At 34.5% G+C, this 123,017-nt stretch overlaps 3 protein-coding genes across 3 annotated transcripts; 1 reads left to right on the top strand and 2 right to left on the bottom strand.

Moving 5' to 3' along the window:
• Positions 1-11,806: 11,806 nt before the first annotated feature.
• LOC149069128 (techylectin-5A-like) lies at positions 11,807-30,891 on the top strand. Its single transcript, XM_089250739.1, has 6 exons — positions 11,807-12,104; positions 13,561-13,730; positions 16,068-16,234; positions 22,607-22,712; positions 22,854-23,018; positions 28,257-30,891. Exons 2-6 carry the CDS (start codon positions 13,568-13,570, stop codon positions 28,547-28,549), a joined length of 894 nt encoding a protein of 297 aa, XP_089106865.1. The 5' UTR covers positions 11,807-12,104; positions 13,561-13,567; the 3' UTR covers positions 28,550-30,891.
• Positions 30,892-35,513: 4,622 nt separating this feature from the next.
• LOC149069127 (uncharacterized) lies at positions 35,514-85,638 on the bottom strand. The gene is made up of 19 exons (XM_089250738.1): positions 85,390-85,638; positions 66,971-67,137; positions 65,857-66,075; positions 64,681-64,812; positions 64,338-64,435; positions 63,647-63,723; positions 63,296-63,377; positions 62,415-62,585; positions 61,796-61,931; positions 61,491-61,604; positions 60,935-61,094; positions 60,088-60,222; positions 59,746-59,891; positions 57,752-58,356; positions 52,582-55,622; positions 48,682-48,820; positions 48,163-48,348; positions 41,541-41,632; positions 35,514-38,652 (listed from the first exon to the last, which is right to left on the bottom strand). Exons 2-19 carry the CDS (start codon positions 67,002-67,004, stop codon positions 38,547-38,549), a joined length of 5,673 nt encoding a protein of 1,890 aa, XP_089106864.1. The 5' UTR covers positions 67,005-67,137; positions 85,390-85,638; the 3' UTR covers positions 35,514-38,546.
• Positions 85,639-90,839: 5,201 nt separating this feature from the next.
• Tmx3 (Thioredoxin-related transmembrane protein 3) lies at positions 90,840-122,531 on the bottom strand. Its single transcript, XM_089251384.1, has 12 exons — positions 122,148-122,531; positions 116,661-116,700; positions 113,986-114,149; positions 113,678-113,758; positions 113,425-113,539; positions 111,960-112,110; positions 109,900-110,077; positions 108,678-108,731; positions 100,937-101,135; positions 98,937-99,005; positions 96,995-97,127; positions 90,840-92,353 (listed from the first exon to the last, which is right to left on the bottom strand). Exons 1-12 carry the CDS (start codon positions 122,222-122,224, stop codon positions 92,325-92,327), a joined length of 1,290 nt encoding a protein of 429 aa, XP_089107510.1. The 5' UTR covers positions 122,225-122,531; the 3' UTR covers positions 90,840-92,324.
• Between the last annotated feature and the right edge of the window lie 486 nt (positions 122,532-123,017).

The raw sequence follows: 123,017 nt of genomic DNA, 5'->3' as shown, positions 1-123,017 counted from the left end.
TTATATAAATGAATAATCTTTAAGATTAAAATACTGAATATATTAGATTTTTAATCTTTTTTACAATTAAATTGATAATAATAATCGTCATTATTGTACAATGATCAGCTTCTCTTGCTCAATATTTTTCTTAGCCACGCATTTGCTCATAAATAGGTGCTGCGAACAACCAATTTTGATGGAAATATTTACAGAAAATTATCACTAATATAATAATCAATATCCACACTAAAATTTATCGATTATGCCAAATTTACATTTTCAATGATTGAATGGGAACAAAATTATAGATAAAATATATGATGGTTTTACAATATGGGAAAATTTGTAACTAAATATTTCAAAATTTTAAGGAATTTAATTATCGGTATTATGTATAATGGAACGTGCCTTTATTTTTTTCGTATGATAATAATAAGTACAGATTGAAATTACGTAGATGAAAAAATTCCAGTTTTTTGGAGAGGGGGACCAAATAAGAGAGGATTTTGGAGTACAAATTATTTCTTCTGAATGAAGAAATGTTATATGTGGAATATACATATATACAATTGTATACACATATACATTTGTATGTATATATTATGTATGGATTTATTGGAAAAATGTGTATTTTGTGTTCTTTTTTTTTGTTATTTGACGCACTTTATTTTTTAGCAGATTGTGTTGTTTCCTATAATTTTCGAATTCCTTAATGTGTTTAGGCGTTTAAAGAAACAGCATTTTTCTGTAGCATCTTTAGCTAATTAGTTGTGCTTTTCGCATGAGGACAAAAATGTTGCTGGAAACGATTAGATTTGATGTTTTTATGTGACTTGTGCTCCAATGTTGGTGTTTACACATGTATTTCTTAGAATCATTTATATATACATAATAGTCTGCAAAAAATTTATGACATTTTATGCAGTTTTTACGCTGCGTGTAAGGCTTTGTTTCTGTTTCTTTTGCAGCTGCACTATTTTTTTTATTTTTCTCACGAAAACTACGATTCTTGTTATTAGTATGCAAGCTTATACAGTATTATAGTCTAATATTGTGTAATATATACAACAATTTTCTTTTTAAAAGTTCCTTCGATTGCGACTTACTATTAAAATTGTGCTTTTTTTTTGCTACTTGTGATGTTTTACGAAACACCTTTCTTGGAAGTTTATAGGCATCATCATTATTGTGTGATGTACATTGGCATTTGTTTTTTTTTTTCAGAAAGTGTTTAAACTTGATAAATAAGGCTTTTTAAGAATATGTTTCCTTTTTCATGTCTTGTAAATGTTTTAATATGATGTCTTTTCGACATTTTGTACAATTTTGATGTGGTGAATTAAAAAGAAACTAAAACTGATTGCAGTATTTTGTTCTTATTTATTTATTTTTAATTCGCATCAATGATACGAAATGACTTGAAAAAATTTGTGACACTTTTTTTGCGGCTGTGTTGACATACAAGCCGGTTTTAGGAGGAGCTAATGTTAATATTTTTTAATGATAGGTGACAGCACTTGTGCCATGATACTTGTGAAATAATAACTAAGGTTACCAGACATCCTTATTCGCGAGGACACGTCCTTATTTTAGAAGTCATGGAAATTTGTAAATTTTGTCCTCATTTTTACCCTCCAATAAAAGCAACCCCTCCCGGCAAAAAAAAACAAAAAACTATTCATAATCAAATGCGTCGTTGGAAAAAATTTGTTGTTCTTTGGTACAGCGACGCCATCTGTTGTGAAAATATATAAAACACTTTGCCAAGAATGCGGGCTTGTGTACTTATTTTTGTTTCAGAATCACCTAACCCCCAGGTCAAAGGCCGAAAATGAATAGAAACACACACACATTGTACTTAATAGAAATTTAGTCCAGTAAATACAATTTGCAACATACAGCAAGCAGCGAATTCAATTCTGATATACTATACTGTAATTATATATATAATGATTAATCATAATATTTATTAAACTTGATAGTTAAAATAAAAGTGCTGCCAAAGGTGTTGGAAGTGTTTTAGACCTGTGAGTGCCTAGCTAGCTTGATATTTTACGTTAGAGATTAATTGTTGTCATTTCTGGACGTGCCCGCGATACAAAATAATATGGAGACTTTTGTTTGGAAATGGAGGTGTAGGAAATTAAAGCTGGAATTCTGGGTTTCAAGAGTAGTGGCAATGTTTTAGAAAAATACATATTTAATTTACCAACTTGCCGGGGTTTCTAAACCACTTGGGTTTCTAATTTTTTTCTGCACAGAAAATGCGGTTTTTTTTCATTCCATTCCTGTTTCCAGGGCAGTAACTAGGCAGGTGCACCCGCACAGGGTCCAGTTGGAAGGGGGTCCAGAATGGCCCAAAAGGAGCCTAAATTCAAATTCTTGCACAGGAATGGCTAACTACGACCCTGGTGCCCTGCATATATCTATGGATAGGAGGAATAACAGGCTATTACAGAAAATCGTACTTAATTTTTTTCCTTTAAAAATCTTATAATTTTGATTCACTTATATTACCTTTTGCTGAAAGTAAAAATTTTCATGAAAAGCTCTTATTTGAATGTTTTTGCATGTAATATAACCTAATTTTTAGACAGATTATGTAATTGAACTATATATGCAATTAGATTGTAAGATTATGTATCCAGATATCATTATATATTACTGTTGTACTTGAAGCCATATCGTTTATGCAGATTCAGTTGCATGTTTACTTTTTGTTTGCGCCTCTTGGGGCAAAGACTACGATGCCCGTGCGGGCAAGTTAATTTCGGGAAGAAGCGGATGCCCGTGCGTGTCTACGAACAACGCTGGTTTCCGATTCTGCGCCATTACAGATGGATAGAAAAAACCTGATTCGACGCCGACTCACAGAATCGAAAACCAGCGTGCATTATGTTAAAACCCTTTTACACGAGCACGAGCAAGCCAAGTAAATTAGAAATTAAAGCTGCGTAAATTGGATTTAATTACAATTTAATCAATAACTTTTATTAATTTTTAGTGGCATTGAGACATTTTCATCAGAGAAAGGAAAAATTTTTAATGGAACCTAAAAATGTGATGAAAAAAATCGTGAAAATGTACGCCAGTGATGGTAACCTTGTCAAGTAAAATTTCCCTTTTGACTAAATTTTTCCCACACATTATGAAAATTGTGCTGTCATCTATCGGTGGAAATATGCAGTCAAGTATTTTACACTAGAAAAGCATTGTTTTGCATTTATATATTTTTTTTCAATAAAAATTCTTTTGTTTGACGAACTCTCAAAATTTCCCACAAACGCCAAGAAATTTCCCATGTGGACCAATTTTGGTCAATTTTTCCCACGAGTTACCATCACTGATGTACGCGGGACATGAATAATAAATGCAAAACTGCTGACATCTAGTGAGAACATAGTCAAACGGAAAAGATAAAAACGCAAAAATGAAAGCTGCATAAATAATATTGACAAGCTGCCGAGATAAAAGTCGTTTGTGCCAAAAAATATAAAAATCTTTCGTTTTAATTCCGTAAATTTGAATATATTTTTCTCCATCCATTGAGGTTTATGCTGCTATCCAGTTCCTCAACTGGGAAGGGGCGGGGGTGCAGGCTGGTCTCGTGCCCCGGGCGCTAGACCCGAGGGGGCACAAATTTCATTCTGATACCTCTCTTTCAACATTACAAGGGGGCGTCAAAATGCACGCTTGCCCCGGGGGACGAAACATCTAGTTGGGGCACTGCTGTTATCTATTGAAACAATTTTATATTGTCAGTTTTTCGGTTTTTTACTTCATCAATAGATGGCGACACATATTCCAAACTAAATTTAATATTTTATAATTGCTAGTATTATTTTATATATATATTGTAATATATTATTTTATTAGTAATTATACTATTTAATAAAAAAAATAATTTATTCAATTATAGATATATTTGATTATTCAAATTTATTTAATTAATTAAAATTAGCTGTCTATTGTTTACGTATATATAAAAACATATTGGAGAAAACGGGTGTAAATTGGTGTCATTAGCATATTTATAATTGAAACAACACAGCAACTAAGGTAACTATATTGGATTTTTTTCAATCTATATATATAAAATTGATTTTCTGTGTGTGTGTGTCTGTGTGTTTGTATGTTCTCTATACAAATCTACAATTTTAGATCGATCGTCGCCAAATTTTGCATATATACCAAATGGGACCTGACTTGAACGATAGGCTACTTTAAAATTTCGTCAGACCAGGGCAAATGCCCCAAATGGGCAAAAAACCGTAGGGCAACAATGGTTTTTGGGCCTCAACAATCACTTTCCGAACGTTTACTTTGGAAATCAATCAATGGTTTTGTTTTGGCAGGGTTTTTGGCTACAGCAAGGCCCTCTCCCTGCAGCTGGTAGAGATTTTCTACATTAAAAGGGAAAAAAAATTAATCATTGTCGACTGCTCCCAGAAATTAAGAGCAAAGGAAAACAAAATAAAGGGAAGGGAAGAGTGGGATATCTTCAGCTGCACAGGGCAACGATGCAGCACTTCTAAAGCTAGAGGCCCTCTATTTTAGTCATGATAGAACAGAAAAAAAAAAAAAAAATCAATCAAAACGATGGGATGCCCAAATATATTTTTGGACCAAACAAGAAATAATGTTAGGAGGAAGAGAAATCAGATCTGACCACTCTAAAATGTATTTTTTTGAAAAAGGATCAATGAGGATTAAATTTCGAATATTTTGATAGAAAGGACATCGGAAAAGGAAGTGATAAGCAGATTCTTCCATTGGACAATAGAAACAGTAGGGGTCTCTATGTCTTTTAATAGTGTGTAAGTACTTGTTGAGCGGAGCTCGCTCACAAATGAGTTTGTAAAGAAGGTTTTCAATTTTTCGAGATGACATCTTTCTGGAGATTTTATCCACAAAATTGAGGAAAATAGAAAATTGAGATGGACAAGCCACTTGAAGTTGATTCCGCCAAGTTGATGTGAGAATGTCTCGGGTTCTGAATTTGTAATCTTCAATGAAGAAACCTGCTGGAGTTGTCAGTGGAACAGAAGTGGAGGCTAAATTATGGACTGCTTTATCAATAGTTTCATTCAGAGAGATGTTGACATGGCCTGGAACCCATACAAGAGTTAACGAGTTTATCTGAGAACAAATATGAGCAATAAAGTTATAGAGCAACAAGATGACAGAATGTGAGTGGATGCTAATATTACTTTGGTTACCGTGGTTCCCTAGCAATGCGTTTAAGACGTGTATATGCCTTTACAACGGTTTGTCACTTCTTTAATCCTGTTAGTATATGTATAATAGTTTATGCCTTTATAATGGTTTGCCACATTTTCAATATACTCTCAGTAATGAGGCTTTTTGAATAGACGTCATAATCATCATCAGCATCGCTTTGAGAGTCAGGAAAAGGGTGATCCTCATAGAAATCAGTGCTAAAATTGTCGATTTTACTGTAGAAATGCGGAAATTAGTGGGATTTTCCGCCCCATCAATAATTTTAAAAATTGTATTGAATTCTCGATTTTTGAAATATTCAGTTCGCTTAGAGATATACGAAGCCCAGGAGATTAAATATGAAGTAATTAGCCAAACCTATACTTTTGAGTTGGATATTCGAGCAATATCATTGATTTCATTTATATCTTCTCAAGTATGAAAATTAATGTCTCCATATTGTCTCTTTTGATATTTATTTGCATAAATTCATGTGGGTTAGGATATTTTAAAATTAGTTATGAGCCCGTGAAAAGTGCATCGAAAAAATTCCACAGCTTTAACTAAGGATTTTTGGAAGCTGGAACAGACAGATGGATAATTTGAAGTTCGGGGGGGGGGGGGAGCGGGGATCGAAATACCTAGCGCCCCTTAAAAAAGAAAAATATATATTAATTTCTACGTTTCTGTGTAAATCTATATTTGTTCATTTCATGAATCGCGCAGGTCGCCATATTGGTTAACTTGGACACGGTTTGTATGTCCCTCAAGAAAAAGAGAGGGAGATATCACGTGATCCAAAAAAGCCTCATTGAAGAAAACCCGGGCAGCGCCGGGTATTAGAGCTAGTCTATATATATAAAATTGATTGTCTGTGTGTGTGTATGTTCTCTATACAAATCTACAATTTTAGATCGATCGTCGCCAAATTTTGCATATATACCAAATGGGACCCGACTTGACGATAGGCTACTTTAAAATTTCGTCAGACCAGGGCAAATGCCCCAAACGGGCAAAAAACCGTAGGGCAACAATGGTTTTTGGGCCTCAACAATCACTTTCCGAACGTTTACTTTGGTTACCGTGGTTCCCTAGCAATGCGTTTCAGACGTGTATATGCCTTTTCAACGGTTTGTCACTTCTTTAATCCTGTTAGTATATGTATGATAGTTTATGCCTTTATAATGGTTTGCCACTTTATTCAATCCTCCCAGTAATGAGAGCTTTTTGAATAGACACCATCATCAGCATCACTTTGAGGGTAAGGCAAAGGATGATGTCCCACAGAAATCAGTGTTAAAATTGCCGATTTTACTGTAGAAATGCGGAAATTTAGTGGGGCTTTCGACTACATCAATAATTTTAAAAAAGTGTATTGAATTCTCAATTTTTGAAATATTGAGTTCGCTTAGAGATACGAAGCCAGAAAATTAAATACGAAGTGATTTTGAGTTGGATATTCATGCAATAACACTGATTTTAACTTTCCATTTATATCTTCTCAAGCATGAAAATTAATGTTTTAATATTCAACTGCATAAATTCATATAGTTTATAGGTTGTTTTAAAATTAATTATGGGCCCATAAAGTGCATCGAAGAAATTCCACAGCTTTAACTAAGCATTTTTGGAAGCTTAAACAGGCAGATGGATAACTTGAAGTTCAAAAAGGGAGGGGGCGGCGGAAATCGAACTAACTACCTAGCGCCCTTCAAAAAAGGAAAAAAAATTTCACTTCTACGTTTCTTTGAATCTAGATTTGTTTATTTCATGAGTCGCGCGGGAAGTTGCCATATTGGTTAACTTGGACACAGTTTGTATGTCCCTCAAAGAAAGAGGGAGATATCACGTGATCCAAAAAGCCTCATTGAAGAAAACCCGGGCAACGCCGGGTATTATAGCTAGTCAACTATAAAGTTAATTAAGGGTAAAATATGTCATTGTTTTAATGTTATCTACATATCTATAGGCAAAATCTTGTTTAGTAAAGTTGAATTTAGTTTTTACTTGAATTTTTTATTTGCAATTCCCTCGTTTTGGTGCGATTTTTCAAATCTCTGAAAACGTAAAATTTCAGCAGCTCCCGAAAAAGACACCAACAAAGAACCAATTCTTTCGGGATAAAAAAAAGAAATCATTATTCTTATACAGCCGTATATACTGGAGAAACAGCGAGATACCAAGCCTCTGTCGCAAGAAGCAACGTAATTACGTTGCTTTTTGCGCTTACGTAAGCGCTTCGGATCCCGGGCATCTCTAATGCATCGTAATCAGAGGCGGATTAGGCGCGCCCGGGGCCCCCGACTAATTAATCCTAAACTTTATAGTATTTTCTAGTTTGAGGGGCCCCAATATTTTCTTTTTCGTCAGGGGCTACGACCGACTTTAATCCGCCACTGATCGTAATTAAAATTATGTAAAGTGAAGAATCAGAAGAATCAATCGAAAGTCAAAGTGCAACGGGCACCTATAATGAACAATTATAGAAAGTTATATAGGATCATATCGCAATCAGAGGTTTGATCGATCAAGAATTGAATGACAGAAGGGCAGAGCACCCCATTCCGCTCGGACAGTTTAATCCACCCAGTCTAATTCACTCTTGAGCACTGTTGAAGAACTTGAAAGTTTCTTCGGGGCATAGTTTTGTATTAAAATTGCATACCAATTTTTATATATACTAGTTGAATAAACAGTTTTTAGTTTGGGAAAGTTTCTTCGGCATCATATAGCTATGATTTTTTTTCAATTCGGATGATTCTTTTTGAAACACCCTGTACTGTCAGACCTCATAACGTCAACTCTAGACGTTACTCTGAGGCAAAATAAAAACTACTTTATAAGCGGGAGGGGGGACAATTTAAATAACGAAAGCTGAATGCACCCACCCCCCCAGAATTTCACGTCTGTTCTCTTCCGCCTACACCACTTATATATATATTTTTAGTGAACCCCCATCCTGTATTCCCTATGACAAGTTCTCATAACCAGGGGTACTTGTCCTTGAAGAGATTTCAGGGGGTCCATGAGCTTGTATGAGAAAATCCTGTATACGTGACAAGTTACCAACTAAAGCACTTGCCTCGTGTAAACGGGCCTTAACATTGCTATGCGCTAGTTATTACAGTCGAATCCCGAATTCAACGAATACCGTTATAACGTAAATCTCGTTTTTAACGAACACTTTTCTGATTCCCTCCAGATAAGTTTACATAGGTACGATGTAAAAACTTGGAATTCCTTTATAAAGGGTTTCGGCTGCAATATGTAAAGATGGTTCGTAGTTTATCTTATGTCCATCTTATTGGCAGAGTTCGTGGTTAGGAGGTTAAGAAACCCTGGCCTATGCTAAGGATACGTTTATAAAATGCTCGTACAGTTACGGTGGATGAGCACAGGGCAAAAAAAAAAAAGTTGCTTCAAGAGGGAGAAAAATCATTTTAGTAGAATTAATGTGCATATTATTGCTAGGGGCCACAACTGGAAGGAGCGGGTGCATAAAAGGACGTATGCATACTTTTGGGGTGGGGGAGGGGTCAAACTCAGCTCGCGAACTTAAGCATGTGCGAAGGGTGCTGCCGCAAAGGGCCACAAAATGAGATTGTCATACTTTGATTACATTTCGGCTTCAACTTCTTTGATCATGAAATTTTTTCTTTCACAAATTCTGAATTTTCATTAATTTTGGAAGCATTTATTACATTATTACTTATATCTAAAGAAAAGATATAATTCTAGAATTACTGAAAATTAACAATTAATAAATCTTTTCTTTAATTCTGCATTTACACTCATGTCCATAAATTAAGGATAATTCAGAATCACACGGAAATCGAAATCTAAAGTAAAAATTTCACCTGTAGAATTATCACACGCATCTGCAAGAATGATATGCAAATTTCAGGAAGCCACCAGATGATGCCGATAGTACGTCCAAGGACGAGAGTGTAAGAGGGGGTTATATAAGGAAAGGTGGTAAAGAAGTAAAATTGTTCACAAGAGTACTGTAAGGCGCTCAGTGCCATAAGCGAATAGTTATGACACAGAGGACTCATGTTGATGATTTTTTACGTGGTAGAATTATCGGCCGCCTGGAATGTGGGCGTACTCAGATGGAAGTATCCGAGGAACTTGGAATTGCACAAAGTGTCATCTCCAGGCTTTGGCAACGATTCCAAGATAACGGAAATGTCAGTAGACGTTACAGTACAGGTCGCCCCCGAGTTACAACGCCGAATGAAGACCAGTATTTGGCAGTAACTGCCAAAAGAAGCAGACGGAGCACAGCATCCGACCTGTCTCGTCAGCTATCTGCAGCCACGGGTACCACAGTTTCAAGGCAAACCGTGTACAGACGTTTGGGAGATATTGGTCTGTATGCTCGCAGGCCTGTCAGATGTGTTCCGCTCACGGCAACTCACTGTCGGCAGCGATTAGAATTTGGCATGGGCGCAGAATTTGTGTTTATGGATGACAACGCCCGTCCTCACCGAGCAAACATCGTAAACGAATGCCTTGAATCTGAGGATATAACCCGTATGGAATGGCCAGCATTCTCACTTGACTTGAATGCGATAGAGCATGTGTGGGACATGCTTGGCCGACGAGTTGCAGCCCGTCAACCACCTCCTACACGTGTACCGGAACTTCGGAGAGCATTGCTTGCTGAGTGAAGTGATGTTCCCCAAGATCAGATCGATAATTTGATACTCAGCATGCCTAGGCGTTGTACGGACTGTATTTCATCGCATGGGAGACATACAATGTATTAACCATCATACCAACCATGTAATAGTTGTATTAACCATCATACCAACCATGTAATAGTTGTATTAACCATCATACCAACCATGTAATAGTTGTATTAACCATCATACCAATCATGTAATAGTTGTATTAACCATCATACCAACCATGTAATAGTAAGTTTTTGTAAAGGAGATATTTTTTGCAATTGCTCCAGGGAGCAAAAATCGTAGTTTTTATGAATGGTATCATACATACACCATCGTTTTTGTTCTTTATCTTTTGTTTAATAAATGGGCTTTATGAATAAGTAACGTTTGTTTTGTTTCTGGACCTTTATTTGCCAGAGCTGGCATTATCCTCAATATATGGACATGAGTGTATATTAGCTGTAGAATTATTTCTTGCAGTAATTTCGGATTTTATCACTTTCGAATTCTCAGTAATTCCGGAAATATTACATTACCTTCACTAATTTCTAATTTTTTCATTAATTTCAAATTTTCATTAATTTTTTTCATTGATTTACACTTTTTTGTGCAAACCACATTCGATTGTGTGTTCATATTATAGCTATAGTGTATAGCTATTTTCCAGCATTTCTGCATAATAGTCCTCATACTAATATAACTCATTCTGTAATAATTCATGCCGTTTTGGATATCGAATTCCAACCTCCCCCCTGAAATACATAAAATTGGGATCAAAGGGGATCCGCTCCCCTCCCCGAAATCATTAATATGCTTCAGTAAGTGGGACAAATAACTTGAGCTAATTCCGTATCATTCAGCTTTTCCCATACTTATTTCAATATTTCAAACGCAACCAAATATCAGTTACAAAAAATACATCAATACCTTTTCGTTTCAGTTACTGCCCGATGTGGCCGCAACTGTCTCACACACTTCAGGGTGGCTTCGGCCCTGAATATTACATGACAACTGAACTGGAATTTACTTGAGTATCATCAGTAAAGCCCAAAAATTTAGGTACTACAAATGGTCAAAACAGGCAGGCATAAAGGCACTAAAAATGCCTAAAAAAAGGCGTTTACAAATAACGGAAAAAAGGAAAAGCAACTGAAAGCTATGAAAACTTCTTTAGGAGCTTACCAAAAAACAATAAGAAAGAATTTCGGTGGGTTGGACACACATTGATTTATAACTGGAGTTTTTATGCTAAGAAGTGAAACGCTGCAGATTCAGTGAAGAGCCGGATAGAACCTCTAAGCGGGCCAAATTCGGTCCGCGGGGCCGTACTTTGCCCATCACTAATCTGCGACACTTACAATCTTGCGGATTCAACGGCACGTTGATAGCTATTTGAAAGCTAGATGAAAAGTCTTGGTCATTTCTCTGCCTGACACCAAATTTCCTGTTTCTCAGACCCTTACACCTATTTGAATGAGAATAGGAGTTGGAGGGGGGGGGGGCTTACTGACAAGAATTAATAATTTGTTACTAATGGTTGAAGATTTTAAGAAAAAAAATTTTTTCTGAAGTTCTCAACGCTGAAAATATCTAATTCTACCGAATATGGCCTCTAAAATTCACGAATAAACGTAAAACAATTTCGAAATAGGCATTTACAGTAGGAAAAATTTAAAAAAAAAAGCATTTTTATGCAAGAAAAGTTAGAAAATAGGCAAAAAAAAAAGGAATTTATGACATTTCCGCCTGAACTTCCGGGGCTCTACTTACTCATCAGCATGAGAAAGCGTAATTCATTATCTAATTAATTTATTAATTGCTTCTCTGGGTCAGGAGGGTCAGGCCAATTGACGTGTTGACAGTCGCGAGATTGTGCGAACGCATATTTCCACCATGTAATGAAACAGGCAGTTTCCTGAGCCCAAAGAAGGAAGTCGAACATCGTAATGTGTAACTACATCTTTCTCTACTTCATCGAAGGAAGTTGCTGCGGTTTCTATCCGCCAAAGTAAGAAGAAAAAAAAAAGAAAGCGGAAGGGATGTTATGCCAATCATCTCGGAATATCGCAAATTTCCACATTATTTCGTTTCCGACATCCAAGAGAGTTTGACACACCACGTGAGCCATCCATTCCCGACGAAATCGGGGCCTGAAACTGCCAAATACCATATGCACAAAAATATTGTTCACTGAAGACACCATCATTATTGAAAAACAACTAATAAGTAAGTCATTTTCCACTCCATTCCTATTAATTATCGACTCCACTTCATCGACTTGAAAACGTGTCACTTAATTAAGTGATCTGGAACACCGCCGCAAGTCGTTTTAAGTTTTAAGAGATTTAGGAATGCGCCGCTGTCCACTTGAGTAATGTGGAACTGCACCATGGGTCACTTAAGCGATCTGGAACTGTGCCGCTGGCCTCTTGAGTGATCTTTGACTGTGATACTGGCATTTTTAGTGACCTGAAACTATGGCAAGGGTCACTTAAAAGATCTCTAAAATGTGCCGCGGATCACTCAAGTGATCTGAGAATGTAACATGGGGGGGGGGGGGGCTCTTGAAAGATCTGTAAATATGCCACGGTGCAATTAAGTGATCTGAAGCAGCACCACCACCACCGGTCATCCGTAAATTTGCCGCAGGACACTCAAATTATTTGAAAATGTGCCACGGGCCATTATTTTTATCTTTTTATTCTTCAAATTTAGTCAATTTCTTTTTAAAATTTTTTCAGGAAAATATTTCACCGTTGAGTATTATTCATTTTAGGGCGCATTTTTAGGCATTTTTAAATGCATATCTTCGCACTGCTAAATGCGTTTCCTCATTTTTGCGTATATTTTTCAGTTTTACGGAATGTTATTTTCTCTTACGGTATACTTGAGTGTTTCATTTTTATGCTTTTTTTTTTTTCATTTTCCTTCGATTTTTTTCTGCAGTTTTTTTATTAGATATTTTTCATTTTTAAGTAAAATTTCCTTTTCAAAAATTCACGGGTTTTTTTTTTTACATTTTTTGCACATATTTTCCCTCTTTAGGGAAACTTCAGCATTTTTAAATGCATTTTTTTTTCATTTAACGTATATTTTTAAATATTTTCGTGGGACACATTGAAGAATTTTTGAGCAAATTTCTTATTTTGCGCATATTTCGGTATTCTTAAAGGCATATTTTAACAATTTTTATGCATATTTTAACAATTTTTATGCCTATTTTAATTTTTATGCATATTTTAATTTTTATGCATATTTAAATTTTTATGCATATTTTAACAATTTTTATGAATTTTTTACCACTTTCAAATGCATATTTTTTCATATTTGCATTTATTTTTCACTTTCAGTCCTATACTTACGTATTATTAGATAGATTTGTTTCCATTTTTCGCACATATTTTTGATTTCACAACTCCACATTTGCAAATGAAGATTTATTTTAATTTTTAGTTACATATTTCATCGTTTTCAGTGCATATTTCATCGTTTTCAGTGCATATTTCATCGTTTTCAGTGCATATTTCATCGTTTTCAGTGCATATTTCATCGTTTTCAGTGCATATTTCATCGTTTTCAGTGCATATTTTCAGCGTTTTTAGTGCATGTTTTGTCACTTTTTTAGCGCATATGATTCTATTAGCGTATATATTCTATATTTATTACTATTTAAATGTTTCAGAAACACAATGAAGACGTCGTTGATTCTGCCTAACCTGATGATATGCCTTACCACCTTCGGTGCAATGGCTCTTGTCATCGCGAACGAATGCACAGAAACCACGAAAGCCGAAACTTACCTGGACATGTCGGCAGAACTAATAAACAAAATTAGAGACACTCTGCCCGAAGGTAAAGTCGGAATTAACTTCATTCATGAATGAAATTAGAGTCGCATTTATTTATTTCTATTGCAAGCGATTTTTTAACAGAATTTAATTGGAGTTGATAGATGGACGCAAGATTATCCGAGCTAATGTAGACCAGACTTGATACGAACCTTACGAACTTTTGGGATTAACCCATTATGCAGGGTGAGAATCCGACCTATTCTGCCAAACGAAAGGGGGTGATAGACGAGACCAAGTTGAATCATGAAACAACCTACCAACCCTGTCGTATCTCGAACCGTTTTCGAGTTATGGTGGATAATCGATTATTGGGAAAAAAATATGTCTAAATTTGGAAAGAGCAGAAAAAATGCTTTAAGGTACACTAATTTCCTCGAAATATCTGGTTGAAAAATTGGCAATGTTCAAAATCGAATTGTCGCCAAAAGTTTTAATCGCCAATTCTGCAAACACCCTTCTAGCTACAATCGGCCAAATTTGCAAAAAACTTGTCCGAATTCCCACAGCTTCCAAAAAGAGCTTACAATAAACCATATGGGTTTTCTGGTTCAGGAGAAATTTAGTAATTTGTTTGCAATACATCACTGAAATTAGTGTTTGTCGTAGTAGATATTCGACGAAAACTCGCAATTGGCGGCTAGAGATTGTGGCGATAATTTTATTTTGCACAAAAAATCCTATGAGGTGACACTACCTCTATCTACAGGATATTGGTATTTAATGGCGAGCTCTCTACAAGCGCTGAGAGATCGGTTAAGTGAAAACTCGAGAGAGAGAGAATTGTTCCCCAAAACCTACTAAAATTACTTCGACGAACGCAGATTTCAGTGATGTACTGCAAACAAACGAACGAATTTCTCCTGAACTAGGTGACCAATTTGGCTCTTTCGAAAGTTGGTGGAACGGACATGTTTTTTGGCCAATTTGACCGATTGTACCTAGAAGGGTGTTTACAGAATTCGCAATTATAAACCTTGGCGCGCGAGCGACAATTCGATTTGTCGAATGTATGCTTAGTTTGTGTGTGTAAAGGCCTTTCAGGAACTTCACAAATCCGGATTTTTTCAGACTTGATGCGATTTTTTCCTATAATCGATTACCCACCATAACTCGAAAACGGTTCGAGATAGAACAGGGTTGATTGGGGTGTTTCTTGATGCACTTGGGCTCGTCTATCACCCCTCCCTTCCGTTTGGCAGAATAGGTCGGATTCACCCCGTATACCATTGTCCTTTTATTGGGACGCTTGTTTAGTTTTCTAGGATCACTTGAGTGATGCGTGGCACAGTTCCAGAGCACTTAAGTAGCCCGGACACATTTTCAGATCATTTGGATCCGTGAAACATTTAGAGATCACTAAAGTGGCTCTGTAGGGCACTTATCAATAGGGGGTAATGTTACTTCAAGAGTGCCCACAAACTATATCGAAAGGTTTTTCTCGTTTTTGGCGCACCGAGTAAGACGTCATTAAAAATATTTCATATTTTCATAAAGGGTGGTTAATGACGTAAACATTATCCAAACCCCCTCCCCGCTTGTCATCCAAAGTCAGCAAATCGGAAACCCCCTCCTCCCCATCTATGCTGACGTAATATTTGAATGGCCCCTTAATTTAAATTCCCTTAATAAAGTTATAATAGGAATTTTTATGCATAGAAGTGAAGTGGGGATACTCTTTCACACTGCCACGGTTTCATTAAAAGTGAGACACAATATTCTTTACAACTGTGAAAAAATACATGAGTATATTTTAATAACTTTATGTATTATATAACTTTAGGAAATAAGTAATAAGGTGCTTATTTCCGAACGAACACCTTTCTTCAATTCGCACCTACGGGTTTCTTTTTTTGCATCTGTGCATAAGTTTTCCAAAAATCCAATTTCTATCTAAATTTTCACAGTTATATTTTGCATGTTCAAAAAATGAAACACCATTTTGCATTGTGCAAGTTATCTTCATTCACCATTTTAAGTAAAGATTACAAATTCGAATAAGCATTGTTGTAAAAAACGCGACAATAGTATGAAAAACGGACCAAAAACGCAGAAATGTCTCGTAAAATACGGGATGCATGATTATGTTACTCATACTGTAAGTTAGAAGTCCGGCGAATTGTCTCAGATAAATTTTACTGGTCCTTGGATCCAGAAAGGTTGAGAAACGCTGCGTTATGTCGTAAAAATTCACATATTTTTGATGCGTATTCACGTTAGTATTGCATAAAAATGTTTATTTACTCATATGACAAGTGAATGACACACCTAATCACTTTATAAATAGACTAGCATCTGGTTCGTGACAATTTATAATGTGTGTGTTTTTTTTAAACAATAGAAGGTGCCTTGAATTGTAAATGTCCGCCGAAGCCGATGGATTGCGCTGAACACCTGGAATGCGGCCATAACGTGAGTGGAATCTATAAAATATGGCCGAGGAATCGCATCATATTTGGTTCCGTCGACGTCTACTGCGACATGGACACCGAAGGAGGTGGATGGACGGTTAGTTGAAGCCATATAATTCTGCCAACATTTTCCATCAGAGATATTCGAACTGAAATTTCGCTATTCTAAGAATCCTCATTTATCTTTGCTGTTGTTTTTTGGGTTAAATGAAAAACTTAACCAGTTTTTGATCCCTCCTCCACCAAATTGCGCAATTTTTATGTGCGATAACTGGTAGTATATTTGAGAAGTTTAAAAAAAATTGGATATTAATTGAGCATGTTTTTCTTTGTGGTTAGTGCAAATATCAAATTAATTATGTTTTTCAATCAGTACAAATTAAGTAATTAACATTTAATTAAAATATGTGGTAATTATGAGTTTGGGAAACCTCCTGTTTCACGTGACAAAAGAAATTTATGAATAAACTATTTTTTTCTGTATTTAAAAAACTTATTTCTGTTCATGTTCAGGGAGAAAAAATTTTTAAGATCAAAAAAATGTCAGGAAACATTTCCAAAAATTTAATTTCTGAAAAGTTATAAGAAATTAGATTTCTTTGTAAACAAATTTCTAAAAAAAAAATACTGTGGCACTCATTAGAGATCTTTTAATTTCCAAAAATGTTAATTTCATACAAAAATTTGGCTGTTTCAGTCATCAAAACACCAATCTCATTTGGCGAAAAATGCGGTTGGCAAGAGAAACATGTAAACATACTTAGGCGGCATTCAAAGTAAAGGGATCAAATTGCAAGTAATTTCACACACAGATATAACTTCATAATTGCGCAGTTATTCGATGAATTATTATCATCCTTATTAATAACGTTATTAAGACAAGTATTATTGAAAAATATGCAAGATGTAAAGACTTATCACGCTAGCAAACGCGCTTTGATGATCTTTCTTTTCTCCACAATCGCAAGTTTACCTTATATTTATTCAAAAACATGAAAATATATAATGGTAATGGGCAAATGTGAAATCCGTTGAGTCCTCCTTTGACTTGTATTTCAGAACAGTCGTAAGCGTAAAACACGCACAGATACCATTTTTACGATTTCAAACTACTTTCACAACAGAAATGCATACCGAACTTGAGAATCTTCAGAAATGCCTAGGAAGCTTGCTTACTAGAAATGATGCTAGGTGTATGCATTACCACCTCTAAATGTGACGCAAGCTTCCGTATCGCTAGAAATAACTCCTTCAATCGGTGAAAAGCACCGTAGTTTGTACGCACTCTCAGAAATAAGTAGTAAGCTTGGGTACCCCGACCCCCCTGAACTTCGTGAATTGCGCCATAATTACCGCTATGTAGAACAGATGGCGTAATAAAACAAAAAGTTTTCAAACACAGCTACAGAACAATAAACTATGATTTGCACCATGGGAAAATAAACTGGACTATCTTGGAGGGCCCTAAAAATTAGAAAATAAGCACAAACACCTTAAATCCTAATCGTAAGAGCCCTCAAATGCTTGCTTTGACCAAAGGCTATCATGAGGTCGGGGATCTTCGGGGGGGGGGGGGGCCCATACCTAGATGGAAGTACAGTATTTATCTAGTAACTAATCATAGAATCCAAAAATCACAGTGCCAAATCTCATTATCACGAACCCCCCTTTCCCTTATGTATTCAAGGCCCCAGGGTGAGCCCCATGCGTTGAGTAAGGCTCTGCTCTGACATTCCATTCCCCCTCCTCACTGAACAATCACACGCTAATTTCGAATCTTGTATATTCTGTTGAAATTTAACTTTTTTTTCAATTCTGGTCTCATTAAAATGAGACTCCATATACTGCTGGGAGGCTCCTAGATGGTTTACGGAAAATTCACCGCCACAACAATTCACCGCCGGAAAATTCACCGACAACAATTCACCGCTAGGAAAATTCCCCGCTAGGAAAATTCCCCGCTAGGAAAATTCACCGCCGGAAAATTAACCGCCGGAAAATTCCCCGCTAGGAAAATTCACCGCCGGAAAATTAACCGCCGGAAAATTCACAGCTAGGAAAATTCACCGACTACTGTTCGATGCGAGTCAGAAAGCGAGGTGTGGGCTATTGAGTCAGTGAGACAGGGAGTGAGTGATTGAGAGAGCGAGAAACCTACTTCCATGAGCGAGTGAGTGAGCTACTGAGTGAGTGACCGAGCTACTGAATCCGTGAGTGAGTGACCGAGCTACTGAATCCGTGAGTGAGTGAGTGAGTATAATCTAGTGAGTAAGTGAGTGAGTAATCTAGTGAGTAAGTGAGTGACCTAGTGAGTAAGTGAATGATCTAGTGAGTGATTAAGTGAGTAACCCAGTGAGTGAGTAAGTGAGTGAGTGACCCAGTGAATGAGTGAGTAAGTGAGTGAGTGACCCAGTGAATGAGTGAGTAAGTGAGTGACCCAGTGAGTAAGTGAGTGAGTGATCCTAAAGGTTATGGCGGGAAGTCTTAATAATGACTTTATTAGAAGAAATATTGAGATGATACGGAAGAAATTACAAATTGCTGTTGCACAAGAGAATATATTCAGTGATTCCATTAACTCTATATTTCACTCAGAATCTTCTAACGAAACGTTAGAAGGAATAATAACAGAGAATAAAAGATAATAAAGTAAGTGGAAACACGATGAATTAACTTCCTAATACTTAAAATCATCTCCTGTTATCACTTTGATATTATAAAAAACATTGTTGTAAGCAATGGATTATTTTTTTATGATGAACTAGCTGTTACCAGCGACTTCACTGGTGTGTATTCGGCAATCTCAGATTTACTCAGCAATGATTCCCCTTATATCACTTTAACACCTCATGATCTACATGGGTGATGAACTTTCAGAAATTCCGTTTTAGTGCGTGTCTACATCTATATACTGCATATAAAATAGCATGTCCTGACTGATTCATCATCGCGAGCCGAAACCACTGAAGCTATAAATATCAAATTTTGTGAATAGTTTTGTTTCACGACGTGAAGACTGACTAAGAAAGGCTTTTCCATATTCGAGTCCTAAGGGGGGTCATAAGAGGGGGGGGGGGGGTACGCCGAGCCGAGCCGAAACCGCTGAAGCTATAAATATGCCATTAGGTCGATATTGTAATATAGACAATATAATATAGAACAATCGGATTTTTTAATCATTTGTGACATACTAGGTTAAAACTAATTAATTCACTCACTCCCTCACTCATTTACCAGGTCATTCGCTCAATCACTTAATCACTAGGTCAATCGCTCTATCACTTAACCACTAGGTCAATCGCTCAATCACTTAATCACTAGGTCAATCGCTCAATCACTAGGTCAATCGTTCAATCCCTTAATTACTAGGTCACTCGCTCAATCACTTAATCACTAGGTCACTCAATTACTAGGTCACTCACGAGCTCACACAGAATGATACTCACATACTCACTAGGTCACTCACTTACTCCTCTTTCACTGACTCAGTAAGTCACTCCTCTCTCACTGACTCAATAACTCAATCGCTCGCTAACTGACTCGCATCGAACTGTTGTCGGTGAATTGTTAGTCGGTGAATTTTCCGGCGATGAATTTCCCAGCGGTGAATTTTCCTAGCGGTGAATTGTTGGTCTGCAAATTTTCCTAGCGGTGAATTTTCCTCGTGGTTAATTTTCTGGCGGTGAATTGCTGGTGGTGAATTTTCCGGACACGCTCCTAGATGAGCCCGAATCGGCACTTAAGCTAATTTGGTCCTGCTTTCATTCTACATTCTTTGCATTATTATCTTTAAAATTTTAGATGATTTACCCGCAGCGTGCTCCTACAGTCTTGCATGCTGCACCCAACAGTATCTGGGGAAGGGGGCTCACATGGATGGGAAATGTTAGCCAACCAGTGGACATCAAATCTCAATCAATATCTCAAAAGGCCCCTGTCTTGTCAATTTAGGGCAATGTTTCTGAACCACCGGGCCTTGACATCATTCCACTTACAAAAATAAATGAAATCTGGCTGGAGGGCTTCCAAAGTTTGAGAACCACTGATATAGCCACTGAAGTGCCTCGAGATCGGGTAGGATGCTCCAGGAACGCATAGAAGTTAGAGGAACCCTGGTCATGGCATCTCAAAGCATTCATTGTGGTAGGCCGGAGCTATAGTCGGTTTCAGATAAAGATAAAGGTATCTCAAAGCATTGGCCTACCCGAGTATTGTCTGGGAACGTCAGGTATCTCATAGGCGGATGCAGGCTCCTCGAACGGGCAAGGAAGATCACCGAGAGTGTTTATAATGAATGAGCGGGGAGAAAGGGGGATGTCTACCTTTTCCCCACGTCTATACCATTTTTTTTTCACTGAATGGGAGGCCTACATAAAGGTGGTACCTAAGGGTACTGTGTTTGGGGGGGGGGGTAGGTGGACAATAGATCAAAGCTACAAAATTGGGGAATGAGTGGTCAAGAAACTGGTCGAATAGGAGGGCCGCAATATTTGTGAGCCACACAGGCGTCAAAACTATAACAACTCTACCTGGAGATCGAGAGGCCATGTCAGTGAGCAACCAAAAGTGTGACCCAGAAAGTGTGCAAGAATGTGAGTGATCAAGACAGCGTGCAACAAGTGAATAATCTAAAGAGTAACCTAGAAAATTGAACTAGAATGAGAGAAAGGCGGCAAAATTTGTATAGCCTCATAACCGGAGACAGGTTCCGGGGGCCTCACAAAAATGGGATCTGGTTGAGAGTTTCGAAAATTTGCCTGGTAGGGCCTCGGAAAAATCATTTGGCCCGGGGGGTCCATGATGCTCTTAACACGGCCCTGGGGGCGAATATCCACCTCTGCCTCATATGTCGATAAATAGGCTGGCTGTATCCGTCTATGGTTGAGGCTGCGTATCACTGCAAGGAAGGATCCGGTTAGCTACTCGCAAGTCAGAGATGGATTTATGGCTTTTCCGCCTGCGGGCTATTCAAATTTTGGAACCCTTCTTCCGTTTTAATTTTATGTTCTTTACTACCCTCCCCCCCCCCCCAACCACCAAAACTTTCCGCCCCCTTCCGAACTTGCCGCCCTGGGCAAAAGCCAGATAATTCCTCCTCATGAATACACACACCTCTGCCCGACGATGGAGGCTGAGAGATCACCCTGAGTCATCCACCCTATTCGTAAAATTAAAGAAAAAAAAAATCCCGTTACAACGGAAAAAAAAAACCTCGTTTTAACGAACACTTTTCTAATATCCCAGATAAGTTTACATAGAAATAATGCCAAAGCCAAGAATTCCTATATCACGAAATGTCTATAGGAATTCGACTGCATACCAATTTATTGATTCGTTTTAGCCCGACAGGGGAAGCCACAGGCGCAAACATTTGAAGGACTATTGAACGACCTATAAATTTAATTTGTGTGATTATATTATATAATTATTATTTCCTTAAATATATTACAAAGGTGTGCCATAAATTCTCAAATAGTGTAAAAACTTATAAAAATTAAAAGAATCAAAAGATTAGAATGCAGTTTGCAAAAAAAAATTGTTCTCACAAGAAGGAATTTTTTTTTTACAGAAGAAAAAAGATTGTTCAAATTTTTGTCGGTAGGGAGCGTGGCACGCAAGCAAATAACAGAGTTTTGTACCTGAACCTTTCTTCAATCTCTTCTGTTTCCGAACCATTCGTAAAGCAGCAGCAGCCGGTGATTCGAGGCTGAGGTAAAACCACTTCGCCAATAGTGCTTTATCACCAATATCACAATGAAAACCTTACGCAAGCGCCGACAACGGAAAAATTCAGAAATGTGCCGTTAATCGCGCACCCGGCTTTTTATCGGACCCTGCTTTGCGTATTTCCGGCGATTTGCTTTCGTTCAGCGCCCTCTATCGACAAATTTTTTAAATATTTTTTTTTTCTATATCAAACCCCTTCCTCTTTGTGACAATAACTTTTTGGCAAACCACGTTCATATATACTGATTACTTCCAATTTTATGGATTTTAAAGCTATTCACGAATTTGCGAAACACCCTGTATATTGTCTGAGGCTTTCATGACCGGCGTTCAGTGACATCCAAGTGGTTCCCGGGCTATTAGGCCATGGTCTAGTACTTCCTAACGTTTCGCCCGCATCTATGGCAGGCATCTTCTGAGGGTAAACGGACGTAAGTCTCCGCAACAAGCGGGAAAGGCTTCGTGCTCGCTTGTTGCGGAGACCTACGTCCGCATTTTAACTTCAGAAGATATTACCACAGATTTGGGCGAAACGTTAGGAAGAAAATGTCCTGGAGACCATGGACTAAATAGCCCGGAGACCGCTTGCAAATCACCCTGTATATTATCCATAAAATCCTACATAACATGTGATAATTTCTGTGAATGACCGAAATTTTGAAGCTCTTTCTGGAGCTAAAGCACGGTCATTACCATACTTATTAGTTATGCATAAATTTGTATATTCATCTGCATTGAACAGGTGCTCCAACGGCGTGGGGATTTCAAAAGACCCACCGACTATTTTTACAAAAACTGGTACAAGTATAAAGTAGGATTTGGTGACATTCAACGAGATTTTTGGATAGGTAATGAGAAATTACAACTTATTACATTTCAAAAACAAATGATATTCATATATTAGATACTTACAATATATACTGATTTCACAATAAACTTTCAGGATCGTTATTGGTTGATTTTGATGAACGCTGTTTCTTTTTCCTCAGGGAACGATAACATTTACGCACTTTCCAACCAACGAAGGTATTACTTGAGATTCGATTTGACGGATTTTGAGAACAACACGAGATACGCTTTCTACGATCAATTCTGGATTGACAATGAGAGCCAGAACTACATGCTGCACGTTTTTGATTACAGCGGCGATGCAGGTACAGTACACCTCGGTTATAACGTCAATAATATTAGCGGTCTGGGCTGGGGTTCCCCTATTAAAGTAGTGTTTCTCAACCTTTGTGAAAACAAGGACCAGTAAAATGCCTGAAACAATTTGACGGCCCATTTGTGTACCGTATTACGGGACATTCCTGTAATTTTCGTTGTTCCAATATTTTTTATATATTTGTCTCTTCCCCCCCCCCCCAACGACACTTATTTGAATTTGTATAATAATTACTAATGTCGCATTTACAGGGTCTTTACAATTAAAGTTCCACTTTGAAATGGCCATAAATGGAAAACTACTGGACAAAATGTTATCTTGTTAACTATTTATAGGTAATAGTTTACAGATCATGGGATTCAATTTTCTGCAAAAAAAAGTTCAAAAACTCACCACCAGCGGGGAATGGCACTGTATGCAATATTGTTAAATGAAATAAGACATAAACATTTTAAACCAATGTCTTTATGCCTTATTTCATTCAACAATATTGCATACAGCGCCATTCCCCGCTGGTGGTGAGTTTTTGAACTTTTTGGCAGAAAATTGAACCCACTATTACCAAGTTTGATAACATTTTGCCCAGTAGTTTTCCTTTTATAGCCATTTCAAAGGGGAACTTTGATTATAAAGGCCTCGTATAATACACTCACAGCATTTTCATAATATAAAATTATATTATGGTCGCTATGGCAAAAATTATTTATATTCATCGCATATATTTGTCAGGTTAAACATTTTATCCGCATTTTTTTGGAATTTTAATTTCAATTGGTGATTGTGCCTATTTTTCTGACAATGTTTTTGATGGCAATTGGTGATATCTCGTATTTTACGGATTATTATTTAAGATCCCAATTTACCGAATTTTATTTTTCTCAATGACTCATCAGACCATTTGAATATTTTTTTTCATGAAATACATTTTTGTTTACTGCGATTTTTAGCAACTGTTTATTTCCATCCCTTCAGCATATTGCATTTGAAGCAATAAATTACAATTTTTAGCGAAATTTAGTGGTATTCCGTATTCAAGACCACAATTTTCTGTATTTTCCTCCTCGATGATGAATGGCGAACATAAGTATGAAGGTAGCCTATAAATTTACTCGAACCCATATGATCATTACTAGAGCCCGGATAATAATAATATGCAAATGCATATGTGCATATGCATTTGCATATTTTGGCCCTTTCCAGCATTAATGCATAGAAATGCATAAAATCAAAGAATTTTCAGAATAAGTGCATATCTGTGAAGGTTTATTGAAGCTCAATCACTTTTTCGTAGTTTTCAAATGAATGTTGCTCATAATATTTTCATAACATCGGGGTTTTTCCTGCAGGTAGGGTTTCTTTTTTCCAAATATCAACTGTTTCAGCGTAAGCGTCAAAAATGTTCAATTCTTTTAGAAATAGCCCGGAAATTCTTTTTTACTGTTATTTCGTTACTGAACAGCCACGACAATCCAGAAATTGGAAATGTTTAAATAAAAAGTATTTAGAAGTTATTTATACATATGTAGTATATGCTTATGTGAGGAGGTGAATGAATATGCACTAACAAATAGAAAATATGCATTTTAAAAACACGCCTGCTCTTTTTTTTTTTTGCATAGTAATTTTTTTAGCGCATATTTTCTCATTTTTGGTACATATTTTCGAATTTTTAACTTTTTTTCACGATTTTTCAAATACAAATACAAAGGACACAACAGGCAAATTGCGTATAACGAGGTGGCAGAAAAATATATGGATGTGTGTGTAAAGATGACATATATTTGGCATTTTTAAATGCATATTTTGGCATTTTTAAGTGCATATTTTGGCATTTTTAAGTGCATATTTTAGCCTTTTTAAGTGCATATTTTAGCCTTTTTAAGTGCATATTTTAGCCTTTTTAAGTGCATATTTTTGCATTTTTAAGTGCATATTTTTGCATTTTTAAGTGCATATTTCAGCCTTTTTAAGTGCATATTTTAGCCTTTTTAAGTGCGTATTTTAGCTTTTTTAAGTGCATATTTGCATATTTTTAGAGCATATTGGCATATTTTTAGAGCATATTTTGCCAGTTTTTAATTGCATGTAATCCGGGCTCTAGTCATTACTAATATCAATTATATGAATAATTTTATCAAGTTTGCTTGCGGATCACCTCTGGTCCGAGAACCATAGGTTGAGAAACACTGCAATATAAATAATGTTAATGAACCTCACTTAGGTTTAATTCCATGAAAATGCTGTGTACTCGGATATAACAACACATTTTTCGTGTTTTTATGGCGTTTTTGATACCTAATGATTCGAAAAAGGTATTCCTTTGAAGTTTGGTTCTCCTACCCTGTTCCAAATCAACATGGCCCGTATACGGGACATCGCTGCATTTTCCCGTGTATAATTTCGCTCTTACTGACTTTTTCCATTACAAAGATATTCCATTTTCCCCATTATTAATCTTTACTAGAATCGGAGATGAAGGTAATTTGCATGATTTACGAGGTATAAATTGTGTAAAAATGAATATGATTAAATATTCATCTCACTTATTTGCCATGTCAATTTTTTTCTCTTTCAAATACATTTTGAATCACTGGATATTTTCTTGTACTGTATTTCTCGCCAAGCCATTCGTTAGCCATATTTGGCTGTTTCTATATTAATTGGTTGGCAATATTTTTTTGAGGATTTGAGATATCTCAAATTTTTTACTCCAGTTTGCCGTTTTTGCCTCGATCAAATATGTTCATCCTAATCAGTTTCTTGAACACGTCCGATAGCATTTTTCGACAAAAAGGTCTCGGAAACGGCAACCTCGGTTATAGCGACAAAAATTTATGAAATCTTCTATGTCGTTGTAACCGAGTTTGACTGTGTTTATGTAGTATTCGCGGGCAATACAGTCGATTACATTTAAACGGCTATCAACGGTCCCAGCACATGATATCCGATTAAAAAGGGTTATTCGATTATGAGGGGGAATTAGGAATTTTCCACAAATCAATGTTTCGATTATTTTCTGTCATTTGATTATTTCCCCTTTTTTTTTTTTCATTTTTACGTCATACACGTGTGTTATGCTCAAGTATTTCCCTTATATAGCATTAGACATGCGTCTTCACTTATTCGCATAATGCGGGCTCGTTCTTGAAATCATCAAATCACAGAAAATAATCGAAATATTGATTTGTGGAAAATCCCTTATCATGCAGTCAGCAAGTAACAATAATTGTCAGCAAGTAACTTAAAATATAGGTCACTGTATCGCCGAAATTTTTATGCATTTTTCCTGACATTTTCAACTGGAATTTTTATATAAGTCTGATTTCTATGTCTGACAACCAAATTATTAAAAAAATAAAATTTATATTTCCTGCACAAGCTTAATTGAAAACAGTTTACTTAAAATGCTCATATCTCATCGAATGCCAAATTTTTACATTTTAAATCTCTTAACAGTATATATGTTTCGGTTGAAAACTCCACACGTTTCAAGCAAAAAAAATGTGATAAAAATTGGAGTTTTTTTGAGAAACATTTATTTTGTTTTTTTCCATGAATATAAGCGCTGTTTTCACAAAAATTCTAAAATATTTAAAATATTGCACAAAACAATTAAAATATTCTGTGAACGTTACAAACCATTTGCAGTTTTTTATGATGCAGGGTTGATCGAAACATTTTTTCTCTTGTCGGTCCCCTAAAAACATTCGTGAAGAATGTACACTGTGGAAAATTTGAGTTCAAGTACTATGTTTATGTCCGAAATTACACAACGAAATTACAGAATGGTGTGACACCATAACTCGTTTGCTCAAAACTGCCAGGTGGTGATAATAAAGTAGCCACTCAGTGTATAGTTTGTAATGTCTTTCACATCAAATTATACTGTAAGTGTAAGAGCACAGCCCTCATCAACTGTCCGTCGTAGAGGTATGATTTCAGTTTAAAAAACGCTCATCAGACGTTCAAAAATTACCCTGTAGCAGTTTTGAGAGTAAAGGTACGGTGTGTATATAACAAAATAAAAAAATTTAATTTTTATACGGTCCTCCTGTGCTGCCACCCTGTCACTCCTGATGCCAACAAAAAAATTCCATGCTTCTAAGTGCAATATTAGAAGAGATATTCTCTCGAATTTGAAAAACGGAGGAAATTTGGGAAAGAATAGCGTTAAAAATGCGGATGAAACGGTTTTTTTCGTTTTTTAAGAATGAACCGCATTTCACTTGTGCAATGGTTGAAGAAAAATTAGGAAAGAGAAGTTTCGCAGGTAGGAAGATGTGTTACGGTCCATTACGCTGCCACCTGTGTCTGTGGCGTCGAACAGCGAGGAGGGTCGTATATGAAATTTAAACATCCGCTAGTCACCACTTGGCGCCAATTCAGTGTAGCAACCTATTTTTAATAATCACGTGCATACGCATTCCGACATGTTCAACACTGCAGCGAGCTGGTCCTGTAATATCAAATATCCGATATACCGGCTAGTCGTGGCGTGCTGGTTGCAACACTCATCAATTAAATAAAACGCTGGTGCAGCTATGAGTTAGTGAATTAGCAAGGCCGTTTCATGAGCATCGTGGGCTCCCAGGCAGCTAACTGAGAACGGGGTTGGAACGCTCTTGAATTTTACGGTATATTGATGACTGGATACAAAGCGAAAATACTTTCGGAAAGAAAAGTCGCATTCCTCTTTGGGAAAACGAACCACCAACCTCTCTCACTGTCTGGGCGAGTGCTCTACCATTATGCTATAGAGGACAGATATTTTCTAACCGCAGAGCAATATGTTCCTTGTGCTGAATTCTTCTGTGGGAAACACACAGGGAATGTGACACTTTTCTCTCCGAAATTATCCTCGCTTTGTATTCAGTCATCTGTACTTCGTTTAATTAGAGGAGAGGTTCATCGTTTCGTTTTCGCTTTTGACTTGATTTGGCTTGAATGGGTGGAATCTCCAGTTATGAGAATCTGGTTTTGAATCCCGATAAGGATAGAGCATGTGGCCATCCGGCTCTGAATTGCAGGACCCGTTGTCCCAATTAGTATCTCCTCCTAAAATTTCTCATTGTTGTGTTTTTTGCTATTATTTTTGTAAAAATTACACCGTTTGAGTATTTTGCTATTTTCAAATACGCAATACGCTTTCAGGAATAAAATGAAATGTTCTCTAACTATCCGAAAATTGACTGTAAAAATTCGTTTTGTTTTTCTCACTTCGTTTTAGGAGATGCTTTCGCGAAAGTTCACAACAGCCACGCATTCTCTACACCAGACCGGGACAATGACAACAGTACGGAAAACTGCGCCGAGAAATACAAAAGTGGCTGGTGGTTCAACAACTGTTTAGCCTCAAACCTCAACGGACTTTACGTGAACAAGCAGAAAGCGGGAAGCTACCCGGACGGAATAACTTGGACGTCCTGGAAAGGCAAGAAAGAATCCCTGTACAAAGCCGAGGTGAAAATCAGACCAGCTAACTTCAAGATGAAAATCGACCTCGAAGTTGAACCGAAATAGACTGACTATTTTCATTTTTCAGCGAAGAACTAGTCTTGAAGCGTTTTGTGAAGGGAGAGAGAACTCAGTCATGAAGTTTCTTTTGCTATAGGATTATTCTAAATTCATGGGAGAAACTTTAAAAGGGGAATATGATACTCCTAAACAAGCATTTTTGGTCATAGAATGTGCGGTAGAATAGCAATAGCAAAGACGGTAGAGCATATATATGCTCAACTCATGGCCCGCGGGCTAAATGTGGCCCCTTAACCTCAAATTAAATTTTTAAAAACTGAACAAATGGTACATTAACAGATGACTTGAAGGAAATGCAGCTCAATTCCAGACTATTAAAGCAGCCAGCGACACATCTGCAAATCACTCATCTGGTAGCACATATCGCAGCAAATCCGTCTTCATCTCCACAAATAACCAGTCTTTCGATGAATCTTGTATTGACAAGTGGAGAGGACGTTTCTATATGATGTATTTGCTTCTAGTGAAGTGCTTGGCACTCTCTAAAAACACTCGCCACTGCCCTTCGCTATTGCGATTCGACCGTACGTTCTGTGATCAAAAATGCTCCTTGGATATCTTATATTACCTCTCAAAGTTTGTCCCATGAATTTGGAAACCACCCTGTACAACAAAAAAAAAATTGCAATCTCTCTACAGAAGTGGAAAGTGTTTCAACAATGAGCATTTTCAATCGATATTAATGATACGGTTTACAAGGGGAATGTACAAGATGAGCGGGGGAAAGACAGAAGTGTCACAATGACAGATTTTAAAAAAAAAAATTAAAAACCAACCAATTGACACATTAAAAAAATACGGTTTTTTACACTGAAATGCTTACCATAGCGTAACTTTTTTTTGTGTTTTGATAAATTAAGAAAAAAAGTTCGAAATTTCACTCACGGGTGACGCTGTATCACGGGAACTCGACATAAAACACAAAATTTTGTGCGTATTTGTTTGTCACGATTTGAGTTACATAAAACTACATTTCCGTGTGATCCACCAGAGCCTGTTTCTTGCATGGTTTACCTTTTCCATTTTAGGCGTAGGGGCTTATATGACCTCCCCCCGTGCGTAAAACCTGCCTCAAACACCAACTCTGGCCATATCGCTATATTGCAATTTACTGTCATTAGTGAGATGGGTTGGAAGTGAAGGCGCTATCTATCGGTGGTCGCCTCGAGTTCGTTAGGGAAAATATCTTATCTACATCCTCCCTTGGGTTCGAACCCGGGACCCTGACAACAACCTTCACGATGGTAGACGAGCATCTTACCACCATGCCACTCGGGCTAAAACACCATATACTGTCGAACCCCCCCCCCCCAATATAACGAAGTTTCAGCACTAATATCCGTGTTAGCCTCGATTCAACGATATTTTCTCTTAATTTTACGAATAAAAATGCCCGATTTAATTGATTCGTTTAATCGAGGTTCGTCTGCATAACGGCCCCGAAAATTCACATTTGCCGAGTTCAAACTTACGCGAAACAGGCCTTGGTCAGTGACCTTTGCAGTTCAGGCTACATTTAATCTTTCTTGTTCTACGGACCTTTGTAAAAGAATACCAAAGCCGGGGATAGGGAACCCCCACTTCATAGCGCCACGAGGGTGGGGCTCGCAGTTCTCTCTAGCCCTGGGGTCCGGACGATTGTCATCTTTTGTTTTTTCATGCTACAAATTAACTATGGGGGGGGGGGCAGAAAAGGCTTTCATAGGGCCCACTTAAAGTCCCAGCCTAGGGGTCCTGCTCCAGGATGTGGGGACCATGCCCCCCCCCCAAGATAATAAGATGAAAGCCACACTATTCTTTACAGAATAATATTTAGCACATAGTAATGTAAAACAATAAGTCAATTGTGTTATAACCAAGCTCACAGATCCCTCTCCAAGGACCTCTGGTTAAGAATCAATCTATAAATATTTAATTTCGATCCACGTATCTGCTCTAGCATCAATTGCAAAACTCCATCCCGAAAAATCCCAAATGGCATTGATCTGTTGTACCAGCTACATCAGTGGTGGTTAGCTTTCCGTCAGGTCTCGAGCTGGGGAAAGAATATAATTTCCCCAACGAGCTTGAGGCGACGACCAATGGATGATGCCACTTCCAATCCAACTCATTAACGGCAGCAAATTACAGTATAATGATATGGCTGAAGTTGATGTGTGTGGTGAAGTAGTAGTAGTAGCTACATCAGCGGTTTCAACCTACGCTCCATGAGTACTTTAAAAAGGGGTGGGGGGGGGGGGGCCTGCAGGATCTTTTTCATTTGCTACCATTGCATGAATGACACGTCAAGGTTTTCATGATATACAGTGCCATTGTGAAATTTTTAATTTGAAAAAAAAAATTACAGATCAAAATAACTCTACATCACAAGCATTTTAGTGCAAACAGCACTTTTTTACGCAAATTGGTTGATTTCTTTTATTTATTGATTTTTAAAATACGACATGGAATTATCGCTCACCCTGTATTATTCGAATGAGCAATTTTTTCAAAGTCGGACAACACAATTGTAATTTAAAAAAAAAACATGAATAAAATGAAATCCATGCATGTTTTCATCATGATATTTTTAATTTACACATGTAAATAGCAATACAGCAAATAATTTTTGTTTTCACTTAACTTAGCAGGCGTGAAAATAACAAGAGCATTTTTATTGTGCAAAGATACTATAAATAAAAGGGAAGGACAAAAAAAAAGGAAAAGAAAACAGTCTCGATATTTACATTTCCTTCTAAGCATATCTCTCCTCGACAAAAATGATAAAAGCACTGGTGGCAACATACTGTAAATACACTTCTTCGGTCAATACAAGTCCCACAAAACAGATAGCATTGTTCACTCCATTTTTTTGCAAAAGAAAAGTATGATACCGTATATACAAATATATACCAAACATAATGTGTATAAATAACATTCTCGTAACTTTTAATCATGTTTGAATTTTTAAAAGAAAAGGACACAAATTTGAAAAAAAAAAAAAAAATCAAGTACTTTGCACAAAGTTTTGCATTGCACTAGTTTCACGAATCAAAATAACAAAAACTAAATCACGAGATTCTCAAATAAAGTGCATGCCCGAATAGCTCACTATTGAAACAGAAATAATACAAGACGGAATGACGATACCATTTGCTCTCCAAAATTTTACAACTTATATTTCTGGTGAAAAAACACAAATGATCTGACAGTCTTAAAAAATAATACTAATAAATTGCAATTATATATCAATTTCCCACGTGAAATCTTCATTTGCTAACTTCATTCGATAGCGAAACCCTTTGAAATGTAGAAAGGGTTGTTTGTCATGTTTTCATAGAAAAAGCGTTAAGTTTTCTACTTGCACCAACCAATTTTTTTTTAAAAACTGTTTTACAAATTAATTCTAATATTAATTTCTGTTCCAACCTCTCAGGAAAGGGGAAAAAACCCTGCAGAATACACAGCGATATATAATCTACAAACAAAAAAATTATATTTTTTTATGTATATAATCAGCAGACCATAAGTACGAAAATGTGATAAATAATCAACATTGGAAAATTTGGAGATGAGCATAGGAAAGAAACTATCATTCTTAAAACTTGCTTTACACCAAATACAAATTTCACCATATAATTTCCAATCAAATTCTAAAAACAATTAATCGTGATCAAAATACATCAAAGAATGAAAGTAATTATGTGTACAAATGTTCAATGATATAATTGTAAATATGTATAAAAAAAAAACAAATTACTAATCATCGTTGAGATTTTTCTATCAGAGTCATGGATAGCTAAAGATATTTCTGATCGGTCTTTAATATTTGTTACAGAATTACACACATACAGTTGAACTCAACTGACCTCATAATTGCTCCCACCAAGAACAGATAATGAGCTTGAGACATTTATATTGATTTTACAATACAGATATAAAAAAACATTTTTTTCCTCTCCCATATACAGGATGTATGTAATGCAAACGGGGAGTATGGCATTTAACTTGCGAACCTTTGATCCTAGAGGCATACTACCCCCAGTTAGAAATAGTTTCCAAATAACATGTAGTACTCATACATGTCATTCATGTGTTAAAGGATTTTGTATAGTTATTGAAATTAAAAAAAATAACTTTTTATACAGTCCCTGTGTGCTCCAAACCTAATTAGAAAGTTGTTGCCTTGTCTCTTCTGATACCAACTAAAAAATTCCATGTTTCTATGTGCAATGTTCACTGATATATTTGAATTCAAAACCGGGGAAAAGTTGGGAAAAAACAGCTGTAAATGCGGAAAAAACATTTCACCCGCATTTAATGCTGTTCTTTCCCAAATTTCCTCCATTTTTCAAACATCTCAGTGAATATCGAACTTAGAAATGTGGAATATCTTCATTGCCATCAGAAGAGACAAGGCAATAACTTTCTCATTAGGTTTTGGAACACACAGGGACTATTGATTCTGTATTGTACTTTCATACCTTTTGTTGCTGCTCTTATCTCACAAATGTACTTGTATCAGCCCTCAGGCTGTTCAAATACTCGGTAATATACTGTGGAGCTTGTATGAAAGTATATAAACTATAAAAAGTTACTTTTTTTTATTTCAATAACTATACAACTCTTTGCAACATGAATGACATACCTGATAAATACACATTACTTGAAAACTATTTCCAACTGGAAGTATACCTCTAAGATCAACGGTTCGCCAGTAAAATTTTGTACCCCCTGTTTGCTGTGCACCTTGTATAGAAAGGTAGAAGATAGTCACATTGATGAATAAATCTTTGAGATGTGACATTTGAGAGATAAGAGCAGCAACAAAAGGTATGAAAGCACAATACAGAATCAAGCATTTTCTTTGAAAACCTCTCATAAGTGCCTAGTGTGATAGTGAATATTAAAATTTTCCCCTCTAGCAGAAACTTTGAAAGGAAATTTGTGATTAACCAATGATGATGTATATCATTACTAGTAGGTATGCAAAACTGATTTAAAAAAATAGGAGGCATTCATATATTATAATTTTACTATAAATGCTTAAAAGAATGAGATGTTATACTCTCTCTGTTTTCACAGTATAACTGTTTCATTGTACTAATTATTATACATATATATTGAGCGCCTTCTCAGTTATACTGTGAAAACAGTATAACTGAGAGGGCACTGCGCTCAATAGTGTATAATAATTAGTACAATGAAATTCTTACATAACAATGCTCAAGGAACCAGAGAAAAATATTGTTATACAGTGTGCTGGGACTCCAAAAACAGATTATACCGAAAACCGTGACGTACAACACAGAACCATTTCTAGAAAAATTTTGATAAAAGGAGGAAAAAACTCTTCTGAGTCAAAACCCTATTATCGGAGATTTTTTCTTTTATGACATGGTCCACGCGTATTTCCAAGAGATCTGTAGTACGCACACACACACACCTGTCCAGGAAATAATTTTTCCGCAGAACATTTTCTTCCAGCTGAGGGCTTATTGCAGAGCAATGAAAACAGCCTGCTTTGGGGGATAGGACCAGAGAATATTGTTATGCGATTGTTAGTTATAAATTATACAGGGCTGGATCTAGGCATTTTTCAAGTGCAAACAAATAATATTTTGTTAATAGAAAATCACCCTAGAAAAATTTTCTCCTTTCGTTGGTGCCTTCTGCAACCGTGTAGTTTGCAGGATTCAAGGTATGGCCCTAAGATTATCATATAAGCAACTGCCGATATAAATCAGTGTGTAATTCTCAACCAGGGGTTCTTAGGTTAAAGGAGTATGCAGTCAGCTTGAATGAGAGAACTTCTCATAAATCGTCTCATACCCCTCATATTTTTACATTATTAGACCTATATATATATGCTGAATACTATTCTCTGCAAAATGGGTCTAAGTAACCACATCTTATTGGCAAAGTGTCTGTGGAACTGAATAGGTTTTAAAACCCATTATAAATAGAGGGCATCATTATAAAGGATTTTCACTCGAAACATATTAATATTTTATCTATATAATTTACATTTTTTCTGTTAAAACCATGAAATTTTAATAAATTTTATACGTTTTGTAAAAAAGTATATTATTGAAATGATAAAAGCCAGTCATAAATGTTAAAATGATTTACGGTTTATGTAACGTCCAGTCAAAAAGACTGAATGAAAATTCCTGATACCAAAGGAAATTAACTCCAATCAAACCCTGCTATATAGCGAACCTCCAGATGTAATGAACATTTTTTGGTCCCTTCAGATTTTCCCTATACAGGTGCTCCTCGCTTTGAGCGATTGATTGGTTTTTAATCAGATGATGAATAGACTGATTCCAAGGAGTGTGTATTTTTTCTTTTCTGAAGAGCCTAGTACCACAGACTGATAACTTTTCAATGAAACAGTCTAGATTCAGCTGATAAGCAGCATTCTTTGTCTCCTTATAAAAATTTTATTTGCAAATGTAAGGAAATTGAGAACATTGCTCACAAATATGACAATTCTAGAATCGTTCTAATACTATTGTGTTACTGTAATCCCTAAAGCAGAATATGTGGAAATCTGTGACATATTGCAGAACAATCTGGACGAATTAAAGAAAAGTGTAAAAAAACTATTATGGGAACTAAGGGAATTAAAGAAAAGTGTAGAAAAAACTATTATGGGAACTAACTGCAGAATAATGCCGAGTCAGCAGAGGGCTTGTTGCAGAACAATGTAAAATATTCTGCTTTGGGGACCGCAATATGTTTTGCTATTATCGTCTTGTCCTTTTTTGTGTTACATGGCAAACCAAACGTTCAGTCCCTCAACATTTGTCATAGTAGGATGGGGGGAGAATTAAGCTTTATTTCACAATATTCAGTTAAAGGCTATCCAAACACATATTTGACTAACCAAGTTCAACTGCATTGAAAAAAAAAAATCATAAACACATATACAAAGATGATATGTGTATATATATATATATATATATATATATATCGCTATTTATTCATTTTTTAACCAAGATAAAGATCTAATTTTCAAATTGTTGTAAATGACACAAAAAAAAAAAAAATTATCATCGCTAACTTGAGTAAGTAGAAATAATCGAAGATATAATTTAAAATGTTCAGATTTTCTAAACAAAAAACAAAAGTTGATTAAATTTTCTTTGGAGTTTTCATTAAAAAAGCTAAAAAATATAATTTACACAGCAATAATAGCAACCATTTCCATTAACATATCAACAATATAAGCTTCACTTTCCATTTAAATGCGATGAACAAAATTATCAAATGTTATTTTGCAATTTGAAAAAAAAAAATTGGAATCAAATTGGATTGTATCAGACAATATGATAAAATTTCTATTTAACGAAATAGTGGTCCATAGATCTTTTCCCTCAACTACCACCAGTGCCCGAAAATCGTAAAATGGTTGTGCTAAGATTTGAGAGTTTCTATTTATATATATATATTTCTCATTTTTTTTCCATCAAAAATGTAAAATTTCCCATCAATTAAAAAGTGACATCATATAATTCTATGTACATTTCAGATTTTTTTCCCATGTCAGGAAATCACATCTTTATATCAATATATTTACATCGCCACCAAACACAGGGATACCAAAAACTCAGACGAAGAATTCCATTGAATCCGCAGTTGAGTGTAAGTAGGAAAAATTTCTTCCCCCTCTTAATCGATCTCATGTTTTTCACTGATAAACACATACACTGACACTATATAAATGCATGAAAGATATTGCTTCAGTTTATAGATTAAAGCAAATATTATACTGATTTTCATCTCTATAATGGAAGCTAAGATAGTAAAGTAGTGCCCCTGTAAAGCCCGAAGCCATTCGGGTTCAAAACTCCAAAAAAAAAGTGTTAAAATTAATATATAACATATCGAAGGTGGTTTGTGTGATTAATCGTAGTCTCAGTGTTTTTGGATTATATTCGAGGTATTTCTGAACTGGAAGTTTATTTCACAGTAGTGACAGCATAACCATATTTCAGTTTGTAATTGTGCTTGATTCACTCTCTTGTAAATGTAATTATTGTTGTTGGATTGTTTCCAAGATTTCAGATGTATTTAATATATCTTGAGACCTGTAGACATGTCTAACACATCATTTTTAGGTGACTGCTATAGGCGTTGAAATTATTAGAAATATTAGAAAAGCACAAACCTAATATTTCTATAGGTATTATGGAGACTGTGACAAGTATTGTAAGGGGTGAAGGGAGTAGACTTCGGGCCCATGGGCCGGATAAAAGTTTACACCTATGGTGTAATCGCTAAAACAATTAATGTGTGAATTGAATTAATGTGTATCAAAAAACCTATTACCTCAGCTTTTTTCTAAATAGAATTTATTTTTCTTTCATTTTCTTATTTGCTTCAGGTGAACACATCATTTTGATTGAAAATATGTCAGAGCATGACAAATCCAAAATGTCAGGTCACCACGACAACTACAAAATTGACATTGACACTCAGAACTGTAACATATGATGTCATGAGCTGGTCTAACCCTCAATGCCGGGACAGGAATGAAATAACAGTCAGTTTTCTGTTCCTCCTGTAAAATTTGTTTTCAAGGCGATGAAAAGTTTTTAAAAACTTATCGATTCAATTTTAGGTTTGATAATCAAGTTATTACAAAAAAAAATTAATAAGCTGAATAATCTTTTCCCTGAGGGTCCTGGAAAAGTTAATAAGATCCACCTTCGGTATAAATTACCAATTATTGGAGAGGTTGAAAAAAAATACAATCTTTTGTCATTTGCTAATTAATTCAAGAGTAATATATTATCTTTAACCCACAAATTGCTCGATTGTCTCCAAGCAATTGGCACTAGTTTAAGAACAAAATTCTTGATAAAACAATAAAAGTGATTTCTTGAGAAATTATGTATGACAACTCTCAAAAGGGATAACGATTCCATGATAAGTATGTTTTAAAATATTTTTTCCTTAATTGAAAAGAAAGAATGAGACTGAAAAACTAAAGATTCAGATGAAACTGTAGCCAATTCGAAGCCAACAATGTACATACAGGTAAAAATTAATTTGGGGGGGAAAAAAAGGTCAGAGTTTATTTCTCTCTGAGCAGAAATAATTTTTTTTTTTTAGAATTCCACTTATGGAGATCAAAAAATCATTTAGTAGCAACTAAATAATCTGTAAGAAACAGAATGAATTGCATTGTAGTAAAAAATGTTTTGAGCATCATAATGCTTATTGCTTCTGATGGCACAAGACACTTACTCAAAAATATCTTTGAAGTAGAACTTCCTAATAATGGTTTTGCATTACCAAAATGATACATACGTACCTTTTGCATTTAGATTGCACAACATACATTTTTTCCCTTCAAATTACATGATTCTCACTTTTTTACTGCCTTTCAAACATTTCGATAAACATCAAAGTTTCAGGATAACAAACAAATGCTCCTTAATAGTTTGGTATCCCTGTGTAAGCAGCATTAATTGAACAACACATTCTCAACATTTAAATATGTTCACGAAAAACTTTTTCCCCCAGTGAGATTTGATCTCAATAAATACTTAAAAAAAACAAAAAAAAACAAAAGTAGAACTGGAGTAGTGTTAGTTTACGCTTGAATGTTTTGAATTTTTTCCATCCATTGAGGAAACCGTGACACTTTATAGTCCAAAGATACTAATACAAGCAAGATAGTCACAGAAAAAGAAGCTGCAACAGTCTATAACACGTTTGCATTGTCTGGCAACATGCTTCAGCAGCTGCATCACAGCAACAACTTGAAGTTGGAAGTTCGGTAAAACACTGAAGACACATCAGTGCTCAGTCGCTTCTTTAAGTTAAAGTTTTATATACACTGAACCTCCTCCCACCACCAAATGTTTCGAACACACATGCACACACACATATACAGGCTTCAATGCGGTACTGACGACACCAGAAATGGTTCATGGACATGATGGATATGATTATGAGGGCTCCACAACATATATACACAGTCTCATAGTCACGTGTCCCTTGATAACTCTGAGAGGCACTGAGCTATGGTTCTTGATGACTCGACTGGTGACATGGCAAGATATGCCAGCTCTGGTTCATAACGTTTCAAGTGACTATAAAAAATCAAGATGCAATTGAAAGTTTTTTTGTTTTTTTTAATTAACAATTACAATGTACGATGAACAAAACATAAAATAAAACAAAAACATTTTTGTGTGTGATCCACCATAACTAGTATAGTGGATCCCGCTTATAAATGTTTTCAAAAAACCATCATGAAAAATATTACAAAAGGGAAACACTTTAAACTGGGAATTTTGATGAACATTAGTGAAAATTGGGACCATGAAAACAAGTCTTACTAAGTGGAATACACTAAATATTTATTTCAAACAGCATAGAAAATCAATTTCAACAGTGTAGCCAAACAATACCTCCAAGTCTGTAGTAAAACGTTGAAATAATGATAGTTATAAAACCACTGCTCTCTCAGCTTTAGCTCAGTAGAATTTTGGCTGGCACCTAAATGCTTTTTATTTTCATTTTTCAAGCTCTGATTTACTTACCAGGTGCGAGATCCAGTGTGAAAATAATTATGGGGCTCCTTCATGGGACAAGTAATCTTTTTATATGAAGGTTTTAACAGTTGGCCAATACAAAGATGGATTTTGGAAAGAAAGAAAATTCAACTGTCTTAGTGGGGAATCGAACCCACATCCTCTTACTTGCCAGGTGAGTGCCCTAGACCACTAGGCTACGCAAAGGCAATGGGTCTCAATCTTTCCTTAGAGCTCGTGTGCACTGAACAGGACCATACATGGACAGGACTTATCTCAGGCCAAAACTCACAATTGCTGACACTGCCGCCAAATTGTGGCTAATCTTTTTTTTTTTCTTATTCCCTTTCTTTCTTAAATTCATCTTGCATCAGCCAGCTGTTACAAATCTTCATATGGGTAGCGGAGAGTGACATCATCCTTGGATAACTCACCATCTGGTGGCAGTGCCTGCAATTGTGAGCTTTGGCTTGAGTTAGATCCGACCGTCAACGTATGATCTGGTCCAGTGCACACGAGCTCTAAGGAAAGATTGAAATTCACTGCTTTTGTAGTCTAGTGCTCTCATCCGGCAAGAGAAGGGAAGTGGGTTCTACTCCCCTCAAGGGCAGCTGAATTTTCTTTCCTAAATTCATCTTTGTATCAGCCAGCTGTTATAAACCTTCGTATGAAAAGTGGAGAGTGACATTGTAATTGAAGAAGCAATTTTTTGTTACCATAATATATTAAGATGTTTTCCAAGAAGCATACAGCAACTTTGGGCCATTATTAGGAAAAAATGTTTTGATTAATATTTTTTTTCATTCCTACTAATGCAAATGTCCAGTCAACTCAAAGCATGGAACTGGGTGCAGCTTTCCCTGTCATTCAGCTCATACAGAGGCTCGATTTTCTCTATCTTCCCTTAAACAATATACTATTCCTTCAAATGTCTTCCCCACTTTCAAACTTTTGATTTTATGAATAAATTTTTTACGTCCATCCATATGGGTAGGTAGAAACGAGAGTCAACTGTATTTTATATTAAAGTCTTATACACTAAAAAGGTTTAATTTGCTAAAACTTTTGAAAACTATTCCACTTGTGTTTTAAAATAGATTGTGAAATTTAATATCGCTAAAAGAACTAAAAAATTTACTTGCACCAAGTCTAAAAAATTATCTCGTATTACTGTGTTTCCCAGAAAATAAGACGTCTTAAATTAATTGTTGCGCCAAAAGATGCTTTAGGGCTATGTTCAGGTTTTGTCCGCACCAACCTCTCGATGAGTATAAAAAAGGTTACCATTTGAATCGGCAATAAATAAGTCCTGGTCTAATTAGCCCTCGTGTGCAGAAAATGACTGTGGTGTGACAAAAATGACCAGATTTTGTCATGTTATGTTATTGTGTTCGCTGTGGGTGGTTGTTAATAGAATACAATAATAATTCTACAGGGATTTCTGCATCCAAGACCATCCTGATAAATAATCATTGATAAATGCTAAGTAAGCAAAGTCACGTTGTTGGCAGTTTCCTTAAATGCAGTCACCAAAACATTTTTGATGGTTGCTCAACGAAAGTGGCATTGTCAACCGAGTAGGTAGGTTCTGCTATGGCATTTTTATATATGGAATAGAGTCTGTATTTCCTAGGAATTCTAGTTCCCGCAAACTATGACTACTCTCTATAGATGTTTTTCCCAAGGGCAACTTAAGCCATTCATGTCACGACATCATGAACGCTTAAGGAAAATCTAAAAAAATTATGAGAATATGTAAGAGAAATTGGAAAAAATTTTCTCCAAAATCTAATTTTCTGCCGAAATCCGGAGAGCAGGAAGAAGGGCAAAAAATTCAGGGTATACCATCTAAATCCAGAGAGTTGGCAGGTCTGATGACAGTTTTATAGATGCTCAAATTTGCCATAATCTTGTATTAACTTGACCTAATAAGAAGGCTATAACTTTTTTATGAGTATGTTACTTATCAAAGCACATATATTTAATATAGTAAAGATGTTCACAAAAAAGTTATAGACAAAAATTAATGATCAAATAGAAGTTCACCTCTTTCGAATTGAAATATACCAGTAGCTGACAGATGAATTTTTTTGCAGTTTATCAGAATCATAATACAATTAAATAGTCAAAACACTCATTTTTACAAACTCCATTAGTTCCTAGAACCAGAGGACTAATTCATAAAAATGTACCAGTTCTATCTCAGTAATTGCAGGTGCTTAAAATCGAGCAGCACACATTAATATAGATTAGATTTTAAAAAAAACACACACACACAATAAGGGGACATTAGTGTGACAATATTATGAATCACCATTACATAGACCCCAAAAAGTCAAAAACTATGAACAATGACATTTTATTAAGACATAATACAATAAAAAACATAATTATGTGAATATATATTTATATTCATGTAAAAATATAAAAGAAGTAAAACCCACCTTCTAGCCAAAGAGCTGTAAGTCACCAAGTTCCTTAAGATTAGGGCACTTGTCAAACGAATACTTTTTGCCAGAGCACTTTCCTTCTCCTCCTGAAACGATAAATTTGATTTAGCAAAGGCATACCAGGATCATTTGATAAGTAAAGCAAAAGAGGGGTATTTAAATTTCTTTTTGGACAAATTCTATTTTATAAACGACGTCGGGTGGAGGGGCGTCGCCTTTCCGTGAGGTGGGGGAATATTCCTAGACACTTAATATTGGAGGGATTTCCAATTTATGCATGAAACTACGGAACTTACGAAGAAGACTTTATTTCAAATCACACTCAAAACACACAACCTTACAGAATGGAAGCCACATTCCAACTCACGGCTCTCTTCTCTTGGAAGAGGTAGATTTTTCTCTTCTCACCTTCTTTTAACAACGTATAAATAAACAAAACACATTATGTGATATAAGACCACAGAGAGTTAGTAAAAATGTCCATACTGGAATTATAGATTCGTTACAATCTCCCCCCTGGCTCCGACGACGTCTCAGCGAGGAGCCAGTAAGAGCCATCTTGGCTTTGGGGGTAGTTCCTGACAGACACAACGAAAAGCTCCAGGAACTGCAGACACTCTTGTCTCAGGTCGAAGTTCAGTCCTTGAATCACACTGGTTCTCAAGACACCCACCAGGGCAGGCCCGTCATTTGGGGGGGGGGCGTTGCCTTTGAAAATACACTAAAAATGGTATATATATATATATATATATATATATATATATATACATACATACATTGAGTACATGTGCGTTGCCCCCCCCCCCCGGAAAAAGTTTAAATTACGGCCCTGCACTAGGGTTTGGATGCACTTTTGAAGAATGCCACTCTCTTGGGGTCCGGGTAACCACGGTTGTGGTCTCAGCATCTCGTAATGGAGTCAACTCCCTTTGGAGTTGCTACTGCTTTACTGGACTCAAGACGAGTTCTCGTTTTCTCCCGTTTGCATAATCTTCAGATTCCTGGGTGGATTTAACTTTTTCGATGATCTTATCTAAAACATCATTCCCACATTGGGACTTTCTGAAAGTCCATGAATTCTTCTCCACTACAATGAAGTTCAACAGCTCACATCGATAGACTCCTTTACGAATCGAGCGGGATGGCTTATCAGCATGGCTGCTGGGACAGTTATGGGCAATATGACCACAATTTCTACACTGGTAACACACTATCTGATCCATACATCGTCGGGCAACATGTCTACATTGACCGTAGTTATAGCAAGCATGCCTTCCTCACAAGGTCAAGCGAAAATTTGATACACGACACTTTTTGTAGCCTTCTCCAGGGCCACCTCTACAGCAGTATACCGTCATCACCACTCGTGTTGATCTGGTGCTCGAGGAAAGATCTTCCTGCCCGAGTTGGAGCATCTATGGGATTCTTCTGAAACGGAATAAAGTTCTCACTGCTCGATAAAAGATGACGAGCCTTCCCCTGGCTTGAAGCATCCCTTGAACTCAGCCGGGAAGGAATTGAGTTCTCTTTGCTGAGAAGTAAGGTGGGTACCTTCATCTTTATGAATTCGGCACGATGACTCAGCAGGTAGTGCTAGGAAGGCACTGCTTTCAGATGGGCTTTCGACTAATGGATGTTGCTTCTCAGAAGCTTCAGAGAAGTACCACTTTCCTTGCTGTGCATCCAGGATGATTCCAGCATCTCTGCGAAAGTCGGTACCCAGGAGGGTTCGGTTTTCTCTGGCCTGTGGTAGCACCATCATCTCAGTGCGCATTACTTTACCTTGGACATTTATATTAATGTCCACAGTCGTAGTTAGGACTTTGGCTCTACTAGCATATCCATTGACTAGTCTCATAACGATTGTCTTGCGGGAAAAGGGCAAACCATGTTCTTGTAGGAAATGGTATAGGCACCCGTGTCAGCACAAACTGCTCCACGCCTGTTACAAATAATGACTTTGATGTCTCTCGGATGAGAAACTGTAAAAGTCCAAAACGTTGACACTGGGTCCAAGTTTATCCATTGGAAGATTACAAGTTCGGCATCAGGACTTGGTAACACCAGGTTCCCCACAACCATAACATCTTAAGACAGGATGACGTCCTGCATCTTCCGATTCCGGGTTAGCACATTGATTAGAATGAAAGTCTCTGTCACATGCTGCAACTTCTTTCTCTCACATTGGATCTCGCTCTTTTTGCTTTGAAGATTATCATAAGCATCAAGCTTCTCCACGATATCTTCAGGGGGTAGTCCACTCACTCCCAAACATCCAAAAAATGTTCTTTAACTTCAGGTGGGATCCTCTTCTTCATCTGATCCAAAATCATCAGATCTTTCAGCTTGTCAAAGTTTTTAATGTTCAGTTCGGACAGCCAGCCTTCAAAGTAACTTTGGATCTCATTGTGATAGTCCTCCCAGGTACTTTTCTGTGAGTAGAGAAGAGCTGCTGGAACCTTTCCACACTCAGCTTAAAACAGTGTAACAGCACCTCCCGGACGTGGTTGTAATCATGGGCCTTATCCTCAGGTTCTCAAGCAATGAGTTTAGCGACTTCATTTGGCAGATAAGCAACCCTCAAGAATTTTAGCTGTCTTTCAAACAACTTTAGGAATAACGACATATCATCTTCACTCGGATTGAAATTCGGGATCAACCTCTTCACGTCGAACTTGGAGGACTGATCGATGAGAGCGAAGAATGGTTCTTCTGCCGGTTTGCGAGATTCATTGAAGCTCAAGTTGCAACCGCATCTTTTCAAGTTCAAAAGAATGTTCTAGGGCGATTTGTTATTTCTCTTCGGCGATTCTAGAGCAATTTCCCCCCCCCCCCTCTCTCTCTTTCTTCAGCTATTCTAGTTCATTCTTCTTCTCCCTCTTTCTCTGATAATAGTAGCCAGCAGGGCTTTCATGAATTCTTCCTCATAACTGGAGGACTTTGTTATTATTATATGCTTCATATCTACTACACGCGAATCATTCGGTACTTTCTCTCCTAATTCTAGAGTGAGTAGGATCAAATCACATTTCTTACCTTTGGCCAGGTACCCCATTTCGATTCTAAGCACTACCAGGAACCTCACAATTGAGATCGAATGTTCGCTCATACCGCCTTGCATTTGAGCCACAATGCTGGGCGCTAACTTTATAAACGACATCGGGTGGAGGTGTCTCACTTTTCCGTGAGGTGAGGAAAATATTCTTAGGCACTTGATATTGGAGGGGTTTCCAATTTATGTACGCAACTACGAAACTTAAGACGAATTTATTTCAAAGCACACAACCTTACAGAATGGAAGCCACACGCCAACCCGTGCTCTCTTCTCTTGGAAGATAGATTTTCTCTTCTCACCTTCTTTTAACAACGTATAAACAAACAAAACACATTATGTGATATAAGACCACACAAAAGTTAGTAAAAATGTCCATACTGGAAAAATAGATTTGTTACAATTTTATTTTTCACTATTGTCTCCTTCAAGCTCCACACAGTCTTTAATAATTTTCAAATTTATTTATCAGGTCAGAAAATGATGTTTTCTCTAACCCCTCAAAGTAGTCATTTATATATGTGATGACTTCTTGATTTAACGAAAAAAATCTCCACCAAGCCAAACTTTCAAGTTTAGGAACAGGAAAAAGTCACATGGGACCACATCTGTAGAATTCAGTGGAAGAGAGATTTGACAAAAATCCTAATTCATGCAATTCTGCCATTGCAATGGTGGATTTGTGGGATGGAGCATTGTCTTAGTTAAATAGGGATTTATTTGTGCAATACTGTTTGCTGCTTCCCCTGCAGCTCTTCTTTCAAATTTCCCAAAAGTATGGCACAATGTTCTTTTATTGATTTCTTACCCTTCTGGAGAGAGAGAAATAGTCCTTGAAAATCATTAAAAATTTTAGCCATCACAGTTTTTCACAGCAGACAAAAAAGGCTCCCGTTTTGCTCAGTGCCATTCCACCACGCTTCATCCACTACTGCTTTCCACTGTTGTTTTGACTCTAGTACAGTGCATAGTGAAGAATCCATGTTTTATCCACAAACAAAAACTGCCAGTCTTTAGTGGTATGAGCCAATATTGACAAATTTTCTTTTGAAATGTTTTTCATTCGCTTTTCATCAATCATGATCAATCTCAGCATCCATCTTGGACATAAAACATTTTCATTTTTAATTTCCCATGAAGAATTTTACATACACCTCTTTTATTAGTTGTGCGTATTTTATTCATATCACCATTTTCTTTTCTTTTCTTTTTTGTACGTTTATTTTTTTGTGATGTAAGTGTCCCCACCCCCTGCCATTCACAATAAATAAATAAATAAATAAATATTGTGAACCCATTCTGTTGAAATGCTTAGAACATCGACCATCTCAAACAACTTCAATCTGTGATCTTCCATGACGACACCGTGGACTTTTTCAATGATTTCCAGGGTGGTGACCTAAACAAGACACTCTTCTTTTGTGATGGACATGCGGCTTGTTTAAATTTGTTTTGTTCCACAAGTAAATGGTCTTAAATGATGGCGTAGAGTCCCCATGAACTTATTCCAATTCAATTTTGATCTGGGCAGTTTCTAGTTAAGACAAAAATGGTTTTTTTTTCACTGCAAGACACTTAACATTGTACATTTCCAAAATAACTGTTACAACCCAAACTCGGAATGACACCAGAACATAAACCAAGAATCTCTTTTGTGCTCCAACTTGTTGCGACAGAAATTTAAAGGGTAATACTTAGTTGTAATAATTTGAAAGTGACCTTGCTGCTATCTTTATGAGATATAGCTGCAAGATACCTTACTTATAAAACGGCCTATGTCATAGCTGCCAACTTTTGAAAATGAAAATTCGGGAGATTTTCGCGCACACCCGTATTTTATACTAAAACCACTCCCTAATAAATACAATAGGGATTTTCCAAACATAAAAGTTGAAGCATAGGGAATAAAATCCCTACTCAAAAACTGAAGTCAAATTAAAATAGGGATTTTACACACATGGAAGTTAAACCCTTCGGAATAAAATTCCTACGCAAAAAACAAGTGAAATTGGAGGCCAAAACTTCAATGATGTAAAAATAAATATTGTGTTCAATCAGAAACCCTGTGAACAAACATTCTCCGCGAATGATCCCAAAATCATCGGAAGATGAAGGAAAACACCGTCAATTTTTGAAGAACACTGACTTTTTGTGACACTTGTTTGATGTTTTTTTTTCACTTCACGACTGATGATGGCAGTCTTTCCATGACCGATGTTTATGTCCGTAACACAACTTGTACAAAAAGGAAAAGTCAGCCCTCTTCTGGAACGTTTGATGAAAGGAAATTCATCGGAATAAGTATCTTTAAAATTGATTAAATATGTTTTTGCTTATCATTATTCATGCTTTGTTATATCGCACGTACGTAACTTCAACAAAAGAAATTTTGACCACATGTGCATCACCATAATCTTCAATTATTATCCAGGACTATTGGCTGCTAAGCCATTTCCCTGCACGATAAGACAAACAACTTTCTTGTTACTATCAGAGGGTTTGTAAAACTTCCTTAAAAAGGGAATTTCCCCATTTACGACGTGTGACGTCATTTCGAAAGGGAAAAAAAAAAGAGGCTTCATGCCCCACAAGAAATTCCTTAGAAATTGTTTTCATAAGTGGGGATTTTTTTAATGAAGTAGGGAATTTTTAGGGACAATTAGGGATTTTTTTGATTTTTGTAAAAATTTGGGAGATTTAAGAACTTTTCGGGAGATCGAGCGATGAAGATAAAATTCGGGAGACTTGGCAGCTATGCTATGTATGTATCACCACATATGCATTTTTCATGCATCTATATATTTTATTTGTATGACCATTTGTATGCTGCTGTAATGAAAAATACTGATAGTTGTAGTTGAGGAGTGGGTGGGAGGTATTCATGTTATGAAATATGTTTTTCCCAAAAAAAAAAATACTAATTTACATTATGTTCAAGCAAAATGCAAATATATAAATATGGATTTTGTACTATATAATAGCAGTTCTAAACCAAGGGTGCAGAGAAAGGGGGAAGAGGCAAATAATCTTTATGTTTTACAATGTTTTTTTGTTTCTGCTCCCATAACTCTACTTTTTGCATATTCTAAAATTTTGAAGCTGATGGGTTGGGGGGGCTGGAAGTTTGGTCTCTGTTATCTTTCTTAAAGAGGAATAGGGCTGTTGGACAGTAGGAATATATTTCTATTGGTAAGGAAGTAGAAAGAATGAATGCACATGCTAAATTATCTCCAATTAGACTCTATGATTCTAACAGACATTTTGTGATGGGTGTGACTATTTTATGTTGATATCGTATTAACAATTAAAATTATTATTGAAATATTTAAGAAAATTCCTTGCGGTTTTCTCTCCATATGATCACCATTTTGTTATTTGATTCAATATAAAACTTTCTGGCTATAGTGAAGTTATACCTATTTTTGTTCAGAACTTGAAAGTGCAGGCATACAAATTGAAAGATAACAATACTGAGATGTCATAAAAGAGGATCAGTTTATCTATGAGCATCTCTCTCAAATATAAAGAAATATAAGGCCATTCGAATGCAAAAATATTACATACCGAAAGTTCTTTGGGATTTAAATACTGCAGTGCATGTCTTCTGATAGCCAGAATAGCCGCATCGGGTGCATATCCTGGATGAGGTGGAGGCATCTGTGGAGCTGCAATAGTTGTCTTTCCCTGTTGGTCCAGCTGCTTTCGACGCATTGCCTGAGCATGCAATACTTTCTCATTACAATGCCAGTCCTGAGAAATTGAGAAAAAAATACATAGGGAAATGATTCATGAAAGTAAATAGATGACTTACAAAAAAAGTGTGTCATCATTTTCATAAACTTCATTAATGTCATTTTCCTTCAAAAAAAATTTTTTTTTAAAAGCCTCTCATGACCTTTCCTTACACCTTTCCTTAAATAAGACCAAAAAAATCCCGCAATTTTCTCACTAAAATTTAGAATGAATTTTCGAATTGACAAATTTTAATAAAAATTCACCAAATACCATATTAAAAATTACAATTTACAAATTATTATTAGTAAATGTTGAAAAAGTTTTGCAAAATTCAAACCAGATACAAACCTGTAAATGAGTGAGAAGAGAAAAACTTCTTCGCTTCATAGAATCACAACCTTCCCATTGACAAATGACATCATCATTGCCATATGGAGCATGCATTTTCCCTGCATGAACAAAAACTGCTCCAGCAGAATTGAACTTCCTGTTAAAAAAAGTTAAAAATACATATTACAATACTGTCACTCTAGGACTGTGAATTATATTTCAATATGCCTACTCACCATACATCTCCAATCAGGGACATAATGAAATCACCAAAAACACATGTACATAACAAGACTGGACAAATCTCCAAAATCTCACTCGCCCGACTTAAAATAATACATGCTAGAATCGATATTTCATATGCTGGCATTGGACACAAGATTGAGAAAAAAAAATTACAAGTCAGGTAAAAATTTCTACATGCTAGGCATGTCAAGCAATAGTTATTCAGTCCTGGTACATAACTAAGGTTCCAAAAACAAAGCTGTGTCAAGGGTAGAGAAAGAAAGATAGCAACTATTCCAATAATAGAGAGAGCCTATGCTGGCAATCGAAGAGATACACTAGTTTGTGTGTTTTTTTTCTAATTTCTAGAAAAATACTTGATGAACTGTTCTGAAATTTCAGGCCTGTAATTTATAGTTAAGATTTAGCCAAGAGTGCATTTAAGAGACCAACAAGAAATTAATAAGACAAAGATGTTATTGATGAACCCTATATCATAGAAAACTGCAAACAATTTTTAACTTTCACAAAATATTTTGGCTGCTTTGTGAAACAACTACATGCATTTCCATGAAAACAGCATGCACAGTCATAAAATTCTTTAAAAATTGCATTTCACAAAAACTTGATTTTAACCAGGGATGGGATGAATAGTGATTTGGCCAAACAGCCGAATACCAAATATTCGGCTAATGTTTTGACCAAATACCAAATATTTGGACAAAATATATATTTTCTTAAAATTTGTCATAATTATAAATAAAATTGGTGTTTTTAATTGAAAATGAAATTATTGGCAATTTCAAATGTTTTATATTGAATTTTAACTATGCAATTTATTTTTTAAATGGATATTAAAAAACTGGTAATGAAAGATTTTTATTGCCATGATAACTGACAATCAAATTTAACAATGATGTATTTTAATACTACAGCAATACCTTGGCTAATGAAGATAATTCGTTCTGGAATCGAGTTTGTATAGTTCTCCCCATCTATTTGTGATTTAGTCAGCTCATTTCTATGTCTGATGCATGCAGATACTCCTAGAATGTCCAGACTGTTCAGTTTCAGGCTAAAAGTAATGCACTGAAAGAACACATACTTTGAAAACAAGGGCTCCCCCCCCCCCCTTTTTAAATGCTTTTTTCTATTTTGGCTGAATGTTTCAATTTTATCTGAAATGGTACAAAGAATTTCACAAAAAGAAGTGTAGATACATCTGAAAAAAGATTCTGAGGTAGACAGGAGTTAATGGGGCTCTAGTGACAGTAATTCTAGTGATGATTCATGTGAAAATTCAGCTCACGTGATTGCCTTATGTTAGTGAGTGCATTCATATAGAAAATGTTCATTAGCTGAATCTGTATTCATTAGCAAAGACAGAAAAATCATGAAACAATCTTCATTAAGTGATAAATTTAAATGCTGAGGCATTTTCGCCAATATCCCTGTACTTACAGAATCAATTTCCTTTCAACACTTGTTACAAAATTTTACATATAATTAAGAAAATGTCAACCATCATTTACTCTCAAGTATTAATGCATCATAAAATTTACAACTTATTTTTCCTCTCTAGGTGTTTGCCCCTTTCAGCAGCTCAATACATTTCTTGTCTAGGTACATCCTTCAGTTAGTGAACTTGTGTAATTCATGCTCACTTTCACCTTATTGCAATAGTATTATATTTTCAGTTTCACATTTTACTTATCCTAGAAATTTACCGACATAACCTCTTGCACACAAATTGATACACACAACACAATAAAATATAATCAGTAAATATTTAGTTAATGCAAAAAAATTCTAAGTAATAGCCTATAATTTTTAAAAATTAGTTTGTAGTTCTTAGACTTACACAGATATTCAGCCGAATACCTAAACATTATTTGGCCAAACCGAATACTCTGCAAAAGGACTGAATAAGCCAAATATTCCCATCTCTAATTTCAACCGCTTTACTTTTTTTCTGCGAATCTTGATAATTTGCACTTATTGAAGCCAAAATAAGTAGTAGTAAGAAGTAGAGCAAAATAGTAGCAAGTAAATAGTAAAAGTAAAAAGTAACAAGCAATTAAGTAGAAGCCAAATAAATATCCTTATCAGTAATTTTGCTCAGCACTTGAACTCTAGATTTTTTTTTACTAAGTACAGTACTTTAATAATTAACCTCATCATTAAACTTGAAAAAAAAAATTGTGTTGTTAGTATAGTTTGCTTTTACAAATGAATTCAGAACTTTGATTCGAAAATTACTTTTGCCAATAAATGCAAAATATCAGATTATTAAATCCAAATTTTGCAAAAAAAAGTTTATAAATTTGCAAAATTTACTTGTCTGTTGACTAGTTATATGAAATAACACTTTTTATAGGGAGAAGCGGAGAAGCACACGTGCCAACTTTTGGAATCCAGAAATCCGGAGATTCTCCCGAAGGGGGTAGCCCCCCCCCCCCCCTGCAGTCATAGACCGGATCAAAAAAATATTCAGAAAGCTGCTGACGAAAAAACTTGTTAAAAATTGTTTTTTATCACATGATGGCTGCGAAAACCTTATCAACCGAAAAACTTGTGTTTACCATACATGGAATACAATGGTTAATGAAATACAATAACGATTATACAGGAATTTCGGCAACCAAGGTCATGCCCCTGATAAATGATTGCCGATAAACGCTATGTAAACAAAGTCACATCTTTGCCAGTTACTTAAATGCAGTCACCAAGACTTTTTATGGCTGCTTGATGGAAATAACCACGTCTGTCCTCTATGGGTGTTTTCTCTAACGACGACCGCAGTCATTGATGTCATGAAAGTTTGCGTAAAATCTAATTTTCTGCCAAAATCTAGAGAAATTTTAACAAATTCGGAGAATGGGAAGAAGAATGAAAAATCCGGAGTTTCTCCCGCCTAAATACAGAGAGTTGGCAGGTCTGGGGAGAAGCTGTGCTGTCTCTTAAATGTTTAAAAAAAATCATGTGTGCAGTATTTTCCTACCTTATCAATTATTCCTCGGTAAAAATGAGCAAAATCATTAGAGTAATTTTTGTTGTACAGTCCACACTCCATAAGCACTCAGTGTTCTTGTAAAAAATAACAAGTTTGAAAATCTTTCATCTCCCCCATCGAGCTGTTGCTACTAAGTAATAAGAAAACTAGTTCACAGTAAACCTGCACGTGTGTTTTCACACTTGTTTACCAACTTCTTCTCCTCTAACCACATACTATCAAGCACAGAAAAATAGACAGTTTTGTAGACAGTAGCGTAATCTTCAATAAGCTTGTTTATTTTAAAAACATGTGCTAATCATTTGCTTATCAGTAGCACATGCTTGAAAGTAGCATGCTTTTGTGCTACTAAGTAGCATGTGTATCATGGTCCTTGTGCTCAGTTTGAAAGAAAGGAATCCTCCCCAATAGCGAACACTCCCCGTTAGTGGACAAAAGTTTTGGTCCCATGGGTGTCCATTATCGAGAGGTTATACTGTACAACTTTTTTTAAGAACTTTTAAAGACTTGAAAATGAATTCTATTTTACTTCCAAGGACCTCCAATTATTTTCAAGGAGTGTACAAACCCTGTCCATAAAATAGTGCACTATCAAAATTTGAAAAAAAAGAGACAGATCCATGTCAATTAAAAATATTTTTAAAAATAAAAAAATTTAACAATGGATTCTAAAAACTTACCTAGCGCAGTTTTTCCATTCACAAAGATATTCCAGGGCAGAAGTTGAGGACCCGGTTTTAATTGGTTCACTCACAGTCTGTTGAGATGCAGAAACACGACTCGTTGCTGATGAGAGTCCCGAATACGTTTTAGTTTCTTTCTCTGCATTCACAGAACCGGTCTTCTGAACAACAGGTACAGATACAGTTTTTGGAGCGTTGAGCCTCGTTGGACTAGTGATTTCTGCCTGAGCCTTAGGTAGCAAAGGTCGAATGCCCTGGAATGGTGGTCTATTAGTCACAGTGTTCGGAGTTACAGTTCTTGTATCTACACAAGGCCTTTTTGCAACAGGGGAAGAAAGAACAGTCGGACTATCAATGGACGGTCTTTTTAAGCTGACTGAATTTGGAGCTGTACTCACTACAGGCTGCGGCAGCCGAGTCATCTGACTCACCGACACTCTCGGCAAGTTAATGGTCTCTTCAACTTTTGGTACACTTTGCAAAATGCAAAACTTTATATTGGGCGACTGTATGTACAGTTGGGGCTGATTTACTGGCGTGAAAAAAATAACTTGTTGTCCAGTATTGCCTATGGTAGGAGTACTGGTCGTGACAATACTCATATTTGTCGTTGTTGCACAAGCGCATGTAAATGGCATCTGCGAACCACACTCTGCATTTGTTCTTGAGATCTCTTTCGATGCACACTCTAATGTCTGCGCAATATCAGAAATAGAGGACAAATCACAACCTTGATTGGAATTTTCTGGACTTTCGATATGCAGACGCACAACTCCATTCTGATCACGTTCTGCTTCGATAGTACCAGACAATGTTGTCTGACCAGTATACAACTGAATGATATTATTCTCACCATTTGTGGCAACAGGCGAAGTTATGGCTGAGCCAACAGCAGTGGAACTACCAACAGTTTCTTTCTCTTGTTTTACTTCAACCATTGGACTACTGATCTTGCTTCCACTCTGCACTATGGTAAATGATGAAATGTCTTTTGCAGAAGGAGCTTTTCCTTTATCCAGTAACCCGTTCAATAAAGGAGCAGCTTTGAAGATCTTCTCCCTGTCCGTCTGTGTGACATTGGTATCTTCATTAATGAATTCTAAATCACTAAAAACTTCATCAAAAACAGTTTTTAATAAATCGGATGAAGTATTTGATTTGACAGAGCTTGTAGGGATAGGTGACGAGGAAGATGCAGGTGTGTTACTGGGAGACAATAAGGAAGAAAAAATATCATTGGTCGATGATACAGTTTCATTATCTTGAATGATTTCTTGTTTAATCTGATGTTCTGAAGAGGGAGTAGCATCACTCGATGCAGTGCTAACTGCAGAGTCACTAGTGATTGCTAAATTACTGGAACTAATAGAGGTTGACGTCACTGTAGGTGCAGTGAAACGTGCAACTGTGCTACATACAGATGAATATGACAACACAGTGTTTGCTGATGATATAGTGTCCCGAATAAAATTTGATGTTGGTGAATAGTTTGGAAGGGATGCTATTGGTGAGCTGTGAAGCAAAGCATCAGATACAGGTGGAACATTTTGTGAAGAGTCTGAACTGTTTGAATTAGCAGATAATACATTGGAAAACAAGGAGCTGTTTGCAGATGATGATGAAGTAGGAGACAATGGTGCCTCTACTTTCATTTGATTTGGATCACATACTATAACTGAATTTTGAGGAGGTACAGAGGCACTAAGACTATTGGAACAAACAGGCAATATAGTAGAAAATGATCCGCTTTGGGTATATGATGATGGTACAGATGACAAAACAACAGGCGAAGTGCTTTCTGCTTTGATTTTGCATAACTCTGATGCAGTGTTTTCAGGATTAAGGGCAGTGATGCATGACCCATCAGAGATAACAGATGCCAATACAGACGTAGGTGTATTGTTGTCAGAAGATGACTTTACTACTTTATCTTCATACACTTCTGAACTAGGTAGCGAATCGGGTACAGATGATGAAACGTTAGAACTAACAGATAATAATGCGGAAACTGAGGCATTATGGTCAGAGGAAGGTAATGTGGATGAAAACTCAACTTGCTCTTTTTTTGGCATACAAGAAGTCGGTGCTGATATTTTATCAGAATTAGATTTTGCATTATCAGTTGCAGCTGGAGAGACGATAACAGAACCTTTGTTGACAGGTATTGGATTCGAAAATGACTCGGCACTGTATGCAGAAGATATCGATGGAAATGATGATGATGCAGCTTCTTTCTCTTCCAGACATGTGTTCAAGGAAGAGGTTGATGTAGTCTGAGGCAAGGATGTTAACTGAGACTTCAACTCAGAAGAATTCGATGCTGGAATGTTTGATGCTGAATCTGGGAGGATGTTAGAATTTATAGAAGATATTACAGAAGTCGACCCATTTGCACATGATGGCGAATTGAGGAACATAGACGGAGATGCTTTACATCCACTTTTATCAGGACTTTGTCCTGTGTTTGATAAAGATGATAAAAGAAACTTAGAATTATCTGAATCAGAATATGATGCATCACAAATTGATGATTTAAATGTGGATGATGGGGAGGAAGGTGATCCAAGGCCTTGAATATTTTCCCTGTCAGGCATCAAACTGTTCATTGCTGGGGTATTCAAGACTGATTTGGAAGATACACTGGAATCAATAGATGGTGCATTGGGAAGTGAAACACTTTTCAATGGAGAAACAGGTGACAGTGTCTTTGGTGAAGCTCCACCAATTTCAATTTTGCACGAGTCTGAGGTGGGTAAAGAACTGACCATAACTGCTGTTGGTGGATCCAGAGTTGATTCATTAGACATCATCGAATGAAAACCAGAAGACATTTCCTCGTGGGATAACACAGAGTTCTTTTCACTATCGCTGGTGCAACAGGACTCTTTGAGACTACCACTATCTGAGCATATGCTGTCATTGCTGTCCATGCTGGTAGTATCTGGAGTCATCATGGCGTGAACAGGTTTAGCTGTGCGAACTGAATGGAAGCTGTTCACAACAGTTCCAGTTTTGAATTTCTTTGGCTGGAAGCCGCCCTAGAAATGAGATTAAATTACATTGATATTCAACCATAATTTTTTTTTTTTAATATATGTGAAAAAATAATAAAACACTTATTTGTTTCCACTGCTGTGTATAAATCAATGGACAATATTCTTAATATATATTTGTAACTATTTAGACATACTGGAAGGACACTCTAGTCCCTTGGGGGATCACATTATGAAGTGTTTTCTTAATATATTCATGTATTTTTTGTTTTTCTATTTGTCTTTTTTTTGTACAAGTTTGTACCAGTTGTCATGTTTTTGTTGTTGAATTAAAAAAAAGTAATATCGAGTTCTGCTGATATTCTTTGCATCAGTAATATTACATGCATGACAATTATTGTTCATTACAAAGTACAGAATTACGAGCTCCAGACAATAAGGGTTTATGAAATATATATACCAAAAATGAAATAATTTGTTGACATCCTGTAAGCAGTATAAAATATATTTATTTTGCTTAAGGCACCCAGAAAAAAAAGCAGACTCACTGTCATCCATTTGAACAAAAACTGGTTTTGCCCCTCCAAGTGATGTCTAATCGTTAAGAAAAGGATGCATGAATGTGTTATTGAAACAAGAGTAACCCTGGAGAAATGCTGTTAATAAAGATGATCTGGGGGGGGGGGGGAAGTGACAAAAACTGTACATTCTAGAGGAGCCCTTCCAGACCTTTCATGCCTGAAGTACCCACAGAACTGTATTTACCTTGCAGTCAGTAATACATAGTTGCCAACTTTTGAAAAGGAAAATTCTGGAGATTTTCGCGCAAACCCGTATTTTATGCTAAAACCACTCCCTAATAAATACAATAGGGCTTTTTCCACATAAAATAGGGATTTTCCAAACATAAAAGTTAAAGTGTAGGGAATAAAATCCCTACTCAAAAACTGAAGTCAAATTAGAAGGGAAATGCTTCTCTGTGAAAGTTACATCAGAGACATATTGATAAAAAATAGGCTGATCATATGACTCATATTTTCCTTCATATAGGACATTCCTGTTTTTTCAACAAAGCGTACTACAATTTAAAATATTAACTGAAATCATACAAGATTTTTTATTGCTTATAAATTACATCATCATAATCAGGATGATAAATACAGATATTCATGTCACAAATTTGTCATATTCAACATTTTTTTTCATACATTTTGATTCACTGCAGATTCACAGTAGTCTTTCACCCAAAGGCAATTGCTTACGATTTCAGCCAATCTGTAACATTTTCCATGTTTGGCAACTTTTTTTATTTACATGAGAGAACTGGGTTATCAAATATTTTTCTCATATTTAGAGTATCTATTTCTCTTTTTTTCTTACGGAATTGTGGTTGCTATGTGTTTATTCAGATATTTATGTTCGTATTTTTATGTGTGGTAATGCTCACTGAATGGGCGGTCAAAGCTGTGCTAATGAGGTGCAGCATGTAGGCAATAAAAAGCATACTATGTAAGCTGCATTCATTTTCTTTCTACCCATATAACCCACGTCTCATAATTTTTGATGTCCTAACATCATTCTTGGACTTCATAAACATCTCTGTGGTCAGTCTAAGGAAGAGTAATGAAAATATGCAAGTTTCCCCCTTTCTCTTCCATGCCATGATTGGATTGTTGTTTTCACAATGGTGACAAATAGAAAAGCTGCTGATTCAGCATCAGCAGAAATAAATATGATAAATTATGATCGTTAAATACAACAGATAATAGTAACACTTTAAATTTGGATGAAACTTAATTGCCTTATTATTTAAACAATATATTAGTGGAAAAATCTAAAGCGACTTGCATTGGAACAAATTACTGATGCAAGTCTGGGTATCACTGTATTGCATATATAATTCCAGTTTTCATTTTTTCCTATTACTTTAAATGTTTTTCTGTCATAATCAATTGTGCTGGTTTTTTTCCCCCCATACTCTTGAAAAACCTATGACGTAACCCTGAGAGTGTGTGCAGGTTGGCACCCCTGTGCTAGAGGATTATGAGTGTCAATAATTAACATATAATTCAACATAAATGAAAAAAAAATATTTCTAGATAAGCCAGCAAAAGATACAAATTGCTCATTAAAATGTTTTACTATAGGCATTTCTGAAAAAATTATAAACTCACCTCTATTTGAGTGCCATGGTTCATTCCATTAAATCTTGATGGAGAACTCGAAGTCACTACAGCTTTAACTATTTTTGTTTGCATCTTTGGGAGTATCAGAGGGGAAGCAGTGGCACCCAATCTTCCTTTGTTAGCAATCAATCGACCATGAACAGGGGAATGGGTGAAACGTGCAGGAATTAGCTGTCGAGTCAGGGGCATGCCAGGACGAACAGCTCGTATTACAGTATTGGTGCCACCCATATTCCTATTGAAGCAGACACCTTTATCCGAACTGTAGATTACCATTTTAGTGATGTTTGGCTGCACGTGCTGCATACTTCTCTGTTGCACCTTGTTGGCCAGCAGGCTTTTGATCAGCATTCCCGAACTTTGACCCGGTGAGCCACAGAGAGATTTGTTTGGTGTAGACTGACTTGAAGATGATCTCTGTATAGTTGAAGATGTCACTGCTGCTGCTGCTGTTGCAGAGGGTTGGAGATTTCGAACCACAGTTGGGGAAGATGGTCTGGGTGGCGCAGACAGTTGGGCTTTGAGTATTGGACTGTGAGTGCTCTTTGGGTTAAGCTTGGTGTTTCCTGGTGTCAGAGGCGATATAATATTTGCTGCACAGATGGGAAAAAGATAATTTATTATGTATAAATATGGAATGAAAGCAAACAATTGGAATTTCAAAAAAAGAAAAGAAATTGACATTTTGGCCGAATACAAAGGGGAATGAAAAATCTTTCATTGAAAGTTATTCCTCATAGGATCACTGCCATTTTGGTTGGAGGCAGACAGGAAAAAAGGTTGATCTTCAGTAAATGTGAAAATTAAAAAATTGTGCAGGTAAAACATTCTTGCTTTCATTTAGAGCAGCGTTTCTCAAATTTCTGTACCCGAGGGTTAGTAATACGCATAAAACAATTTGATTAACCCCTAATTTACAGCATTAATGATTGTGTATATATATATATATATATATATAAAATGAGTATTATGTAATGAGTATTTATGAATTTTAACCGTAATTATATTTTAATAATATGATTTATAAGTTATGAAACTTATAAATCATATTATTAAAATATAATTACGGTTAAAATTCATAAATACTCATTACATAATTGTATTGTTCAACATTTTTTCCCTGAACTACATTTAAATTGACTACAACTTCCAGCAGCACTTTATTTCCCACCTATCAATCTGGTGACTTCACAGAAGTGTGGCAACGTTTATGGTGATAATTAGTGATGTACTCCTTTTTGCCACACTTAAGATACCAATTTTCAGTATTTCTCTCTGGATGTGAGCATTAAAATATGCTCATGTCATCATGATGAATGTTTTTTCAGTGAAATATATTTTTTTACTGTGATTTGTATTCATTTCCCAGTGCTTTAGCAATTTTAGGTATAATTAACAATTTTTTGAAAAATACATTTTTTAGCAAAAATTAGTATTTAGAATCACAGCTTCTCATATTTCTCTCAATGAGATATGGTTACCATAAGTATGGAGGTCTAATTTTAATTGAGAACCCATGAGGTATTACTAATATCAATTATGAAAATTAAATATTATTTCATTCATTTAGAAGTCTGCCTTCGGACTACCTCTGTCATCAGGGTGGAACACAGGTTGAGAAATGCTGATTAAATGATGAAATAATCCAAATTATAACTAATTTTCTCAGCATAAGAATGCAATGATCCAATAAAAAGACATGATTCATAGGATTGAAACTGAAAAAAAGAAATGAGTAAAAAAAGTTCAATATCCAATTCTACTTAATAAAATTGTAAAACACTACAAAAATAGCCTCTTGAATTAGTTACTTTATAAAAATGATATCCCCCTCTTTCACCCGTATTTTATCATGTAAGTTTTGTATTTTGAATATTTTCAAAGGAATAGGGGCAATATGACTATATTGCAAGAACAGAGATAAAGAAAATATAGCAAAAACATCAAGATCAGATAAAAAATGGTGATTCGATTCCACATACCTTTTTTTATGGGTGTGTAACCGTTAACTATTTTGGCCTGAGCACTAGTCAATGCACCTGGCTTCTTTCGTAACCCATCATAATGCAGAGAAGTTACTCCATATCCAAAATCTATTTTCTTTTCCCCACACTGAGTGAAAACCTCCCTGAACACAAAAAAAAATTGAAAAAAAAAACTTTACCATGACAGGTAAAATAAATTAAAGTAAATAAAGTACTATAAATTAGTAAAAGTATTACAAAAAAAGTAAATTAAAAATAACAAAAGAAAAATACTTCATCAAGTACATAGGACTTGATGTTAATCAATATATCACATATAAAGGGGGAGAAATCTCTAACCTCACGCAATTTGCAAAAACATCAGCTTCAATGAAGCCTCTTTTGCCAACTTTGCTGCGATAACTAATATAATCTGCATATAGCTCAGTTTTTGGTAAGGAACACCCAGGGACATATTCATAAGTAGCTTTCAACCTGAAAATATGATGAAATAAAAAACACATCGGTTAATAAAATGTAAATAACACACATAACTTACTAAGCATTGATACCTCCTGTAGTACAATAAAATGTTAGTTGGATGTGAAGTGAAAATCCTATACAATGATATTACTTTCTGAAACATTCAATGTACTTCCCACAATGTTAATATCCCTAAAGCGGAATGTTTTGCATTGTTCTGCAACGAACCCTTGACTGACTGGAAATGTTCTGTGGTTAAAATTCCCATACAATAGTGTTTTCTACACCTTTCCTAAAATTCTTCTGGATTGTTTTGTAGTAGCACTGATTGCTCTGCAAAGTACATCAAAGATTTTGGAATATTCTGCTTCTGGGAGTTAGACTCAACACTAGCTACACACTCAGACTCTTAGGAGCACTCACTTTGTTCCAGACTCTGCCACGAAGCTGGGCTGTAAGAGATCTCGGCAACAGGATAAGTCCGATGGCAGAGACCCTGGCGTTCATTCATTCATTCATGCTTCCGGGAGTTAATATATTTCATCTATAGTGGCAAGTTTCTAGGGTTTCTTAAGTACGGTTACATGTTTCACTGTATTCCATTTTTGATATTTACGAAACTTAAAACAAATAATAAGAAAACTTGTTATTTCCCTAGACTAGACTCCTACTAATCCAATTTACAGAGGTATGTAAAAAAAATAGAAAAATTTTAATTGTTTACCAGTTACGCATAGATGAATCGGCTATATCTGGTGGAACAACATTAGCAGCAATGGTTGATGGTGCAACAGGTGTCATAGCTGTAGTAGTGATCACAGAGGCAACTGTCGTGGCAACTGTAGGAGTAACACTTGATGGTTGGCTTGCAACTGACACAGCAGCTGAAAGAAAAAAAAAATTCATCCTTATAAAATGTCAATTATTTATGTAAAAATGATAAAATTTTTATAAAAAATATAATTATTAAAACAAAAAACCATAAAAATTCAACTTGAAATGAATGTTTAGTATTTTTAATGTTTCCACAGAAGTCATAAGATCATTTTTCAATAAATATGTGCTTAGTCTTTCACAGAATTTGAATTTATTCCCCCAAAAAATCTGTTCAAATATTACTCAAATTTCTTAAAAGCTTTGGAACAGAAGTATAGAGCTGTAACTGATGACTACTGACTTGTAATTTATGAAATAACGTTTCAAATCTATTTTTTAGAATAAAATTAGTTGAATTTATATAGTTTTATATTTTTCATGAAATAGAAATTTGCTATACGCACAAGTAACTTCTTTGGATTCAGATTCAAGTGCACCTGCTACTTGTGACTCTGAGATTTTCATACGCACTTGACCATACTGGCTTGGTTCCAATGTTAGCAGACTAACCAAAACTCCTATTTAAGAGAAAGGAAGAAACAAACAAAAACAAATTACTATTGTCAAAAATTCCTTGTGTGTAAAAACACTTAAAAGCTGTCAGTCATCTAACTTTTTTGATATTTTCAGAGTTACCAACTCCAAATAATTAAAAGTTTAACTCGTGTTCAGGCATTAAGAATCACTGGTACAGTGACAGGAACATTACCTATAGAGTGATGAACTCTGACAATTTTGTCACAAGCATAACCTCCAAGGTCTGACAAAGCATAAAGAGTCTCCAGTGTAAAATACAGCAACATGATATCATGAACAGTCAAACAAGAAACTAGTTGATGGTAAATCTGTGAAACAAAATAAAAAAAAAATATTAATCAATATAAATTGCAGAAAATTTAATAATCCAAGTATTTCAAATATACAGCATTAATTTAAAACACACACTATTTTTTTTTAATGCAGTGAAAATCCAGAAATACCAGGGGTTTGCCCAGACTTTTTTTGTAGGGTCTTGTTTTTGTGAAAATTTTCCTTATTTTTATGAAAATGGTCATTAATTTTATGAAAATAAGTAATTTTGTGGGGAGCGAAATAATATGGTTTATCTATCACAAAAGAAATGAAATGCCAAATTTACAGCTTCATTAGTTTTTATTTCATGAAAAGGTTCCATTTTTCAGATCCAGAATTTTGCGAAGGGCTAGAAACTGGAGCCCCAAATTTTGGTTGGATAGACCCCTTTGAATTTAAATCTTATTTTTGTGTGCATGTACCAAAAAATAAAATAAATAATAATTTATCAAATGCATTGAATTTTATTTATGTACCTCTTGATCCAAGCTGGTAGGTATGATATTTTCATTCGGTGAGCACGAGCACATTTGTGATATAATGTCCAATGATCGCATAAGCAGAAACCTATCAGATGAGCGAACACCTTCCACAACTGTTAGAAAAACCATGTGTGGAGTGGTAGTCTTTTCAGGCGATAGCTGTATCTGAGAGTTTGTATAAAAAATATAATTTTTATATAAGTAATAATATATAATTATATAATAAATAAAAATATAATATATAATTATACAATAAATAAAAAATATATAAATCTATAATAAATAAAAAATAAAAATTATAATTATATAACTTGATTGAAAATGAACAAATTTTAAATCTGGCAATAAATAAATTGATCAAATGATGAGAAATTGGGAATACAATCATATCTGATTTATCTTTATACGCATTAATAAATTAAGATGAATACTATCTTTACGTTCTTGTCACCATGAAACAAAAATTCTGTGAAACTGCAAGACAACATTTTCAATAGTTGATCAACAACTATTAAAAATGTGAAAGTATTTTATTATTTGTGTATTACAAAAAAAATTAATTTATATTATAGAAACAAATATATAAATTAGAAAATTGTTCACATCAATAAACTAAAAAAACTTATACTAATTGAAAAATATATATAAATTTAAACACATAATATTTAAAAAAAATTCCTACTGGTAAATATTTTTTTCCCTCATTTCTAAATGAGCTATCAATAGAATCTATAACAGATAACAGGGCCTAATTTAAAAAATATATTTTGTCACACTTTTTTTTATAATTCATTAACTGAATAATCTAAGATTGTGATCTATAATTACAAACTGTCTCAAATCTAGGTACAAAAAAGGGAAATGTAAAAGCTTACTTCAGAGGCCAGATTTGCTAATGTATCATAAGCTGTCTGTTTCAAGTCTGCCCAAGTCGAATGCATACATAGAAGTGCAAACCTGAGAATATGTAATTCAAATATGTAAATATTCAAAAAATCCCCCATTGCAGAAATATGGCACATGTTAAAACACAAATTTCAAATTATAAGTCCCTATATTTACCAGTCTTCCACTCCGCTTTTCATCGGAATATACAAATGAGAATGTGATAGTCAAGATGTATTTAATTTAGCAATGCAACCTCAAAATCAAAATTACTGATTTTATATTTTCCTTACCCTTTGCTAATGTATCTCAAATAAAAATGAATATATTATAGCATATACCTGAGGAAGTTACGATTAGTAACCAAGACTGGAACATTGTTCTTCTCAAAAGACAGGTTATGCAGAATGAGGGCAACCTGATTAAGGGAGGAAAATAAAAACAAATAAGAAAGTACAGTAGTGTAATAATTTCTAGCCTCCTAAACTATATAAGTCTATTTCAAAACTTTATTATATTATGGCATTTAAATATGAATTAATGTTGAACAAATATATAAGATTGAATCTTGCAATAAAAAAACACATGCTATTTGCTCTATCATAAAGCAGCGAATAAATATGATTCAAAATGCAAGTAATTCATTTTATTCTTAAACATTTGCAGAACAATTTGAATAGAGCATAATTCATTTAAATGAATAGCCTACCTTATTTGTTAGAATAATATCATTTTTTGAAATGTTATTCTAATTTTAACCCATTTAAAAATTTTTAAATTTCATGTATGTAAAAAATACTAGCTCAATGAACTACAATTCACGTAATCAAAATTGGTGCTGATCATTTAGGAAATATTCTCCAATGAAATATGTTCGTTGAATACAAACTTGATGTTGAAAACAAACATCAAGTGAAGATAGTTTTATAGCAGAAAGTTGAAGTTCATATGCACACAGAAAACATTCCACCAAACATCAAAATATTTATTTTATTTTTTAAACTGAAAACAAACTGTTTTTAAACAACTTACCCTCAAAACTCTCTGTGCTTCTAAGTTCATTGAACCTAAATCCAACTCCAAATTCAGCAACATATCACTGTCATCTTCATCATCATCATACAGTCCATCTTAAAAAAAAACCATGTAATAGCATATTATACACATGATTGAAATGATAATTTTTTGTTTTTACTGTCTCATAAATAAAAATTTATGAGACAGTAAAAATACCTGTATATTTATTACACAAAAGGAATGAAAATTTAAACGAGGAAAAATACTTGGTGAATGAACAAAATATATTTTTGATTATAGTCATTGAGTATAATTTTCAAAATTTAATTGTTCAGTTACATATATTGTTCACACATACCAGCAATCCAATCACTAAAGCCAAGCAATTTAACAGTTCGCCAATCTATAGTCGAACGCCAAAATTTCTGCATGTTTCGACCATTGACCCCATTCCAGTTTTGAAGGTAAATTTCTTTTAATCCTGTATCTCCTGAAAAAAGGTTCAATATTTATATTTAAAGAAAGTAAAAAAAATTCAGAAAAATATTATTTGAACTGATATGCGAACTCTAAATAAATTGTTTGATTAAAAAACTCCCAGATGCTAAATATTTAAAATCACAAAATTAATAAATATTCAGTAGGACCCTCAATATTATCCAAGCTAATGTGGATTGAAAAAACCCTCAAACAATACAGATTTTATAGAATTTTGTGGTTAAAATGAAAAAAATGAAGTGTGAAAATTATGTTTAAAAAAAACTTATTACTCAATTACTGTACAATGCAATAAAAAGAAATGCTTTCTAGTATAAAGTTACATGAAATACTGTACTGTTTACAGTGATGTTACAGTTGATAGCATTTCAAAGATTACATATTAAAAAGTCTTTTCAATTTCGTCTACCATCGAGCATGTTTAAATGCTTCAGGAAGCACTGTTGTGCTTCAAAATAGCAGGTTTAAAAAGGTTTGCCTAGTCCAAAAGTCGAAAACTTATTTTTCTTATTGACCTCACCCCCATCTTAGGAGAAAAAATCCTATCATCCTTCTGCGCTAAGCCAACCTGTAAGATCCCATGTTTTACCTGTAGCTTAAATCATTTTCTCAATCCATTTCATTGCCCCTACTAGATCGTATCATGGATGCCCCGAACTGTGCTTGGGTGGGGCCCATGCACTAAAATTTAACTCTTACATGGCCTGTAAATGTAATTCTAGTGGAAATATGGCACATGGGCCAGAAAGTTTGTGTACCTATTAGCTAAATAAATGATTCAAATTAAAATACAAATAGCAACTCCATGTGATGATCAGACAGGCTATATTCATCTATTATTGCACATGTATACTACGCCTTATCATTCTAATATCTATATTCTCCCTTTACTGTTTGCATGTGAAATAATATATTCATCTATTATTGCACATGCAAACAGTAAAGGGAGAATATAGATATTAGAATGATAAGGCATAGTATACAATGTACATAAATGTGATTTCTTCACATGAAAGATACACAATTTCATAATCACCTTCGGGCCATACTCCAGTTTGCGCAACCAGTAAATTTACCAGCCTTGGAGTCCTCTCAAGATGCAACATGTAACTCCCCTCATTGGAGAGGATAGTTGAAACACTGAGAGCAAGATCTTGTTCATTTATGAGACCAGAAAGAAATGATAAATAAAGTTTGTCATAGTCAGTACGCGAAGCAAAATTTCGGCTGACACTGGATATAGCTTTCTCTGTATCTGCAAGACAAAAAAGGGAATATATGAAATCAATAAAAAAATATTTCAATTTGTCTTTAATAAGTAATTGATAACTTAAAACAACCTGGATTGCACGATTGAATGCTGCAGTGCAAAACTTTAACTGTCTTATTATTCTTCAAAAATCTAAAGAGAAACTGTGAAGAATATGGAGTTGTAAAATAGTAGGTAGTAATAGTAATATTAAACCTTTTTAATCTAATTGACACAAATAGTATGCGACTGACTAAGGTGTATCATTTTTACGAGAATTTATACTTGATCTATATTTGGTTTTGGTTGCTAAAATCTGCAAAGCAGAATATTTAAAAACTGTGATATACGTTGCAGAACAATCTCAGGAAGAATTTTAAGAAATGGGAGGAAAAACTCTTGTGTAGAAAACGCTGTTATGGAAATTTTTGCAGTGAACATTAAAATAAGCTTACAGTTTGTTGTAGAAGTATGCAAAAAACTCTGCTTCAGAGAGATAAAATGAGAGAAAACACAATTTCCTATAAACGATAATTAGCAAAAGATAGCAGAGAGCTCATGGATTTTTAATTAACCCTAAAATGCATGATTTTTTTATTTTGAGCTGATAATTTTTTCCATAATTATTGAAACCTTTGGAAAGCTAGGAAAAATACTTTAAAAATCTAATCCGTATTGTATTCCTTATACAGGATATTAAAGAGATTGTCTGACAGTCACAAAATGAGAGAGCTTCATTTTATACTTCACTCTTAATTAATGGACTGATTTTTACAAGCTTTTAGGAGACTTTGCTGCATGATCTTTGCTATCAATCATTAATTATTGCTACTTTAAATGTTCTTTTAATGCTTACTAAAATGAAATCTACCAAAACGATCTTTCTGTTAGTTTCACTCACCTGGATTCTCATTTTGTGCATAACTATTGGACATGGGCACAGGAATGTCACTGAAAAATGTTTTTCAGCTGTACCTAATGAGATATATCAACAGCTCCTACTCGATCCACTTCTGGACTTTGCTTAAACCAGCTCACAAAAAAATTATCCTCATAATGGCAAGAAACCTGCAATATAAAATAACCATATATTTTGATTACCTCAGTATATTACTCAACAGAGCATGAAATGCAAGCCTTTTTATTCCAACAAAAGAAGCCCTATTCACTCAAACTTAAGTTAAGCCTAGCAGATCATTTCTTTCATGGTATTTCAGACCAAATGTCATATTGTAATGACAAAATTGTGAAATATATTTGATAAAAGTAATTTTTTTTCAAAAATTAAGAATTAACTGCACACACACACTTTTTTTCCCACTTAACTATCATTTGGAAGAACCATTGTCATAATAAAATGCCCTTAGTGCACACAGACATTAAACACATATCAACTACAAACAGCAAGGGGGAGTGTTTTCTGGTTTAAAAAAAACTAGTAATTCAGTAATTCTATGAAAATCTGAAGTCAACCACCTTTTTTCTTTAAATTAGTAGTGTAACAAGTGAGCTGTTTACAACAGTTAATTTTTAAGCTAATAATTTTGTCAGTTTGCAAATTAGACATTATAAAAAATTTGGCAAAAAAAAAGTTATGGGACACAAAACATAGATACAAATGTTTAATACATTCTATGATAACATTTTTATGTTGATGTTTTTGGAAAACTATTTTAATTTATAAAAACCTTCACCATAATTACTTTTTTATAATAATTTATAAATCATTTTATAAATTTTATTTAAAAAAATCATTTATATATATTAAATAATATAAAATATGTTTTTATATAATATTACAAAAGAAATGAAATGTCAAATTTGTTTTGTTTAATTTTTATTTTGCGAAGGGTCCATTGTTTAGATTATGAATTTTGTGAAGGGCCTGAAAAATGGACCTGAATTTTGACTGGACAAGACCCCCAATGAGTATAACACAGGGGTAGGCCCGATCATACCCGAATTACTGACTTGTATGACATTTGGAAAAAACATTTAGTTTAACATTAAAAACACATAATATACACATAAAATTTTTTTTAATACAGTGATGCGCTTAATAGGCCTATATAATGATAGTCAAGGGACCAGGAAGACGTACAGTTGTAAAAGAGTTAGACCATAGTTTCCTAAACTTTTCGTCCCATCGCCCCCTTTATAAAAAGTTTTTCTCATCACCCCTCCGCCGTCCTTCCAACCCATAGGGTCCTATACTAAACTCAAAGCTTCTACCGTCCTTCTGGACTTTTCCATAACCTCCAAAGGCATAATATTGCTCATTTTGGGGGACACTGAGACTATTGTTGTAGATGTTATATATTAATGCTATGAAAAGGATATCGGAATCAGGGAGCAATATTGTTTTATAGGAGATATAGCATTTTATAGTATTTTCACTGTATATTTAATCACAATGCAATGTAATATGATTCAAACCTTTTGATATCAAATTAAGTGATTGCACACTAAATAATCTATATCTTCAGGTATTTTTGATGAATTGAGAGTTTTAGTATTATATAAATCTATACAACCTATATTTTTCCCGTTTCTCTTAGTTAAAAGATGATCTCCAACCATAAGGGCCAAAGGCATTGGAAAACAGTTATTTCCTTTTCATTTACACCCCTCATTTTCAAGCATCTCTAAGTTACGAGTCAGAAAATGGAATTTTTTGTTTAAAAAAATATGAATATTGGAAAACTGTACTAATGAGTGAAAAAACAAAAGATTATATCTTTTCCTATTACATGGGTTACCCCCCCCCCCCGCCCCAATGAATCATAAGTAGAGCCCAGAAATTCAGGCAAAATGCCATAAATGCCTTTTTTTTGCCTATTTTCAAACTTTTGTGGAAATGCCTTTTTTTAATTTTTCCTGTCGTAAATACCTATTTCGACACTGTTTTATGTTTATTGGTGAACTTTAGAAGGCACAGGGCTCCCACTCAAAAAATGAGAAAAAGTAGGAAAACGCAGGACTAAAAAGTAGGATGGGGGAGGGTACCCCCCTTAGACAACATAATCATAGCATAATGGAAAAAAATCCCTAAAAAATATTTTTGCAAAAAAATATTTCAAATTTTAAAAAAAAATTAATTTTGAATTAACTTTTTTTTTTCATCGCACTATTTCAGTTTCCTATAAGATTGACTCAAGCCAAAGCAAAATGACAAATGACTTGGTTACAAAACCAATTTTTGGCCAAAACAGTGTACTAGCAACCACAGATAATTCTTTGCTGTCTCTCCTCATATATATTATTCTTTTTTTGGAGTCTTTCAAAGTGCAGAGCTTGTCAACTCTCTTCGACAAGGCACAGCATATTTTGAAGACATACTTTTTTAAGAATAACGCTCCTTCGAGACCACTTTCAAAAGCACAGTGCAAAATGTGTAGATTACAAGATCTGATGTAAATAAGGCAAGGTGAACCTGTTTTAAATGCGTAGTCCATCATTTTTTAAAGGGATTTGTTCACATTTTACTGTTCAATGCCAGTGTAATCATTTTTGACAAATGCAAATTGCACTTCCATTTCAAGCTCTTTGCTGAGCATTGTAAATATTGCTTATGCCTCTTCATGCCTTAAAAATACAGAAGACAACTGAATGCTATTGGGTAGCATCAGAATCACCAAACCTAGAATAGGCCTATATATCCAACTGCTGTGAAATGCAAACTGTTGTTTCACCTATTTGCACCGTAATTTTGAATGATGAATGTTAGTTACTGTCCAAGACCATGAAGTAGTAAATACAAAATTATTTTTCCACCCAGACAGAAGTTTTTAATGACTACTATACTTGTTGAACCCTCAAACTAAGCACAAGAAAAATTAATCAACCAAATGGTCCACATAACCCCCCCCCCCCCCCAAATAACCTTAAAAATTATAAAATTTCTGCTTTGGCAGAATCATTAATTGCATTCTTCAACACTTGTAATATTTGGCAATATATCAATGATTTCCTGCTCAATTAAAATCAATTACACAAATTTTGTTGATAGGATTTGGTAAAAAAGTAGGAAAAGTAGGACAAAAACTAGAAAGTAGGACAAAAGTAGGGCATTTTTACCAAAAAGTAGGATAAAAGTAGGACATTTTACCAAAAAGTAGGACGAGTGGGAGCCCTGGAAGATATATTCTGCATAACTTAGATATTTTAGCATTCAGAATTTCAAAATAAATATATCTTCAACTCTTGGTATAAATTCTTATCAGCAATCCTGTGCCTATTTGAATGGAAAATAGACATAAGTTCCCGAGAGACAAGAAAACTGGCATAGAACTGATAAATAATCTTCATCTTTCAGATACAGTGGCAATTGATATACTGTCGAATTTGTATAAAGATATTGAGTTCTAGATGAAAGCAACCCATGTGCTATATAAGAAAAGCTGAGAATAAATTAGAAAAGTTTGTTTCTCCACATAACATGTCTAGCTCATGCACTGCACAGCATTGTAGATGAATAGCTGATCGATTACTGTCTCAATAAGCCATGGTCATGGCTCAAGCAGGGTGAAGTAGGAGCTGAAGTAGAACCCTGGGGTACATGTTTTGATATAATTTTTTTAGAATCATAAATGAACTGCAAACAACCATGACAAGTTATTTTAGACATGCACACATCTCCAGAAATTGAGAGATCTCTTCTTTAAATAGATGCAAATAGATGGAATACAAAACTTGATACTTGAAAATTTAGAGAAAAATAATGTCATTATATTATGAAAATGCTTTTTAAAAATTCCATGTGAAAACATTATACACTCGTTATAATGACCCCTCATCGTTCCACGGAAAAGGGACGTTATATTGGGTCGTTGAATCGGAAGGAAAACATAGCACAGTAGATATATGAAACATTTGGGACTTTTCTTGCCTTTCGTTGTAATGGAATGGTCGCTATAATGTGTGGTCATTATAATAAGTGTCGATTGTACTTTTGATATAAAATTCTTCAATTTCAGCTAGCACTCTTTTTACATCAAAAAATTACGTATCAAGTGTTCGATCAAATCAATTCCCACCTAACCTTGAAAGATCACACACTTCTTTTAGCTCAATAATATCAACTTAGCTATTGATGTAGTTATTATAATCTATTATTGAAAAGTAGATTCAATGAATGCTGTTAGTTTTTCAAGAAAGTATTCGGACCCATAAAATATCACATCTTTTAGTTACTTTCCCTGTTTTTCAAAATTATAAATCCCTTTATAGTGCCTATTTTAGGTATTTTTAATGCCTTTTTGCCTGCCTATTTTAACCTTTTTTGGTGCCTAACCTTCCGGGCTCTAATCATGTTTTCATTAAGGGGGAAAAAGGTTATTTTAATTTGGAGGAATAAGTTCAACTGTTATAGTTAGGCTTTCCTGACAAGACACAAGGTTTCAATGTTTTTTTCTGCCCAAAAGTATGCAAAACCTCAAATGCTCTCAAGTATGACGTGCGAAAGCCAACAGATTTTCTCTAAATGAAATTCTTATGCTAAAAAAATTCTAATAAATCAAAAAATAACAATTTTCTTAATTAAAAATTAAGAAATCTGCAGGTCTTTGATGTTTTTGAACAAACTGATTGGTTTTATTACTGTAACATCTAAACTAGGGATGGAATGAATAGATTTTGCCAAATACAGAATATTGGTTGGCAGAATACCAATTTCCTTAAAATTCATCACAATTATAAATAAAATTAGTTTTTACAATTGAAATTAAAGGTATTGGTCATTTCTAATAACTGATATTGAATTTTAATTATGAAATTTATTATTTAAAATATTTTAGAACTTCTAATTGAAGGATTTTTATTGCCATGATGCTGACAATCAAATTTAAAGATGATATATTGTATTTTAATATAACTTAAAGAATCAAATTTTTTTTTCAACACTTGTTACCAAAATTACATCTAATTAATAAAAATGTCAACCATTATTTATTCTGAGCTACTAATGCATAATAAACTTTAAAGACTTATTTCCTTATTTTTTCTCTTTAGATGTTCTCTGCCTTTTTTGCCTCTTTTAGAAGCTAAATTTGTATTTTGTCTAGACACATCCTTCAGTTAGTAAACTTGTGTATAGTTTATGCTCACTTCCACCTTATTGCAGCAAGATTATATTTTCAGTTTCATGTTTTCCTTATCCTAGAAATTCACCCTGGCATAACCTCTTTCATTGAAAGGGCACTGCACAATAAAATATAATCAGTAAAGTTTCAATTTATGGAAAAAATATTCCAATTAATATAATTTTTTAAAATTAGTTTGCTGTGCTTAGATTTACACAGATATTTGGCTGAATACCTAAGCATTTTTATTCGGCTGAACTGAATACTCAACAAAAGGGCAGAATACAGAATAGTAGCCGAATATTTGTTTCATCTCTAATTTAACCCCTCCTCCCAAAGCAGAATATACCAAAAACTGTAAAGCACATTAGAGAACAATTTCTGGAAATATTTTGATTAAAAAAAAGGAAAAACTCTTCTGAGTGAAAAACTAATATGGAAATTTTTTACCACACTGAAAATTTTCTACTAGCTCAGGGATTGTTGCATTGGTTTGGTAACCACACAATAGCAAGTGTTAGATATTAAAGCCAGGATATCAAGATTCATCTTTCTTTCTTAGGCTCTTACACTGATACATAAGTAAGAGATCACCAACACAGCCTATTTCATATGTATAATCAGTGAATTATATGCAAAAAAAAAAAAAAAAATCTGCATTTCTTACAGTGGATTAGTATACAAGCTGATTACTGAGTAATATCTGTGCAATGTTTCTCCTAAAAGGTTAAAATAGAAATGAATATTGAAAATAATTATTTTAAAAGATGTCAGATAAGGGGTCATGTGATCATTTCTCCAAAATTTCTCATATATGTCTGTAATCAAAAATAAAGAGTTTGAAATTCCTCGAATTCAAAATAATGTAGAAACTTGGCATCAACATTGGCTGACACTAATCAATCAATCACACACACTGGTGTTATGGCAAAGCAAATAATAGTGGAATAAAACCAAGTAGAAATGAATATTGAAAAATGTGTCAGAAGGAAGCCACAGACAAAGAAATGTAAGAAAGATGAAACAAGAAAAATTAGAATTCAAAATGTCATCAATGATCGCGATAACAGAACACTTCAATTTTTAAGGGGAATAGCTCATATATAGCATTGCTTTATGACTTAGTCAACTTTTTTACTTTATAACTTATGAACATGTCCTTTCATATATTCCTCATTAGCTATTTTTATATTTATGTGCACTATTATTTTTGTCTACTATTTCAATTTTTTGCCAATCTGTAATTTTTAAAAAATATACATACATATATATGGATTACGTGTTCACCTACTTTGTGGTGAAACCTAGTAACTTCTTAACATATGTTCAAAAAAGGCTAAAATGTGAACAGACTTTTCTCGACATTGAATTTCCAGCAAATCGAACTTCATTAAAATGACCCATACCCCTTCAACACATCAGATAGAATATGGGTAGTAGAAGAAAAATTAGCTTTTTTTAAAAAAAAAAAAGTGTGATGATATACATATAACAACCCCTCTTCTATTTTTCAAGATGTAATTATTGGTAGATGAATTTTGCATGTGCAGATTATACACTGGCTTTGGATTATAGGATGAAATTTTTTTTCAAAGTAGCAAAATTCACATAAACAAATTGTATGCAAAAGGAAATTAAGGAAGTTGAAATTTTTCAGAAAAATTATCTTTTTACAATTTTACAATATAGCTTACTACATATCTTAAACCTTTTTCCTCATTCAACAGTCATTATGGAAAACAAATCATTATGTCAAATTCACCATGACCCAAATCCTCTCTTTGGATACCAATTTATATATTCCCTATGAGGACAGAGCAGGGGTGTCTTGGTTGGTGTAGTGTCATTATGGAATGGGAGGTAGTTTTTAAGGAGATACTTTTTATCAAGTTTAACTTGTTATCTATATTAAAAATGGTTTATGCAACTAAATATGTCTGTGTGTTATACACATAGGGTGCATGTACAAATTATAATGTAGAAAATAGCCTAAATACGCAAAAGACAATTTAATGGACTCTCAATTGAAGATGGTCAAACAATACAAGCTAATAAATAGCTAGTTCTGACAATGTTCCAAAAATTCATATTTCCCTCAAAAGAGGAAACAAAATACTGTGTTATCCCCCTCCCCCGTAACCACAATAAAAGGCACTACAACACTATTTGGATATAGCTAAAATAATTAAAATACAATAATTCAAATCATTACAGATTTTCAAGAACAAAATATTTCTATATTGATGAGAGCATAAAGGCCTGCATTTTCAGTAGAAAGCTAGCCATTTCAATAATATTTTAGGATGAATCAACCTTTGTTACCATATTAGATAACTTAATTTTAAAAAGAAAGGTAGAAATAGAAAATCTGATACCCCTTCAAATACAAAAATTAATAATAGTTACCCATTGACACTGAAATATACAAATCAACAAAATTGCTGTTTTGCAACAAAAATTACTGTTTGTAAAGTTACTAATCCTTTGAATTAATGTAAAATTTATCATTTAGTTATAAATTTACTTAAAAAAAAAGATAACCAAAAACTAAACTGTGCACGATATATAAATTTTTAAAAAACCAATACAGTGAAACCTGTATGAAACAGTCAACAGACTCAAATAATATTCCATTTTAGACAGATTTACGTTTTATAAAGGTGGAAATAGAAGCTCTAATAATTGAACAGACTATATTTTGATTCCATTTAAGACATGTTTCCGTCTCATACAGTGTCCGTCTTAGGTTTCACTGTACTTTGAATGAAAAGAAACGACATATCACATTTCTTTTGCAAGACATACATCTAGGACAGGATGTGGTTATAAAAGCATTTTGAATATTTTCAGATCAACAGTGCGTGAATATTGCAACAAGGTAACTTGTTGCAATTTTTAGGTAAGTAAGGCTACATAAAAATAAGAGCCTTAGTATATGCTTCAATATGCTATATCTAAGAAACACTCAACACATGTCCCAAATCAGCTTTATTTTTGTGTTTATTTCAGTAGATAATGCAAAATGTAGACTTTAATTAAATTACAACGTTATTATTGCACATGCTGGTGAAATAAAGATAGAAGGCATAAGCCTATATCACTTCCTGTTCAGAATGGAAGTATTCACAAGACAACTTGAAGTCCTTATTTCAGAAAAATTTATCAACCCTACACCTAACTCTTGCTTTGAAAGGTTTTCCCATCATTATTTTATGCAATTTTTTTCATCTTTGTCTGTATACATCATTGATATATTATTATTATTTGTTAGACTATATTATGTGATTACATTATCAAGCTATTATAGAGTATAAAGCCTACTCCTATTGTCAAGATTAACCCTAAAGACATTTCAAAACATAAAAAATTGTTTTGCAAACATCTGAGTGACTCTTTTAAATAACTTAGTAAATTCGATTTTATATTTCATGCTATTTTACTATGGTCTTTCTCATTCACTCATAATTTTTTCCTGAATATTGAGAAGAAATTAAAAATTACAAGCTATTTTAAAAATTTTGAACATTCTATGTACACAAACCTAATAATTTTTTAATCAAGCAATGGTTTTTTAACAAAAAAAATTATTAATTCAAAAACACTAATTTATTACACAGTGATTCAGAAAAAAATCATTAGACTTCAACATTACATCCAATATATTTTAAATTAAAAAAACACAGTATGATAAGTAATAGGCTCACATGAATATGAAGGAAAAATGCCTGTTTTAGATTATGAACAATTAATGACACTAGTGTGTGATTTATGGAGCTCTTTTGGGGTAAAAATGGTGCCTAGTTAGCCAAAAGCTTTTTGAGCTCTTTTGTCTCATAATGTTTTCTAAAACTCACAATTACCAATTCTTTTCAATAACACCTTTTGATTTGCGTGATCTATAAACCTTCACTAATTTCTATGCTTTTTCACATCCAAGTTTGTTTCTCAGTTTTGACCATACTAGTCCAAAAGTAGAAAAAATATGCTCAATTGATGCAGATGTAATTGAATGCAGGTCTTCCAAAAATTTGCAAAAGTCTGAATTTGAAATCTTTTTTTTCTGCCTTGTAACGCATGATTTCCCACCATTTGCTTCAACTGACTATCATGTTTTGTGGAAACATTGTTCCTGGATAGAAATCTGCATGTTCTATTTGAAACATTTGTAGTGCAATAACAAATTCTGTATTCAGTTTTTCGATCCATTGTTCAGTGGAAACTTCTTGTTCCTCACGGCAGTATTCTTTTTTCTCTCTCTCTATGCCATCTTCTCTCACCCTCCACTCCATGCAGAAGGGAAAATATATAAAAGGGGAGATGCTTTCTCTTGTGGTTGATTAAAACTCGAGTTTGAAAAATAAAGATCATTGAAAACAAGAGTTTTCCTCATAACTCCTTATACGAAGATAATTCTTTACTTTCCAATTCTGTCTGTCCAAGAGTACAGCTATCTCTTTGTAAATTATATATCTAGAGTTTTACCTAAACTTGACAACTGCAATTGCAAGTTGACACATTCTCTATATAATCCTTTGCTATCTAAAAACATCCCAATACTTTTTGAATTTCTTCTTTATGTTCAATGGATATTTCTATGTATTTTTGGTAATTATAGATGAATGAAGAAAGACAAGAGTCTTCAGAATTCCTTGTTTCATTAGGTAATTGTGGTTTTTGTCCATCTTTCTCCCAAGTAGTCTGTTGTCTAAAATATTTTTGTATTTCTATTACATATTTTACTACATTTTTAGGGGTGATATCTTTAACAAGAAGATTCATAAAATGGGCTGAACAGCCAAAAGTAAGGACATGCAGATCGTTTCGGGCAATTTTATAACAAAATGTTTTCATTTCGTTCTCGTTATCACAAAGAACAACAAAAACAATTTTATTATACTCTCATTTGATAGTATGTATCCATAGCCCTTTCAGCTATTTCTGCACAGAAGTCTGCTGTTTTTTGTGTGAGCCAAATTCTACAGCATCTAAGTGGGTGCTCTTGCCAGTGTGGATACTCACTGTGATGATGGAGTCAGTATTTGCATTTGACCAAACATCCAACATCAGAGTGATAGTTGAATTTTTAAATTCCTCTGTCATTAGCATATCGACAGTTTTATCTGCCTCATCTAATAATGATCCCCAGCTAATTTCTTCCTATTAGGAGGGATATAACCCGGATGCAAAGCATTAACCATTTCTCTAAATGCATCACTATTGCTATGTTAAAAAATTATATTATTGGCATAAAAAATTTTGGATACCTTTAGATCAAGAACTAACCTCTGGCGGTCACTTCTTTTAACAATAAATTGTCCTATTGATCTTTGGTGTTTGGGTTTTGATGTTCCAGCATCCACAATAGTATTTGAGAATTTCCGCATGTAGAAACATCGTCAAGGGGTTGCTTTTTTTCAATGAAATAGATGTATCTTCACTGCATGAAGATTCGTTATCATCAGTGTTAGATGAACACAAAAACAAGGAATGAGCTTCCAATTTCTTGCATTTATTCACATAAGCACGGGTTCTTTCCACTTTTGCACTAACTATGGTATTGCAAAACTTACAAGTCACCAAAAACTCAAAGTTGCCATTTGTTATCAGTTTTATTCACCATAGTCCATTCAATGGACTGTTTTCTTCCAGAACCGTCAGTCCTTGGCATCGTGGACTAAATTTTACCACAAAATTTACACTTCTCTCACAGTAAAATTTTAGAACCTGGACAGTTTATACATACAACTTGTCTAGCTAAGCAGCAGAAAGAAATGGTGAAATGCTGTATCGAATTGGACTTGAGGTATTGGTGAAACTGCTCAAAGTAGTTTGAATGGGGAAAGAGAGATAATGCTGAAGAAAAGTGAACAAATTTTCATCCGTGCAATCTGTATATATTGGATAGTTTACAGTGACATATAAGAGATCAGATGGTGCGTTTTAAAAGGTGCAATAAATTCTTTCTAGAATGTTTCCCTTTCCCTCCTCTTAAAAGAAAGTGTTGCAAACAAATACAAAAAACTAAAATTATCTAAATACAACTTGTTTAGTATTCAGGTAAAACAAAGGTATCTAGTAAAAAAATGAACCCTTCACCTACACTATTTTTTCAGAGAATAAGATTGATCTGTTTCAGAATTTAGTTGTTTACAAATAATTTGTTAGGGTTTTTGTTTTTTTTAATCATAGTTCTAATAAACTGCTATACTCATCATCATTTGGGAACAGTGTTTCTCCACTAGAGGTGTTTGAACTCTGGTTGCACGTTAAGAACACATGAAACCGGCTAAAATTTTTATCAGTATTGATTTAATGTTCTGTGATAATTATTATTAATATACTTATATACATAATAATTTTCATAAATTACCCAGTCTATTATATTTATTTATAGCACATATATAACTTTCTTTCCTTATGCTTCAATATCAAAAACCCTGAAAAAATCCGGCTTTTTGCCAACCCTGTTGAGCATCCACAGTATTTTGTAGCACCAAATTAAGCACTCCCAAAATCAATTCAGAAATCAAAAAATCTCCTATTTAAAGATCAAGTCGAGCATTCACAGATCTAAAACATTTCCAATGCTTCTGGCAACAACCATACAAATTGCATAGCTTACATGCACTGAAGCCCAGTGATGAGCTAAAGCAACTGACATTACTGCCTTTACATACAAGAGGCTATGGAGGCCGATAATTTCCACATCAAAATTCTGAGTGTTGTGTAAAAAAAATTGCATATTGCCTTGACATTATATGCATGAATAAAGAAAGTCATATCAAATATCTCTAAAAAAAACTCTTGGACATTATCCTTTTATATTTATGTATTACTTATCATTCTGTATAATTTATGCACATGATTATTAAATAATCATATGCATGATTATCAAATTTGAGCTGGAGGACAAACTTTGTTCTGAACACATTTCAGTGTCTCAACCAACATGGAAAGAGTTAATATAAAAACATTTATAAGATGAAAGTTACTAATTTCACCATAATTCAAAACATTTGTGTTAAAAAATACTCAGTTATGATGTTAATGATGAAATTACAGCAAAACCTTGCTAAAACGATACTCAATATAATGATAAATTCCTCTGCAACAACAGGTATTTTTTGAAATCTTGTTTGGAAATGTCTATACTCTGTTACACTGCTGTCTCTTGATATAATGATAATCCCTCTACAACAATTTTTTTTTGGTGTGCAGAGTATAGTTATATCAAAAGGTTTCACTGTAAATACAAATACTACTCTAGGAATCTCTGCTGCAAAATACAAACTATAAAAATAATCTATTAATGGTTATTCATCCCTTTGTTTAATAAAACAAATAACAATCACCATATTCTATCTATTAATTATTTAGCTATGTAATTAAAATTCTTTGTAAACAAATGTAACTTATCATTTAGTTTATGCGATATTGAATAAATGCACCACACAATCAAATTTTCTCAATCCTAATTTTTTTTCTAAGATCACAAAAGTGAATATATATGTTTTAAATTTTTAATTCATGCTCTACTGAGCATTTTCTCATAATTATATCAAAGTTGTTAAAATTTGCATAAGGAAGAAAGTTCTTGAGAGGTAAATATGAAGGTGATAATTTTGTTTTAAAGTAATTTGCATTAATACAGTTTTATTCGCAAAAATTAGTTTATAATTTAAGAAGAATATATAGTCATATTCCACTGCGACGTTAAAGTACTCTACAGCAGCAAAATATGTCATAATAAGAGCAGCAAATACTAATTTTCCCAACTCCATGCGGTTTCGAGTCTCTCTAAACAAGGACCTCTTTCAACCACCCTCTTCCCAAACAAGTTAGACCTATGTGAACCAGTTCAGTTATCAAACAAAAATACTGTTCCTAACACTCATATAAAAGGGATTTTACTGTTACTGCAGTATAGCTGTGTGTACATGAGCTTGACAAATAAAATAAATTAAAATTTGGCCAAAATTGCTAAAATTTCTTATTTCTTAAGAGAACACATAAGTATTATTTTTTGGTCAAGTAAAACTGTCATCAATAATGTTTTCCTTATTTTTTTTTGACTTAATAAATCTGTTATGTTATAAGACATACTGTCATTAAATAGAAAAAAAATACCATCCTTAGATTTTAATTTAGCAATCATACATAAAAACTTTCAACTGATTTTCAAGTCCCCATAGTAACTGGGATATATCAATAGCGACTGGCATATAATAATTTATAGAGTGTAAGTGTGATCATTAGCTGTATAAAACATTATCTCTTCTTTAAAAAAATCACAATTTGTAAGCCCAATGTTTGAATAATATTTGTGTAATTGAACTATGTGCACTCAACAGATTCAAATTACAGCCAAACCTTGATATAACAAAACTACAATTTAACAATTTTTTCTAGAAGTTTTGTGCTTATATTTATGTTAATCTCAGTATGATGTAACACAATTTTCCTCGATTTAATGAATAAAAATGTGGGACATTCGCTCATTACTAGAAGTCTGTTATAACAATTTTTCTCGTGATTGTAAGCTGTCATTTTACAGTGGACCTCTACTATACATACATTTTCAATTTAATACGAAGGTTATATACAAAATTTTGTTTACCAGACCCAAACTAAGGAATCTCTCTCAAATTAAATGAATCAAAATTTATAAATTCTACCATTAAAACCACCCTAATGTGACACACAATCAAGATGCTTGCTGATATCAACTGCTTTATCAATGACAGTGCGATAACCATAAATCTTTCATCGTCACAACCTCATTATAAAGGGAAAAAAATTTAGGCATCAGTACAGATTTTTAAATCCTCGTGGCAACTAGGATATGTCAATGGTGAGCTGTATGAAACATAATTTTCCTCTTAAAATCACAATTTATAATGTTTGAACAATGTTCGTGTAATGCAACCTTTTGTGACATCACACCTAATAGATTCAATATAGTGAATTATATATGCAATTAATTTTATACTGGTTTCAATCTCCCTCGTTTCAAAAGATTTTTTTTCCAATTGACTGACCCTTGGTCCAAGTTTGGTTAGTTAAGAGTGCCTATTACAGTTAAACCTTTATGTACACTGTGGACCAAGAAAGAATATCGTTGTAGAGGGATTATTGTTATATTGAGAGGCAGCAGTTTAACATTAGAGTATAGCAAGGGTGGGGCACCAGGTTGCCATGTCAACTAAAAAACTGGTGTATTGGTGCCTAAAATTTTCTTTGAGTAGTTACTAAATTGCAGGCTGAGAGCAGCACAAAGTGTTTGGAATTTATAGCAGCATATCTGCCAACATGAAAAAGGGTCACTATGCCCTGAAAAAGTCAAAAGAAGCATTATTTTGGACCTTTTTCTTTGGGTAAAAAATTTTTTGGCGCCTAGATTTTTTTGTGATTTGTTCAGCGCTGGAGTATAGACATTTCCAAACAAAACTTGGGAAAATATTGTAGTATAGCAGGCATCTTCAATATGGTGCTCCCTGAAGTACCCCTAGTGCTCCATACCAGTGACTAATTTAATTAAAGTCCTGATTAAACACCTTGTAGAAATTGTATTCAAGGATTAAAACAATTCTGATGTTCCGTGTATTCGTATGCCAAACTTGCTGTAAGGGTGCTGTCTTCTTTTGATGATGGGAACAGGTAGTGCTCATTATTAGAAAAAGATTGAAGAGACTTCAATTGTGGAGGGATTTACCGTTATATTGAATGTTGTTGTGTGTAACAAGGTTTTAACTTCATGAGAAAGTTTTATATAAAATTTTGTATACCAGACCCGAACTAAGGTATATCCAGTAAATTAAATTCAAACATATAAATTTTACCACTAAAATGACCCTAATATATTATACAATCAAAGGGCTTGTTGATGCCTGCTTTATCAGTGACTATAAATCTTTTATCATTAACAACTTCATTCATAGCAAGAGCAAAAAAATTATATAATCATTATTCAAATGCAGATTAGAATTTAAAAAAAAAATTTCATTAAATTTATATTCACTAAGACATGCTTATGTGTATTTAGTGGTTTTAAAATATAAGTGGTTGAAAAAAAATCAATTCAACTTGGACAATACAAAATTTCAACATTGTATATATGCTGATCCCCAATGCAGAAGGCTTTGCATTGTTCTGCAATGAGCCCCCGACTAGCTAGAAATGTTATGCGGTAAAAATTCCCATAGTAGTGTTTTCGACATTTTTCTTAAAATTCTTCTGGATTGTTTAGCAGTTGCACTGATTGCTCTGCGACTTATGTCGCAGATTTTGACATATTCTGCTTTGGGGATGCTGATGTGGTGGAAATTAAAATCAATAAAAGAAAACATATAATAAGTAAATTATCATAAAGAGATGTTTTTAAACAGGGCCAGTTCTGGACATTTTTTTTGGTAACAAGAAATCCCTCCATTGCCCCCCCCCCCCCCACTTCAGTTGGCCGCATAGTTTGCAGATTTCTAGGTCCAGCCATTTTTAATTATAAAAATGATAAAATTTGAAAGATATAATTAATTTTAAGACAAAATTGGATAACCACTCGCTATATTAGACTGTGCATATATATACCCACATTATAGGTATTGGACAGAAGGGTTGTAGGTGCCCATTAGACACCCATCATTTATCAAAATGAGAATTTTTGGCAAAAAATTTAAGAATGCATTTCATAAGCAATTACAAAATCTAATTGTCAAATATTTGAGCAAATAATTGACAAAAAAGTGTGGAATCCTTTTTCGCTTATCACATTTACTAACAAACTAGCCAAGAGAAGAAAGAATTTTTTCTCAAAATCACACTTCGTAAACCTAATGTTGGACTAATATCCATATAATGTAACATTTATTGCCATCCGAAGCAATAGATTCAATACAATACTAGGCCTATAGCTAATTTTGCTTTGGTTTCAATTTCTCTCGTTTAACATGATATATTTTTCAAATTGGCTGAACCTCGATTGGTTAGTCGAGTCAACAGTTTCCACTACTACTCTATGCATCACATTTTTAATTTTATATGCCTGTTTCATGTAACATTTTATGCACCAGTCTTGAACTGAGTCATATCCCACAAAATAAATAAATCTAAAAATTTATATAAAATTTATCACAAAAAAACAACCCTAAATACAATCAAGGTACTCGCTGATAATTACTGCTTTATCTATGACAATGTTGAAAGATTCATAGTCATTGCACTAACACCTTCATTTATACACGGGAGGGGGGGGGGGAAGAAACATATGCCATCATTATTCAAATGCATGTAAAATTAAATAACAAAAATTGAATTAAATTTATATTTGCTAACACATGTCCATGTGCATCAAGTGGCTTTGAAATTGTTTGAATTCATTTTTAAACACACACACACACAAAGAAAAATACAAAATTTAAACACTGCATATAAGCGGATGTAATGGATATTAAAATCAATTAAAGGAATAATATAATAACATAAGTATAATAATGTGACGTTTTTAATTATAAAATGTGAAGCATGCAATTACATGAAATTTGATAACCCACTCCCCATATTAGACATATTTACACCCACATCATTCTTATTGAAATGGGAATTTTGGAGAAAAATGTACTTTTTTTTTTGTTTAGCCATTTACTAACAAGTTATTAAATGTTAATCGAATATAATAATTGAATATGTTGTGTGCGACATCACACACAACAGATATTCAATATAATACATTGTATATGCAATTAATTTTACACAAGAGCGTATCTCCCTCATTTAACAAGCTCCTTTTAAACAAAAAAAAAAATAGACTGCCCCTCGGTCCAAGTTAACCAAGTCAAGAGCTCCTACTATATATATACACGCATTTCAATTTTATAAGAAACTTTTATATAAAATTGTGTGTACTAGACCCGAAGACCAACAAAGTCATATCCCGCAAATTAAATAAGTTTAAATTTATAAATTTCAGCACTAAAACGACCCTAATATATTATACAATCGAGATGCTCGCTGATAATTACTACTTTATCCATGACAGTGCATGACTGGAAATGTTTCATCTCATTAATAACCTCATTTTCAAAGTGGGGAAAAAAAATGGCTGCCATCATTATTCAAATACAGGTAGAATTTAATGACAATAAAAAATTTCATTAAATTCATATTCATTAACACGTGCCCAAGTGTATAAAGTGGCTTTAAAACCAATATCTGGATTCAATTTCAAGCACACAAAACAAAATCAATTCAACTTCGAAAACACAGAATTTTCAACATTGTATATTGTGCTGATGTGGTGGAAATAAAAATCAATTGAAGGGATAATATAATAGAAAATGAATAACATTAAAAAAAAGGGATGTTTTTAATTATAAAATTGACAAAAAAAAATTGAAAAATTTAATTAATTACGCGAAGAAATTGAATAACCACTCCCCATATTAGACTGTGCATATATCTACACCCACATCATAGGTGTTGGAGGGAGGGGGGGTATAGGTGTCCGTTGGACACCCATCTTTTATTGAAAATGGGAATTTTCGGAGACGAATCGAAGAAAATTTTCGTTTATCACGTTTACTAACAAACTAGCCAAGGGAAGAAAGAAGGAAAAAAAAATATATATCCGCGCTCCTTCACACACACAAACACACCGTTCCCCCTTCCCCCCCTCCTACACGCGGACTTGCGATGATAGTAGTAGTAGCAGCTACACACACACTCACACTACCTTCGGGAGAGAGAGACAGAGATCGTCGTCGCGGGCCAAAGGGCTATTTAAATTTCGGATTGAAAACACCGATGATCATTCGATCCCAGTGCTCCGACCGTCGATCCGAATATCCACATTCGAGGACCTGCGTTCGTGGTGGTTATAATGGCTTCAGTCGTCTTCCTTGTCTTTTTCCCCCTTGTACAATAAAACAACGCTGCTCGTCTGTTTTTTTTGTTTTTTCTTCTCCTCGATGCACGATCGCAAGCCGAGATAGCATCGGACTTGCGATCGTCTGGAAATAAATATTAAACGTTACTTCGGTGTGCGGGATTGATGGAGGGATTAATTATATTTTTAAATGAAAATAATTGACCATTGTCAACGGGCGCAAGCCCCGCGACTTCCGGGTCTATCAGATGTTGACACATTTGTTGGGGCCCGCGCTTGGCGGGAAATCGGAAATGAGCTTCGGGGCGACACACTGGGAGTCTATGCTAAGCGCTCGTGCAAAATTAAATGGTTAATTCTTACCTTTAGACTTGTTTTTTTCCTCTTCAAATAACCAACACTGGCTGTGAACACCGTTGTGAGGCACACTGGGGAGGGCTGTTTTTCGAGAGCTCTATACGATATTGTGACCGGAGCTGCGCCCTCTGCGGATATTCTTCATGGGAATTTGGATTGTACGGAATGTTAAAATGATTATTTTACTGCCGATTTCAGCCGAAAACAATCGCAGGGCGTTCGCGGAAAAAGCACATGCGATTCCCGGTGACAATGACCACGGACTTACTCGATGAGGTTTAGCGCATGTACGTCCACGAAACAACATGAGATTGCGCGTTCACCGTCATCCAGAACGGTCGGGGAGAAATTTCGAAAAGGTCACAGCCGTCGCGTGTCGCTTTCAAGAATTTGTAAAAATAATAAAAAATTGGTAAAATTATCTAAATTATAACGTAAAAATTCGTTGATAATTATTTTTAAGATATTAAATTTGATTTGAAATATAATTTTTCCGTAATTTTACCGACTGAGATGTTTTATTGAATCTTTATTAAAATTTATATCAATCAATTCATATACACAACGCCATTTTTAACTCAATAACAATTTAAAATAAATAAAAAATCAGCAGTTCGATCGAAATTTCAAGTTCACAAACAATTTTCTTTTTCTTAACATTTTCTTGTGCATTGAACAACCGCGCGATAATTATCCGAGCAATGATTTCTTGGAAATGGGATGTAAAACTTGAATTGTGCCAAGCGAAGCAAATATAATTTTCATTAATATTTGTGAAATTAAGAAAAGATTCCCCTATTGAAGCATTGTACCGTTTTAAATTAGCAAGATAAATTAGATTTGTCTCATTAAAAACAGTTCAACATGCGCCGTAACCCTATGACTAGTCGGAGATGCTTCCTTGCCTTTCACAATTCCAATCGCTATTTTACATGAATATCTTTCAATTAATACTGTTACATTTCAGAAGATAATTAAATATGAAGTCAAATCTTGTTATAGCCAATCCCGCTTAGTGCCAGAAATTTACAGTGGACAAATTTTCCCTGTAAAGGGATTATCGGGGCGGCTGGAGAAAAAAATCAATGTATGCAGCAGGACATTTTTGGCTCTCCCGACTGGGGTTTTTTTTTTTTGGTCGACAAAGCTCTTCCTCCTCCACTTCAACTCAGATCCGGCACCCCTCCTAGAGTGGGGCAGCCTAAGAGCCGCCCCTGGGATCACTCTGATTCAACCTTGAAATTCAATATAGCACCAAGCTCGTTATAGTACTAGAATTCTGCGAAATAATGGCGTTAATCAGGGTTGGCGTTTTAGGTCGGGGCAGTGTCGTCTTAATGCACGGCCCAGACCCTCACGAAAATGAGATCTAGTTAAAATTTTCTAGAATTTATCTAGTAGGGCCTCAGAAAAACCTCTTGGCCCTGGATCGGGGTTTTTCATTTATTTTGCCACTTTATTACGTACTAGAATGAATAAGCTCTACCCGGAGGTTCTCACAGTGGAAGCCGAAAAAATGTTTTAAAAAGGGAGAAATATCTTCAGCAGTTAGGACAACTTTTCATTTTTGCCTGTTCTGTGGTCGAGGTGATTTTTTGTTGAATTATTCTGGAAAGCCGTGGATAATCGGCTTGGGTGGCCTGACGTCTCTCTCATCAGAAAAATGTTCTCCATCACATCCATAGCCTAACCCAGGGGTTCTCAAGCTATGCACCGCCAACCTTTGTCAGGAGCGCCGCGGAGTGTTGACACTGACAAAGGTTCTTCGAAGCGATTTTTCGTTACACTGCTCTGGGAGAGCCACGAGTGAAAATTTTCACTCGTGGCTCTCCAACAAAAAATCACCTCGAAGCACAGAACAGGCAAAAATGAAAAACACTAGCCAGTGCAGCGCCTTTTTATTAATTGCCCGAGAATGGCCCGGGGGGGGGGGGGGGCCCGAGTCCTCGTGCAAAATAAGATCTGGTTAAAATTTTCAGGATAAAGCATGCAGATTGGTCGGCAGATATTTCTAACTAGCCTTGGGGGGGGGGGGGCGGCATAATGCCCTTAAGACGGATCTGTCACTAGCTCGTCGCGGCAAAGGTTGGCGACGCCCCCAGGAGCCACGACACACTTTGGGAACCACTAGTCTGAGACACGACTGGTTGAAAATCTTAATGCCGCTTCGGTCTAGGCGAGTGCCGTCTTAACGCATGGGTCCAGCCGGGCACGGCCCGGGGGCCTCACAAATATGAGATCCGGTTCAAATTTTATAGAATTTACCAGGTAGGGTCTCATAAAAACCACTTGACCCGGGGGCTCATGATGCTCTTAAGACGGCTCTGGTCTAGGCTAGTGGCCCTTAACCAGGGGCGCGAGAGAGCGATTTGATGGGCTACTCGAGCAGATGCGAGAATCGGATTAAAGTTTGCTTGGAAGTGCCGCTCAGTAAAAAGGTTAAGAACCCCTATTTTTGTCTTTCAAAACTCACCACGATGATCAGCATACCCAGAATGCAGAATTATAATCAGAAAAACATTCACTCGGTTCGGTAGTTTCCTCACATTCGAATCGGAAGATAGATGGCAACAGCTTATGAATCCGTAACATGCACAAAAATGGTAGGTTTCAACACAAGTGTAGTTATTGAAAATATTGGAAAGGCAGAGTTCAGAGCATTTACTTAATTTTTTTTTTTTTGCATTTAAACCTGAGTAAAGAACAAAATCACACCCCACCCTCTTGAGATGCCACTGCTGGTGGGGGCCCAATGTTTCAATAGATATCACAAAGATGATGACAGATATTGGAAGATTATGGTTTTAAAATACACAGTTCTAACACTGCTTACCTCTTTCGGAAGTTAAAGTGGCAGTGAAAAAATTGCAACTATAATCTTCCAAATAAATTATCAATGCTTGTCGTTTTGGTTTAAGAAAAATCTGTACATGCACATGGGAGAACTGTGTATATATATGCACAGATTCTGTTTCTTTTCTTTAAATTAAAAATTTTTAATTCAAAATTTTTATTCATGTAAAGCTATAACCATAACCATGTTTACATAAGGAACTGTTATACTTATCAGGGAGAATTCACGTAATCTAAATCATTAAAAATGCCTGTTAAGGTTGGATATTTTTTTTGGATATAGCACATTGATTATTAAGAGAAGCATTTTGTGAAACTTTTCATAATAAATGTTAGTTGAGTTCTGTGGTATTGTAATTCCTAAAAAAGAAAATGATAATATTATTATCCTTCAGGCATCTCTATTGCAGGTTCTTTACCGAGGGTCTTTTGAGATTAGTAAAGTGGGGGGTCAGTGGCCTTCATTTTATTTAAAAAAGGGCTCTGCAGTCTTCATATTATTGGAACACAAAAGGTTAACTCCTGCTCTATCCAAAGCAATTTTCCGAGACATAATTCATTGCAGCAGGTTTCCGATGTTGATTCCAAACCACTTCATGTATTCCAGCTTGTTTGTCATAAAAAAATAGTTTTTACAATATAAAAACTTATCAAAAATGAAATATTTTGCCTAGAAAAATCTATCAAAATTTGCAAAACGTTTTAGTTGAAATGGATGCATTAAATGTTTATAATATCTTCAATTGCATTGTTATTCTATGATTGAGAAAAAACTTAAATAAAGTGAAATTATATGAAATTATATAAACATTAACATGCTTACATAAACACATCACATAAAGAGAGCAAGTTTCTAATGCACTCAATACTGTTATGAAATAAGAAGCATGTTAGATGATATGCAAGATGCTTTTTGCTAATTGAAATGCCAACAATTATGACTTCTGTTAATTCAACTCTCTCTCTGCCTTATAACATTACCAAAACATGAACAATATGATTTTTTTCAGGAAAGAAAAAAAAGACCAGCAATTCGTGCAAGAATGAAATTTCCGATGAAAACTCTTCTGCAGTAAAACTTGATTGTAGTGGAATTAACCAAGTTTTTGCATTAAAAAAAATTAAACCCATTGAAATCATATTATGCATGGTACATGTTTGTTTATGAGCAAAAATCGGTGGCCATGGCTCTTGTAAGCAGGAGGTGATAGTCATAGACCTATATTATTGAAATTATTGCTGCTATATATGATATAAAAAAAATCTTGTATCAAAAATATCATAACCCACAAAATTTTCTTAATAGAGTGTTAGCCTTTTTATGCATGTTATTGCAAGGTAAAGCGCATACCAGAAATCAACCAACATTAAATCTCAAACAATTCAATACAAATGCCCAAACTTAGAAGGCATATATTCATTAATGTATTAAATATTTCTTTCCATTTCTACATCAGATAGATTTTATAGAACACTATACTAAGCAATACTTCAATGCCTATTCCTCTGGCCAGGACAGGACTGTCTTAACACATGGGAACATCTGAACATCCCCCTCTAGGCATGAGGAACCCCTGATAACTTTCCATTAAAAAATTAGTCAAACTTTGATATCACAAAAATTTTTGGAGTCCTCTGTTTATTTCATGTTCATTTTTCTCTCTCTTGACTCAATAAATTTTCTTCATTCAGTGAATACAAATAAAAGTCCCACTGAATCAAAAAAATAAAAATGAGTTAAATACATCCATTGTGAACATATTTTAGAAAATTCAAATACCATAATCCAGGGCTAGTTTTTGCACCACTCCTGAAAAAAAACGGCTTCATCGTGACCTAGCGGGTATTCTAATGTGAATATTTCTAAACAGTTTTTATTCTGCCAAAGAATAAAGCCTAAAGACATTATTAGTCAACTCAAGTATTTGAGTTACTGATGCATCCACCATTTCAAATATTGTTTGTTAAACATATTTGTGCAGCTCGATTCCAGCTGGAATTTTTTCATGAAAAATAAAACCTTTCCATAACAAAATGGCAAAGGCATCAGTAATTCAAATACATGTGAATAACTTGGTAACAGTCCTGTTGGCTGAATTGAAACTAGAAATATTCATCAGAATAGCCGTTAAGTAACATTGAATACTTTTTCGAGAGTCACCCTTGAAAAGGTGATTATTTGCTTTATATCTACATGAAATTCTTTAAGCTTTGCATGTATAATGATACAATTTTAAATTTGATAAGATATAACACTTAATTTAATACACAGGCTTTTCCATAAAGAACAAAGTGGATTTTTCCCAGGAAAATTTTTCATTTGAATTTTTTGCTGTATTATGCCAAAACTAATTGGATGAAATGAGGTATATAATAGATATATTAACCACTCATCTACGTATGGTGGCTATGGACACCATATAGTCCTGTGCTAAAAGTGTTCTGATGAATGCTTAAAATATGATGCTCATTCAGGTTGTTGTGGGGTAATTCCAATACAAAAATGTCTCATTCTTTATTGAATGGCTGTCATGTAAATTTTTTTATCAGTGTAAGATATAAAAAATTATCCAGAAAATCAAATTTAAACAATAAGCAAAAAGTAACTAAGAAAACAATTTATTCACTTCAAAATATTTGCCGGTGGGAATTTTGATGAAAAGAACACAAATGTCGTAAAACTTTGATAAGTCGTCAATGAAGGGATATAAAAATATGTGGAGTGAAAGCTATAATGGTGCAATGACTAAAGATGCTTGAAAAAAAAACTATAAAAATTAGAAAAATCTCAAATATATTGAAATGTATAAGCACACATATAAATTTAATTCATTAAGCATGTCAAAAATTTTCAGGCAAAAAGCATTGATAAAAAATTATAAATTTAATTAAAAATTAAGAGTAAAAAATTAACAAGCAAATATTTAATGCAGTTGATCTCACTTATAACGTTCCCACTTAAAATGTTTTCCCACTTAGTACCACTTATTTTCGTGTCCCAACTCCAACTAACTCTCATTAAGATTATGTTAAGATTAACTCTCATTCCCGTTTAAAGCGGTTTTCTGGTTACACCGTTTTTCATCGCACTATTTTGAAAATTGTTATAAATGGGATGCACTGCAATTCATACCCAACTAATGTGATAATAAGCCAAACAAACAAAATCAGTCAACTTCATTTCCGATTAAAAAATTAACTTAATTTTGATTTCATGTTTAGTAAATTTATGTGTTATTATACAAAATATTTGATAAATTTCAAAGGGGGTGGGGTGAGGGGGTGGAGTTATCTAGAGAGTTGATTTCTTCTAAAAGCATTTGATACTTTGAATTCTTTATTTGCAGAACCTCTGAATAGACAATGACTCATTGCATTTTTTTAACACTTTATCTACCACATTATGAAAAATAGAACAAAAAAAAACAGATCAATATAGATAAAAAGATAATAAATAATTACCATGCAAATTATCTGGTAGGTCAAGAATTTCTAACTTAAGACAAAAAAAAAATGTTTTCCACACAATCAGTTGATGCATAACAAATCATCTAACCTGGCACTTTGGAATATATTAAGCAGATAAAAGGTTAAAAAAATAATAAGTTTTTGAATTTGCTTGACCCGTCACATTGATTTCCTCATAATGACTGCACAAATATTTTCTTTTTTCCCTCTAAAAAATTATGTTTATAAATCGTTTTTGCTAGCTCAAGAACATGCTTAATAAGCTCTTACTTGGGACAGTAAGCTTGCAGTTGGCAGCAACTTTTTTTCACAATAAAGTTCAAATTATATTGAGATCAATTAACCTATAATTAGAGATTTCATTATGTAGAAATTTATGCATGATAAATAGGAGAATCTCATTTGATGTGATGAGGGGATGGTGACTTATCTAGGTTTTACTGTATAACCAGCTGTAATTTTTTGGAAGGAAAAAAACAAAAATAAAAACTCAACAGAATGTATAAAATATCTGTAAAAAAACAAGAAAAAAAAAAAAAAGAAACAATGAACAACCAGTCTTTTTTTTCTCCCACATGTGAGGAAAAGAAATAAGACTTAAGTATTTCTTCTTTTTCCCATCATTCATGTTTCACGTGTCTTGATTGACCTGAAGAAAGAAAAGCATGATTGTATTGAAAAGTGTCTTATTGGCAAAATTAATCAGAACAATAAGAAAAAAGTAAAGTGGAAAAATCTATAAAAAATTATGGCATTTATTAGAGTATTTAAGACAGTATATTACCTCGTCCAAAGTTTCTAACATAATATTATGTTGAGAGTTAAATAGAAGAAAAATAGAAATACCATTTCTTCATTGTCATTGTTATACCAGGTGTGTGCACCTAGCAAAGCAACCCTAAAACCTTTCAAACAAGAGAATAAAAACATTTTTCACTCAATATCATCCCTTTTTCCTGCTCATCTTTGTCTGGGGGAGATGTGTTTTAAAATAAATTGGTAGAGGAAAGATGCAAACATATCATGTGACAATGCATTTTTCCCCAAGAATTATTTTCTCATCAGAAATCTTATGAGGTCTTATATTTATTTATTGTGGGCCCAGGGCGCCTATACAAGAGGATATGATTGAAAGTGACAAAGATATCGTTTGATATTGGCTAAAAACTAGTGATAATGGGGGCGCCAACAATAGAGCTGGGGAGTTTGCTCCATTCACCAATGGTATGACAGAAGAAACTGTATTTAAAGCAGTCAGCAGGGCAGTCTCAAGAGCATCATGGGCCCCAGGCCAAGTGATTTTTCTGAAGCCCTACCTAGAAAATTCTTGAAAATTTCAATCAATTCATTCTCATTTTTGTTAGGCCCCTCTTCTCGTGGGGTCCTGTTGTGTGTGATCTATGCTGCTATAAATAGCGCAAGACTTTGAAAGCTCTTATCAAAACAAATAGATGAAAATAAATCTACTTCCCTTCAATAAAAAATCTCACAAATGACACATAAATATTGAGCCTTTGATGGTAAATAACAGCACCAGGTCTTGGATACAAATCCCTGAGAGTAAATTATTCTTGTCTTTGATTATGCGTGCTTACAAAGAACTAACATTTCATGCAACATTCAAGCTCAGAATAAAACTAAATTCATCAAATATTTACTCATAAATGCTCCCTAGGCTCCATGGGGATGTAAGTATATGAGCATGAGGACATATATATATGAGCACAAATATTTTAAATCAGATTGAAAAATAATAAATAAATATAGAGGGTGGGCAAAAAGTCTGTAGAAACTTTAAAAATTCATAAAAACCAGAAAAATAACCAAAATAAAAAATTATTTGCAGGGTTAGCATCACTGGGTCACAGGAATTTTATAAGACAGGAAAAAAAACCCTTAAAAACAGCCAATAGGTGGCGCTGGTACGAGCGGTAGGGTCCTGGGCGTATTGATCCGGTCCATCCAATCTGTCGGAACTGAAAGATTTGATTTGCAGAGGTGTGTCATGTATATATATCCAGACCTGCTGCACTCTGCCGTTGCTGGATTTATGACTCGCCTGCAATGTGTTATCCCCCTGTGGTGGTTTGGTCATGTGGAACACATACTGCTGTAATAAACGATTTGGAGGCATTCTGGTCATTATTTGCGTATCTTTTCTTTGACTTGTGTACGTCAGTGCCATCTGTCTGTTTTTTGAGGTTTTTCCCCCATAAAAAAAATTCCTAAGACCTAGCGATGTTAACCCTGCAAACGATTTTTTTATTTCGGTTACTTTTCTGGTTTTTATGAATTCCTAAAGTTTCTACTGACTTTTTGCCGACCCTGTGTGTATATAGTATATATCGTATCTTAAACCTTCTGTTATCTATTTATCTGTTCACACAAATAGCACCATGAAAATCAGTTTGAAATCCATACAAGGGGAAAAAATCTAACAAGACATTTCCTTTCCTATCTATTACTAGGCATTAATGAAATTGTATGCTTCTTTTTTGGTTAATTTCTGCTTAGAGAATCCTGAAATACATTTCATTTAAAGAATTGAGAGGATTTATACTTTATTTAGGGGGTTTTATTATAGGGGTTAAGATAATTAGTTTTTTTCCAGATCTACCATTGATGTTATCTGATAAGATCAAGTATTTAATCTTTTTTCTTTAAAATAGATCTGTAAAATAGAGCTATATCTTATAAGCTAAGAGTTAAGCTGGCCTGAGTTAATGATTGAGTATACAAAATATGTAAAATATATAAAAAAAGAGGGTGCATCGAATACAATGCATGTAATAAGCTGGCAAATACAGAATTCAACAAAGAACATTACTGTACTAGTAAATATTTCAGATTTCTCATCATTTTAGGGATTTTCTTCACAAATTTTATAAAATTTCACTGCCTGTGGGAAATAAAATTACCCACACTGGATAAAAAGTTTACATGGTAAGTTAAAAATTCTGCCGATGTTTAGTGCTAATGAAATCTGGGTGATTGCACTTTTGTTATACAGGGTGATTTTAAATTCATGGGATAAACTTTAAGAGGTGATGTAAGACTCCTAAACAAGCATTTTTGGTCATAGAATGTGTGGTCAAATCAGAATATTAAAGGCGGTAGAGGGTGTTTTTAGAGAGTGCACAACCTCACTACACCAAAAGTAAATATCATATTTTCTGATGGATTCGCTGCAATAAGAGCAATCAACTATTCAACTGTGCAGAATATTGTAATATAATAGGCCTTCTCATGGTGCAACCTGCGTAACACAAATTATACCACAAGTCATTATACTGCTTGATCATTGTTTGGTGCAGCATAACCTTGATGGTCCTTGCACCAATAAAAAACAGCTCCAATCCAATTTGAAAGTGCATATACCCTTGAATGGTTGATATCACAAATCACCAGGGTTGGGTTTTTACCAGGACATGGTGAAAACTAGGTATTTACTGGTAAATACATGGTAAAAGCACCAACCAAATATTTTAGGAACCAATCTCAATTTTCTCGCTTGAGCTAGTAATCATGCACAGAAAATCGTGCCATGGAGACCTGTCACCTGGAATTTGTCATGCCCTGCATGATTGCCCCTCTACCGCCTTTAATATTCTGATTCGACCACACATTCTATGACCAAAAATGCTTGTTTAGGACAAGCATTTTTGTCATGCCCAACCATGCAAGGTTTTAGTTTATCTATATATATATATATAAAATGACTTGTCCTGACTAATTCCTCATTGTGGAGCCGAACCTGCTGGAGCTATAAATATGAAATTTGGTCAGTAGTTTTAATTCATGATGTAAAGACTCACTAAGGGTTTTTTTTTTCACCAAATTCGACCTCCTAATGTGGGTCATAAAGGGGTCCAATGGTTACATAGAGAAATCCCACTGAGCCACAAATATGAAATTTTGTCAGTAGTTCCATTTCAGATACAAAGACCCACTGAAAAGGAGTTCTGAAATTCCACTTCTAAAAGGGTCTAAAAGTTATATAGAGGATATCACACCAAGCTGAAACCATTGAAGCTACAGGCATGAAATTTGGTCAGTATTTTCACTTTGTAATAACTTACTAAGGAATTTTTCAAAATTTAACCCATGATGTGTGTGTGTGTGTGTGTGTGGGGGGGGGGGTTCAAAATCTATATGAAGCAATCATAGCTGAGCTGAAATTGCTGCAGTCATAAATATGAAATTTGGTCAGTATTATATTTTATAGTGTAGATACCCACTAAGATGAAATTTGTCAAAATTCATCCTCCAAGGGGATCATGAGTCATTCAAATGTTATTTATGGGGAATCATCACTGAGTAATTTTTAGATTACCAAATCCAAGTGAATGAAGCAGCTGGGTAATAGGTAGTTACATATATGGCAGATAACTATGAGAAAAGTTCAGAAAACATAGGCATTAATTGGAAAAGAATTAAGACATAAAAATTATGACCTACAATAGTGCATTTTCTTTAAAAAAACAAAAACAAAGAATGAGTAGATAAATTTTTGAATTATTGGCAGAAACACTATTTTTTTCTACGAAAGTGGTAGAAAACATGGGAAAAAATGTTTTCACTATGATGGTAAAATCCATGGTAAATACTGGTAAAAACCATCAACAGCAAATACTGTGCCAACCCTGCAAATCTATCAGAAAAATATGATATATGTTTTTGGCGAAGTCTCTTTACTACCTTTGCTATTGCGATTCGGCAGCCCATTCTATAATCAAAAATGTTTATTTAGTGTCTCACATCACCTCTTAAAGTTTATCCCATGAATTAAGAATCACCCTGTATTTTAATACAGTGAATTCTTGCTACAATGATACTCGATATAACAATGAACCTCTCTACAGCTTTATTTTTTTAAGTCTAGTTTGAAATTTTTGTACTCTAATATTAAACTTGTGCTTCTTGGTATAATGATGTATAGTGATATTTTTTCTTGGTCAGCAGAGTATCACTGTATAATAAATTTCAAGAAAACAATGAAAGTAAATGTAAAGAGAGCTTTTTCTTCACAATAAATAAAACAATTATTCAAAAGTTCACTATATAATCAAACATATTCTACTCTCTCTGATAAACTGTTTATTTAATCACAATACCCATCATTATGTGATTAAAGTGCAAGAATATTACGTATCACATACATTAAAATCAGAAGAATTTTTTAATGAAAACTTGGTAACCAATACTTTTTTTTTAAATTAACTCTATTTTCTATTTCATAAAATAACTTCACATAAACATGAATTACAATCAAGATTTTAAAATCACTCACTTGATTCTTCTTCTTCTTCATCTCCAGCTTCCAAGATATCACTGCAACAATTAGTATAGCAAATTATACTGAGTATTCCAAGTGGCAATCCCAAGATCACAGCTGTAAGAACTGGGTTTCCTCTCCACATGTTCTGAAAATAAAAAAATAAAATCAAATATTCAAGTATTTATTTTTGATATTTTGACACAATTACTTAAGATGCCATTCTGTGTTAAACACAAGCCAATAGGTACGATGTGACTAATGTGATAATTATTGGTTAGACCAGATACTTCAACACATATTTGTCTTACTGCCCTACCCCCAAGGAGTAGGTAGTAGTAGGTAGTAATATAGTGCTCATCTTTGGACCCACTGGTCTGGATAAAGACAAATGTTATTTACAGGAAATGAAATAGATGCATACAACTTTGCAAGAGTCTACAAGAATCAACACTGATGACATTTGCAAAATGACTGCAACAGATGTGATGCCATCACAACTAATTATATTCCATAAATATTGGATCAACATTTTCCTCATAGGTATCAATAACAAAACCAATCCTTTTAGAATTTATATATTAAATTGATGATTATGATTCCCTGGATTTTCTGTTACTTTCCATCAAAAAATAGCTTCCAATGAAATATTGCTGTACACATGTACTGACAAGAGCTATAGCTAAAATGAAGTCAAATTGTTGATCATTACCTCTTGTATGACTATCACTGGCAGACTAGTAACATACCACAAAACTTTTGTATGCATAACTCAATTTATTTATCTGTGTAGATAATGAATTTCTATTATAATATTTTTTAAATAAATATAATATTTAAATAATAATTTGTTAATAAACTAATATTTTTTTCAAATTTACACCTATCTTAACATGAGAAATTGAAGTGCGCAAAACACACATTCACAAGATATTTATATATTCAAGACCAAATACAGTCCAATCCCGTTATAACAAACTCCAACAAAGGAATTTCAGGTTGTTTACATGGTTTCTATGTAAACTTATTTGAGGGATTGGAAAAGTGTTCGTTAAAATGGGATTCAACTGCATACACACATATAAAATCTCATCAAATATGTCTGCTTCATTCCAATTCTCAAAATGATAGTCATATTGATTATAATCAATAATCAAGATTCACTACTGCAATATATCAGCTGATACATATTCAAAGATTTCAAAATAATTTTAAAAACATTTTTTCAGATTGCTCATGTTTTCAAACATATTAAATAAGTAGTGTAACATGCTGAACAGATAGATCTTGGCATTGCCTTGAAGTTCACCTCATTTTGCACCATATTCAACTATTATCAGTTCTTAACTAGTTTTCAGTTTCTAAAGCTTGATTTTTTTTCAATCATTGGTTTTAAATTTATTTAGAATGCCTTTTGAATTTATTCTACAATTTTTAGGTTTTTGAACTTCTACTTGCTTATATTTCCGTGTTTATATTACATAGTGTTCTTGAATACATTTTATACTGTGTCAGGAACAAAGCTAATTAAATCACAGAAAAATTGGAACTTGATTTTATCTGTGAATTTACCTGTGAAATTATATGCTTTATTACATAATTACTTCAAATATACTTTATTTACTTTCATAAATTATACAATTTTGTCACACTTAAATCAAACCTACTCATCTGCGTGAATTTTAAAATCAGTAAAAATTATCTGAGTATTCAGGAAGGATATGGATTTTTTTTGTAGGGAAGCAAGATGTGCATCAGATTCAAGTGAATTTTAAAATATTAATTATGTACCATATCTTATTTCGTGGGAATATGTTTGTGGTATAAAGTTGACATCAAATTACAGGTATAAAGAATGCAGTGTATTGTGTAAAAAAAAAATTATAACAAAACTTGAAATTTCTGGCATAAACTAAATTTAGTTTAAACATAAGGATATGTAAAAAGAACAACTTACATGAAGAGAGGTTTTGGTTTCATAATAGGCTCTGTAAGTTCTATAAAAGTATGTATCACCACCAAGAGCCTAGAAAAGGAAAAGCTTTCAATGATTTCTAATGCTTCATTTTGAAGACACGAAAATCACAATCTAGAGAAAAAATTAGCACCAGACCAGTTTCTGTTAAACCTTATTTGAATATTTATAGAACATGCATTTGTTAGTGCTTAAATGTATTAATTATTCAAATATATGAAAGTATACTTTTAATATGTGATTTGAATTATCAATTAATTTCTTTATCAATAAATCATCCGATAAAAGAACTAAAACGATAAATCAATTTATGAAGGACTTAGATAAACATAAAATACAGAAAAACTTTAAATTAAGAGTATTTTGATTACACGAGTGAAAGTTTTAATTGTAACCACCAAACTGGAACTAATTAAATGTATTACTTGACCATACATGCATATTGTAAATATTCCTCTGAATAAATGTTAGGGATGTACGTATACAACACATGACATGTATCAATTCGTTAGAAATTCCCCAAAAGAATGTTTAGGAGATGCATGTACAGTTAGCTTCTATATATAAGTAGTAGTAGTTCAATGAGTTTAACTGGCAATAAATTCAAATTTTTTTTGTCAGTTGCTGAGCACTCAATAGATGTGAATTTGACTTGATTTAAAAATTCATGAAAGATGAGCAGTGATTAAATATTCAAATTTCTGAATGAATTAACTATGGTATACACCCCAATACTATACTTTTTTTTTAACACAGTAAATTGATTTTCATCAATATGTTCTGCCCCCTCTCCCTTCTGTTAGATTTTTTATGACATTAACAGGGCTCCCACTCAAAAAATGAGAAAAAGTAGGAAAACGCAGGACTAAAAAGTAGGATGGGGGAGGGTAACCCCCTCAACATAATCATAGCATAATGGAAAAAAATCCCTAAAAAAATTTTTTTTTTAGCAAAAAAATAATAATTTAATTTTGAATCAACTTATAAATAACTTTAATTTGAATTAACTTTAAAATAAAATGACAAATGACTTGGTTACAAAACCAATTTTTGGCTAAAACAGTGCACTAGCAACCACAGATAATTCTTTGCTGTCTGTCCTCGTATATATTACATTCTTTTTTCGAGTCTTCCAAAGTGAAGAGCTTGTAAACTCTCTTCGACAAGGCACAGCAAATTTCAAAGACGTACGTTTTTTAAGAATGACGCACCTTTGAGACCACTTTCAAAAGCACAATGCAAAATGTGTAAATTACAAGATCCGTCGTAAATAAGGCAAGGTGAACCAGATAGTTTTACTGAGTTTTCCATAATTTTTTAAAGGGATTTGTTCACATTTTACTGTTCAATGCCAGTTTAATCATTTTTGACAAATGGAGCACTTCCATTTCTAGCTCTTTGCTGAGCATTGTAAATATTGTTTATGCCGCTTCATGACTTAAAAATACAGAAGACAACTGAATGCTATTGGGTAGCATCAGAATCACCAAACCTAGAATACGTCTATGTATCCAACTGCTTTGAAATGCAAACTGTTGTTTCACCTATTTGCAGCGTAATTTTGAATGATGAATGTTAGTTACTGTCCAAGACCATGAAGTAGTAAATACAAAATTATTTTTCCACCCAGACAGAAGTTTTTAATGACTACTATACTTGTTGAACCCTCAAACTAAGCACAAGAAAAATTAATCAACCAAATGGTCCACATAACCCCCCCCCCCCCAAATAAACTTGAAAATGATACAATTTCTGCTTTGGCAGAATCATTAATTGCATTCTCCAACATTTGTATAATATTTGGCAATATATCAATGATTTCCTGCTCAATTAAAATCAATTACACAAATTTTGTCGATAGGATTTGGTAAAAAAGTAGGAAAAGTAGGACAAAACCGAGAAAGTAGGACAAAAGTAGGGCATTTTACCAAAAGTAGGAAAAGTAGGACGAGTGGGAGCCCTGCATTAAAGATGATACTTACTGGAGATGATTTGGTAATAATTTGATCGAGAAGCGAAATGATGGTTTGTGGAGTTGGGATTTTTTCATCCTCTTCGAGAGCTGGAAGGTGATACTGGAACGTCATGGAGTTTATCACAATGATGCTAGGCACAGGCAAAACTGTCATTGCAACAGAATTGGCCAGATCAGGTTGGCCCATCCACCCAAAAATGAAATGTCTGGAAAAAATATATACATATATTTCCTGTATGAATTATTTAGTATTATCTGTACCTCATGAATTCATGTATTAAATTTTTAAAATTTAAAATTATTTTAAGCTAAAATACAATGATACGCCCTAAACTACAGAATGAGAACTACAAGAGTACAGTAATATCTCAAAATTGACAAAAATGGACACATGATAGTATGGTTCTGAGGTACAGATATATTACTAGTTTTATACAATTTCAAACATGGTAATCAATGCCAAATCCCCCAAAATTACAGTAAATATTTGACATATATGGATTCACATGATTATGGGCCTTATAACCAATATAGTTCCCACCTCTTCCAAAGGAAATAAGTTTCTGGTTACAGTTTGGATCAATGCCTTAGTGACTAAATTCTTGAATTCTAAAATTTCAATATAAGAGTAGATATCTAACACTCAACGAACTAGGGGAAATCATCAGATTAATTGGGAGGACATTTCATCAGTGTCCTTTAGGATATTTCTTAACTGTTCAAACATCAAATTATATGCACACATATAACCGCTGACCTTTGGTATTCATTATGGTATGTTCCAGGGGTTGCCCATGATACAAAAAATCTATGAATAAACCATTATGCATAAAAAATTATGTATGAAGAAATGTCCTCTCCACTTGTTAATACAAGATTCCTCGAAAGACTGGTTATTTTTGAAGATGATTATAAGGAAGAAAATTCATCTCTGCCCCCCCCCCCCCCACAAGGACTTGAACCCTGTCTCTCATTTACCAGATGAGTGCTCTACCAACTAAGCTATGGAAACAGAATATTTCTCCCTTGGAGCGTATATGTGTTGAAAGGCTCTGTACATAGAGTACTCATCCGGCAAACGAGAAATTAGGGTTTGAGTCCCAGTGGGGGAAGATAAATTTTGTTCCTTGTAATCATCATCTCCAAAAATAACCAGTCTTTTGAGGATTGCATCAACTTGATGCAATGAGGATTGCAATCTTGCATCAACCCTTATGTGTTACTATTTAAGCATGCCTATCATTTATAATTGAACATTGATACCAATAAAAACATGATCCAAGTGCTACAGAGATAAGAAAATGGTCTAACTGGAAACACATCCTCTGTGATATTATCTGAAAATTCATTGTTGAATATAATGTTCAACTGAAATTGTAACCATTGATTAAATAGCAAGTATTACACTTCATTTGATATTGCCTCAACTTCAGGAATAGCCAGCACAATTAGGTTATTTTTTGTCAGTGCATCACAACTGTTTTTAATAATAAAAAATCTCTCAAGTACATGCATGAACAGAAACGCAGAAGTTTTGGTTATCGTATATTCAGAAGCATTTGCCTTGAATAGCATAGCAAATCTATCTTTCCTTACTTGTTTTAAAGCAAGGGTTCATTGTTTATCATGCTGATGAATGTTCTTTGGGTTTTATAACGAGTTTGAGCAATGCTCCATAGTCGATGAGCCAGAACTTCAACATGATACTTACATAACATAAAAACTAAATAATTTTCACTTTCAAATATGAAAGACAGATGACAGCAATGGAGAGTATCACAAGCACAATTCTTACAACATAAATATTTTAGGACCATGTATATATGCACACACAACACGTTCCTGCATGTATCAATACATTAGAAATTTATTATAGGAATGTTTATGAGATTCATGTAATGTCAAGTATAGTCACCTTTGGTATTTGAAGGTTTCATATTCGTGTTTTTTGTATTCGCTATCTTTTTCCCAGTTTTTTTTGAAAACACTATTGAGGTAATAATTCTGCTATTGGAACAAAATATAAGTTGTACGTGTTAAATAAATATTTAAAAAATTCCTCTTGAAAGTTTTCTGATGCTTAAAATATATATACAAGACTGTTGTTCAAATGTTCCTAAAAGTGAAAAACTTGCAAGGAAAATTCGAAATATTGACAAAGGGTAGCTTCATTGCTGTGGTTTCCCATTGTGGTATCAATGAGTTTACAGTCAAATATATTAAGAAATAAGAACTTAGAATCCGATCAGCCATTGCTGTAGCTACATCGGCTACTATTTAGCCCCGGATCCACATGTTCTTCATGTAGGAAGTGCTGCTTTTCTGTGGGTGCGATGAAAAAGGTATGCAAGCTATGTATTGCATAACTTGCACACTATAGCTGTCATTATTTAATCTGCAAATCCGTGAGGTTTTTATTAAAAAATAATCCACATCTCTCTATTTCTTTTGCATAATTTTCACATCTCCCATATTTTGTATGAACAATGAAAAAGCTTGGCCTACAAAAACCTTCCCTGGACTGTTAATGGAGAAGGGTTCACTGATATAAAGAAATCGGAGAATTAATTAATAGAAATTCAGAAATAGACAGAGGAGGGATTAAGCTGACTGCTTCTGAAACTGAAGCAATACCTTATGAAGATAATCAAGATCCGGAATCAGAAGACAAGTTCATAGCAACATAGCAAAGGCTTTGTACGTTTGACTTGGTAATGAATTGTTTCTACAAAATGGACCTATCTGTGATATGTTTTTCACATGTAGAAAACTTGGTAAAGAAAGCCTTGTTACTGTATTCTAAAAAATTATCTGGAATTTAGAAGAAACCACTTAAAGACATTGTTGGTTTTTCCAGAAAGCATTGTCTTAAATCACTGAACTCCCCCCTCCCCCCCAGTACTTCTCCCACACAAAGCAGATACTGCAAAAATGAGATACCTAAAGAATAAAATTTTCGGGTTTGGGTTATTTGTGGATTTTCAGCATTTGCGGTCATCCCTGGAATGTAACCCCCCTGTGAATATGGAGGGATGACTAGCAGCAACTGAGGTACGCAACTCTTATTTTTGGTGTGTGTTCTTCCTGAGATTTTGGAAAATCGACCATAGCTTTTATTTTTCAGGGCTCAGCACGGATCATGGACTCAAAACTAGTGAAAATAGTGACCAAAATTTTTAAAAAAGTGACCAAATAGTGACCAAAATAATTTTAGAAAGAGACCAAATGGACAATGAATTTTGATTATTACCAAATTGAATGAATTGAAATTGAATTTTGTTTTTACTAAACTTTGTATTTCAATGGAACTCATTGAAATTGGGTTTTTTTACATAGTAGTGTGAAATAAATCAAACTCAAACGCATTCTGCTAACCAGAAAAGTTTTGAATAACTTATCAAATTTATCAACAACTATGTGTGAGAGAGTAACATTACACCCTTTCTAAGTAACAGTAGCAATGCCTTCCCCCCATGTTGCTTTACACAACCCATCTTAAAATCAATTTAAGCAGGAAAAAAAAATGAAATAACACAAAATTTAATGAGAGAATTTGTTCCATCTACATTCTAGTGGACTTTTCATTTATGTTATGCTATGAATGACAGTATACAAAATGTACTCAAACTTTTTTAACTAGTACAAATTTGATTTACATACCTAGGTTTGTATAATACGTTCCAACAAATTTTAAGAAATTTACTATAATGATTAAAAAAAACCTATAAAATTACATTTTAACAATATTATTTTAAATTATTAGATTAAAATATTACTTAAATTACTGAATTAAATAAATTATTTAAATTATTAAATTGAATAAAGTATTTAAATGATTAAATTGAATAAATTATTTAAATTAACTAAATTATTTTAATTATTAAATTAACTAAATTATTTAAATTATTATACGTTGAGGGAGGGCAATCCACCCTCCCCCCAGGGTCAATGGCAGTGCCTACTGATGTATACATGATGTATATCAATTGTCATCTGCCGCACCCCTAAGACCTTCAAGTCTATCCACCTATGGCTGGACTGGGAAGGGTGGGTGAGTCTACTCTTTTACAGGCGGGGGGGGGGGGGGGGAAACCAAAATAATACTGCCCTTGGGTGAGGGAGAAAATAAACCAGTTTTGAAATTGTTTGGTTTTTTAGAGAAAAATTTCTTTAATAAATATATTTTTCTTTTTTTTACACACAACATACACCCCTGCAAAAAAAACATTTACTTCTTTACCCAGAAACAGTATAATTTTGGCCCCTCCCCCCCCCATAATTTTTAACAGAAAAAGACTCCGCGGCCTTCCCCGGTAAATTTCCCATGAACCTTGTAAGCACCAACGTGGCGACTTTTTTCCGCGCCAATCAATCGCCGTTTTACAAATACAAATACAACGCCACAACAGGCAAAATGCCCAACGAGGTGGCTGATAAAAAGATGCCCATAAAAATATGGTTGTCATATGTTTCAAAAATACAGCAACCCAATTAAAAATACAATTAACACAAATTACAATTGTGCACAATTACATTTTGCGGCGGTCAATTCAATATGGCTGACAAAGGGCACATAAAATTACAAAAAAATATATAATTTATAATATGAATCAACCTAATATGCGGCAATATGCGAAAATCGATAGAAATATATCGGGTAATACGGAAAATTAGGATAAAATGAACACAAAAAACGAATCAACAACATACAGGGTTTATAAATGCGGTTGAAAGAGTTTATGGATGCTGCTGTCAGGGCTACCTATTTTAGCTAAAATTACGGGAGGAGTCAGAGAGCTAACGTGGCGCCACGTTAGCTCTCTGACTCCTCCCGTTAATTTTCAACGAATAAAAACAGTGAATTCGCCTCCCACCCGGGGCACCCGATTTACCCCATGGCCTTTTTTATGGAGGTATTTTTGATATTTTTTTCTGGAGGGGAAACGTAATTTTACTGCCCCTTGACTGTGAAATTTGATAATTTTGCAAAGGAATTTATTGCTTTTTCTTAAATATACCATTCCATCAAAAATGCCATTCGAGGCATTGCCCCCCCCCCCACCAGTTTTGGATCTGATCACGGTATGTAGCAACCTGGGCCGCAAGTACAAGCGAAAATTTACTATCGCCCGGGAACGGTATCCATTTTTTTTAACGGTAAAAGAGTAAACTTGGCACCCTTCCTTGTTCAACACAAGTGGAACCAGACCCCGCCCTCTCCTATTGCGGTCATAACAGCGACTCAAGACCAAAAGTTTTAATACCTTCCAAGGTCAAAAAGGGGATTTTGCCCCCTTTTGCCATTCAAAAGGGGAACACCAAGAATGGAGTGCTGCAATATGTCGATATTAAGTCAACAATCAGTATCATGAAGAAGCTCTAAATTAAGTTACGGCCAGAAGCAGATAAAGGTCAGTTGTTGACAGCCCCGGGCATAAAAAAAAATTAATATTAGGCCCCTTAAATTAGGAAAAAAGAGTAAAGTAGGGGGCCAAAGGCGCGCTCGGTGTGCCCGCCGTTAAATCCACCTCTATTTACGGCTCGTATGCACGTTAACTGAGTTTTTATCAGCCTGATGACCAATTTTCATCTGATTTGGAAACCCTTGTGTTAAACTAAACATTGAATTGCAGGATTCTGTGGATCTTTTCATAAACAGTTCTCCTTTCGATCATACCTGGGGCTACGATTTCTTGTTGAGATTTAAATCCAGTTAGAAAAATAGTACAAATTTTATTTCTAGATAGATCGCGATTTTCAGTCGGATGATTTTTTTTATTGCAAGTAAATTCAAAATACTTGCGAGCTTCTTTAACCTTGGCCACCTACAAGAGTATTCTCCAAAGCGTATTAATAATAAGCTTAATACGTATTAATAGTATGCATCTTTAATATGCGCGCTTTGATATTCTCTTGCTGCGTGTAAGTTAGTTTCTGCACTGGCTCTCTTAAATCGTCATTTCAAATATTTAAAAAAATTAACAAAAGTAACGATAGAACAAACAACAAATGTAGCTTGCTCGATGCTCCAAGAAAGGAATTCGGTCCTTAGGACTGTTGATTTCTAATTTCTCCCTCCGTATATTATAATGCGTACATCATTGACGAACATTGATTATATGTGAATTTATATATGCAAACTATATGTAATATTTTTATTTATTATTCTGAAGATATTTAATAAAATTTCCAGACACACCCATCCTCCAGGAACGCTTCGATATCTCAATGAGATGGAGTGTGTTTGGTTTTCAAAGGCCCTTAGGACTAAAACTTTTCAAAACAAATAAAATAAAGGATCAGTTTTAAAAGAAGATGAAAATGAAAAAACGAGTGAGCACGTGTGGAGAAATAAGAAAGAATGGTAGTAGGGGGGGGGGGAATTCTTTGTTTTAAGTACGCCTTTTACACTATTTTTTTCCGACCGGCTTTTCCATAGAATGACTCTAATCAAGGAGCTTTCTTTCCAAGCGCCTTGAAATCAAGTTATGCTGACGTTACACGGTATGCTCCCGGGAAGATGAGACGCCTTCATGTACAGGGGTTCTATGGGAAGGGAGCTAACGATCGTAGTTCAATGAAAGGAGGGAGAAAATTAACGACCTTGAACCTTTAAAGTTCTTCCTTGAAGAAAAGAAAAACACTGATAGCAGAAAAGCGAGCGAGACCAAGGTTTTTTTTCTAAAAAAAGTGGAAAAAGCAACCCGGGCCTGAAAATACTTAATAAAAGTGAGTTTTAGTGAAAAAAGTGACCCGTGCCGAACCCTGATTTTTTTTATCAATTTCTACCAACCACAGTAAGCTAAATTAGCTTCTAAAATTCTAAACCAGCTCTGACACTTCATTTGTTTTTTGTTTTTTTTTGTTTATAGAAGTCTATCATACCTTTGTCTTTTTTCTATCATTTTTAAGTATACAGGACTAGATTGTTTAGAGCTAGATTCACATACACATAAAAATAGTGGTCACAGTATTGACAATAATTTTTTAAAAGAAAAAAAAAACAATGATAAGAGAGGGAAAAAAAGCTGTGAATACAAAAGGCTATATGAATGAAATAACTACACTAGCAAAATTTAATTTCGAGAAAAAATCAACTACTATCTTGTTTAGTACTTTTTCAGATATATATATATATATATATATATATATATATATATATCAGATTTTTTAAAATTACAGTAGGCTCTCTATAATCCGGCCATGCACTAGTCCCTCTCGTCCAGTAATCTAGTTTTTTTTAGGATGGTTTTCTTCTAGTATAGAAGAAGAAAACATGACACTTTGTGTGTATGTCTGTATGCTGAAGTTTATATCAGAGGGTACACAACTTATGTGATCACATTGGCACGCAAGGTTTCTCATAACAATAACCTATATTGATAACTATATTCGAAAAAGTCCTGGTTGTAAGTACGATGACCATGTCCCATTTGGATGAACAGGACTTGCGGAAACTGGGCAAGTCCATTTTTCTTCCCAGTCTAACAGGTTTCAGAATGTTAAATCATGCTTTTTTGTTTTGAAACTGAATTTCCCCCTCCCCTTCAAGCTCTTAAATCATTTTTCTTTATTCAGAAATCGTGAGTTGATCTGGCACACCTTGGTTTGATATGTGCCGGATTAGCAAGTCTACTGTACTCTTTAATTTTAGAAACCAGTGTGGTAGGAGGTGTATCTGATAATCACTGTATAGTATTGTGTACACATAGATATAGAAATTTTCACAGATGGGAAAAATTACTTACTTATGGTATCTGTCTTTGTTGCTAATGGCAATTGCTTCAAGAACGTCTCTTAATCTAAAAATGTTTCAAATGAAAAAGAAAAAAATAAACATATAAATTAAAACTATAAATGTTCTAGATGCACCAGAGTTCTTGTAATCTGAAGTAACTGGAGGTCTTAAATAATTTTTAAGCTGCATAAAACCATGAAACATTGCCATCCGGCTATATACTGTTTTACATCCAAAAGTGCAGTTGTGTCAGAATTTCAGCAGGTAATATTTGTTAATACTGTTGCTTACTTTCTAAGTTGGTTGTGAGTAAATGAAACTGTGAATTAATGAGTTTTTTTAAATGCTAAGCTACATTTTTAAAATGATTTCATGCTCTGCTACATAACATGACTTAATTGCAAGCAGCTTAAACAATTTTTTGATTGAAAGTTAGGATACCACAGAAATCATGTTGGTGACAGGAAAATATTTTGAGATGCATTGTCACAAAAGGACTTGCATGATTGCTAGTATTGAACTATAGCCCTTCTGTGAGCTAAATGTGAGAAGTCACAAGAAAAACAATCAAGAAAGTACAGAAAAGATCTGGAAGAATTTTAAGAAAGTGTAGAAAACACTTATGACGATTTTTATTGCAGAACATTTCCAGTCAGCTGATGACTCGTTGCAGAACAATGCAAAACACTGTTTTGGAGGTCACTGCTGTCTAGTATTTTATGGGACAGGCCTATTTTTCCATATTATCAGGTAATAAAATCGCATGATTACACGTGCACTGAAACTTCTGTTTTCCCAAATCCACAATTCAACCTACAAATTGAAAACCTCTTTTAATTAGCATTGGTATCTTGTTGGATCTGATGACAATGCATCAGATCCATCTCACCTCTTCACTTATTTGGACAACGACCAGCTCTCATACATTTTTTGATGCTGATTTATTAATACCTAACTCCTATGCCTTGCACCTGCTAAAAACTGGAAGAAAGCCTACTTTCAGAAAAAACAATTATGGCATTTTAAAGAAAGCTTAGAGATTTATACCATGACATTTATAAAATGAGGACTTGAGAAATTGTGGTGGGGGAAAAGATTTAATATTATTAGACTGAATAAGTAGAAGTAACACAAGTAGGGTTGTAGTAGCATGGGGCAAAGCCGGTCTTCAATTATAAAAGCTCAAACCAATTCTTAATCTTAAAGCAAGCGATTATATAGCTTGGACTTACTCTTGCATTTTCAACGTTATTCCGCCAATTTGATTTTCTTCTAATACTGCTATTGCAACATATTTTCCTGTTTTCACCACCTGGTGAAAGTTGCCTCCAGTAACTTTGATGAATGCGGGAAATCTTTCTTTATTGACCCAATCACGCAAAGTTATGTTTTCACTTTCTAATAATTCCTCTGCAAATAAAATTAAAAAACATATATACATTTATAAAGTAAATATATTGTTACTAGTTTTGCACAGGTGCATATAAATTGAATGGGGAAAAAATATTTATGTATATATTTGTACACTTATTGTTGGCTGAGGCCTATATAAGAGAATGCATTTATTGTGCGTGGTTGTGACTACTTCACAGCAATTGAATATTTTTGTTTGAAATTCTAACAGTCTTCTAAACATTTTAACAGTCTTCCTAACTTATTTCTCATCTCTTGATATACTGAAGAAGTTTGATATTTTGCTGAGTTCAGATATTTTGAAAACATCATGGATCAACTTTGAAAAAACAAAGAGGAAGAATAAGAATAGTTTAGGAAGAATATAATTATTTCATAATAGCTTATTTAACAGACAACCTTAACTTAACCTTTAACCTAAGAATAGTTTATGATGGTGAATCAAAAATTAGAAGCAAGAGAACACACAAGTATACAAACACATATTTTCAATAATGTATTTATTCAATTATGCAAGATTTTTTATTGAATTTCTATTCCAAAAAAATTGAATTGACATTTCTATTCTAAGTATTTTGTTACTTAGTTTATATTCATAAAAAATATTAAATATCAATAAAAAAAATTACATATCATGGAAGCAAATTACAGTAGAACTTTATTTTATAAGCATAATTTATTCTCTAAACATGCTCATAATCCAAAACACTCATACATCCAAAAAAGCAAATTTTTTCATAAGAGATAATGGAAACTCAAAGGAGAGATTCATTTCAAATGCTTTCATATGGCAAGTGCCAGAATTTTTTTTTCAAAGAGAATGCAGGTTGATTTTTTTTCTTCACATTATGGTATTTTTCCTTTTTTTTTATATTGAAGGCTGAAATATTTTTGGAATGACTAAAAGAGCTCCACTTTGGAAATCCCCACTTGCGTTAACTCTTTATTTGGCAGTGCTACTTTTAAAAAAGCAACACAAGTTTATGTTTTTCAAATAAAAGCATTTTATATTTTGAGCTCATTTTGGTATTGATGCTACTAAGCAACTCCTAAACATACAAGTTAACATACTTTTACTTTTGAGCTGTTCATGAAGTTTCTACAATTACCAGCAGAATGGCTCAAAGGTACACAAGTCCCCTATTTCTTGATAAGCCAAGCAAGAGATTTTGTCCCATTTGAGTCACTGTTTATAATCTGTGGAAGAATCATATCTCTTTGGGTCAAATAGCGTTAATGTTGGGTCAAATTTTCTTTTTGCCTAATAAATAAAAAGAACAATTTTAACCCTTGCGTTTTGTAGGGAAATACCATGAGAAAATGAGACATATTGCTGTGCATTCTTCAACAACGATAGAAAAGGAAGTTGGCAGACAATAAATGACAGTTTCATATTATTCAAATCTATGTAAATTATCTAAATGCAGTATGTATATAAATGCAGTATGAAGTGCAAAAACAATTTTTTTTTTGTCACATAATTAGCATAAGGTACCTCTCATGTTTCTACTCTGGATATTTTAATTCTTGCCAATTGAAGGGTTAACACACAAGATAGTGAGACAGTTTTTAATTGTGCTATGAATGAGAAGTGAAACAAGAGTCCTTAACCTATTAAAGGTTTCATTAATACACCTGATGAATACGATAGCTTATATTTTTTCAATATAGTCTTTCATAAATTAAAATAATAACAGAAGCCAAAAATTCCTTGGGTCAGACACCTGTACTAGTTTAGATGGTTTTGCCAACAGTGACAGAAAGAGAACCATTGTGTTCCACAATGAACATATTTTTTTAAGCATATAAAGCCTATATGTTTACAGAATTTTAATTATTTTTTTTTGGGGGGGGGGGGGCATTAGGAACATAAACTCACCTTCGTATCTGAAACAGGAATCATCTTTACATACAAATACTGATGCTTCTTTTGGCACTTTAACATTTTCAAGCAAAGCAATACAGGCATAAGGAGCTGTAAAAAAGTACATGACAGGCTGAAATTCCTGAGCGATTCTCGTGTACTCATCCTGAAAAGAAATAATTTTTTCTTGGAAGAGCACCACATTTAATACAATCTAATCAGTGAATCATTCAGAAATAAATTGCTTTTCCTGGAAATAAGATATAGAACAATTTTTTGAGATATTGCTCACATATGCTATTGCTCATGGTATATATGCATAATCCTTACCACCAAAAGATAACCCTCAGTGAAAAAAAATGTCCCAAACAGATGAATGCATTCAGCACAATAATTTTTACACACAATGTATGAAATGAACAATATTATGGACATTATATGGTACTACCTATTAGTTTTTTCTTTCATAATATATGCTTTTATATTGGGTTGCCGTATTTTCGTTATACAGTCGACACTGATTACAATGACCATCAATTATAATTACCAGTACGACCGGTCCTAAATATTTTCTTATTCCCACCATGTTATTTTTTATCCAATATAACAACTGGTTAATGCCATTCAATCCATTACAATGACCAAACTCAGCTAACCTTTTTAGACAAAATCTGTCATTGAGTGTGTTTGACCATGACCTTTGATGCTTTGAGAAAAAGGTATAAGAAATAAAAAGTTTCAAGGTAAAGCACTATCACTTGTACAGGAAACCCACTGGTAAACTAGTGCCAACACTGGAAATTTTGTGCTTATCATGCTGTTTTATTTTCTCATGTGATGGCTCACTTCCACGTGATTGATATTTTACCTTATTCTAAATTTCATAGCATACTTTCTCAATGGGAGAATAATACTGGAAAGCAATCTTTTGAAAAATAAATGTAGGTTTTGATTATATGCAGTATTTCTATAAATGCAATGTTTTATATAACAACCTCCCAATGTAAAGCCTGTTTTCCATGTAACGAAGGAAGATCATTATAATGAGTGTCAACAGAATGTGACATCCATATTTTTATGGGGATCTTTTTTTCATCACCCAACTTATTGGGCAATTTGCTTGTTGTGGCCTTTGTGTTTGTATTAATTAAAAGTATTCTTTTGTTTGTTTGTTAAGGTACATCTCTGTTATAGTGGCTTTGGTGAAAAAAAGGGAATCAGCATGTTTAAAAATTCAGGCTAATAATGATTAAGGAAAGAGGCGCAGACATGCAGTAAACATTGAGGGGCTGAAAGCTGTGAGTTATCCTGTATATAAAAGCCTCAAGCCCTTATGCAAGGAGAGAGAAGTAGTGTAACCCGGTAAAATTTATTGGGGAGGGATCTCAAACAGCCTCGGCACCCGTGATTAATGTGTCTAGGCTGCTAATTCAGGAAGAAAATACAAAATCATTTTTTAAAACGCTACAAACTGACATACTTTGAGTTCTTCATTAGCTTCACCATTTTCAGCATCAACATACAGAAAAAATACTTTTTTGTTCTTTCTCAATTCCTGCATATTATCACAATTAGCAAAATGTCTTATTGGAGGCCTGGAATGAGAGAATACTAATTTATGATTCATAATCACATCAATTATAATCACATAATGAAATTAGATGTATAACATACAATACTTTTCCCATTTTGAACATTTACATGAATTTCACAGATTATTTCGATAAACTTACCCATCCATTCTTCTGGCGAAATCAACTAGTTCATTGCGAGAGCGGTCCCCCTTGAATTCTACAGATTTGTGACCTTTGATACTAAGCAACAAAAACAGTAAAGAGAGAGAGTAGATGAATGCATAACTATAAACCATAAATGAAAACATGAATAATCTGGGTAGAATCCTAATTAAAAAGACCAAAATTATGATTAAATGAACACATATCCTTTTCAAGAAAACTGAAAAAAAAATGAAATTGCTGCTTCTATTTTCCCGAGAAAATTCAAATGGAAAAGAAAATTATGATTCTGAATAATTACTCACAAAAGAATGGTGGGAAAACCAGCCACAGAGAATTCAGTAGCAACATTCGTGAATCGGGTACAATCTAATCTTCCTACTCGAATGTCTGTGTCCACTAATGACTGCGCTACCTGACTCCATATGGGCTCCAGATTTTTACAATGACCGCACCAAGGAGCATAAAACTGTTGTAAAACCAATGATAATGAGTATTCTTTACACAAGAAACAATTTAACTAAATTTATGTAAAAATGTGAAATTATGATTTAAAAAAAGTTTAAATATTTCTATCACTAAACATTTTAAACAGGCTGAATGAGCTAATGAAAATTCAAATTACAAGCAGAAAAATCAGTAGAGGGAAAAAAGTTACAGCTTAAAAAATAACAAAATACAGCTCTTAGCATTAAATAAAAGAAACCGTGGTTGAATAAATTCTGCAGGCCTAAGTTTTATACAGTGATATCTTGGATAACAAAGATGATTTGTTTTGGAATCATGTTTTTCATCTTCATTAGCTGAAGTGCGCGCGCGTGATATTTCTCATAGGTTTCTATGGAAAATTATTTAATTCATTCCAGATTATGGCCCATGATTTAAAGACAAGTTCTTAAAACACCAAGGAGCACTATAAAAAAGACAAAACTGACCGAAGGGTAAAATGAAGAACTTCAAAATTAAATGACAAGTTACAGGAAGACGAGGCACTGAGATAATTATATTTTACACTATGTACACAACCAACACCAGCTTTTTAGTCTACTAATACTATATACATTTAATCTACTGAAGCTGATCATACAACTCAGTCGGGTTCATAGGTGTCCCTATCCATTTGTGATTTGGTCAGCTCGTTTTTATGTCTGATGCATCAGATGGAAAAGATAAGCTGTTATAATGTTTCAGAGATGCCACTGTAATCTAATTTGCTTGAGTCCAGAGAATGAGGTTATTAACCAAATCTGGGTCCTTTTTGAGTAAAAGTGGGTCCCTCTGGAAAAAAAAAAATTAAGTATGCGCTCCCCCCCCCCCATTCACTGGTATTCTTGTGAATCAAATTAATCATTTCTAAAAATATGCTAACGTAGAAGATTCATTGGAAAAAAGATTGATTTACCAGTTCATAACTAGGTTCTTTTACTTCCATTGTCTACTAGTAGAGGAAGCTTGAAAAAAAACCCATTAACACTGAGAATTTGATCATAAGGAATTTAACATATATGTAATAAATCTAAAATATAATTAAGTAAAGCACATTTATGTATAATATTTACGAATCTAATCTATTAATTCCCTTCTGATTGATTTTCCAGTTTGGAAATCCCTAGCTCTTTCAATAGTGTCCTCCGATTAAATTTAAAGCAAATGATTCATATAAATTTTTGCAAAGCGATTTCCTAGTAGAATGATTTTCTTGTCCCCCACCCTGATGGTTCATAACTGTGGTCTACCACCATTTAATTGCCACATATTTTCACACTTGAATATGGGAGCTGTTGGATCAGATTTGCGCAGGTGAAATTTAACAGTGCGCTAGTGTGTGTGTGTTGAGCATTTGAGTTTTTTGTGTTTAGTAGGTGGTGCCATCTTATTCTTCGAATTGCTAAAATGTGTGGATTTGAAATTTAATGTATACATATTTGTGTTGTATGTCTGTGTGATCATCATGACAACAGCTTTTTTTCAAAGGGAATAATCAACTCTAAGTTGGAAAGCCTTAGAAAATCACATTATTGTGTTTCAAACCCAAACAGGAGCCCCAATCCTGTATGATTTATCGAAAAATGCCCATTTGTAATCTTGTAGGAGTGAAGTGAATCATGCCGTATAGATTATGTCTTTAAATGCTGGTAGATGGCCGGAAAGTACCACAATTTCCAGTATGTAACCCCCGGGGAAAAATTCTCTGAAATTGAAAAATTTGGTATAAGGCCCCCTTGTACAGGGATGCAAATAGATATCTTGTCATCTTATTTTTATTCTCATTTATTCTTCAGCAACCCCTGGGTTATGTCAATACAGTACAGTAAAATGCTTCACAGTCATACTTCAAAATGCTAAAACTACTTTTCAAGGTTGTACAATCATGATAGATGCTAAAAAAAGAGAAAAGTAAGGAAAAAAGTCGGGATGTTTTCCCCCTCTGTACTTTTTCCATGAAACTAGGAAAGAACTAAATTTTTATACATTCTTTCTTGAATTCCTTGTATTTGACACACTACAGTGCATCAACAGCATCTCTGATGTCTATACTGTTCAGTTTGATGCCAAGAAATTGCACTGAAAGAACCTGTGCTCTGAAGACATAGGTTCCCTTTTTCTTCAATGTCTTTCCTGTTAGCTGAATCCTTCATTTTACATGAAGTTACTTAAAAACGTTTAAAAAAATAAGTGCAGCTTCATCTGGCAAAAAAATTCCAAAGTGGACATGAGTTAATCAGGCTTGAGGGACAGTAATTCCGATGATGAGCTAAAATTCAGCTCATGACATGGCTATTTCATGTTGGTGCGTGCATCCATATTAACTAAAATGTTTGTGAGCCAAGGCAGAAAAATCACCAAAACAATCTTTGTTAACCAAAAAAATTTGCAAGGCACGATATTGGTTAGTCAAGGTATCACTGCATTTTGAAAAAAAAACTTCTACTATTAAATAATAAAAAAAAATTGAGAAAAAAATTTGGAACCACCTTACCATTACCATCCATATGCCATTATTTCTAACTTCTAAAAACCTGCAAAAGGCAAAAATTCAATTATGAAAAACTAACCACAATAGTCTCAATTTATTAATTATGAAAATCATATTTTTGCCCCCTTTTTTTCTCTCTGAAAAATAAGACTCACGGATAGAGAATATTTTTCTGGCAATGGTCATACCATGACATTAATATTAGGTGAAAAGCTATGATGCAGATGCAACATAAAGGATGGTAACTGTACAAGGGTAGCAGCCTATGTGTATCAATTGATGGGGTTTTCAGCTTCTTGAATAGATTTTTTGACAATTTGTTTATTTAATTCATTTTTAGATGGAAGAAAATGCAACCATCACTGACTTTTGACAAAAAATGGAAAATTTGCTGAATCTCACCAACATACAAGTAGATGACAAGTGAAAGCCACAAAAAATTTATGGGCCTAACAACTAATACATGGCATTATCCCATTACTTTACCAATGCAAAAGAAAATGGGATGAAAATTATGTACGATATTATAGAAACTTCAAAATTATAAGCCTAAATTACCTAACACTTGCAACATTAACTAAATTGCCTAACATTATACCTCACACCATTTCTTGCTACAGTCGACGCGTGTTACAACGATCCCCATCTTTCTGTCAAAAACAGAAGTGGAGTGAGGTGGTTGTTATAACGAAAAGAAAACATATAGGATAGTTATTGTGAGCAAACATTTAGGACTTGGGTCTATCTTACCGGTCATTGTAATAGAATGGTCGTTATAATTATAACTAGTGTTGACTGTATCATACACCTTACCCTACTGAAAAATACCCTTACAGTTACTTTATACAATGTTTTAAAATTAAAGGTATAAATGTCAATTCATGGTAGAACACAACTAGGCAAGTATAAATCACACTATACAATATTATGGTCCTCAAACAGTGGGCAGTAGTTGTTTACTCACAAAAATAATTACTGTAGCAAATGCTAGAAGGTGCTGCTGTTACCAGTGACACACCATCGATGAAAAAAAACCGTGAGGCATGTCCAAAATCTAGTGCCAGCAGCTATGAAAATGCTGACAAGATCTGTATTTCAGTCAATAAGATAGTCTCATAACTGATGAGGCTCTTCAAATGACTCTAGAAAAGTGGTTTTCAAACTTTTGTCACCTGCAGCTCCCTTGCCCAACCCATAGTTTGTCTGCGGCACACCAGAATAGTTTAGCAGATATTTTCACCTATAAAAGAACCACTACAAAGCATGAATAGGCACACTAATCAACATCAGTTCGCCGAGATGCACACTTTGAGAAACACTGCCTAGTGAGTTATGCCGGAAGTGTAACTGTGAGTGTACCTAACAGTCTGAGTGCGTATGAAGTGTTGTGTTTGATTTTTCAGAGTTGCCTTCTATATTCCAGAAGTGAAGTGACTGATGTGTTATGATTGAATTACATTTGTACTGTTTGCTCTCGGTGGTGAGACTTTTTTAAAGGGGAGATTGGCTCACATTTGCGCCTTGAAGTTGGGAACGACAGAAAACCACCTTTAGCCAACCACCACTGTGGTGACGGTGGAGTTCGAACCTGGGACCTCGCGACGTGAGTCTATCATTATGAACCCAACCACCACAGCGGCTTCCAGAATTGCTGGTGCAATCACTGGAACGTTCTCGGATCTGCCACATGTCATACCTGGAAGGGCTTTTATACCATCTTTGTGGGTTTCCTTTACATTACTGCTTGCTGTTCGGTTATGTATTGCATGCAATGCATATACACCTTCATCTAATCTGAATTATTACCTGTGCTCTACTAACGGAATTATCCTTTTGCCAAGATCTTTTCCGGCCCAGCTTAGTGGCGGAGTGTGGCACAAAGTGTAGTGTAAATGGAGCACCTAACAGCCTGAGTGCTTGTCTAGTGTTGTGTCTGATTTTTTAGTGCTGGCACCTATATTTAAAATTGTCAGTGAAGTGTAATGATTGAATATCTCTAACATTGTAGGCCTGTTGCTCTCTGTACTGAGACTTTATGACAAGGCGATAAGCTTGTATTTCCTTCTCGTAGCTGGGAACTGCAGAAAACCACCTTCAGCCAACCACTGTGCCACCAGTGAGGTTTGAACAAAGGTTCTCACGATACAAGTCCACCACTATGACCACTCGACCATCACAGCGCAGCACCTTCCTCTGATTTGTGTATGCATCTATATCATTGGTTATCCACAGTATTCCTACTACTTAACTGTAGGCTATATGCACTTCGTACACGTTCTGGAATGTGTGATTTAAGTACATATGCGGCCAGGCGCGGATCTATGGGGGGGGGGTTGGTTCAAGAGCAATGCAAATATGGTAATATTACATTCAATAAATCCATTGAAAATTATTTGTATCAATGTTTTTGATTAAATAACAAATTCAAGAAAACTTTGACCAAAAAATAGGAAAAACTGGGGTATTTTTCCAAAAAAACCCCCAAAAAATACAACTGTCCCGGGAAATGCGGGACGTATGGTCACCATATTAACAGGGTAAAAAATGACCCACCTTCTAACTGTGAGCACTAGATCCGCCCCTGCAGGTATTTATGTTGTCAGAGATACTTGTTTCCAGTTCTTGCTGGTGCTGCCATCTGTCTTTCATATTTCGAACTGATTATGAAAAGTGCCTGATTTTTTTTTTTAAATGTATGACATTACGTGTAGTAGTATTTTTAAAATTTTTCATCCATTACTCTAAGAATTTTTTTTAATTAATAAGGTTGATCTCTGGACCCCAGTCAGTCCCCCCCCCCCTCCACACACACACACACACACACACACAATCTCATGAGATTTATGCCAGATTTTAAAAAGCTAGAAAAGGTAAAAGTATTTACTTTATTCCCCACATTTAAAGGCTTAACATCTGTGTTTCTTTCCCAGATCGCTACGACCTCCCCTCAATTACCAACCATGGGTCATAGGTACCCAATCCTACAAAGGGGTTAGTCTAGGGCTGTAGCGAGCCATTCCTGTGCCAGAATTTGAATTTAGACCCCTTCTGGTCCCCTCTTCCAAGTGGGTCCTGTGCAGGTGCACCTGCCTATTTACGGCCCTGAGTTAGTCTGTTTGACCTTTCTCAATAAATTTTGTGGGAGGGGGTCAGAGGACCTTGTCCCGATAATTAACAAACTTAACATTAGAAAAAATGCCTCTTTTACAGAGAAAAAATTAGTCTGTGAAAAACCTGTGGTAAAAAAAAGATTTTTATAAAAGCCCTTCAAATAAAGCTTACTTATTATCCTCAAAGCAGAATGTTTTGCATTGTTCTGTAACGGGTCCTTAGGTGGTAATTTTCTGATCATTGATCATTTTTGTCACACCGCAGTCATTTTCTACACATCAGGGCTAATTAGACAGGGATCTACAATTCATTGTCGATTCTGAACAGCAGCCTGTTTTTTTATACCCACCGGGAGGTTGGTGTGCTAACCCCTCAATGTGGGCCTTCCTGCAGTAGTAATCTTTTTCTGTGGTTATGACCAGTGCCGTCTTAAGGCATGGGCCCAACCGGGCACGGCCCGGGGGCCTCAAGAGAAGAGGGGCCTCACAAAAATGGGATCTTTTTGAAATGTTCGAGAATTTGCCTAGTAGGGCCTCAGAAAAATCACTTGGCCCGGGGGCCCATGATGCTCTTAAGACGGCCCTGGTTATGACGTCTCTGTTGCACCCGTGTCAGGAAAGTTTGACCAGGATTAACTGGGTATCAAACTCGCGACACCTCTAAACATCTTTAACATCCTTTGGTACTTTAGGTGAGTATCTTATTGACCTGGGCTACTGTGCCGACTGAAAATATTTGTCGGTAAAAATTCCTTTAGTGTTTTCTATGTGGAAGAATTTTTTCTTAAATTCTTCCCAAAATCATTCTGCGCCGCACATTAGTTTTCAGCATATTCTGCTTTGTGGCTTATTATTCAACCATAAAAGAAAGGTGACTGCATATGGGGGGGGGGGGGTTCCACTGTACAAAGCAACACAACACTCTTCTGTATATATGCTTGAGTCCTTTATATGGGTGAGGACAACTGGCAACTCTCAGCACTCCCAATGTTTCCTTCATGTTGTTGTTCCTATGATGACAGCTCCTTTTATTTTTCACCTTGTCCCATCCCTAGAATATCCCAGAGCTACTAAGGGGGCTCTTAAGGGTTGAGAATCACCGATTTACAACACAAATGACTGGTTACTGATAATAGTACTTTTTCAGAGTTCTGAACATATATTGTAGAGTGATTTTATGTTAGTCAACATCGATGTGTTTTATCTATGTAATAACTAACACGAATCCCACCCCCATTAACGTATCAGCTAATGTGGGCATACTATGAACTCAGTCATATTTAAAAGGGGGCAAGGCTGCAACTAGACGCTTTGTCACCCAAAGCAAGCACATATTGGGCACCCCTGTGTAATGTAGAAGGAACAGTTAAGGCTGGGTTCACACTGAACAAATACGATAAGCAATACCATGGCGATATTGAGACAGATTGGTTAAAACCCAAAATTCATATTTTCAACAAATCTGCACGATATCGTCATCCTATCACTTATCGTATCAACATAGTGTGAACCCGACCTAAAGGGTGAATTATGCACTCAGGACACAAAATAATCTGTTCCACCCATTGCGGCCATGCAGGAGGCTTAGCACGCTCAAATTATGAGGAGGCAGAGACAGATGAGTGGTCAGGAAAATTAGAATAGGATAAGTGATAGCCCAAAGGCAGTGAAAACATAAATCTGCCTCTGCCTTTTGAACGAGGGATTAAGAGAGTGAGTGACCAAAAGAATGAGCAAACACGTGAGTTGCCAAGATAGTGTGCAAGCATGCAAGTGACCAAAAGCATAGCGACCTTGAAAGCAAGAAACCAGATAAGCGAGTGACAAAAAGAGTGACTTAGCGGGATCACAAGTGTGAAAGCATGCAAGTAACCAAAAAGGTGCCCAAGAGAGTGAGGAACCACAGGATGTGTTAGCCACCAAAAGAGTGACCTAGAGCATGTGAGTGACCAAGACAGTGAGCTAGAGAACAAAGGACCAGGTCAGTGCGTTACCAAAAGAGATCTACAGAGTGTGTGAGTATGGGAGTGACTCAGAGACAAAGGTATATCTACTGGGGGTGGGGGGTCAAAGCAGGCTTTGCAAGAGTTTAACAAGTTTTACCCAAGGAGGAAAATTTGATGAAAAAGTGTTAAAAAATTTAAACACCACTAATTGGACAAGGGTGTTTAAATTAGTGTAGCTCACAAAGCAGTAAAAACCATGAATTCGCCTCCGACTATGAAACACGTCGCTATTGATTTTGAACCAAGGAAGAGTGTGTGTGTGGGGGGGAACTTTTTACATACACTTGTACTTGTTAATGATATGACTTCTTTAGATAAATACAATTACAAATAAATTCAAAACAATGAAATAATAATTGGGAATTGAAGCAAACCTGTCGCTCAGCTCCAAGACACGACTGGCACGGGCAGTGTATGTTAAATATGCGAAAACCGCTAAGAGGATTTTCATGTTCAACAATTTTAAGGAAAAACTATATCATGAAATGAGACATGAGAGAGGAAAAAGAAATCATGAAGAAAGTTTGTTTATACACGAGCTCTAAATACACGCAATTATTACAAAAATTGAGGTCTCCATTAATTTGATAAAAAGAAATGAAACTACACGGAGACTACTAAGTAAACAGGAAAAATGTGAAGAAATAAATATTTATGTAAACTTCAGGTATTTCAGATGACCAGTTCACTAACATCTAGTGTTCGTATCAGATACCACTCGATGAGCAGACGAAAAACCCTCTTTTTACTTCTGACACGGATTTGGAGCTGTTTCTACGGACCTCATCAAAACATTTCTTTGGCAACTTATGATTAGAAAAACTGACCATATTTTTTCAAGAAAAATACGGCACGTTTTGATCCCTAATAAGGAAGAAGAGCCAATCTTCGCCAAAATGATGCCAAACGTAAGCAAAGTTGCCTACTGTCGATGAAATTACTGGAAAAACGCCAATGGCAGGAAATGAATCGCTACTGCAAATTGCAGTGGATTAAAATGAATTTCACGCATGGAAGTGGGGCTTAAACGAGGGTGCAAGGGTAGTTGAGACCCCAAAGTTTAACACTGTAAAAATTCACATGACATCACGCTTTTGTCATGCCTCGACAACGGAAACGTTGAGAAAATAGACAGGGCCTACGACCGTAATACCAGAAACATTAATGTAAGCTATCGGGGCGGCTCGAGACAAAATCTGCACCCATGCGGGACTTATTTTTGTTCACCTCCTGCCTATTGCCCC

Source organism: Pholcus phalangioides, unplaced genomic scaffold (assembly GCF_987345545.1).
Source record: "Pholcus phalangioides strain wild (caught in Gottingen) unplaced genomic scaffold, Ppha-v1.0 ptg000024l_1, whole genome shotgun sequence".
NCBI lineage: Eukaryota > Metazoa > Arthropoda > Arachnida > Araneae > Pholcidae > Pholcus > Pholcus phalangioides.
This window is presented reverse-complemented; position numbering and strand designations above follow the sequence as displayed.

Coding starts and splice junctions, on each gene's coding strand:
- LOC149069128 (XM_089250739.1), top strand. CDS start 13,568: ATGAAGACGTCGTTGATTCTGCCTAACCTGATGATATGCCTTACCACC. Junction 16,235..22,606: donor CCGAAGGAGGTGGATGGACG/GTTAGTTGAAGC, acceptor TGCATTGAACAG/GTGCTCCAACGGCGTGGGGA. Junction 22,713..22,853: donor TCAACGAGATTTTTGGATAG/GTAATGAGAAAT, acceptor CTTTTTCCTCAG/GGAACGATAACATTTACGCA.
- LOC149069127 (XM_089250738.1), bottom strand. CDS start 67,004: ATGTCCAATAGTTATGCACAAAATGAGAATCCAG. Junction 64,436..64,680: donor CTTTAGTGATTGGATTGCTG/GTATGTGTGAAC, acceptor TTTTTTTTTAAG/ATGGACTGTATGATGATGAT. Junction 63,378..63,646: donor ACTAATCGTAACTTCCTCAG/GTATATGCTATA, acceptor ACATATTCTCAG/GTTTGCACTTCTATGTATGC.
- Tmx3 (XM_089251384.1), bottom strand. CDS start 122,224: ATGAAAATCCTCTTAGCGGTTTTCGCATATTTAACATACACTGCCCGT. Junction 113,759..113,985: donor GGTTTTCCCACCATTCTTTT/GTGAGTAATTAT, acceptor TTTGTTGCTTAG/TATCAAAGGTCACAAATCTG. Junction 112,111..113,424: donor AAGCTAATGAAGAACTCAAA/GTATGTCAGTTT, acceptor ATTTCTTTTCAG/GATGAGTACACGAGAATCGC.